Consider the following 141,720-nt stretch of genomic DNA (forward strand, 5'->3'; position numbering starts at 1 on the left):
ATCTAACTGTGCATCCTCTACACAGCACCATGTTCTCAGTAGCCACCAACTCTTTAATATCTAAAAAATCTTTCCTGTGCATGTCTTCTTTCCCTAGCCAGGATCTGACTCATCCCAGAGGCGCCCATGTGAAACATCTGTCACAGAACCTGACCCACACACAGGCTTCAGGTAGGAAAGATGAACGTGGCAGAGATTAACACAAAAATACATGACAAAGCTATAAAATCTAATAGTCTCAACTTTGCCAGAGGACACTAAGAAGACAGCTTCTAGCTAGGACTGGGAGCTCAAAGCTCAGGGATGAATTACAGCCGATCCCTGGACATGCACAATTACTGCCACTGTGGCTAGCTGTCGCTGAAGCACATGACAAAGCAAATCAATTCAGCCCAGCAGCAATCCCTGCTCAGAGGGAACATCCACCTCATCCCCTCTGAGGGAACCTCACAGGCCTCCAACCCCCCTTCTTCCTCCCTCGCATTCCCTTCAGAGGAAAGGACTTGATAAGGGTTGGAGAACAGCAGGGACCCCTGCCCAAGACCTTCCTGAGAGATCCACAAACAACCTGACCCCCACAGATGGACAGACCCAGGGCCTCGTCACCCTGTTCAGCAACAGGAAAACCTGCAGGGTGTTAAAGGCAGAGAAAGGGAAGTGAAGCCCTCAAACAGCTCCTGGAACCACTGAACTTCAGAGATTAAAACAGACAGGAGGCCCACATTTTCCCGGCCACCAGCAGGGACCCACCATAACCCAGCTTCCTAAATAGTTGAGACAATGAACATCAAATTCCCTGGAGCACCCCTCTGAGGGTTTATAAAACCTGCCAGGCATCCTGAGAACAGGGAAACAGCAATGGAAAACCACAGCGTTTTTCAGATTCTGGTGAGGACCCACTAGCCTAGCAGAAGGGGAAGGAACAATTATGTGTATCATGTCCTGCTCTCATATATGCCAGCCCATGGATGGAAGAGACAGGGACTGAATGTTTTTACTATCATCATTTCCCAAGTGCCTGGTATACAGTTGGTACTCAAAAATATTTGTTCCATAAATGAAAGAGAATAATGGACTGCATCTTTGTAACCTGGTACCCTCAGCATTCATGTGGGTGGGGAGGAAAGTATGTTCATTTATTCATTCAACAAACATTTACTCGGTGTCCTTTCTATGCCAAGCAATGTCATAGACACAAGAGAAAGAAAATAAGTCCTTGCCCTTGGGAGTTTGTTTTTTAGTAGGCACAAAGGTGAAAAAAATCTCCATGCTCCTAAAAAAACTATGTAAGTCACTGATATTCAGTAATTATTTAATAAGTGCCTACTATGTGTAACTGAAGGATACCAGGTCCTATGACAGGCACCTGGGATCTGGGACTCAGGTCTAGTGAAATCATTTCATCCTCAAGGCCAGGCTCCTAAATCTGAATCCTGTTTTGGTCAGTTGTCAGAGGCCCCAGAGAGTAAGGGAAATGGGATTACCTCTAGGGTGCGTCCGTCTTCATCTGTCAGTGAGCAGAAGCCTCTGTGTGAGTACCACGTGCATGCCCACGGCACCGCTCAACCCTACAGGACAGAAAGAAACCAACATCTTCAGCTGAGAGATGCCAGGGGTCCTGAAAGTCGTTCTAGTATGTTCTTGTTAAATACCAGGACTCAAAAGAGTGCTCCCAAGGCAAGCTGGCTCTTCAACTGTCACACACCCATCCTGAGATGTTGTTGTTATTCTGAGCCTGAGTCAGCAAATATTTCTCCGTCCTGGAAGTAGTCTGTGCACTTCTAAGCAAGCAGACACTGGTTTTGCTGATTTTACCAGGGTGGGGCAGAAAGAGCTGGAATCGTAAGGAAGAGGTGGTGCCCAACACCCCACCACGGGTGGCAGCTCATAAATGTTGACATGTCCTGAATCATGTTTGATTCCTTAGCAAAACCCCTCAGACAGGACTAGAGTCACAGCCCCGTCACCAGCCTGCTGAGCTATGTCGGCCAGGAGTCATCTGCCAAGGAAGCAGAGCCACATGTTTGAAATCTGATGCAAGTGGCCATTCTCTCCCTGCCAAGCTCCAGCCAAGTGCCCAGCTCCCCTCTGATATCCTGGAATCCAGCTGTTGTAAGCCACCCTTCCGGGGTTCCAAAGGCAGAGAAGAATGCTCTGGGACATCAAACCATGTCCAAGAAACAGCCAGTGGGCAACCTGGAACAACATGGCAAGGGCAATGAGCACAAGGCTTCTGGCACAATACAAGCCAGGGCCTGGCTGGACAAAGTCCGTGGAGACACTGGGTCTCAGGAGGAAGAAGAGAATGTTTCCAGTGTGGACAATGCTGGGCTGGGGGCCTGGTTCCTGGCATTTCCAGGCTCTCCAAAGGCACTGGAGGAGGGCACCACCGTTCAGCTTCCCGGCTTGCAGGGAGCACCAGGGGCCTCAGTGACAGCATCCAGCTGAAGCCTTCAGGAGTCACAGGTCCAGCTCCTCCTGGAAGACACAAGCTGCACTGTCCCAGGACATGCCAGGCTCCTCAGGCCCTGAGGACAGCTTACACAACAGTCAGGCAGCCGCACTCTACCCCAAACAGAGGCCCACCAGCTTCCCAGGTCAGTACCTGACACTGACTGTCCTACTGGGCCCTCAGGGAAAGGAGCTAAGAGGCCACAGGTGGGGGTGGTGGCTGAGTGGGGGGGGTCCCTCTTCCTGTGTGGGCTGAGGTATACACCAAAAAGCAGTGGAGAAGAGGCAAGGGGAAAGGCAGTAGAACATAGGAGCTGACAGGTCACACCACGAGAAGAACACCATCAGGGGCCTGCCACCCCACAGCGCGGAAACACAGGCAAGCTGACCAGGCCCTACAAAATCACTGAACAGGAACTTAGTAATCAATAATCATGACTACCCACTCAAAGACCACAGAGTGGACAAACTGCAACAGGCTATCAAGCTAGGGCTGCTGCTGTCCAAGCCACTCCACCAGGACTGGGTCTGCCTGTAACCAAGCCCCTCACTGCCCCTCAGGGGGGAGCACTACTAACAGGTAAGCAAAGGCAGGGAAGCAGCCACTGCCCACCAGAGTCAGCTGAAATCCTTTTTAGAAGTCAGAGACTGGACCAAGTTACTATCAAACACTGGACCTTGACTTCAAGAACGACCCGTTAAAACTCTGGAGGGGGCTTATGTGTGAGGTGCTGAGTTCAATTCTCAGTGCCACATATAAATAAATAAATAAAGTCCATTACAAGGGAAAAAAAGTTAAAAAAAAAAAAAAAAAAAGACTTCTCTTAGGAATGTTTTTCATAAGAACCAAAAACCCCTTCTGGTCCACTTTTCCCAAATCGCCCCAAGTACTGCATAGACAAGGCTCTGGGGTCAATGGAGAGGGGACTGGCTCAGTGATACATCATCCATGATCCTATGGCTGCCCCAGAAAAGGGTCAGTGTGTAAGAGAGTTACAAAAGTGTCAGGTCTGGTCGAGCGGGTTTAGTTGGCTCTCCACCACAGCTCCTCAAGGCTGCCAGTTCTGTGGCCAATTCTGGCTCAAAGAGAGAGAGCATGATCCTCAAAAGAGGAGACCTAGAAACCTAGAACCAGTGAAACCACAGGCCTTCATCTCTGAACTTGAGAGTGGGTCACATTTTCAGAATCCTCCAAGACCAGATTGGACAGAAACAGAGGATATATTATTTCCTGAAGATTTCTCCAGGGGATGAATGCCAAATAAAAGAGCTCAAATTGAAGGAATGTGAAAAGAACTTTCCGAAAGAAGGTTAAATGTCCAGACACACGATCAAGATGATGGGCTCTCTAGCCCAAGACAATGATCCAGGTGTCTGGAAGCAGACAACTCAAGATCCTGGCAAGATCTATCTAATGCAGCCCCATAACTGCCCAGGCAGATATCAACTTGATACCCCAGACTAGGCCTGGGCAAAGTGAACAGAGCTTTGGAGTCAGCCTCCTTCCTGGATCCACAGGAAATTAAGTTCCCCAAGAAAAAGTAGGGAGATAAGACTCCAAGAGAACCTGTTCAGTGACCAACAGCAGAGGCACATTCAGTCAGTTAAAGATACACAAGAGAAAATCAGCAACCGGTTCAAGCCACCAATAATAAAAGGAACAGAGGCCTGACAGCCCCAAGGCAAGGAGGCCAGCGATCTATTTCAAAATTCAAATAGGAAAAAAATGTTCTGGAGCCAATCAGAATACAAAGATTGAGAACCACAGGTATTCTCTACAGCATAGCTTCTGGACACTTTTCTTAGCTCTTAGGGATGGGGCACAGTATGGAAGGTGGGAGTGAGAGCAGACAGAATGGGTATCATGGTTTGAAAGTGTTGTATACTTTCCAAATGAAAAGACATAGAATCCTGTTTCCTGGAAGGGAAAAAGAGTTGGATGAGGCCTCAGGCTACCCCTGGCACACACCCAACTCGGCACAGTCTCTCCCCAAGGGTTCCTGGAAGTCAACAGACTCATAAAAGGGAAGTATTAAAGCTGAGATTAGAAGAATGGGCTACAAATTGGACATCATCCCTGATGCAACACTCCAGTAAATTCTCCCACACAGACATAACTGTTATTTCAGACATTCACCCCCCTTAATTTAATCATGGGCTCAAACACCCCAATCCTACCTTATGGGTATCTTAAGTGGAGGTCAAGTGAAAGCAGAGTAGAGTGTGGAGCTAACACTTCTTCCCCAAGAAAAGGCAAGGAACCTGGAAGGAAAGGTCAGGAATGTGGAGGACAGAGCTGATATGGAGGAAATTAGATGGGCAAGAAACAGGAGGTAGCCAGGGTAGGTGAAGCTTAGGCAGACAGGGATTGCAAGCACGGGGCCGAAAAAAGCCTCAAAATAACAACCCAAGGAGAAGAATGGGGAGCTGTAATACTGAGGGTGACCAGGCAACGTGGGGCAGAGCTGGAGAGAGCAAAGACTAAAAGGGCAAGGATGGAAGGTGAAGGCAGGAGGCAAGGATAACAAGCGACAGGCGAGTTCCCGAAGGAGAGCCAGGTAGAGAGGAGGACTGGGGGACATCACAGAGAGATGAAGGAAGAGGTCAGAGGAGTGAGCCAGGATCCCGGGCCAGAGATGGTGCTCCCAGAGAAGTGGCAGGAGACCGAGCCACGAGGCCCAAGAGGGGCCAGGGAGTCGGGTCAGAAACGGCGGTGACCTGCGCTCAAACAGCCACGGGGGTCCAAAGGATGGGGGTGCAGGGACAGAGGGGCGGGGCGCCAGCAGGGCATAGGACGACGGTGGGGCTGCCCGGGTCGGAGCGCTGGGAAGCTGCAGCGCCGCTGTCCACGGACCCCGGCGCTCCCCCACCCCGCTCCCCGCCGGGCCTCGCGCCCCAGGCCAGCTGGCCGTCTCCGCCCGGGCCCGCCGCTGGCCTCCGCCGCCTGCCTGCTCGCTTCCCCCGACCCGTCCTGACCTGTCCTGGCCGCCTCCCGCGCCACCGCCGCCGTCCCGCAGGCTCCGCACAATCCTCCCGCTCCTGCCAAAACTTTTCCCATTAATCCCCAGCTCCGCCGCGGCCGCGGCGTCACACGCTCGGTGGCCCAGCCCCGCCCCCGCCAGAGCGACGTCACCGCGCAGCTCGGTTCCCCCCTCCTCCACGCCCCCTTCCGCCCGGTCGCAGCCAATCACAGCACGTCCTGGAGACTCCCCTGATTCCGCCACTCCGCCCACCGCACGCTTCTCTGAGCCCGTATCCAGCGCCCTCTGGCGCGAGATTCAGGAGTGGCAGCTGAGGGAGGAGCGCACCAGGGCGCCCCTGGGCCAGTAAGACAAGTCCAGCAAGTCTTACAAAAGGAAATTCAAAGCTGGAAGGGAACTGAGAGGTCATCTAGTACAACCTTCTCCTCGTCCCAGTGAAGAAACAGGCCCAGAGAAGGTGTGTGGCTTCCAAGAAGAAGCAATGCTGAGCCGGGAATGGTGGTGCACGCCTATAATCCCAACTACACTGGAGGCTGAGACACAAGGATTGCAAGTTGGAGGCCAGCCTCAGCAATTTAGACCCTGTCTCAAAATAAAAAGGGAAAAGGGCTGGGATGTATTTCAGTGGTGGATCACTTGCCTAGCATGTGCAAGGCCCTGGCTTCAATCTGTAATAAAACATACTTCCTACCACTTCATATGCTACACCCTCAGCTTTCTGGTATTGGAACTCTCAGTGACTCCCCCCACCCCACCCCCGCTTCTTTCTTGCTTTCCTTTTTTTCCTACTTTTTGAAATGAATATTACTTTTAGAACTTAGATGTCAACCTCCTTGCCTTTTGAGATTGTAGTAAAAATGGACTGTGAAAGTCAAAGCCCTCCCTAAGACTTCTGCAAATTTCTGGAGACTTATATTCTAATTACGTCTGCCTCTTGGGCTTCTGCTTCCCAGGCTGTTACTGTACCACAGTTCAGAAATCTAAAGATGAAACTCAGCCCTTTCCAAGGACTTCCCACACCTCTTCCCACACAAAACATGAGTACAGAAGACATTGTGATACTCTGGCTGGTGGGGCAGAGGCACATGATGTAAAGTCACCCATCAGAGCTCATTAAGGGGCTTTCTGTATCTCCCACTGAGGTTCTAAGCCCCCTTCTCCCCTTAGGGCCTGTTCTTCTCCCAAATTGCTCTCTACCCCTTTCCTCCCTGCCCTACCTTTCTCTCCTCGGCCCACCCTCTCTAGCACAACAGATTGCTCCAGGCAGAAAGAGACATTTTAGTCATATAGCTTCGTTGCTTGGCTTCCTGCCAATAATCATGCCCTGAAGATCTAACCTTCTCCCTCTAAGAGGCTTATTTCCCCTAATAAAGACAGTTCCTTCCCTAAAAGAAATTCTGAAAGCACTGCCAAGGCATTACTGGAGATTGAACTTGGGCCCTCATGCTTCTCCTCACTGAGCTACATCCCCAGCCCCATACAAGAAATAATCCTAAAGAAAGAAAAGATTTTATACACACAAAATAGTCATTGCAACATTATTATTATTATTATTTTAAATATTTATTTTTTAGTTGTAGTTGGACACAATACTTTTATTTATTTTTATGTGGTGCTGAGGATCCAACCCAGGGCCTTGCATGTGCTAGGCGAGCACTCTACCACTGAGCCACAACCCCAGCCCAACATTATTATTATTATATATTCATTTATTTATTATGTTTAGAGACAGAGTCTCGCGGTGTTACTCAGACTGGCCCAAAGCTCCTGAGTTCAAGTGATCCTCCCACCTCAGTAACCAAGTAGTTGGGACTACAGATACATGCCACTTCACCCAACTCTGCAATATTACTTAAAATGAAAAAGAGAGAGAGAGAACTGATTACCTAACAACAGAGAAACATTTAGTTAAATTATTCTGTATCCCTCTGATGAGATATCATACAGCCAAAAAAGAAAAAAAAAACTTTATATAAAAAAAATTAGGGCTGGGATTTTGGCTCAGGGGTAGAGCACTCGCCTAGCACGCATGAGACACTGGGTTCAATCCTCAGCACCACATTAAACTAAAATAAAGGTATTGTGTTCACCTACAACTAAAACATATATTAAAAAAAAAAAAAATACTAGGTGTGGTGGCACACGCCTGTAATCCCAGTAGCTACAAGGCTGAGACAGGAGGATGGTAAGTTCAGAGCCAGCCTCAGCAACAGCGAGGCGCTAAGCAACTCAGTGAGACCCTGCCTCTAAATAAAATACAAAATATGGCTCAGGATGTGGCTCAGTGGTCAAGTGCCCCCGAGTTCAATCGCCGGTACCCACCCCCCCACAAATATCACGGGGTGTGGTGGTACATGCCTATAATCCCAGTGGTTTAAGAGGCTGAGGCAGGAGGATCGCAAGTTCAAAATCTGTCTCAGTTGGCCATTTTCTGTCCTGAAAATGAGCCATGCCAAGTGTTCTACCCATTGACTCCGCTATTGTATACTGAATGAAGAAAAGTTAAACAAACAAACAAAACCAGTCTCAGCAACTTATCAAGGCCCTAAGCAACCCAGCGAGACCCTGTCTCTATAATATAAAAAGGGGTGGGGATGTGCCTCAGTGGTTAAGCACCCCTGGTTCAATCCTGAGTACCCAAAAAAAAACAAAAACAAAAACAAAACACTTCCTTATATTGAGCAACCATTTTTATCTTCTAGTGTTTCCATGGTCAGTATCTCTCCTCTACCCAGTAATCTGAGTTCTATACCTTGGAAGTAAACTAAATCAAATGGTTTTCCAAATAAAAATCCTTCTGCTGGGGACTGGGGATGTGGCTCAAGCGGTAGCGCACTCGCCTGGCATGCGTGCGGCCCGGGTTCGATCCTCAGCACCACATAAAAACAAAGGTGTTGTGTCTGCCGAAAACTAAAAAAAAACAAATATTAAAAAATTTAAGAAAAAAGAATCCTTCTGCTGTTTGACCCTATTCCTGTGTATATTTTAATCAAGCTACAACTTACCTAATTGCTCAATTAAAATTATCCTGCCTCTATTTACCACAAAGATGTGTGGCCTCAGGATGCACCCTGTGATGCAATTCAGCCTCTTCAATGCTTTCCTTGTTTTGGCCACTCAACTCCTGAATTCCCTTTGCCTTTTTGGGAAATCTTCCATTTGAGCCCCTCCCTCCACCTCAGCCTCAGCCTCAGCCTCAGCAAGTGTCGGGTGTAGCCTGGAAGCCTTGGAAGTAGGCAGAGCACCTGATCAGAGCTCCTCCAATCAGACACGTGGAAAGCAGGGAAAATGAAGAACTAAGGAAGGTGCATCGTCCATTCCTGTGAGAGGCAGCAGCTCCCCCTAATCTCCAGAGACGCCCACGGCAGCAGTGGTAAGAGTAGTCTCCAGCGCTCCACTGATCATGGAAGAAGCAGCGTCTACACCCACAGTTTTCAGCCAGGGTTCCTTCACAAGGACTGTCCTGTAATCTGATTTGGTCTGTGTTCCTGACTGCACAGCCTCTAAGCTGGCTCACTCATCCTCCCTATTATTTTATTATTTTGAAATATTAGGATTTGAACCCAAGGGCACTTTACCATTGAGCTACATCCCCCAGCCCTTGTATGTTTATTTTTTCAAATTTTGAGACAGGGCCTCACTAGGTTGCCCGGGCTGGTCTTGAGCTTGCAATCCTCCTGCTTCAGCCTCCCATGTTGCTGGGATTACAAATGTATCCTCCTCTCTGTCATCTTCCCAATTATTTAAGGGGCTCCCGTATATTCTTCTAAGACATTCCTCTTCTGCTTCAATCAGTCCGTTTCTGTTACTTTTTCTTGGCAGGGCTGGGGACTGATCTCAGCTCTCTGCACATGCTGGGTAACTAACTGCTCTACCGCTGAGCTACATTCCCAGCCCAGTTTCTACTACTTGAATCACAACCCCAGACTGAAACAGCTCCTCTGAATCATCATTTTTACTTGAATTGCTCTTAAGGACAACTAAGTGGGAAAGGCTGGTTCCTGCTAAGCCTCTACAATGCTTCCCAAACCTGCCCAAACCTGCTCTGCTGCCCAATTACTGTGTAACTGAGTAACCTGCAGCCTGGAGTGAGGAGGCTGGATCTGCCCTGAAGTGCGTGGCCATCTTCCCCACGGCCATGGCGGCTCTAGCCAGCAGGTGGCGCTTCCCTAGTCTCTGAACTCAGCCTGAGCTGCCTGGTGCCCTTCCTCCACCTCTCACTGCCCCAGAACCAGAGGCAACTTTCAGCAGCCACTTCCTGGGCCTAGGTAGATCCCTAGCTGCAATGTCTAAGATCCCTCTAGTGCTCTAGCCCCACCTCCCCACCCCTCCTTACATATGTCAGGTGGAACTTGACACAGGCAATGCCATCTTGAGACATATCCTTCATCTTAGACCAAGAGTCACCCCATGGTAACTGACTCGGCCTGACCTAAACCCCAGACAATGCTCCATCATTACACAAGAAGGAAATTGTTATCTGGGACTAAATCTTGAGAAATACCTTGTACGACATGGAACAGTGACCACCACAATGAAGGTGACAATCACAAGGACCTTCCCATGACAACCCCCTAGCAACGGCCTAACCACAAAAATTCCCCCACTCTCTCACTCCCCTTTAACTTCCCTAGGTGTAAGCAGAAGAAGGTCTCGGTCTCCACTGGACCCCCTCAGGTTTTTCCTGAATAAACCTGGGTAACTGCTGGGCCCCCTCCCCTCCCCTCCCCTCCATTTCCTTCATTCCTTCCTTCCTTATACTTTGGTGTGGAAACCCTGACTGGTGTTGGAGGTTCTCACCATGGGCGGCCCCCTCCAGGCCTTCCCTTAACCCTGACCCTGTCTCTCTTTCTTTCTCTCTCTCATTCTCCCTCCTGTCCCTCCCGTGGCTCTGGTAAGAACCACTCATATTGCTGGACTTCTCCACCACTGGCTCTTGCCTATTGGGTGAGTGACCCCCTCCAGCTCCCCTGAGTTCCTGGAATCCCTGCCTCAGTTTCTCTCTCCTTGGATACTCTTCCTCTGACCAACCCAGCGTTGGGTGAGAGAAACTCCCACCGCCACTGGGACAACAACACCCATCCATCACCTGTCATTCCATCCCTGCATCCTGGAATGACCTTGGAGAAACCAAGTTCTTTGGGGGAAGCCCCTTGATTTTGGCTTTTCTCTCTGTCCTTAAGGGCCCTCCTCAATCCATTTTGTCTACTGTGGGCCACATCCCCCCAAAGCCCCCCCAAGGACGATTCCGTGGGGTTCCTTCCCAAACACATCCAGACCCTGGGGCTCCAAGACAGTCAAACCTGAAAGACTGGTACTCCTCTGTGATCCTGCCTGGCCTCCTACAAATGGACAAGGACAATTACTGGCTAGAAAAGAGCACATTTGACTTCCAAATTCTCCAGGACCTTGAAAATGTTCTCCACCACAATGGCAAATGGTCGGAGGTCCCCTATTTTTAGGCCTCTGGCTCCAGGCCTTCTCTCTGTCAGAACTGCTCAGCTTTTCACATTCTTCTCCCCAAACGCCCCTCCCAGGTATTCCCAACCCCCTTTCTCTGCTCCCTCACCCTTTGATTTTGACCCCAAGATGAACCTCCTCCTTATGCCCATCCTCACCCACCTTAATCCGTCCCTCCCCACCCCACACTGGCTCCCACACCCTTCCTCCTCGGGAGCCCTCTGCTCCCTCCTAGGTCCTCCCCTCTGCAACGTGGCAGGTGCTGAAGGCATTGTACCAATTCATGTCCAGCCTTCCCTAGGCGACCTCTCACAGTAGAAAACCCTTTAGGCTCTCTTGCCTCAGATGCCACCAACTTTTGGAAGGAATCACATCACACAGTCCTATGATGTCACTTGGTGTGACACTTATGTCATCTTTTCCTCCTAGCTAGGCCTCCTAATTACCTGCCTCCTGGCCAGAATGGAAAAGTCTGCCTTAACGGCCGTCAACTATGAAAAGATGAGAGAAATCACATAAGGCACTGGTGGAAACCCCGCCCCCTTCCTCTCCGGCCTCTCAGAGGCTGTGATTAAATACACCAACCACAACCCTGACTCAGAAGACGGCAGACTCTACCTTCATTGACATTTCACCTCCCAGTCTGCCCAAGGTATCAGAGAAAAGCTCCAAACCTGGGGACGGACCAGACCCCTCAACATGAACTTGTAAGACCAGCCTTCAGGGTCCACAACAAGAGAGAGGAGGATCAAAAACCCAAAAACTCGCTGGGTGTGATGGTGCATGCCAGCAGCTCAGGAGGCTGAGGCAGGAGGATCACAAGTTCAGAACCAGCCTCAGCAATAGCAAGGGGCTAAGCAACTCAGTGAGACCCTGTCTCTAAATAAAATACAAAATAGGGCTGGGGATGTGGCTCAGTGGTGCCCCTGAGTTCAGTCCTCGGTATTTCCCCCACAAACCCCCAAACTCAAAATGAGGTCAGACTGAATACCAAGTGTGGGCAGCTGCACTCATTCAAGGGCCCCACAGACCCCATAAACAGGTGTCCTCCATGTTATCCTCCACACCTCCAGGCACCTGCTTCACATGTGGCCAGCAGGGACACTGGGAAAACACAGGCCCCAACTCTAAACCTCCGCCAGGGCCCTACCCTGTCTGCCACGAAAGGGGACCCCGGAAATTGGAATGCGCTCAGCGAGACTCTCCTCCCGTTGGCTTCCAGTTCCCACAGTCCACGGATGCACACCCAGGCTGGAAACCCCTCAGCCTGAGGACAGTCAGCCGACCAACAGAAGACAGACAGCCCCTGGACTGTCACCCCCACCGCCATCACTCAGTCCAGCCCGGGGTGACGCCATCGGCACTGGTGAGCCTTGCTCTTTCTTACTGGACCGGGCAAGTTTTTCCTCACCTCCTCCAGAAGCTTCCTCACCTCTATTGTTGGCGTTGAGGGAAGTCCCTCTGCGCCTGCCCCTAAAGGAATGGGTCCTCTGCTCTGCAACTTCCCGACACTCTGTTCTCACACTCCTTCCTGGTCACACCCAATGCCAATGCCCATCCTCGCTGGGGACACTCTGACCAAAGCCAACGCCTCCACTCATTCAGCTCCCCCCACAGCTCCCCACACCCGCTGCCCCTTTATCCTCTTAGGCCTCCCCTGTCAGCTCCTCCTTGAGGTGTCAGCCTTGGCAGGGGACACCTCCAACCCACGCGGCCACCCTCCACACTCCTGTTAAGATCTCCCTGCCGACCCGCCTCCTCCTGCACAGGGCCACATCCCTCAGTCCCCAAGACCTCAGGGCCCCAAGCCCATTGTTTCCTGTCTTCTCGGGGCTAACACCCTCCGCCCGCCAACGCCCCACAGGACAGACCCCAGTCCTGGCTGGTGGAGAGCCTGAGGGTCCTGTCCCCCTAGTCCAGGGCCTCCCCTCACTAACCAGCCGCTGTCCCAACGCATCCTCTGGTCCCAGCCCTCACGCCTGCTCCTGTTCCCTCATCTGCCACCCAGTCCCAGTCCTCGGCCTCAGAGATGCCCCGTCACCAGTCACCATCCCATCAGACCCTCCTCTCAAGATCTATCTGCCTCCATGGGGACAGACCCCGACACCCGCCTCTCCACCCAGCTGACCTGGACGGTCCTTCCTCGGGGCTTCAGGGACAGGCCCTGTGCTCAGCCAAGCCCTCTCTCACGACCTGGCTAATCCCAACCTCTCCCTGGTCCTCTGCCTCAGCACGTGGGTGACCTGCTCCTCTGCAGCCCCCCCACCCCGTGACCTCTCTGTCGGACACACCAACCTCCTCTTAATTTTCTAAATAAGTTAGGCTACTGCACCTCCCCCCAGCAGGCCCACGTGGCTCCAGCCCGACTGACCCACTAGGGACTCACGCTTGCTCCCCAGGTCCCAGCCACTCCCTCTGTCCCTAGACAGCTCCTTCAGGACCGCCAGTCCCCACTCAACGTGATCCTCTCTCCTTTCTGGGACTGGCGGTTATTTCCGCCTCTGGGTTCCTAACTTTGGAACCTCCTTGCTAAGTCCCTCTGCTTCTCATGTGACCTCATGGTGAACCTCTCAACCCTTCTCTTACCAAAAGGAGTTGAAACAGGCCCCCCTCTTATAAGCCCCCATTTTGGGCTTCCAGACCCACAATGACCCTTTTTTTCTCCGTGTCCACACCACCCAGAAGGTAGCCCTGGGATTCCTGTGTCGGATCTTTGGATGTTCCCCCAGGATGGGACACACTAGTGCAGATGGCCCTCTTGTCTAGGGTGCTTGGAGCTGCGGCCCTTTTAGCCTCAGAGGCCCACAAATTTACTTCATGTCAACATATTACCATCTTCTCCTCCCACGACCTGAAGGAACCAGACAGCCCTGGCTCTGTCCCCTCCCTCCCGACCCAGACTCCAGCACACATGGCTCTCTGAAGATGATCCACCGATGTGCACGCCGCCAGCCCCGTGACCCAGCCGCCCTCCTCCTCAGACCCAGCTCAGACCCCTTTCCCTCTCACTCATGCCTCGACCTGTTAGATACCGTGTCCTCTCCCAGATCTTAGTCACTCCTTTACCCCGTGTCCCTTCACGGCTTATTGATGGGACCTCCTTCAAAATCCCTCACCCCAAGGCGGGGTATGCCGTGGTGTCCAGTGACCAGATTACACAACCAGAGGCCTCACCTCCCAGACCACCTCCGACAGGTGAGTTAACAGCCTTGACCAAGCCGCTCACTCGGGCTCCAGGACCAGAGTGACCCTCTACACCGAGTCCAGCCTGCCTTCCTCGTCCCCACTCCCCTGCCCTGATCCGGCAAAAACAGGGATTTTTAACCACCCGAGGGACACCTATCATCAACGGCCATCTATCCACGACCTACTTCAGATAGCAAAATCCCCCCTGGCTGTATCTGTCATCCACTGCAGGGGACACCAAGGATCAGCTGACCCCCACAGCCAAAGGCCACACAGTGGCAGACGTAGCAGCAAAGCAGCCTGCTGACCAGGCCCTTCCCCACTGGCCACCACTGTTTTCACACAAAACCTAGACAAGTCCCCACCACACCCCTCCACAACCCCCATTTACCCTTCCCTTACTCCATGTTGTTCTGCCTCAGAAAATTAAAAAATAGTCTAACCTGGGACTCCCCTCAAAAAATGGTTGGATCACCAAAAACCATCATTCCCCCCAGTCCCAAGAAAGGTCTTTCCTTGGCTTCCCTTTCCTGTTCACCAGGGCACTGCCCCTTTCCACCTGCTCAGGCCTCACTCGCACTCCCCACCGATGGCCTCACTCAGACAGATCACCCCCACGCCACAAACCCACCCAGCGTCCCCTCCAGGAGCCTCCTCCTTTTCCCTCCCACCAAGCTCGGGGACACGTCCCAGATCAGAACTGGCAGAGCCACTCCAGCCCATGCCCCCATCAAGAACACTAAATATCTGCTCACCCTGGGGACACGTTCACAGGGCGGGTAGAGCCTTTCCTCCCACCTCGGAGAAGGCTCCCACGGTGGCCTCCGTCCTCCTTGATCACATCACCCCAGAATCGGGCTGCCCACCTCTGTCCAATTGGACAGTGGCCCAGCCTGCGTTTCCAAGGCCACTAACCTGTCTCAACCCCCATATCACATGGCGGCTCCACACCCCTGCCACCCCCACCCTCAGGACAGGGGAGCCTCCCAGCCCCCCCTAAAACCACACCCCAAGCCGATGCCCCCACCAAGCTTCTCCCTTGGCGCTCCTTGGTTTACCAGTTATCCCCCCAAACCCCTCAACCCGAGCCCTCGAGCTCTGCTGTGGCCGTCCCTTGCTGCTCCAGGGCTTTCCTTTCTGCCCCTCCCATTCCCGACACCTGGCCAGCCTCACGCCCCACAGGTCGCCTAATCAGACGACAAGCAGAGCAAGTCCTGCCTGAGCCCACCGACTCTCAGCGCCCTTTAAACCCACAGCCGGGGGAACAGACGCTCCGACTCCCCTGAACCCAAACGTGTAGGTCCACATCGGGGAGTTCGACAATGCCCCGGAGGCCACACTGAGGTCATCCCCGCCCTGGACGCCCCATTCCAAGCTGAAAAGGGCAAAGCTCCACTGGTCACCCACCGTTCACCCCGTCCCCCCTCCTCACTCTTCCACAGGCCCCACTTCCATCGCTGGACCCCAAAACCCAAAGACCTGGAGGATGCGGATGCTCCCCGCGAACCTGCATCTCTTTACTACCCGTCTTTCTCTTACTGCCCGTCTCTCTCCCACCCCAACTTCTGCCGGGTCTTTGTCCTCACTGCCAGGACCTTGCCTGGTGCCTGTTCCCAGAGCCCTTCCCACCCGCTGGGTCTGGTCACCCTCCGCCAGCCAGCCTCTTCCTACCAGGGCGGGCACCAGAGGGCTCCTCTCCCTCCCCTGAGAAAACTGTTAGAACAGAGCTTGTGACGTGCCAGGCGACACATGCCCTCTGATACATGGCTGCCCACCCCTTGCCTCGCACATCACTGCCCCGTGGCAGGCCAGCTGGGCGCCCTGCTCACCTCCTGCCTCCTGGGCTCCTCTCTGTGTCGGGGGCCCAGGAGAAGGCGCCTGTGGCCCCCCTCCTCCCTCTTTGTGGAACTGTGCCTTTCCTCCCCCAGCCCCATTTCTGAGCACATTGCCTGTGCGGGACCCACAGGCCACTTAGGAGAGCCCCCATTCCCCGCGCCCTTTGGAGCGCACCTGTGACTAAACACCTGTCCTGGCTGTGCCCAGTGGAGGTCTACGAACCAGTGCGCCTCTCTGAACAGCAGTCCTATCCCGTCAGTCCAGATCACTGCCAGCCTCCCCTTACCTGGGCACCTGTCCTTAAACCTCCAAACTCCCCACATTCTAATTGAAGAGCCCCGACTTCTGGACACAGTATTGGTCCCTCGGAGCTGAGCACGTAGCTGCCACCTTTACCTTTTACCAGGGTCAGACGGTCAGATGGTCAGACGTGGGGCCACAGTTGTCTCAACTACAGCCAGCAGTCTCCTGGCACCTCTCTGGCTGCCTCCTTCATAACCAGGGAGCCTCATCCTGGGTGGGAACAGCACTTACATCTGTTCACCACTCCCTGGACAGGAACATGCGCCCTGGCCTTCCTCACCCCCAACCCTAAGTGGCCCATTGAGGGGGGACCACTCCCCATCCCAATGTTCACCCTACTTGGACCAAAACGAGCTGCCCCTCTGGCTCCCCTCCTGGTGGGTCAGTGCACAACCACAGCAACCACCCAGGAGCAGCAGTAGGAGGAGTCTCCGCCCACCATGCTGCAGGACCATCTAAGGAAATGGCCAACAGCCTTCCAGAAATCCCCACCCAACTGTCCATGCTTCAGGACCAAACAGACCCATTGGTGTTGACTGTCCTCCAAAACAGATGAGGACTAAATTTATTAACTGCAGAAAAAGGAGGAATCTGTGCCTTTCCTACAAGAGACCTGCTGCCCAGGGCACGGTGGTACATGCTTGTAATTCCAGTGGCTTGGGAGGCTGAGGCGGGCGGATTGCAGGTTCAAAGCCAGCCTCAGCAACTTAGTGAGATCCTGTCTTGAAATAAAAAATAAAAAGGGATGGAGATGTGGTTCAGGTTAACCATCCCTGAGTTCAATCCCTGGTACGAGAGAGAGAGAGAGAAAGAGACCTGCTGCTTTCACAGGAACAAGTCTGGCCTGGTGAGGGGTGGCATAAAAAAGTTAAGAGACCAGGCTGCCAAATTCCATCAGTACTCCTTCTCATGAAACATGGAGTGGGATGGTTTTCTCCCCTGGCTCTTTTTCTTGGTTAGTGCCTTTCTCCTTCCCAGTTCTCTGTATAACTGTGGCCTTGTGTGGGGCCCTCCGTGTTTCGGCTCTTCACCTCTACTTTACAGAGGACCATCGATTCCACTACCAACCAGAGGGTGCAGAGCATCCCCCTGCTGAGCTCCATGAGAGCTGCTCAATGCCAAGGCCGACAGGAGTCCTCGGACGAAGCCCCCTCCCAGCAGGAAGTAGCTAGAGAGTCACGGCCACCCCATCTCCCTTCACCCCTTTCTTATCAAAGAAAAAGAACAAAGTGAGAATGTTAGGGAGAACTTGACAACGCCATTTTGAAACATATCCTCCACCATAGAACAACAATCACCCGTGGAAACTCTGACTCAGCCTGACCTCAGACTAAATCTTGAGAAACACTTTGCTCGACATGGAACAGTGACCGCCACAATGAAGGTGACAATCACAAGGACCCTTCCCTGACAACCACCGAAACACACAACTTCCCTCACTCCCTTGCTCCTCTGTAAATTCCCTAGGCTAAGTGGAAGGTGGGTTCCAGTCTCCACTGGACCCCTCTACAGGTTTGTCCCAAATAAACCTGTTACTTTTGGCTGCCTCTCCTCTCTCTCTTGCTATTTCCTTTATTCAGTTCTTTCCTTACAACATACAAGCCACCGAGAGAGATAAGCTGGGACCACAGTGGCTGCAGTTTCCCTGTGGCCCCCAGAGTTTATGGATACCTTTGCAGGCAACAGAGACAGAACACACTTTTCCTTTGTCGGGATGTTCAAAAGGACAGAGGAGTCCTTTCTAACATGGAATTAAAAGACTACTGCCTCCTAAAAATGTCCTCCAAGACTGACAGCTTCCTGTCACGTTCCTCGTGACAAAAGCACTCAGAATCACTCCAGGGGAACTGGGCTGTGTGAAATAACCACACAAGACACAGAGATACCTTTTTGTGGAGGTTCCTGTGACAGCTCCTCTGACCTTAAGGGTCTGCAGAAAGAGAGAGTAAGAGAGGGTGTGCTAAACCCCTTTATTGAGGAGAAGCCATTCAAATGAGGCCAGGGGTCAGGTTTCAGGGGGCTGAGTCTAGCTTCTGATGTCCACTGTCAACAGGTTGACTGACCTCTAGGAAGGCCACACCCAAGGGCGGAGCAAGAGAAGGGGACACACAAAGGGCGTTTCCATGGAACATTCTGTCCCAAACAGGGCAAAGGGGTAATATCCCAAAGGAACAGGTGAGTGTAGCTCAATCCATGGGGTGACACGCCTACGTCTGAAGACACATTCTGCTACTTTAAGGATCCTGGCAATATCCAGGTCACTACAAAAGTGACCCACAGAGCCTCTCCGATCACGGGAAGGAGTATGCGAAATCATTCAGACTAGCTGCCCACAGCTTCCCATGCCAATCCCAGTGTGGTTCACATTCAGGCATGGGGTGATCTTCCTCTTACTATACCACACTTGACCTTCAAGGCTTCCCTGTATCTTGCCACAGAACATCCAAAAGCCTGGAATAGACCCCATTTATCAGTGGGGAAACCGAGGCTCAGGGATTAGCTTACCACCTCTAGTCCAAACCCTGTGTATCTTCCAAGAATCTCTGAAGTCTACTCTCTGTCTACCTTTCCGGTTGTGGGTATCCCATAGTAGTGGTCTTTAATTGTTTGTACCTCTCTCTTCCTAAAAGAATATACAAATGATTCAGCCCCTTGTACATTTTTAAGTAATAGCTAATGTTTTTCATTACTTTAAAATGTTGCCAAGGATGGATGTTGTTTCTAGTATTTTATAAATACTACCTATACTTGTGTCTCCATTCCACTTTCCTCTAAAAAAACTCATTATGTAATATATTCTCATGTTTGAAAGTCTGTCTCAGGAACAATAAAACTCTGAGCAATTTTCTTCTGGCTTGAGTGGCTATTATAAATATTAGTAATGCCCAATTGATTAAAACAAGAGAAACTTTATAAATATGAAGCATAAATACAAAAATTTATTGTAACTATATCTCTTAATGAAATGAATGAGCTAGCCCCGCCCCCCCCCGCCTTTGTTCATTCATATATTTGTAGTTGAGTATTATCTACTGCTAGGAGAGTGCATTCAGCATCAATTCTAATCCTAATTTTTCATTTTCAAATTGAGAAAATGTTTATATAAGTAGATGGTAAATGAGTGTTGATTAAAAAAATGGCATCTGATTTTCTGAGTTATTTGCCACCTGCAAAATCACATAGAAATCTTTTTCTTTCTCTCTTTATTTTTAATTATTTATTTTACAGGAATGGGAATTGAACTCTGGGTTTCAGGCTGGCAAGCACTCTACCATTAGGTTACATTCCCAGTCCACTCCCCGCCCATATATATATATATATTTTTAATTTTGAGACAAGTTCTCACTAAATTGCTGAGGCTGGCCTCAAACTTGTGGTCCTCCTGTCTCAGCCTCCTGAGTAGCAGGTATTACAGGAGTGTACCTTGGTGCCTAGAAGTTCTTCCTGTTTTAAAGCAAAGATTTAGAAACCTCCTGGCTTGAATACAAAAATGATAGTTTACTCCGCTTTTTTAAAAAATATTTTTTTGTAGTTGTAGATGGATACAATACCTTTATTTTTATTTATTAAACTTTATGTGGTGCTGAGGATTGAACCCAGGGGCTTACATCTGCTAGGCAAGCACTCTACCACTGAGCTAAAACCCCAATCCCCTTTAATCAGCTTTTGAGCCATTCACTTTCTCAGAACCTATGGTCTTCCACTGGCATTCCCAATTGTCGCTTTGCTTAGTGTTTTAGGATAACCTCTTTGAGCAGTCCACTATTGAAAGAAAGTGGATCGGTAATAGTGAAACTTCTTTTTGAAAGCAGAGAAGGTGAAATTGTGAAAGAAGAAAGCAGTTTTGGCAAAGAGAACATTTGGAAGTTCAAGATCACATATTGATTTTCTCCAAGCTCTTGGTTCCCTAGGGATACCCAACTCCTATTATAAGACCGTAATGCTCCCAGCCAATACTCAGAATCCAGATATTTTGTACTCACAATGTATTTCCTTCTACTTACATTGTTTCCATGTTCTTCTATTCTCCTTTCTTGCCTATTGAAAAGTGAGGGCTGGGCTGGAGGTGTAGCTCAGCAATAAAATGCTTACTAGTACCACAAGGCCTTAGGTTTGTTTGACAGCACCAAAAAACATACCCATGGGTATGGGCATGGGTATGGGCATGTTGCATATGCCTGTGATCCCAGGACAACTGGGGAGGCTGAGGCAGGAGGATCACAAGTTCAAGTTCAGCCTGGTAACTCAGTGAGACCCTTTCTCAAAAAAGAAAGGCTGGGGATGTAGCTCAGTGATAGAGTGCTTGCCTAGCTGCACAGGACCCTGTGTTCCATCCCCATTATTGAAAAAAAAAAAAAAAGAAAGAAAGAAAGAAAGAAAAGAAAAAAAAAATTAAGGCACTCTCAAATTTCAGCTCCTACCTAAAGCTTCCCTTTTCTCTACATTTCCACAGCAGCTGATGTTTTAATTTCACTTCCAATCCATGAAACCTGCAACATGGTATATTACTTTACTTCATGATAATTTTAATATACTTTAATGAGATTGCTTGACAGATTGGTGTCTGAAAAAGACATGAACTTTGATATCAGATAGCACTTTAACTCTAGGAGCACAGGGACTCTGTTTTTGTTCCATACCATGTAGTTAGCACCTAGTATAACACCTAACATATAATAATAAGAGTATAATAATCATTTGCTGAATGAATGGATAGACTTGAGTTTGACCCTTAGCTACACTATCACTTTTTAGCTGTGTGACCTTTAGCCATTCAACTTCAGAATTTATGCATTTATATATTCCTTCAATAAATATTTGTTGCAAATCTTCTAAGAGACAAGCACTGTGCTAGATTTTGGGGACATATTTGAAGAATATATGTCCCTGTCTTCAAGGAACTCATCAATTTGTCCTGGATGCTGTTACAGCCAGATGGGGCTTCCAGGAAGAAAAAGAGGAAGCTGAAAGTAAATCTACAAGGTCTTCATGGGTCAGATTGTCTTGGGCCTCCTCTGCCATATATGGGAATGTGAACTTGACTATCAGCACTCTTGGATAGGACTGAGTGGACTTTGTGATTTATTAAGTATAGGGTATGATGAAGTCAGAGTCAAAAGTTAACACCCAGGTAGCATAGTCAAAGGTCTCAGCCATGGCAGTGGCTGGCCATAAGTATGGAAAAGGAGGGACAGATAGGAGAGTATACAGCAGAATCTATAGGATTTGATGATAGGTTTGGGGTGAGGGGTTTGAGAAAGAAGCAAATCTTCCCAGATTCTAGATTCCCATATCTCTTGTCTAAGGTAATAAGGTCAGTGAGTCAGAGAACACAGGAAGAAAAGCTAGTTTGGGAGGCTTTGGAAAAATTAGCTAACCTCCTTGAGCCTCAATTGTCTATCTATAAAATGAAAAAGATAATCTGGTTCTTCAGGTTGTCATGAGAATTAAATAAACTGGGAAACTGCAGGACACAGTAGATGCTCAATAAACATTTTTGGCTGATATCAGTGATGGTGCTTGCCCATATGCCAAGCAGTTAGTCCTCACACAACCCTCTAGAGTAGGTTTTAGAAGTACCTTCATTTTATCCAATGTACAAACTGGAGTATACAAATGTGAAGAAACTTCACCAAAATCAATCAGTTAGAAAGAGGCAGAGTTGGGTGCAGACCCCAGGCAGTCTAGCTTCATATTCCACATTTCTAACCATTTCACTGTACCCACTGCCTTTGGAACCTATAAATGGACTTGAGGGAAGGAAAGAGGGAATGGCAGGAGAGAGAGAGAGACAGACCTGAGCTAATAATTCCTTCTAAGAACAGTTTTTATTTAGACAAATGCCTCTACAACTTAGTGGCAGCTTGCCGGCTGATGGCCCTTGTTTTGCTTGTTCACTCTTTACCAGTCCAGGTCATTGGTCCTTGGGGCTAAAGCACAGGGCCAAATTCTCAAATATTAACACATCAGACAGTCTCAGCCATGGTCTGGGGCTTAGGACTGGTACAAGAGACAAACCATGTTCCATCCTGGACAGTCTCCTGGTTGGAGGACCTGAGTCCCTGGCACCAGGACCTCAGCTCCCTCTCCTAGCAGGGGCCAGTGTCATCCACAGGCCAGCTGTGGCCAGGTCCTGGTGGACATGATGTTGGAAGCAACAAGGGGCTAGGAGAGGCTAATTTTCTGGTGGGGGATCCAGATTATCTTCTTGAGCGGTGGAGGCCGGGACTGGAGTCTCATCCCCACCATTGAGGGACTTTGGTTCACTGCTGTTGGGTGAGGGGGTCCTGTTTCTCTGGGATCCCCAGCGGGTCAGGCGCTTTAGAGAGGAGTCTCGGCGGGCAAGTAGAGGGGGATGGAAGCCTGTGAAGGAGCTGCTGGTGACTGGACGCTTATCTGGAAAAGACAGCAATCAAGGAGAAAAACGCATGTGAAGGGCAAAGGCAAGGGCATGTGACTTTCAGTCCCACCTTGCCAGCCCAGGAGGTCTGGAGGCATCCCTTTTTTCTTCCCTTGTGCCTCCCAATCCCAGGGAAAGTCCCAGTCTACCCCTTCTTACCTCCAGGCTCAATTGGATGCATGAGCCTGTTCATCTGGACATTCCAGTGTTTCACGTTGGTGCTGGCCTGGCGCAACTTCCTCTGAGCAGCCTGTGAGGGCAGGGTCAGTGGGGAATGGGTCAGAGCCACCATCCATGGCCGGTGATCCTGATCTTTTCAGGTTCACAGCCCCTTAGAATCTGACCAGGCTACTAATTACCTCCCTAGAAACCCATGAATGTTCATAAAGATTTATGTAGATGAACAGTTTGCCTCCAATTTTAGGGGGCTCTTGGACCCTCAAGAATAAAAAATAATCTATTATAATAATAGTCTCTATTTATTGAGCAGCTTAGATGTGCTAAGCATATTAATCTTAATTTACAGAGCAGAACTTAGCAACAGACAAGTTCAAAAGAGGTTAAGAGGGGCTGGGGATATGGCTCAGTTGGCAGAGTGCTTGCCTCAGATGCACAAGGCCCTGGGTTCAATCCCCAGCACCAGACACACACACACACACACACACACACACACACACACACACAAAGAGGTTTTCCTAAGGACACATGCTGAGTTCTAAACCACTGAACTAATGCAGGAACCTCTGCACCAATATACACAGATCGTTGGCAGTAGTTGTGGGGTGGGTAGATCATGAAGGAACTGTCCTTTCCTATGTTGCATATTTCTGTATTGTTTAAATTTTTTGCAGTGATTTCATAAGCCAATAAAGCCAAAATAAAATCATCAATATTAACAAAAATAAAAGATCAAAATTAAAATAGAGGGCTGGGGATGTGGCTCAAGCGGTAGCGCGCTCGCCTGGCATGCGTGTGGCCTGGGTTCGATCCTCAGCGCCACATACAAACAAAGTCCGCCGAAAACTAAAAAATAAATATTAAAAAAACTCTCTCTCTCTCTTTCTTTAAAAAAAAAATTAAAATAGAAAAATTTAAAGCCTCTTCTATGGAGATTTATACTTCAGGGAGTGAAGATCAAGTACAGGGACAGTAAAACAAAGGCTTGGAAGAATAGGAGGAAAATATTCTGCCTAGATTAATGATTGATTTGATTTTTGCTGTGCTGGGCAACCAGGGCCTCATGCATGATAGGCAAGAGTTAGACCACTGAGGGACTCCCCAGCCCTTTTAATTTTATTTTGAGACTGGGTTTCCTAAATTGCCCAGGTAGGTCTCTATTTTCAGATTTTTCTGCCTCAGTCTCCTGAGTAGCTGGGGTTGCCAGGGTGTACCTCCACGGCCAGCCAGATTAATAATAATAAACATAACAGCAATGTTTCTTCAGTACGTTTACTAAAAATCATGTATTATCTCTTTATTTTTCATAACAGTTGAATTAACAGTTTCCTTTCCAGATGGAGGACTAAAAATGAAGAGCGGTTAGCAGCCTACCAAGGTCACACAGTCAGATGAAGATAACGCCAGGGTCTGAGGGATGGCACTTTGGCTCCGGATGACACGCCCACCTCGCCCTGCATCCAGTTCCAGGGCCTCACCTCTACGTCCTCGTCGGCCCTCTGCCGGTTCTGCCGCACCTCCTCCAGCTGCAGCTGGGCCTGCTGCAGGGAGCGGCTCTGCAGCGCCATCTCCTGCTGCAGCTCTTGCTTCTCCTGCTGCGTGCGTTCGATGTAGCGCTCCTGCTCCTCCTTCAGCTGCATCAACTGCTTCAGCTTCTCCTCCTCCTCCTCCAGCAGTCTGTCGGGAGTGTACGGTGTCTCTCCAGTGCCAAGGCACCTCGCAGCTGCTCAGTAGTGGGCGTATTGGAAAAGCAGGAAAGGGTCCCTCAGGCCTACCTGGTCTGGGCGAGGCGCACTGCCTCCTCATCACGCCGAGCTTTCACCTCCAGTTGCAGAGCCTCCTGCAACCGCTGCTGCATCTCCTCCAGCTCCTTGATGCGCTGCCGCTGCCGGGCAGCCTCCTCCTTCTTCAGCTCCATCTCGGCCTGCATGGAGGCTCGAGCCTGCAGCAGACGGGTTTGGGGTGGTAAATGGTTGGGAAACGGGAAGACTGGGGAGTTTGGTGACTGTGTGCTGCGGTTCTCTGGGGCTTCTCTACCAGGCTACCTGGGGGTGAGGGACTGGGGGATTCCTTTATTTTGTGATTTCCTGATCTGACCCCTTTCTGCGAGTGAACAGATGCCTAGTCATTTCCTTCCTAGCACTACCTTTAGTAATAATAATTAGAGCCCTGGATATAGCTCAAAGGCAGGGCACTCACCTAGCATGTTCATAGGCCCTAGGTTTGATCCCTAGTACCACCCACAAATTACATATTATTATATCTATTAAATAACATAGTATGTTATATTACAATTAAATAACATTAAATTAAAATATGATCATCTCTTAGCACCAGCCCTAATAATTATGATATATATCATAATATCATTATGGCTGGTGTTAGAAAGAAGGGGCTATAATTATTATTACAACAACCAAAAATTATTGAACACTTTACAAGTGTTTCCTCACTTAATCCTTACCCTACCTCCATGAATAAAGTTCTATCAATATCAACATTTACTCTTAGGTAAATGAAGCACAGAGAAGCTGAGTAAATTCCCTGAAATAACAGAGCTCCTAGAAGGCAGAACTGGATTGAATCCACCTGTCTCTGACACTGGACCAGATCTTTCAAATCCTAAATCTAATAGCCTTTGCAGGCCTAGTCCGCCTCCAGAAAAGTCCTATCTATTTGCCTTCCTGCAGATCTCAGTTCAGGTCTAAGTCCAACCTTGGTCCAAACTATTCTCACTCAGTCTTCAGCTGCTCCTTGAGTCCAAGCTGAGTCCCCTAGGAAAGACTTCAGAATATGGCCCCATGCTACGCCTGTCACTCAGTCCTCTCTCCCCACTTCATACCATCCCTCATCTCTAGCCATCCCTTGGCCAGGTTCCCACCCTGCCCTCTATTTCCTTAGCCACAAGTCCCACCCATATCACAGTCTGGGTCTCCTATGCCACTTTCAAGTCCATGGCTCTGTTCTGACCGTCCCCTTTCCAAACTTCGCCTCAACGCTCACCCCTCCGCCCCGCCCTCCACTTCAGGCCCCGCCCCCAGGGCTGACATCACCTGCTCCGCCTCCCGCAATTGGTCCTCCAGCGCCTGCTGCAGCTCCCGGTGCTGGCTGCGACGGCGCTCCTCTTCCTCCTGCAGCAGCCGCTCCGCCTGTCGCTGCGCCTCCTGCAGCAGTTCCAGCTCTTGCAGCTTCCGCTCCTTCTCCTCCTGCAACTGCTGCAGCCGCAGCAGCTCCTCTTCCTTGGCCGCCCGGCGCCGCTCCCGTTGTTCCCGCTGTTCGCGCCGCTTCTGCTTCAAGTCCTTGTGCAGTGATGTCTTCCCCTCCGCCTGCAGCCGGATCGCGGTCTGGATGGCTGCGGGCGGAGCGGGAGAGGGTCACCTGGGCCTAAGGAGTCTCTCAGGTCCACTTTCTAGCTCCCGCCGAGCTGAGTATTATCACTATCACCCCCTTTTTCTGTCTTTATTTATTTATTTTTGGTGCTGAGGGTGGAACCCAGGGCCTCGGTCATGCGAGGCAAGAGCTCTACTTTTGAGCTACCTCGCCAGTCCTATCACCCCCTTTTCAAAGATGGGGCAACTGACGCCAAACCAGACACAGGCCTCACCCACCGAGCGCTTACCAGCTGTCCACTCCTGGCGCTGGCGCGTGTCTGAGGCGCTCATCTCATAGGTGCGGCTGGCGGTCTTCACACAGAACATGCAGCGCTTTCCTTCGCGGTCTGGCAGCACCTGAGAGAGGGCAGGTGGCCCCAGCCAGGCTGGCCTCACTGAGGTCTGGGCCACACCTGGCCAAGAGGTGCCCCAGCTCAAGCCCCTCCCTCTCCTAGCTGACTTTCTTCCCTGCAAACTCGCCAGGAGCCTGAGTGGGCCGGAGGATTAGTGGCAGAGGTACTTGAGATTCCCTGGCTCTAGCCTTTGCCCTTTTAAGACTGGATGGGGCCATTTTCATCTTGGTATCTTTCCACAGTACATAGTACAGGCTTGAACACTTCCAATCACAGGGGCCTCCCCATGCCACTTGTTTGATTGTAACCCTGCCTAGTGAGAAAGTCCATTCATCCCACAGGAATCTGGAGCATCTGTTGAATGCAACTCGGTGTTTTAGGGTTTGGGGATACTAAGGTGCGCCTAACTGAACAAGTCCCTGCCTTCACTCTGCTTGCATTCTGTGGAAAATCACAGCTGCTGCTACACATTGAGCTTCTTATGTTCCAACACTGCTCTAGTGTTTTATGTGGACCATTTTATCCACTACTCCCCCCCACCCTTGCCAGACAGGCATTATTGGCTCTACTTGACAGAGAAAGAGACTGTGGTGCCAAGGGTTCCAGGAATGTGTCCAATTCACACTGTCTGTTAGTGGAGAAGCTGGGAGTTCCACCTCCATCTATGTTCTTTCCATAGCAACATCTATTTCCTTATGTGACAAAAATGGACAGAGCCTAGGATAGCAACAATTTAAATGTAAAATAACAAGAGTTGACAAGGATTAAAGAAATTGGAATCCTTATATACCACTGGTAAGAGTGTAAAATGGTATATTCCTGAAGAAACATTTGCAGTTACCCCCAAAGTTAGAATTACCACACAATCCAGCATTTCTTCTTCTAGGATGTGTATACCCAAGAGAAAGGAAAACATGTCCATATAGAAACTCATACATAATAGCATCGTTAACAATAGCAAAACAGTGGAACTAACCCAAATGTCCATCAACAGATGAATGGATAAACAAAATATGGTATATCTATATGATGGAAAATTATTCAGCCTTAAAGAGGAAGGAAATTCCTATACATTTCACAACAAAGATGAAGTTTGGAAATGATGCTAAGTGAAAGGAGCCAGTAGCAAAATGAAAAATATTGTATAATTCTGCTGACATAAGTACCTAGGATAGGAAAATTCGAGACAAAGTGTAATAGAGGCTATGAAGGGCTGAAGAGAAGAGGGAATGAACAGTTGGTGCTTAAATGAGTACAGAGTTTCTGTTTGGGGTGATTAAAAAAAACTGGAAATATGTAATAATGATGATGGCCCAATATTGCAAGTACTTAATGCCACTGAATTGTACACCTAAGATTGTTAAAATGGCAAATTTCATATATATATACACACTGATATATATGTGGAGATATATATACTGACACAAATATATGGATATATTTATATATCTACCATTTAAAATACTGTTTTTAAAATTTTATTTATTTATTTATTTATTGTTACTAGGGATTGAATTCAGGAGCACTTGACCACCAGGCCACATCCACAGCCCTATTTTGTATTTTATTTAGAGATAGGGTCTCACTGAGTGCTTAGAGCCTTGTTTCTGCTGAGGCTAGCTTTGAACTTGCTATCCTCCTGCCTCAGCCTCCCTAGCTGCTGGGATTACTGGCATGCACCACCGTACCTGACCCTAAAATACTGTTTTTTTTAAGTCTCTAAAATAATAATGAACACAACTAAGGGAAGAGAATGGAAGAGAAGAGGGAGAAGGAATAGGGGGTGAGGATAGGGAGGTATGGAATTTAGGTGAAGGAGAAAGGCCTCTTAAGAGGATTTTTAAAAAGGATTTGCTATGAAGTGTGGATATAAATCATCTTCTCTGAAATCTTTAGCAAAATCCACATTATTCACTATTGAGTTTGGTATTTATATTAGTATTTGGTTTTAGTTCTTTTGGAGTCTGACATGCACGAGAATGACCTGGAGGCACCCAGGTATATATGAGTTACACGAACCTAGCAGAAGTGTGTGTTTCCTCCATTCTTCCCCCTGACCCCCTTTTCCTCCCACCACCCCAGGGACCCTCTGGGCCCTGAGGTGTCCTCTGCCTTTCCCTCATGCCCTCACCTCCACACAGCAGTGGGCATCCAGGGGGATGGTGCCCCTTTTCTCCTTGCACTCTTCACTCCCAAAGTAGCAGAGGCAACTGGGCTGCAGCTGGAACCAGCGTTCTGCCCAGTTCCTTCTCAGGTGCCCCCGCTTCCAGAGGTAGCCCTGCTGGTCAGAGTCAAGTTAGAGATTCCCAGGCCCCCCCCATCACCCTCCTGGTGTTCTCCCTGGTTCCCAGCTTGGCTGACCTGCTTCAGGACATCTTGGATGAGCTCCTGGTAGACCTCATGGATGGCCATGCTGAGGGTGTCCCGTCCCACACCCCGCAGGCAGCGGCCAGAGTTGAAGAGCTCCAGGAACTGCCAGACACTGAGTCCCCCGGTGGTCTGGGCTGCCTGGGCCTCCTGGGCCAGCAGCTCCTCCAGCTCACCCAAGCCCACCTCCAAACTCATGCTGCTGAGCACCTTCTTCAGCAGGTATTCTACCTGGAAGGGGAAAGGGAAGGCCTGGTGACAGCAGCAGGCTATATTGCCACACCAACACCAGGGGCATTCCATCTGGGGTCCTAGAGCCTGGTAGAGGGGATGAAGGACAAGGGGTTGGGAGGGCCAGGGGACAATGCCAAGGGAGACCAGGATGGAGATTCCAGAGGGAACCCTGGAGCCCTACTCCCAACTCAAGCATCCTCGTTCCCTTCCCGGCCCCAGTCCTACTTCTTCCTATTTTAAATTAAGGGCAGGGTGAAGGTGGGAGCTGAGAGCTGGGGGCCAGGCAGAGGCAGCAACTCATAAACAAGTCAGAGATGGCATAAAACTCTCATTTCATGCCCTTACTTTGTGGATGACAAAACCAAAGCCCAAAGTGGGAAGTAACTTGTTTTAAGTCACACAGCAAGTTGGGGGCAGCCAGAACTTCATTTGGATCTCCAGATTCCCATTTGGGTCCTTATTCCAAACCCCAATCCCCAACCCTGTATCACTGCCCTGTGGGAAGGCAGGGGGTTGGGGGTGGGAGTAAGAAAGGCAGGGACAGGAAACCCATTTCAGAGGAACAGGAAGTGGTGGTTGGGGTATATCCTGCTGCAGTTTGTTCTCACTGCATGTTGATCATAGCAGCAAGAGGCCTTCTGGCCTCTGAGAGGCCACTTTGCCCTCACTGGCAAGGAATCTGACAAGGTTGTCCACTCAGATGGACACATGTCCCTCTCTTGCCCCAGCATCTTTGGAAACTCTCTTTAGGTAGCTTTCCCACTCTTCCCACAATTCTTAGACATGCTAGGACTTTTGTGTGTGTGTGTGTGTGTGTGTGGCGCTGGCGATTGAACCCAGGGCCTCACACATGCTAGACAAGCGCTTAACCACTGAGCTAAATCCCCAGCCTGACATGGTAGGACACACCCTCCTTTGTGTACCCTACTATGAAGACCTAAATTCACCCTTGTGCTGCTATAGCCACCACCAGACCAAAGGGTAGGAGAAGGCTGAATGGGCAGAGGAGAGAAGTGTGCCAAAGAGGGAGGGTGGATAGGAAAAGAAAATGACTGCTCTTGGTTTTACCCATGAGCTAAAGGAGGTAATGGCTATGTTCCTGGCCTCTTCTCTAAGGATGCTGTCTCTCTGGGCCCCTGAGTCAGCCCTGACTCTCCAGGGGGAAAAAAAAAAAAAGATAGGAAAAATCTGGAACTAGGGCTAGACTTTGTTGCCCACCTTGAGTAACTGAAGTTATTTCCTGGTCTCCCATCCTCCAAGGTCTCCCATCCCATTACAAAGCACCTGCTAGATTACCACAGTTCCTAAAATCCCAATATTTGACCTTAAATGCTCTCATTTAAAAATGCTCAGCAACATATCATCAAACACTTCTGTTTAATGAAGTTTGCAGACCATTTTTTCTCCTGTGAGGACTAGCAGAACCTTGAGAGAAGTGTACTTTTTGGTTCTGGAAGAAGGCACAATTGCTCCAACATGGGTAGTTCTAGGTATCTGGAGACAGCTGAGGGGGCCAGGTACCAGCATGGGGAGACAATGAAGGGAGAGGAAGTGGGAGGGTACGGAAAGTGATTGGCTTCCTTCATGGTGTTGTTGGGGCCTGGCCCCAGTGACTCAGTCCCCGGGTCTGCCGTCACCCTCACCTCATCAGGAACCATGATCAGAGGGTACTTGTCCTCAGACAGGAAGTTGAAGAGGCACCAGAGGCGGAAGGCATCCTGATTGGAGAGCAAGCTGTTCCCGTTGCTATCTGCTCGATAGTTCTTCTTGGCCGTCAGGGTCCAGCACAGCTCATCAAAGTGCTCTTTAACGAAAGCCCCCTCTTCCACCTGCCACCAGGCCTGCCAGTCAGCCATCCGTCCCATCCCCGATCTACCACCAAACAAGGCTCCAGCTGGGTTACTTGTGTTCATTTATATTCCTGCTCCCCACCCTGCCAAGTCCAGCACTGAATATGAGGAATCCCTGAGCCGATTACCAGGTAACTAGCTGGTTCCAATCTCCCAACCACTCCCCAACATACCACACCCGCCCAAGTGCCCTGCTGACAAAGAAATGTCATTCCCTCAGTCCAAAGGAAGAAGGAAGAGAGAGGCTCAGGGGGAGTGGATGGCCAAGGAGACCTGGGAAGAGAATGACAGGTGAGGGGAGCAGGGCGACATTACAGCTGGGAGCCAGAGGTGGGATTGGGCAGGGATGGGATGGAAAGGCTGTGGTTAGGGTGGAGGCTGGGATAGAGAGGGGAGACACTGAGGGTGAGCTGAGTGGGACAAGAAGGGGACAGATGGCTGGGATGTGATGGCTGGGAGAACAAGGATGGACAGAGGGGTAGAAATGGGGGTTAACTGGGCGGTAGAGAAGAGTTGGAGTAGCAAGGTGTTGGGGTGCTGGCCAGGCTGGGGAAGTGGGGAGAGGTTAGAAGTGTCCCACACAAGTAAGGCCCACCTTGTCCAGGATGTACTTGTTGAGGTAGGGCATGTAGCCCTGGCTGGACACGGGGCCATCATCATCATCTCGGAAGTGCTCCTCCAGGGCCACAGGGTCATGGGGGATATGCAGGACCGTGTACAGGTTGTGGGACAGCACCTGAGACAGAGTGGCCATTTGCCTTTCTGCACTCCAAACAAAATTAGGCTAAAGTACTGTGCCCACCTCCCTGCTCATCAGCACCCCCATCCTGGCTGAGTCCTCTGTACACTGTTCAGTTCAATAATAACTAAAACGTATCTACGTACCAGGTGCCAAGCACTGAGCTAAGCACTTTACACATCATTCATTAACCTCCCTACTGACTATTCATATCCTCTTTTACAGATGAAAAAAACCCCTGAGGCTCTGAGATGTTTCTCAGCTGGCAGAACTGGTAGAGCTGGGATTCCAACCCTGGCAGCCATGCTTTCAACCATTTGATTAGGTGTCAGCGTCTTCTTTCTATAGATAGGACACTGAGGCTCACAGGGTCCATTAACTTGCCCAAGGGCCCACAGTGAGCAAGGGCTTGGGATTCCAATCCAGCTCGGTCAGACTTCAAAGCCCAGGTGTTTCCCACAGTGCTGGGCTATCTGCAGGGAGGCAGCAGCCTTGAACTTATCACAGTTTCCATCATAGACTCAGTGTTCAGGCTGCTGTGTGCCTGACACCCAGGTGTGTCTGATCAACGAAGGGCCCCTTAACAGACTGAAGGGGGCTGGAGAGGGCTCAAAGAAGATTCATGAAAAATGGTCTGTGAGATGGGGCGAGGTTGGATGGGATGGTGGTGGTCAGGACGGTGTGCAGGGAAAACATGGGTCTGTTGAACAGATTCAAGATATTAGAACCAAGGGGTTGAAATTTGAAATCTTGTAAAAATAAATTTTTAAAAATGTTCTGGGGCAATTCTGTTATAGCACTTATCACAGACAGTGTGATGATTAAAAAGTTACTATTGGGCTGGGGATGTGGCTCAAGCGGTAACGTGCTCGGCTGGCATGCGCACGGCGCTGGGTTTGATCCTCAGCGCCACATTAAAATAAAATAAAGATGTTGTGTCCACCGAAAATTAAAAAATATTAAAAATTTCTCTCTCTCTCTTTAAAAAAGAAAAGTTACTATTGTGCAAATTGTGCACTCACTATGTGATAGCCACTGTATAGGGTGTTTTTCTTTTCCTTCTTTTTTTTTTTAAGATGCTGTGGATGGGGCTGGGATTGTGGCTCAGCAGAAGAGCACTGGCCCAGTATGGGCGGGGCCCGGGTTCGATCCTCAGCACCACATAAAAATAAAGGCATTGTGTTGTGTCCATCTACACCTAAAAAATAAATATTAACAAAAACAAAAACAAAAAAGATGCTGTGGATGAAGCCCAGAGTCTCTCACGCAGGCTAGGCCAGTGCTCTATCAGAGTCACATCTCAGCCCCAAGGTGCTTTTTATTATCCAGTTATAGCCTCTACCACCACCTTGCTACACAAATATTCCTGTTTTTCAGATAAAGATATTGAGGTTTGGAGAATTTAAGAATAAATGGCAAAGCTGAGGTTGGAACTAGGTAGCCTGGCTTCAAGAGCTGCCTCCCTATTAGAATATTGACCCTGAACCTCTCTCTCCAACTGGATTGTGAGTCTGGAGATAAGGCCTTTGTTCCTCTTCTGTCCCACAGCCCCTGTGCTCTCTTATGCACACCAAGTGCAAGCAAGCAATGCTGCGCCACCAGCAGTTCACCTTGGAGTCAGTTCCTTGGAAGCAGGAACTGGCCTGTGTCAGAGAGGGTATGTGTGCCAAGCCTTCATTTTATTCTCTTTTGAGAGAGGAAGGGGAGAAAGAATTAGATTTCTCCCCAATGTTCTATGTTCTATAGGATGTCAGGTTCTTGCAAAGCAGGTAGGTGGGGGACCGTGTGTGTGTGTGTGTGTGTGTGTGTGTGTGTGTGTGTGTGTCTATGTGGTGTGTTTCTTATGGATTTCCCATGATTTTCAGAGTAAAAGCTGGAGTCCTTCCAGAGGCCTCTAGGCCCTGTGACTTGGCCTGCTGCACCTCCTCTGACCTGTCTCTTGCTCACCTCTCCAGCCACTCTGGAATCCTTGCTGTTCCTCAAAACAGGACATACTCTTGCCTCAGGGCCATTGTTCTTGCTGTTATTGCAGCCTGGAACATTCCTCTCCCAGGTCACTGCCTGACTTGATGGCTTGCATCCTCCCCTCCTTCCCATTTCTGCTTAGTTGACACTTTCTCAGAAGCGGGTTCCCTTGGTCATCTTATTGAAATCTGTAGCCCAATTTCCTTTAACCTCCACACTTGTCAGCCTGCATCTGCTGTATTTTCTTCCCATCATTTATCATCATCTATCTACTAGACATTTTATTTATTCTATGATGTTTCCTCTGTCTAGGATGTCAATACCACTAAGTTGGAGTTTTCTCACTGTTGTATCATTGGGCCTGACACATAGTGGACACTCAATAAATATCTACTGGGTAAACTCAAATCCTTCATGGGAAGAAATAGAAAATAATGCAAAACTCAGACAGATATGGACTGAATCTCTTGAGCAGATAAACTTCGCTGGCCTCAGTTTCCCTATCTCTACATGGAGATATTACATAGAACTTGCCACCCAGAAGCACATGTTGCTTGAGCTGTTCCCTTCATGGTTCATCTGCCACACTGTCTTCTAAGACCTATTTAGCTAGCTTTCTTCACCAGTACCTTTTGCCATTGGACTCCAAAGAGCCCAGGGATGAGGCTCTGACTCCTGTGAGCTGTCAGGATCAGGACCAGGAGGAATTACAGGTTCCAGACACTCGGGGCTCAGTGATAAACCTCAGATTGCCAGGCTTCCGGTGCCTGGGTGGGGTGGGGGTGGGGTTTAGGGAGAGGGGTCATGCTGGAAAGGAAATGGCAGCGTTGGAGGAATGTCGGGGTGGAGGAGTGAGGAGCAGGAGCTCACTTGCAGATCTCAATCAATTCTCAACCCTGGAGGCAGGGACTCTCATTATCCTCATTTTATAGATGAGGAAATCAAGGCTTAGAGAGATGAAGTGTCTCGCCCAAGGTCTGGCTTGGAAGCCCTGCTCTTGATCTCTATACTGCACGGTTCTGGCTGAACATTTGAATCACCTGGGGAGCTGGTGAAACTGAAATATGCTGGCCCCGCCCTACCTATTGACTCAGACTTTCCAGGGGTGGGGTCCAGGTGTCTATTTTTCACAAGCTGCCATCTGGTCTCTCTCAAGACACCCACAGTCTCTCTCATGGGCCTGGGCAGCCCCTGACCACTGGGTCAGCAACCATAGACCTCCCGAGGCTTCATTTATTCATTCTTTCCTCTGGAAGCCTGGGGGAGGGAGGCTGGTTCCCTCTGGGGACTTGGAGTCCTCTAAAAACCCAGGTGTAGGCATAGGTGTGGGCGTCAGGTCCACATTGACAATAAGTCAGTAAGGGCTGAGGCTGTAGCTCAGTGGCAGAGTGCTTGCCTAGCATGCACCAAGCCATGGGTTCAATCCCCAGCACCCCTCAAACAAACAAAAAGTCAGTAAGGAGGCGGACATGATGGTGCATGCCTGTAATCCCAGCTACCTAGTAGGCTGAGGTAGAAGGATCGCAATTTCAAAGTCAGCCTAGACAATTTAGTGAGCCTGTCTCAAATAGCCTTCAGGATCCTAAAGCCAACAGACCAGGAAGTACCTTCAGATACAGGGGGTTTGGGAATTCATAAAAGCACCAAGATGACTTCACAAAGAATGAATAATCTCTCTCCTAAATTGACTATAATCATTAAAAGAGTCTAGGTTCCAAGTGATCCTTTTAAAAGACATAGATCCTTCAAGTAACTGAACGTACTTCAGTGGGAACTGAAGTGCAACTATTATCATGAAGACCTGAGAATTTTAAAAGGTGAATCTCTGGATTATCTGTGTAACCTACTGTGGGCAAGAGCGGGATGGAGGGGTTGGGTGTGGACAGAGACCTAGAAAAAGGAAAGGAGAGGTTGCATCAAGGATTGAGTTCATCTACTCCGTGTCTTTGTTTTTAGTTATTTTTGTAGACTGGCTGGGCAGCTGGGTGGCTGGGTGTTCCCCAGATGAACCTTCTTTCTTTGATAGATGAGAAACTGGAGGACCACAGATGTAGAGTCACTTTCCCAAGGTCACTGAGCTGGGGAGCAGTATAGGTCACAGCCTGTGTGTTTCTGAGTCATGTGACCTGCATGTCATTAAGTCATCCTCCCTTTCCCACCCCCATGTCCTTGCCTGAGGAGAACAGCAGCACAGAAGGGTCAAGGCAAAGCAGATGACCCTGGCCAGCAGATTTCTGGACTGAATGTTCTTAACTTTCCCTCTATGACATAGAGTTAGGAGGCAAAGCCTGAAGCTCAGAGACTTCAGTAGGCAACAGACCCTCCCTCGGCTCCAGGACTACCCTGAGTGTCAGCTGGAAGCTCAGGAGCCTGGGAGGCCACCTGCACACCCCTCCCTGTTTCCCCCCAGCTCTGGTCTGTCAAGGTGAAGCTGCAGGCCTGCTGTCTCCCCTCCCCAGTCCTCACCAAGTCAGACTCACTGCTTCATATGCTCATCCCTGCCCATGGCCTGACAGGGAGAGTGGTGACCACATTCACAGCCTGGGGAGAGGGTATGGCCACTAGGACAGCCTCCCTCTGAAGGGCTCCCTATTTGAGTTTTCAAATTAAAATGCCACAGCCCTCTGTCTGGAGGGCTTCTCATTCCTTGAGCTCTTTAAAGGAGGTTCTGGGCATCTGCGCAAGCCTCCAGCCTCATCTCCATCCATCTGGCCAGGGGTGCCATTGCCACTGGTCTGTTTTCAGCCCAACTGGATGAAAGCATCGTACTTTTTACAAGTATGCAGAGGGTAAATTTCATCTGGTTTCTCTGCCCAAGCCTTTTCTTCTCCAGGGAAGTGCTCTCCACCCCTCCAGCTGTTCTCAGGCTTGCTGTTCTTCCTTCTGCCCTGGCCTCATCAGGAGTTTGCCTGGGACAGCCAAGGCAGCCTCTCCTCCTGACACTCAGGGGAGAGGCAGCAATTCTCACCTGGGTATAGATTGCCCTGGAATAGTAGGGAGTCTCCCTCCTGGTCCCAAATGTGGACTCCAAGGTTAGGGGCAGTTTCAGTAAGTATAACCCTGAGACTTTCCCCCTTATCCCCTAGTCTTGCAGGGGAGGGGATGGGTCTGGCACGGTCTGTCTCCTCTGCTTCTTCTTCTGCCTTCTGACCACTTCTCTATTACGTCTCTGCCTTTCTGGCTTCCCCACCCTCAACATTATTATTACTTCCTCCCACTCCAGTGTTCACCCCTTGGATTTTGGGGGAAACTTGCCTTCTCTCCTATGCAGGGGCTCTGCCATTTCTGTCCACTCCCAATTGGCCTGAGCTTCCCACTGTTGAATTAGGTTCCCAGAGTGAATGAGTTTTCTGTCAGGTAGGAGTGAAATCTACCATTACCTGTGTGACCAGAGTTGCTGCAGTGGGTACAATATGAGCTTTAAGTGGTACAAAGACAGTGTACAGTTCAAATGCGTGAGCTCTCCAAGGACTCTTCCTAGAAATACTCAATCTGTGGGGGGTGAGGAGTGGGTGCTGGGCCAGAGCTTCAAACTAGGAAGCCTTACTGGCAGAGGGCATCAGAAAATAGGAACCACATAAAGGTTGTACCCATCATACATGAGGGACACAGAAAGCCTGGAGAGATCTCAGCAGCCACAGACATGGAAAATGATATCTTGGAAGCAAGAAGCCATGGGATTGATTCTCCTGGCAAGATATAAAGGGGCAGAGTGGGAGGTGGGGTATGGGACACAGACTTTCTGCAGGGATGGTGTTTGGATGATTTATTTTTCTTCCACACATTCAGAGGTCTCAAATAGACAACATGATTTTTTCCCCCTGATACTGGGGAAAATTTTTTTTCCCCTGGCCCTTTTGAGATAGGGTCTTGCTAAGTTGTTGAAGCTGACCTCAAACTTATAATCTTTCTGCCTCAGCCCTCCAAGTCACTGGGATTATAGGTACATGTCACTATGTGTAACTAGACCTATAACAAAATAATTTAAGATGCATGAAAGGAAAACCTTTCTGTTGGAAGATTCTCCCCAGGAGACCAAAGGTAGACCCTCGTTTCTGAGAAAGTAGAAAATCATTTATTAAAATGTTGACAAATCTGGCTAAGGGATAGATTATGAGATAGGACCAGCTTGGCACATCCAAGTTCAGCAATATGGGGGCTAAATGGAGGTCAGGCACAATGCCTATTCTATTCCATTTACCTGCCAGGTTTCTAGGCCTCTTACCTTGGTCATTAAGAATGGAGACTGAGATTGTGACCCTCTTTTGAAGGAGGGAAAGGGAGATATCAGGAATATAGGGCCTTACCTCATGCCAAGACCATCATCTAATGTGGGACACTCAATAAAAGTCACAGTGCGTGAACTAACCCTGAAGGCAGGTCCAGAGAGTTGAGGCCAATGCTGCTTCATTCCCCGTGTTTGCTGGTTCTAGCAGCCTTGACCCTTGCTTCTTCCTGCACTAACTGGAGTGGGGAAGGCAGCACTAACCCACTGGGGGTAGGTGGGGCGGGGGGGTGGGGAGAGAATTATCTGGCCTCTCCAGGACCTTCCAGAACTTCTAGATGGCAGATTTTCTTGGACAATCACTGATGGGACTTTTCCTGGGCTGGCTTCCCAAGGTCTGAAGGCCCCAGTTTCCTTCCCAGTCTGGTGTGAGTGTGCATATGCTCATGGGTGGAACAGGACGGTGAGCTGGGCAGTAGTATAATGGGGTCAGCAGTTCTCACCCCCTCCCCAGCTCTGTCCCACCTGTAGTTCAGCAGGCTAACTTGATTTAGAAGTGGAAAAAGGCCTTTATATCCCTCTGCTCCCGAGGAAGTGACTGACTGGTTAACTGTCTTTCTCCAAAGCCAGGAGGAACTGGCAGGGAGGAGTAAGGTGCGTGCCCAAGCATGACTCTGGGGAGCTGTGTGTGCTCATCCCATGGAGTCTGGGAGGTGGCCTAACTCATGGTCCTCAGACCCCATGATGCACAGTGGCTCTGTATGTACTTCACTGAAGCTTCTGAATGGTGGGCAGCAACATCCACCCAGCCACGCTGGCTCAGTCACCCAGTACCAGTCCTCCAACCTGAGCCAGGGCCGCTGGATGGCTGGATGGCTGGGTGCCCAGAGCAGCACAGCACTCATGCTGAACACCCAAGCGGCAGGGACTGATATGGTGTGTCTGCCAGCCTCCCCTGGGTCCCAGTGCCCCTCACCTTGAGCTGGGACTTGGAGACCTTGCCACTCTTCTCTACATCCAGCGCGGTGAAGGCGTACCAGATGGACTTGAGCAGCTCCTTGCGCAGGGCCATGGCTGAGGCGCCCGCCCGGCCTAGGGGCGGCTCTTAACATCAAGATCCGGTTTCAGGAAATGCAAAACGGCTGCAGAGACCGCAGAGGGGCCCTGGTGCAGAGCAAGAGCTCCACCTGCCTGCTTGCTCTGGCTCCCTGAGCTGGCCTGTGGCTCTGGCAGTGCTCAGCAGCCCCATTCCCCTGCATGGAACAGGGACCAACTTTCTCAGAATTGGGGTCATTGTTCTGATGGGACTGGTTCTCTGGCTGTGAGGACCTTTTAGAAGCCTCTTTGCCCCAGGGCCTTCCTAGGCTACCAAGAGGCAGCTCCCTGAGGGAAAAAGAAAGCCCATCTTGACTTCAGAGTCACAGTTTACCAGGCGTGAGGCCTTGAATTAAGTAACCTAACCTCCCTGAATCACTTCCTCTTAGTAAACAGGAAAAATACCAACCTTACAGAGTGGTACAGATGTCTGAGAATGGATGTAAAGTCCATAGAAGGCTTTGGGTAAAGCATTTCTTTTAGTGCCACCTAGTGTAACCTTGGTGGTGGGGCTCCACCCAAGAGGAATGGCAGGGCTCCACCCAAGAGGAAGAAAACAAAGACAATGCCACAAAGCTAGAGGAAGAACCCGGCCAGGGCACCTCTCTAGGTCAGGCAGACTTGGCACTTGATTTGCTGGCTTACTATTCCCTGGGCATTGGCTCTAAAAGGCACAGAGGGCACTGCTCACTCTGGGCCTGGTGGCCCTGAAGACACCAGACTATATCTGAAACACACAAGGGTGAGTCTTGTGGGGCCCAAACTCAGGGATTCTGGCAGGGGCAGTTTTGGGATTTGGGGCCCTCCATATCGGTATTACCATATCTTTAGACCCAAAGCCCATGAGGGCTGGGCATATCCACTTCAGAAGTAGGGATTTAAAGCCACCTGCAGGACAATTCTGAGACACTCCCTTGCTAGGGGCATGCCTTACTATTCTGCTTCCAAAGGGATGCAAGAGTAAATGGGAGCCTTCTAGCTATACTAGGAGTATGGGCCAGGGGATGGGGTTCCATTCTCACGTGGTAGGAAGGGGCTTGGGACACCATCACAGTTGAGAGAGGGAAAGAGACATCTCCAGCTCCTGCGGTGCTTCCGCTTGGGCAGGGTCAAACCCACAGCTCCTTCCCCTGCATCCCTTCCTCCCACTGGGACTGGTCTGATCTTACCACTCACTTTTCAGTCTGATTATGGCTTTGAAATCCCACAGCAGAGCCCCAGACTCTGGGTGTACCCCATTTCCCAGGGCTGGGTAACATAACCAGGGCTTCAGCACCAGAGCAGCGAGGCATCAGAAACTTGGTAACCTTGACGGAGGTGCCCCTCAGCCCTGCTTTAACCTGAGGCTTTGCCCCCTGGGAGGAGCTGACTGTGTGCAGTCAGGAGTGGCTGGGGCTGGAAGGGCTCAGGCTACATTCCACAAAGATAAGGCAGGAAAAGAGTTCTTCCAGCCCACCATCCCAATGACAGAGATTCAGTTAGAGCTTGGAAGCAGTGGTCACCCTAGAGCCCACCTGCTCAGGTGGTAGGAAGACACCAGCAGCTCTCCTGGGCTTATCTTACATGAGGCCTTTCTCCTAACTGGGTCCCAGGTAGCCCAGCCTACCAGTTAGGCATCAAGGCCGAGCAGTTTGTGTCAGAGAAACAGGGCTGAAAGCTTGACTTGATCAACCCTGCCACCAGGGTCCAGAGCTGAAAGAGTGGAAGAAACCAGGTGGAAACTTGGAACTTTTATTAAATACGCATTCACCTGTTTGCCATCGCCACCCAGAGCAGGGAAAAATAATAATTATCAAAATAGAATTAAAAAAAAACACACACAAAACAAATTAACCCCAATCCCCAGCAATCTATGTACAAGGCCACTCCCTGCCTCTCTGCCACTGAGAGGTTGGGGGGTTGCTGGGTGGTGGGAGCTGGGCACCTTTACTCCAGCCACAGGCCCCTGAGGAATTTATTCTTACTGTGGTGGCAGGAAGTCCCTAGTGCCAAGTGGCCAGGCATCTCTGCTGGCCTCTGGGGAGGTGGTTATTGCTGGGAGGGGCAGGGCTAGGCCTGCTCTGCCCCCACTGGGCTGAAGAGCTATTAGCTCCCCTGGTAGGCCATCACCAGTCATGGTAGAGGCCAGTCCCCACTGCAGCCCCAAACTCCACCTGAGAAGGGTTATGGACTGAAGGTGGGAAGGGTGTTCTCCAAAGGGAGGAGAGTGGGCGCCCAGGGCAGCCTGGTGATCAGGCTTGTGCTCCTCAGCTCCTGAGGATGACACACTCCCAATTCCCACTGCCTGGCCCTTCTTGTGTAGGGCCCCCATCCCCTTCAGTTAGACCATTTTCCTGCTGCTGTCTCACCCGAGACCTATGTGGCCACCTTCCATGTTTCAGCCACAGCTGGGGCCCTTGGAGGCAGAGCCGCCTGTGAAGCACAGCACCTCCTTCAGCATAAGTGGGAGCCAGCCCTAGGGCTCAGCAACCACTCTCCGACACTGCTGTCTCCAGAGTCATGGCCCCTTGCTGCATGGCAGCAGTGGCAACGCTGATAGCCTCTTCCAAGGTCTGCTGCTCCTCCAGCTGTGGAGAAGGGAGGAACATGTGAGATACTCCCTATTAGATCCTAGCATTAGTGGTATGTGGTAGATGCCCTCCATCTACCCAGGGTCACATGTGAAGCTCTTAGTAGGGCCCCAATAACAGAAGGTTCACCATGAAGAGTTCTATTAGGTTAGGTATGGCCAGGGACCCAGGATGGCCCAGGGTCAGAAAGATTGGTTTGTTTGTAGACTAATTGTCTGGAGAGAACCTTAGTGATCATCCACCGTTAAGTCCCAGGTGAAGAAACAGAGATGAATGGCTGAGCCACAGGTGGACTGCCACGGGAGTTATCCTGAAGGCTGGAAAGGGCTTTCCTATGCTGCTTTAGCCAAGAAAGAGCTTGAGACATATGTGTGGATGGGCAGGAAGGGATTTGTCCTCTGAAATGGGCTCCTTTTGAGTCTGATGCCCTTCTCTTCAAGAATTCCACTGAATTCCTTTCCCCACTTGTTCCCTTCTCTGGTCTAAGATCCCCTTTCCTCTCAGACTTCAACCCACCTGCACTGCTATGTGCGTTCCGTTGGCTGTGGCCAACAGCGCCACCTGTTGATGATGAAGGGATGCTACACTTGAGTTCTCGGCCACCACAGCCCCAGAGGTAATGATTGTGACCTGAAACACAGAAGATCTTCCACCCACCTGCAGTACCCTCCATCTCCCCACTCCTAATAACAACCACTCCACACAAGATGGCTAGGAACAACCCAGAAAAAAATGGACAAGACCATGTAGATCATATTAATTAGTTTGAGGCTCTGAGATGAACGAGGTTGTGTTTTTCTCCAATTTAGAGCCCAGGAGAATTCAGGATTTCAAATCGTAGGACAGAGTTATAAAGGACCCCAGAGAGAATTTAATCCCTTCAGCTGAAAATAGACCTTGAAGTCCATGAAAAAGTGATTGCCTACTTTTCAGCAAAGCAAATTTAGAGTAAACTGAGATTTAGAAACCATCTCTTGACCCCATTGTGTGTGTGTGAGTGTGCGCTGTACTGCGAATTGAACCCAGGGGTACTTAATACTGAGATATGCTCTCAGCACTTTTTTTAAAAGACAGGATCTCACTAAATTGTCCAGGCTGGCCTCAAACTTCTGGTCATCTTGCCTAAGCCCCTTGAGTGGCTGGGATTACAGGCCATGATACCCAACTCAAGTCAAATGCTTTTAAAGGTTTGAGTTGCCCAGAGGAGCTGCGGGGAAGACCTTTGATGGTGGGGAATCTTTGTCCTTGAAAAGGCTTGGCTAGTTTGGCCTGTACTTTCATGCCCACCCCATGGAAAGGTTAACAAGAGAACAAGAAACCCTAAGCAAACCGCCTGGTCATACGGGCTGCGTCTGGGTGCCATCAGCGCTGACCATGGTGACTGTATGTGTGCCAGATGTGGCCAGGTCATCGTTGTGGCTGGGGATGGTGAGGGTGGTGCTGCCGTGCTGGGTTACCACACTGATGGCACTCCCCAGGGCCTGCAGGTCTTCTGGGGACAGGCTGACCTGCCAATAGGAGGGGAGAAGATGAGCTGGAACACCAGAAAAGGGGTGTCTGAAAACCCCTCAGGAGGGTGTCTGCTCTCCCAGATAAGCAAGCAAAACAGGGCCAAGACAGCAGAGAGCTACGCTAAAATTGACTAACCACTTCTGTGACCACCACTTTGCCTTCAAGCCCTGCTATTGCATCAGGGTCTTCACCAAATTTCATCCCTGACACCTCTAGAAGGCCTAGGTGTACTGGGCAGAGAGGGTGTGGACAAGGGCCAGGTTATACTGCTGGCTGGTAACACTGGTGGGACTTCCAGGCTTCCGGAACCCTATACCAACGTGCCTCTTGATAAGGACATTCAAATGTCTCAGTTGGACACCTATCAGCTTCCAAGAGGAAAGCTACTATTTTCCAGAAGCTGAGACTAGGCTGGAAGCAAGAGGCTGGGCTACACGATTTGGTCCCCTCAGCTTTAGCTCTCTGAAGTCCACAGAGCTAAAATAGAAATCTGCATGGAAGTGGGGTTGTCAGAACTTCAGAGCTCCCCAGAGTTCCCGGAGAGAATGAAGTGGTCATTTTGGCCTGCCCCAGCCCTGTACCTGCTGGGCACCATCCTGAGTGATGAGAGCCACCTGGGGAGCCCCATCCTCCTCAGTCACCATGGCCACTTGAGCTGGGATGTCATCACCCTCTTCCTTCACTTCTGACAGGTAAGCAATGCGAGCTCGCTTGGGTGGTGGACTTTCCTCAGCTGTAGAGGCGGCTAGGAGAGGAGAGCCTAGGCTACCTCCTGCCATTGGATGCATCTGGGAGGTCTGGCTTGCCCGACTCTTGCCCCCTGCCCACTCCCCTCACCTTCGAGCTGCTGTTGCTCATACAGGGCCTGCTCGCTCTCCTCGGTGGCCTCTAGCTCGCCATGGGCGCTGCGCTTGTGCATGGCCAGGGTGGAGGTCTGCCGGTAGGTCTTGCCACAAGTGCTGCAGGTGTAGGGCTTGCAGTGCGTGTGCACCACATGGTGTTTGTACAGGCTTGAGTACTCAGTGAAGCGCTTTCCACAGCCTGGCACCGTGCAAACGTATGGCTTCTCCCCTGGGGACACTGGGCTGTGAGGGGGGTGGGAACTGGGGCTGGCAAGGGGGAAACTAAGGGGACAGGGATGGGGGACAGGGTTGGTGAAGGGAAAGCCAGAGGGAAGGAGAGGGACTGAGACCTGAGACTCTGAACAGACAGAGTTGGGGAAGATGGCCAGTGGATGACATGGAGGACCTGGGCATGGGATCTCTGAGCCCAGGTTTGATTTAATGTAACTGAAGTGCAGTGGTGAAAGAATGGGGTGGGGCAAGGCTGGGGTTGGGGAAGGGGTAGAGGGGCACTGAGGACTGATGAGGCTGAGGGTGGAAGGTTGGAGAGTGGTGAACAAAAGAGGCAGGAGGCGGGAATAGGGTCTGAAGTGTTAGGTAGACACGCATGGCTGAGAGATGACACAGAAGGCTGGACAAGGGATGTGACATTGGGGAGGGTGAGGACATACAGGAGTCATATGCACAGTGGATGAGGTGAGAAGCTGAAGGTGACATTTCACTGTTTCTTCCCCACCATTCTTGACCCTGGGGTCTTCTCAGGAACTCAGCCAGAGCAGAGTTTAGGGCAGGGATAGAGGAATGGTTGGGAACTGAGGGACCCCCCCCCAGAGGGCTGGCAATACCTGACAGGCTGGACCTAATTGGAAATGGAGGAACCACTTACTGCTAGTGAAACAGTGGCTCTGGGGATACCCACCCCCAGACCAGCCTGGAATGGCCGATGGGGAAGGGCTCCAGACTGGGAGCTGAGAGTGTGTTTCAGATCGGAAGCCTACAGTAGAGGGAGGTGGGGCCTCTAGAGGGTGGTCCTCGCATGCCAGCTGGCCCACCTGTGTGGATGCGCACGTGATTCTTGTAGTTGGTGGCGCTGGTGAAGCCACGGCCACAGTGGGGCTCGGGGCAGGTGTAGGGCCGCTCGCCTGTGTGGGTGCGCACATGTACCTTGCGGATATTAGATGTGGTGAAGGAGCGGCCACAGCCCTCAAAAGGGCACCGGAATGGGCGTTCACCTGTGCAGATGGGGGGTGTAAGGGGTGGCTCAAGAAAGGTGGCCATGTTGGAGCAAGAAAGGGATGGCACTGGGTGAACTGAGTCCCCCTTCCCCAGGGGTGGGCAGGGCCTTGCCTACCAGTGTGGGTACGGACGTGCTTCTGTAGGTCTCCTGAGGTCTTGAAGGCCTTGCTGCACAGTTCCTCTGGGCACTTGTATGGTTTCTCACCAGTATGGGTGCGAACGTGGCTCTTCAGACCATAGCCTATGCAAGTGTGGTGGGGTAGAGCACCAGTGGGACCTCATCTTCCACTGCTTGCCTCATTTACAGGCGCCCTCCATCCTAAACTGTGCTCTGGGAGGCTCCAAAAGCCCACACTGGTCTATTCTATGTTGCCTGGGCAGGGAAGAGGGCGTAGAAAAGCCCACTTTGTCCTCTCCTGTAGCAGCTGGAAGCATTACAAAAATGTAAGTATGAGAACCTAGAGAATCTGCGGCTAAAGGTCTTTGTTTCACAGAAGGAAAAATATAGCCCAGAGATGCCATGGCCCTCAGCACCCCACATCTAATGATTTTCAGAGCTGATATGACAAGGAGTGTCTCTCTACCTATGCCCCTGTTTCCTTCCACTGGCCTTGACCATGCTGCCTTTCGCTTCTGTAGCAGGGTTTCCTTCAAAGGCAGCACCTGCAGGTCAGAGCACTCTCAGTAGTTTCTCTAGATTGGCAGCCTGTGTTGTGCCTCTCTCAAGGAGGCCCCAAAGCTGATCTAGAATCCTCTGCTCTCAATTGGAAGAAAGTCTACCTTCAGTCTCCATGCAGGTAAGTTACCTGTGGCAAAGGCCTTTCCACAGCTGGGGAAATCACACCTGTATGGACGGTCACCTGTGTGAGCTCGTTCATGCACCTGTGAGGACAAGAAATTGCATAATTCAGAGGGACAGGAGTATAGGCTCGTCTCTGGTTCTCTTCAGGGCCCTGGTTCTTCCCTGCTATTCTGTACATGTGTATCATAACCTCCTGTGCTGATGTTTCTGTGTATGTATCTCTTCCCTCTAGAAGGTAATGTGCAAATTGAGGGCAGGAACCAGTTCCAAAAAAGCAGAATGGCAGAATTTCAGCCTGGCAGGAAAGTAGGTAGAGCTGAAAATTGCCTACTAGCCACCTTACCTTTAAGTGATGTGCAGTGGTATAGAGACGCCCACAGCCCTTGTAGCCACAGCGGAATGCTCTGTCTCCAACCTGCTGCCCTTTGCCATTATGAGGAGCCTGGCTGTCATGTAGAACCTGAGGAAAAAGTCTTAGGGTCCCTATATGGATTCTCCCCATTGAAGGAAAAGAAGTGGTAGCATACAGGGTCCAACTGACAGCCTATGACTCAATAACATGGTAAAACTATCAAGGGCCTCTAGGGTAGAGGACATATCCAGACAGAAAGGGAACAGATATTCAGGCACACTGCAAGAGAAGCCATGCTGGCAATATGAAGTCATACTCATCTCTGATGGACAGAGCGGGGATAGTCACAGGGGCTGTGGTAGCTACTGAAGAAGGAATATCTCGTAGCCAATTAGGTGAGGTGGGGCGTTTGGATGGCCATACTTGAGCTAGGCTGACTTCCAGGAACCTCCCTTTTAACCACACACTCCTAAGAGGCTGCAATTCTTGATATGTTCATCCTCTGATAGGAGGGCCTCCTCCTCCTGGTGGGAAACTGCACAGAAAGAGCATGAACAAGGGGGCTTGCTGTGTAGATGAGCTCAGCCAGGTTCACCTGGCAGGGCAAGGGGCCCACAGTGAAGTGGCTACAACCAGAAGTGCTCTAAAAGAGGGGGCACAAATTTAAGCCCTAACTACAGCACCCAGGTAACTAACAAATCCTGTTTTATTTAATTTCCTGGGGACACTGTTAGAGTCACCTGTCTGACACCAGCCTCAGACCAGAGAGCCCTTACTACTCTTCTGCTTTCCTAGGCATGGTCCTAGTGGGACTGTCCCTTACTCTTTTCTTTTGGGATGCTGCAGGATCACACTCTGGTCTTTTCAGGAGATCCTAGAACTCTGGAAGTCATAGTGAGGAGAAGACTAAAGGGTAAGACCAAATTCATGGCAAGATCTGTCTAATTTGGCTCCAGGTCAGAGGGGCAAATAGCTGACACCCACACAAGCACTCAGATTTCACTCCATGTCATACCAGCTCCCTGTAATTAGGGAGTCAAGGATCATCAGAGCTGGAAGCAACCCTGAGATCATCTGGTTCCATATTATGGTATTAGAGAGGAATAAGCTGAGGCCTGGGAGGGGAGTGACTCACCTGAGATTGGACTATGTGACGGCAGAGCCAGCACATATTTCAGGGCTCATGTCTAAATAAAGACCAATTCTTTTTCCATCAGCTGTCAGTCTCACATTTGGTTTCTAAAATATTCCCTGGGAACAGGGGTGGGAGTGGGCAATAGCCAAAAGTGGTCTGCCACAGTTTTGTGTGGTGTTTTTTTGTGAACTGGATTGAACCTAGGGGCACTTAACCACTGAGCACATCCCCAGCCCTTTTTCATTAAGTTACTTAGGGCCTCTCTAAATTGTTGAGGCTGGCTTTGAACTTGTGATTTTCTGCCTCAGCCTCCTGAGCTACTGGGATTACAGGTGTGCAGCACCACACCAGTTTGTGTTTCATTTTGAAGTGACATGAAGATTTCCTCTTTTCCTTTACCACACAGCTAATTTCACTGTATAAAAACAACTTTTCTTCAATCTTTGGGTAAATCTGGTGTTTCAGGAAACTGCCACAAATACTCCAAAGCTCTGCGGTCCAGCCAGGGAAAGATCACTCCAATCTGGAAAATTCACAGATCTCAGATCTCTGTGTTCCTGTCTTCCAACAGGCAGCACCACAGTTTCAGCAGAGGATGCTCAGAATGACTGGTATTTGAAGGGAAAGAGCCTTTTTTTCCTCCTTTTTTCAGTATTTGAGATCAAGCCCAGGGCCTTGCTTATGCTAGGCAAATTCTCTGCCTCTGAGCTGTATCTCCAGCCCTGAGCCAGGAGTCTATTTTTCAACTGAGTTACTGTGTGGGCCTCAGGTTCCAAGAATCCCACCTGCTCTGTTGCATATGCCCTGGTCATTGCCCTGCCATGCTTATTTTCCCAATGACTAAATAGTTGCAGAGAAGAAATAAATACAAGAGTATCTGACTTCAGTGGATAAAACAAAAACAAAAAACTAATAAAAGACACTGGCAGGGGCTTTCCTAAAAAGTACAGAGGACTATTACAGCAGCCAAAGAGAAGCTGGGCCTAACTTCCCATCACACAATGCTACTTTTTTTTTTTTACAGCAGCCTTCTCTCTTCAGAGACAGGCATAAATGTAATCAACCGTAGCAGACCCAGCCCATGCCCTGGACAGGGACATGTGAGATGATCTGGGGTAACTTGGGTAGAGGGGCAAAGACAGTATTGCCCAGGTCATGTTCAAGCACAGGGCTGCTCCTGTCCTCTGGAGAGGTGAAGTTCTGGTAGGGCCAAGAGGTAGTGGACAGGTGAAGCCCCACGGTTGTGAGTGAGGGACAGTGTCAGGATCTGCGTGCTCACCTTGCTTGCATACTGCTCCAGGGCTACCACTGTGTCTGCGCTAAAGCCCTCATCATCTTCTGCTGCCAGATCTTCTAAGCCCACCTCTGTCTGCACGGCCAGGATGGTGCTGTCTGATGGCACAGCCACAGGATGGTGAATGTAGGCAGTGGAGCCATCTTCCAGCTGCACAGCTTCCAGGGCACTGGGATCATAGCCCTCTGCAAGGAACACACGATTAGCCCCGAAGCCACACAAGAGGAGAAGACAGAGCTGGGAACCTGGCTTTAACTTAATGAAAGGTACACATTCCAAGGAGTTTCAACATCAAGTTTGTCCTGGCCTTCACCTTGGTGATTCCTTCTTGCTAGTGGGAATTCCTTCTGGGGTTGCCTCTCCTAAGGACAAGGTCTCTATGGTGTGCTGATTGGAAACTCACTAGCTCCTCAAGGACCTAATGGGACCACCATCACCTGGGCTTAGATGGCCACAAAGGCTTCCTGATCAAGCACCTCTCCCCTGTTCTACTTCCTTCTAGGCAGCATGGCATCTATAGGAATCTTATAGGACACAAAGGTGATCCCATCACCTAACTGCTTTAACAGTTCAAATGTTTCCCACTGGTCTTAGGACAAACACCAAGATCCAAACCCCAATGCAACCAGTGAGTGCTCTGCCTTTCTCATTCTGGCTTCCTCTTAACCACTCTCCTCTCTCCCCTAGTCTTCTAGCTCCCAGAAGTTCCTAGAATGTGCCACTATTTTTCCCAGCTCTCCAGCTCCATGCCTACCATGCTGTTCCTCTGTCTGCAGTACTGAATGCTCCCTGCCACCCTCCTTCCCCTAGCTAAATCTATCCATCCTTCAGCTCTCAGTTCCAGCATCACTTCCTTAGAGAAGTCCTCTCTGAGCCTGATCCCAGTTTGTAATGATCAGTTCATCAGTGATGGCTTATTTCACTTCTCTTTCCCCCTCTAGACTATGGGTGAGCACGGACTGTGTCTAACTTGATTCTCCCTTGTATGCTTCATGCCTAGCACAATGGCTGACATATAGTCGTTGCCCAAGAAGCACTTGGCCACTGGGATTTAACTCAGGAGCACTTGGCCACTGAGCCACATTCCAGCCCTATTTTGTATTTTATTTAGAGACAGAGTCTCACTGAGTTGCTTAGAACCTTGCCACTGCTGAGGCAGGCTTTGAGCTCATGATCTTCCTGCCTCAGCCTCTGGAACCTCTGGGATTACAGGCATGTGGTATCGAACCTGGCAGGAGCTCTATTCTTAAATATTGGTTAAGTTTCTTTTTTCCTGGCTACGGATGATGTCCTTAAGTCCTATTTAAAGCCTTAATACTTTGTGGACGTGCTGGAGCCAAAGTCACCACCAAGGCCCACGTACAGACTCTTAAGGCTCAGCCTCCTGGTGGCAGAGACAGCTGTATGCACAGGAAAGGTGGGTAAGGCTGCTAACAAAGGTGAGCATACATGTGCTTCGGGGAGGACAGCATCTGTGTCTATATTCTAATCATCACAATGTGCCACTCTATCCCCTCTGCCCCGACCTCTGTCAGTTCTGTGTCCATTCTTTTCCCTGTCAGTTGTGATGTCCATGAACCCACCTTTGGGTGTGCGGTGTATATAGGCCATGCTGCCATCTTCCAGTTGCACAGGCTGTCCATCCTCAAAGGAGAGAGATTCTGTAATGAGAGCAATGCCAGTCTTTCTCTGGAGCTTGGAGCCACAGAGGGGTCCTTGATGGGGACTGCCATCCCTCCACAAGCCAGGGGTGTGTTGGTGTCCTCACCTTTCTGTACTGTCACTTGGTGAATGTATGCGGTGGTCCCATCCTCAAGCTGGATCACTTGCCCTTCAAGCAGCTTCTCTCCTATGGAGGTGGAAATGGAGAGAAATGGGCCAGGCCTGAAAAGGACTCAGAGATGCCTGTTTTTAGAAAAGGCCATTTGAGACTCTGGGCATGAGCCTGTAGCACAGATAATGTTCACCAAGTTTCCTTGCTCCTGGACTTCCTAGGCCTGGGCCTTGAGGCACTGAGAATAAAGACATCCTGTCATTCAGGAACCTTGCATCTCCCAGCAGATCCCCTTCCTGTCACTCACAGGGGAGAAACTTCCTTTATTATTCCGCCCAAGCCCGGCAAAGTGGGGATTTCCAGCCTAACAGAAACTGCTGAGATTGAACTAAATGGAGAACAAAGGAAACCCAGGAGGGACCCAAATGGTAAAAACTCAGATACAGCTCAAACTAATGAAATCAAAATATATTCCTTTGTTTCACACTGTGGTAGTGTGCCAAGACCTTGAGCCTCTGATAAGACAGTAGTATAGCACAGTGGTTAAAAGTAATGGGTTCTGGAACCAGGTTAAGCCTCCTGAGTGTGAATTCCAGCTCTATTTCTTACAAGCTGTGTGGCCTGGGTCAGCTTTTTAATCGTTGTGTCTCAGTTTCTTTCTTCTTCTTCTTCTTTTTTTTTTTGGTGGTGCTGGGGATTAAACCCAGGGCCCTGTGCACGGGAGGCAAGCACTCTACCAACTGAGCCATATACCCAGCCTAACAGTTTCCTCTTCTTAAGAACTACATTTTCCTGGGGGCTGAGGATGTAGCTCAGTGGTAGAACACTTGTCTAGAATGCACATGCCCTAGGTTCAATGCCCAGCACTGAAAAATAAGACAAAACAAAAATTCTATCTTCCTCATATGGTTGCTGTGAGGGTTCAATGTGATAAATGAGAATGTGATAAGTCCTTAGCAAATTTTAACTCTTATTGTAACCAGTCCAATGTGCATTTTAAAAGAAATGGAAAGCAAAACAACACGAAGCTGAGTGGGACTATTATGCTATTATGTGTTCATCTAGTCTTACCCCATTGCTACTGCTACTACTAATAAAAAATTGACTCACATAAGGCAACACAACAAACATGATAAAAATTAAGACTGCAGATTTCCTAAGATAGTACCCTTCCTTTATCTTACTGGAAAGAACTTCTAAAAGGCTCTTGGAATTAGAATTAGATGCCCCCGTCCTCGTGTCCAGTGAGTCTGAGAGAGGGGGAAGGAAGAAAGGAAGTGAGAAAGGTAAGAAAGTAAGGGAGACTGAAGAGTTAATTACAAGTGATTTGTTTGTCCCTTTATTTTATTTTTATTTTTTTTTAATATTTTTTTTATTTTTTATTTTTCAGTGGACACAACATCTTTGTTTGTATGTGGTGCTGAGGATCGAACCTGGGCCGAATGCATGCCAGGCAAGCGCGCTACAGCTTGAGCCACATCCCCAGCCCCTTGTCCCTTTCTTTAGAAGTTTTACGTTTTGGAATTTGATTCTTATGAGATAGGAAAAGAATGAGGTGGCTACTTCTGGCCCAGCTTTCTGCTATCTCCCCTTCAGAAGAGTCCCCAAACTTGTCTCCAGACTGAATTGTTGAGAGCCACAGCCGAAGGGGCCCCAGCAAACTTTCAGACTGCCAGCTGATGATTGGCTCACAACGGCCCCAGCAACATCTAGCTGATTGGCTCCTCTGCAGTGATGCTCATTGGGCTGTTTCCCCCGCCCTTTCAGACTACGGAGCTGCTCATTGGGGGACTTTTTTTGGCTCCGCCCATGCGACCCAGCCAATCGGCCTCAAGAGCAGGAGGAGGCGGGGAGGTGGAGAGGCTTGTGGGAAGCTGGTGGTGGCAGTTGGGCTCTGAGGGTTTTTCCTGAGGAGCTGTTTTGCTTGGCGTGTGTGGTTCTAAAAATAAAGTTTGTTTCTTTTGACAAGTGGCTCCTGAATTGTGCCCAGCCAGACTGCGGCACTGAATCTTCTTGGGGTCAGTAACCAACAGTCCTATAACCTGGCCGGAGGCAGGTGAGATGAAGACAGATGTGAGAAGCAGGAAAGGCAGCTGAGATAAGGAGGATCCACTTGCTCCTATCCTACCCTGAGAGCAGAAGACCATCCTTGTTCCCCACTGTTTCTGTCCTGAAAAGGGCACTAGTTTTTGGCGTTCTGAAAGCATTAGCAGAGCTGCCAACAGAGTGGGGAGGCTTTGAGGCAGGAAACAAGACATTGGAAGAGTTGTTTGAGAAAAAATTTTAATGGACAATTTCTTCTAACAACCAGACACTACAATAGGGAAAAGCAGGGCAGAATAACTACCTCACAAGGGGCCTTGTGACCCATTATACAAGGGTGATCACATATCCATATTGAACCAGAATAGTTCCAATGAATTTAAGAATAGCACATTCTTCTATTCCTAAATTTTTTAGATTTGAACAATTACCCTAATTAAAGGTAAATCTCATGCAATTTTAGGGTTCTCCTGCTGGTGAAGCTGGGCCTGCACAGAATTCCTGCTGACAGAGATGAAAGTGCCTCTGTCAAAAGCTTTAGGGAGCTCATCAGAAGGGAATGTGATGATGTGTGTACATGTGCACACTGCCACACTATGGAGGAGGTAGGAACAGCACCAGGAAGTGACGAGTGACAGAGAGGTGAGGGAGGCAAGGAGGTTCAAATATAAGAAGGAAAGACATGTTTATGGTCAGATGTCTCACTCGCTTCTTACTCATTAATTCAACCATTAATTATCAGCAGAAGACAGGCTTGGGAACTAACTAGGTCCAAAGAGTAAACAAAGGCCCATCTACAGATCCTAAGTTCTTCCATCCATCTCACTACACTAGAGAGGCGGGACCTGTGGTGTGAAGTCAGAGAGTTTAAGGCTTCAGAAGTAGCTCCAGAAATTCGATCCTCAATGGAATGAAGCTAGTAAGAATGCACACATCAGAAACAGCTCTTGACGAGAACCCTTTCTAGCAGGCACCCTCCCCAACAATGTCATATGGAAAGACCTTACTAATGAGATTAAGGGATGTCTTTAGTCATTATCAGGGAACAGACAATTTTAAATAAAATTACTGAAACTTATCTTTTAACCTAGGAATGCAAGTTTATTTTGGGAGTGTGGTGAAATGAAGGAGGACACTACTGCAATAATAATGTGGCCATGAGAACAGTGATGTTCATGAAACCCAGAACAGGTCAAATAAGTGGAAATAAGGCAGTGTTTTCCCAGTCCAGGGAACACATGACTATCACCTGGCATGCTTGAGAATGCTGGCAAGAAAGGAGGATATCCCTGCGTGTGGGCCCTTCCCTCAACAGCGCTCTCTTCTGACTCCAAACCTACCTTAATTTGAAGTTCCTTGAAAGTGAGGATAGGGTTGGCAGATAAAATACACGATTTCCTGGTAAATCTGAATTTCAGATCAATAACAAATTGTTCTTAGGATAGGTTAAACATCTCTAATCCAAAAATCCAAAATCTGAAGTACTCCAAAATCTGAATGGATTTTAGAGTAGGGATGCTTAACAGGTAAAGTCTATGCAAATATTCTAAAACCCAAAAATTTCCAAAATCTAAAATACATCTGGTCCCAAGTGTTTTGGATAAGGGCTATCCAACTAGTATTTAGTGCCATTATTTTATTTTATTTTACTTTTTAGCATTTAATCCTTTGTTTATACATGTCTACCTCATACAGTATTTGAGACATGCTTATACTACAGAAGTATCTGCTGTTCATCTGCAATTCAAATTTAACTATGCATCCTATATTTTTATTTCTGGTACCCACTAGACCCAGAAACAAAGGCATAAGCTCTCTGCTTCAGTACCCCCTCGAATCTAGAAAAGTAGCTTGTACAGGTAATTGCCCAGGACATAGTCTGAGTGCTTGAACTTGATGCAATTAAGATGGTGAACTTCCTCTAGAATGCATCGAGAAACTGGACATTTGAAAAGTAGGAAGTCATATCCAGGACTGTGTTCATCCATCCCAGAAATACTCATGAACTGCTCACTCCATGTAAAGAATTCTACTCTTTGAGACGTCTTGGCTCCTATAGCTGGGGCAATATGATTTTCTAGCTTGTGTAGGTAGCATTTTATTTTAAAGAGACCCATTTTCAAGTATCTCAGACTCTCACGCAGAGTAAGCTGTGGAGGAGGGCAGGGATGAGCAGGCAGGAGTGCAGGCTGGTGACTCTGAGAAGGGGATACTCCTTTCTAGAAGCTGAGGGATAGGATCCTGAGGTCCTGGGAAATACTCACCTTTGACAGCTTGCTGGACATAGGCTGTCGTCCCATCACTAAGGGTCACCGTCTGTAGACCCAAGCTCTCCATGGCAAACTGCTGCTCATGCACTCAGACATGAAGTTGGCTTCTGGCCACCACCAAGAGCCACAGGTGAGGTCAGAGATTTCCTTCTGGGTCACAAGTCTGAGAAAATAAACAGTGTCACATAAAAAGTTTCATGGCTTTCTTCTGGCACACGGAGTTAATGAGGCTAGCTAAGAAGACAGAGAAATAAATTTATTAAAGTAGAAAATTATGTTGGTTTTTATGAAAAGGGTTAAAAATATACACATATAAGAATTCTAAAAGATGAGCACAGAAGAGAAGCATGTCAAACTGGCTGTAAGCTAAGAATTCATGATCAAAACCTAGTTTTAAATTCACTCCCCTCAGGAGGGAGCCTGGTTAAAGGCAGGCGGCCAACTTCACTGCTGCTGGTTCTCCATGACCTCCAACATCCACACACCAGCACTGTTAACCAACCTCAGGGAAGACCCCGTGGGTAATGGAACAAGTCCTTAACAGGACTTACATCATCCCCCAATACCTCAGAACTGTCCTATGTCCCTAGTACCCCCATCCCAAGGGTGGTACCTCCATCTACCCAGAAGCAGTGGGTTCATCTCTGAGTTCTCCTTTTCCCCAAAAAGTCCTATTTCAAGTAAGTATCATCTCTCAGATTATGTCCTCAGATAAACTTCTGCCTGTTTACAATTCATTTTCCAACACCCTATAAGCATGACCTTAAAAATAATACAAACTTAAATATCCCCTTTCTCTGTTTCAAACCCTTTAATAGTTTCTTATCACCCTTAGAAATTCACTCTGCAGGCATGGATAGGTCCTGTTACAGATTTCTGTAGCCCTGGGTACCATCTCTTCCTAACATACACCTGGGCTCATCTCCTTCAATACCTACTTTTTTTTTTTTTTGGTTTGAACCCAGGGCCTTGTGTATGCGAGACAAGCACTCTACCAACTGAGCTATATCCCCAGCACCTCAACTGACTTTTAACACCTGTTTCCTACATAGGATTCTAGGCTCTACTCCGGTTTCTGGTTTACAGTGGCTTCTCCAGCACCTTGTGCTGTGGGCTAGCACAGATCCTCTTGGAGTGATCACCAGGTTCTCATGTATCTGCCATGGCATGGAATCTATTCTAGTTGTAGAACAACACCCCCCAACACCTGTGAAGCCTGCAGGAAGCCCATAGCATCTGTTCTTGGTCTAGTTGTTAGGATTCTTTGTTTTTGTTTTTTTCCTTTTCCTTTTCTTTTTTTTTGGTAATACCAGGGATTGAATCCAGGAGCACTCCACCCCTGAGCTTCATTCCCAGCCCCCTCCCCCACTTTTTCGGTGGTGCTGGGGATTGAACCCAGGGTCTTGTGCATGCAAAGCAAGCACTCTACCAACTGAGCTATATCCCTACCCCTATTCCCAGCCCTTTTTGAGACAGGGTCTCACTAAGTTGCTAAGGCTGGCCTTAAACTTGAAATCCTCCTGCCTTGGTGTCCTGATTTGCTGGATTACAGGCATGTGCAACCATGCCTGGCAGTTGTTAAGATTCTTTTTCTACTCATCCACAGAATTCTCCTGGACTTGGCCTCTGGCCTGCTTACTTGATCCTCATGACCTATCAGCTATATCCTGTTTTCACATCAGAGCACGAAGTCAGGAAGATATTTGTATGTCACATGGCAGATGCTACTGCTTGATGCTAGCAACAACTACTGGGGCTTTGGCAGCATCAAGGGTTAAGCAGATCAATATCTTCATATAACTACAGCTCATCTGTGATACAGTGGTTGGGATGTTCTACCCCAGGCTTGGCATCTCAACTAGAATTATTCATTCATTCTGTCTATAAACACTGACTGATTGAACTAGGCTCCAAGGAGCAATATTAATAAAAGTGAGCAATACTTAAGAGCTAATCAAGTGAGACATATTATACACATTAAAGACAATCCTATACTTCAATACCATTATTTTCCCTGTTTTACATCAAATAATTTACTCAAGTTTATACACCTAGTGTGTGAGGAGGATCTGAACCCAGTGCATTTGATTCAAAGAGTGCTTTAAAGTTCTCTAGTATGCTGTCATCCCAACTTCCCTGGTCTGTCAGGATCCTAGAAGTGACCTCAACTTTGCCTACACTCCTGATAATCCCCAATGGTCTCTATTTTACAAAAGCTCTGGTTCTGACTTTTCTTGTTCTGCTCCCTGATCTTCAACTTTCATTCTCTTAATCAGGAAGGGAGAATCTTTTGTAACCTGTTTCACTATAATCACATTATGTCAGAAATAAGGACACAGGAGAGATCCAGGTTTAAAAACAGCACAATGGCCCCAAGCTATTATGGCTGGGCTCTGCCAGCTCTGGCAGCAAATGGTTGGTTTAATTTAGCATGTCTGTATTCCACAGGAACATCATAAGGGAAATTTAAGAGCACAGGCTCTAGAGGCAGCCTGAGTTCCAATTCAGGCTCAGTTGCTTGGAAGCTGTGTAGCACCGGGCAAGTAAATTAACCAATCTGAACCTGATGCCACAGAACAGTGGTACCTGCTTCCCAGGCTGCTGTAAGGATTGAATGAAGTCACATACATTGGCCTTTAGTCCAGCACTGGTACATAGGAAGTGCTCTACAAATACTGGCTCTGAGGAGAGGGGAAAGAAGAGGGACCTAAAGGGAAACGCTTTTGAAGCAATGTGGATTTCTAAAACGTTAGTCAGGAGTAATGGCAACAGCCCCAGACTAGAGGTCTGAAGAACTGGCTTCTCATCCTGATTGTATGTGATTTTTTTTTTTTTAATCTATAACATACAGTGTTGGCCCAGATGACACTGATTTTTTCCACCGCTCATACTAATTTATAGTTATTCAGCATGTTCCCCATAGTATATGCCAACCACTGTTCAAACCACTCTGCCTGAATTAATTTTTAATCTTAACGATAACCATAAGAGAAGGTAGGTACTTTATCCTCCCTTTACAAATGAGGTTGCTGAGGTGTACAGGGATACTAATTTGCCTAAGTTTCCTAAAGCTATCAAGTGCTGAAGCCAGGATTCAAAGTCAGGCTAGCAGGCCCCGCTGCCTAGACTTTTCAATATTTGGCACACTTCTCCCTGCTAATCCAGTGTGACCGACACACTGTCAGCACTCAAAACACTTGAATACAGGTTGCTCAACTTCCATCCCATCCACCATAACTTAAACCCAATCATTCTTGGTCTACCCACAGTGGAAAAAGGGAATGGCTGGTAGCCACATTACCCAAAATAATCCTTCTTAGGTTCAAAGAAAACACACTTGACTGCCTGATCTTGCATCTGGCTCCAATTCATCCACTTTTCTTCCTGAAGCTTCATAATATAAACCTTTAAAATAGCCCACATTACCTCCAGATTTCCCCAATCCTTGAGGCTGCTTCCAACACAGCTGACTACAGGGAGTGAGGATGTTTCACGGCTGCCGGACAGATACTAGCATCTCCCTTTCCCTTCTGTAATTGATGGTTTACTCTGAATTTTCTTGTGCTGGCACCGAACCAACAACAGTGACACAGGCAGAGCCAGAGAGAACTGTCATTGCCCGAGGATGGCTATCTAAGCAGTTTCTCCCTGTAACGGGCATTTCAGATTTATAACTCCCATGGCCCTCTGAGAAGTGTGGATGGGGCGGGGGGCAGCTGATCTTTTTCTCCTTAGAGGGTATAAGGATTATCAATGACTTGAGCTGGGTACAGGGGGGACAGACCAAGGGGAGAGGGAAAAGCAGAATAAGAGTGATGGCAAAAGGTTGAGACTGAAAAGGAGTACTCTTGACTTTCCCAGGACGATCCCCAAGTCCAGTTTTGTTTGTCATGCTTTTAAAAATGAACGTACACACTGTTGGCACTGAGAAGGAGACAACTCCATGATTCCATAATCTATCATTGAGTTTTCTACTGTAAAACATAAATTATGATTATTGGGAGGTAACATTAAGAAAAACTGGTTTAGAGGCTTCAGATTTTTAAGTCTCTCCCTCAAACAAGATGTGCTTAAATGACCATCTCAAAGCAGAAAAATAAGGGATGTGAAAGACGGGAAACTAAAGAGCAGCTGTGGTATTGCCTTTCTCCACTTTGTCATGGTTGAGATCTGATCTGATCCACATCCAAACAGGCTGCGCGGACTCTAGGCACCTGTTCGCTAGCCACTCCATCGCCCTCTGCCAAGCAGAACTCCCTGGACACTGGGACAGGGCTTTCTGTACTCTGCCTCAATCAGACCAGAGGGCAACTGTGTTTAGAAGCCAAAAAATTTTTTAAAAATGAAACATTTGCTTGGAAGGAGAAGAATGTTCAACTTTGACCAGAAAAAAAAATTATGACAATTTTCACTCAGAAAATTCCTTATTTGCAAACATAGAAAACTTCTTACAAATGACAAATAAACGTTGGGTTGGGAGGGATGAAGGCTGATGGAGACAAGTGGAAAACAAATTAGAACCAGATTTGGGAGAGTGCAGTAAAATGATTCAGTATTTGTTATTATAGAAAAAGACTTCAAGGCACAAAAAATCCCTAGTGAAATGAGCTTAGTTCTGTGGGTTTTTAAGCACTGAAGAGAAAACAGGAAATTAATAACAGAAGTTTGCACTAACATAACACAAATTTAAAACATAAGCTAAACATCTCTTTGCAAAAGGCACAATGATTTTAAAAACCCAAATCACTTTTAGTATGGTTCCTATTTGGCTACTGCAACTTTATAGATGTGAATTAGTCACAGAAAAGGGAGTAATTAGGCAGAGTGGATTATTTCTAATTCCAAAGGGCAATGAAAAAAAAACAGACCTCCATTATTATAGAAGAGAATTCATTTGAACTAAAAAAATTAACTTAAAAATCTAAATTTCAGCCATATATTCAAGTGAATTTTAATATCTCAGTTTATAAACACCCAACAAAGCAATCATGGCTGGGTTTCAAACCACCTTTAGTTAATGAAAAAAGTCTAGAATCAAGGCATTTGGGGAGGATTATCCTTAGGATAACTTTTATACCAACAAGCAAATTAGCAGATATGATGAAGGTAAATTTGAATCATTTCTAGAATTCAGATTGGAGGCTACCACTGGCTTGAGAAGAGTCACCACAGTTATACCTTATTTTAAAAACACTGCCCTAGGACAAAATGGTCAAAATTTTATATCATCAATTCATCAAAATGGAACAATATCAAATCCTAATTAGAAGAGAAAATAGTTTTGAACTTTTGAAGCAAAAGAGAATCAAGTGAAAAGAAGAGCTGGTTAACAAAAATCAATAGTAAGGAAAATATTAAAGAAAAAATAATTAAATATTTAAAAACAGACAAATACTGATCTCCAAAACAATATCCAATTCCCACTGAACAAATAAGGGTACATTATGAATTCACACAAGTAAAAAAATAAATAAATAAATAAATAAATAAATACTTTTTAAAAGATTTACACTCAATACTTAACAAGAAAGAATAATCATGACAATGTAATTGTTAAATTGCCAAAAATCAAAGTAAAAGTATAAAATTCAGCAGCCAATCCTGGAAAGGCTGGGAGACAGTCACAAGCTGTAGTGAGCCAATTAAAAAAATGGGCAAAAGACCTGAACAGACATCTCACCACACAAGATGTACAGGTGGTAAATAAGCATATGAAAAGATGCTCAACATCATGTCCTTAGAAAATTGCAAATTAAAACAATGAGATATCACTACACAACTGTTAGAACGGTACAAATCCAGAACACTGACAACATTAAAAGCTGGCAAGGATGTGGAGTGACAGGAATTTCTCATTCACTGCTGGTGGAAATACAAAATGGAACACGCACTTTGGAAAACACTTTGGCAGTTTCCTACAATTCTAAACATACTTTTTTTTTTTTTTAAGACAGAGAGGGAGAGGGTTTTTTTAATATTTATTTTTTAGTTCTCAGTGGACACAACATCTGTATTTTATTTTTATGTGGTGCTGAGGATCGAACCCAGCTCCCCGTGCATGTGAGGCGAGTGCGCTACCACTTGAGCCACATCCCCAGCCCTCTAAACATACTCTTATCATATGACCTAGCAATCATGCTCCTTGGGTATTTACCCAAATTAGTTGAAAGCTTATGTCTGCAGAAAAAACCCTGCACATAAACATTTACAGCAGTTTTAATCATAGCTGCCCCAAACTGGTAGCAACAAGGATGTCCTTTAATAAACTATGGTACACCCTTACAATGGAATATTATTCAGCAATAAGAATAAATGAGCTATAAACTGGGTGTGGTGGTGCACATCTGTAATCTCAGTAACTTGGAGGCTGAGGCAGGAGGATCACAAGTTTGAGGACAGCCTCAGCAAGAGGAAGACTCTATTTCAAAAAAATAAATAAATAAAATAAAAAGGGCTGGGGATGTAGCTCAGTAATAAAGTGTTCCCTGGTTTCAAAACCAAATCAAACCAAACAAACAAAAAAGAACTATCAAGCCTTCAAAAGACATGGAGGAATCTTAAATGCATACTGCTAAGTGAAAGAAACCAGTTTGAAAAGGCTGTATACAATATGATTCCAACTCTATGACATTCTGGGAAAGATTACAGAGACAATAAAAAAAAACATGGCTGCCAAAAGTTCAGAGTGAGGGAGGGAAGGATTAATAGTGAAGCACAGGGGGCTCACAGGGCAATAAGACTCTTCTGTATGTTATCTTAAGGGTGGACACATGACATTATACATTTGGCAAAACCAATAAAATGCACAACGTGAAGTCAGCCCTAATGTAAACTATGGATTTCAATTACCAATACTGTATCAATATTGTTCATTAACTGTAACAAATACACCATGACAATGCAACATGTTTTAATGATAAAATGGGAGGGGGGTGTATGGGAACTTTCTGCTCAATTTTTCTGTAAATTTAAAACTACTTAAGAAATAGCCTATTAATTACAAATAAATCCAAATCCAACAATCAAAGGTGGCAAGGCAGAGAGACAGGCACAAGTGTGTCTTGCTGATGACACTGGAGGTTGCTTCTGGCTTTCAAGAGAACAATCTGTTAATGCTTAACCCCACTGGGAAAGATTCCCGATTCAAGATCTAAAAACCCTGTCTTCATAATTCATCCCACAAAAAGAATGTACAAAAGACAAGAATTACTTGCATAATGATTCTTGTTTAAATATTTTAGACAAGAACCATGAAGCCTATCTGGATTGATGGAGGGGGTTTAACAAATTAACAGTAAGTGAAAAAAGACAATATTGAACATTCATCTAGTTCCAATGTACATAAAACCTCAACTCCATTTCAGACGAGGCCAGAAGAGACCAAAGACAAATGAACAGTTGTGCTAAATGGGATACGATTTTTTTTAAAATAAAATGGTTGAGGAGCCAGGGGAGGTAGCTCAGTGGTAGAGTGCCTGCCTAGCATGTGAGGCCTGGGTTCAATCCCCACCCCCCCCCAAAAAAAAAAAAACCAAAAATAAAGAAAGAAGTTGTTTAACTAAAAGACACACTCACCAGGCAGTTCTACACTGAACTGCTTGCTTGGATTCCAACACCTATCCTCTTGGGATTTCCCTTAATTCTCTCCCATAACCTTCCTATTAATTCCTACACCCATCTCTCCCAGGTCCTGCAAAGGAAAACTCCTATTCCTCTCTTAATTCATGCCAGCATAAATACTGAGGTGGTGAACTTCTCCCTCTAGGAATTTTCTTCCCACATAACCACCAAAAGCACAGGTATTCTTGGACATATTTTTAAATGCAATATTCTTTAAATGGGATATTTTGACTTGTAGAAGAGTGTCATGGTGGGATCTCGTGATTCAGTATCCTCTGCAGATGTTCAAGAAGTTGGTACATTCTGAATTCAAAAAAATGTCTATGAGGCTGTGGGAAACAGGCAGACTTTTGGTGGGAAATTACATTGGGTATAATCTCTATAGAAAGTAGTTAGGCAATATCATTAAAAAATTATAACTGTATATACCATCTGACCCAGCAATTTCACATCTAGTCTACATGTCTAAAAAATGGCATGTTTCGAGGATGTGGGGAAAAAGGAATAGTCATACATTGCTGGTGGGACTGTAAATTGATGCAATCACTCTGGAAGGCAGAATAGAGATTCCTCAGAAAATTTGAAATGGACTACCCTTTGACCCAGCTATACTACTCCTTGGTGTATACCCAAAGGACTTAAAATCAGCACACTACAGTGTTGAAGCCACATCAATGTTTATAGCACCTCAATTCATAATAGCTAAGCTATGGAAACAACTGAGGTGCTCATCAAGAGATGAATGAATGAAGAAAATGTGTTATATATAAATACTGGAATATTACTCAGCCATAAAAAAGAATGACTTTATGACTTTTTTTAAATACATTTGCTGGTAAATGAATAGATCTAGAGACTATCATGCTAAGTGAAATAAGCCAATCCCCCAAAACCAAAGGTCAAATGTTCCCTCTGATATGGGGATGCTAACACACAACGAGGGGCAGGAGGGAAGAACACAATTTCAGGCTGGGCATAGTGGCGCATGCCTGTAATCCTAGTGGCTCGGGAGGCTGAGGCAGGAAGATCTCGAGTTCAAACCCAGCCTCAGCAATGGCAAACGCTTAGCAACTCAGTGAGACCTTGTTTCTAAATAAAATACAAAATAGGGCTGGAGATATGGTTCAGTGGTCAAGTGCCCTGGAGTTTAATCTCCAATACCAAAAAAGAAAAAAAAAAAAAGTGGATTAGAAAAAGGGGAATGAAGGAAAGGGAAGGGAGGGAGTATGAGAATAGAAAAGACAGTGGAATGAACCTGACATAACTCACCTATGTTCAAATATGGAATATACCACCAGTGAAACTCCACATCATGTACAACCTCAAGAATGGGATCCTAATTAGAATAAGTTATACTCTATCTATGTATAATATGTCAAAATACACTCTATTGGGCTGGAGCTGGGGCTCAGCGGTAGAGCACTCACTTCGCATGTGCGAGGCCCTAGATTTGATCCTCAGCACCACATAAAAATAAATAAATAAAAATAGCCTCCTATCAGGATGGCGCAGGCCTGTAATCCCAGTGAGTGGGTGGCTGATGCAGGAGGATCATGAGTTCAAACTCAGCAATTTAGTGAATCCCTAAGTAACTCAGGGGACCCTGTCTCTAAATAACATACAAAAAAAATGGTTGGGGATGTGGTTCAATGGTTACATGCCTCTGGGTTCAATCCTGGTACCAAAAAAAAATTAAAATAAAAATAAATAAATAAAAATAAAAGTATTGTGTTCAATTACAATTAAAAAATAAATATTAAAAAAATACCCAGGGGTGGGGTTGTGGCTCAGTGGTGGAGTGTGGGAAGCCATTCTCACACGTGATTTGAATTACCTCCCTGGCTGGGTGAGAGGCGCTTAGATGTAACTGTGTCAGAGCCTTCCCCACCCTGTCCCAGGTGCGAGGGCTTGTCCGGGTGGAGGTGTGCCTGACCACTGACCCGAAGACCAATCACTGACCCTGACCTTGGAATGCTGCCCCCCCTTGACCTTCATTGGATGGAATTTTCCCTTGAATTTTTTGTTCCCCAATAAAAGCTCTCTCCCTGGAGTGTTCTCCCTCTCTCGCTGGCCTCTTGTATTAACCTCGCCACCGCATTAGATGGCTGGAGGCGGAAGCTAGGAGGAGCTGTCTCTGGAGCTGGTCAATAAAGGTAACTAGAATTATGTCCTTTAATTTTAAAACTCACTAGTTAATTTCTATGCTTCGAACCTCTATTATGAAGCTCGCGTGCTGGTTGCATGGCAGAGTGGAGCACTTGCCTAGCATGTGTAAGGCACTGGGTTCGAGTCTCAGCACCACATATAAGTAAATGAGTAAAATAAAGGTTCATCAACATCTAAAAAAAAATACACTTGGGGCTGGGGCTGGGGCTGAGCAGTAGAGAGCTTGCCTAGCACATGAGAGGCGCTGGGTTCGATCCTCAGCACCACATAAAAATAAATAAAATAAAGATATTGCATCCAACTACAACTAAAAATCTATTTTTTAAAAAATACACTCTACTGTCATGTATATCTAAAAAGAACAAATTAAAAAATGGTGTATGTTCAAGGTTAGTCACAGCATCCCTGCATGCATCTATAGATGAAATTCCACAGATTCCTCACATGATATGGAATGATTTCCAAAACATAGGAAATAAGTGAACTGGGGCTGTGGTTCAGCGGTAGAGCACTTGCCTAGCACTTGCAAGGCTCTGGATTCAATCCTAAGCTTCACAGAAAAACAAATAAATAAAATAAATGTATTAAAAAAATAGGAGGACTGGGGTTGTGGCTCAGCGGAAGAGTACTCATCTAGCATGTGCAAGGCCTGGGTTCAATCCTCAGCACCACATAAAAAGTATTGTGTCCAACTACTTCTAAAAAATATATATATATATGGATATGTATTTGTGTGTGTGTGTGTGTGTGCGTGTGTGTGTGTGCGGTTCTGGGTATTGAACCCAGGGCCTTGTGCATGCTAGGCAAGCACTCTACCAACTGAGCTATATATACCCCAGCCCCAAAAACATAAATGTTAAAAAAAAAAAAGGAAATAAAACTGACAAGGTATAAAATAGTGTCTTTTGTGTGCCACCTATTAACGTTAAAAAATAATCTATGAAAGGAAAGTCAAGAAATTATTAACCAGGGTTGTCTGTGGAAGGATAACTGAGTGACTGGGTCATGATAATGGAAAGTGACTTTTTAATGTATATCTTTTATATTTAAAAAATTAAGCCTTGGGCTGGGGATGTGGCTCAAGAGGTAGTGTGCTCGCCTGGCATGCGTGCGGCCCGGGTTCGATCCTCAGCACCACATACAAACAAAGACGTTGTGTCTGCCGAAAACTAAAAAAATGTAAATAAAATATTAAAAAAAAAATTAAGCCTTAAGAATGTATTACCCATGAAATGCACTTTATACTTCTATGCTGGGTACAGGAATATCTATGTTCTCCAATCATGAGTGTCCAATCATGACAATTCAGTAACAATAGGATGAACTCTACATTACAGATTTGTAGCAAATCACATCTAAAATTTAGCTTCATAATTCATGGATGCCATTATTGAATACCATATGAAAGCTGGTCAGGTTTATCATAAGACAACAGTGAGTCTACACAGGAATTGAAGACACACTGGCTCCAATAGGAGTGTGTTCTCAGCCTGGTCATGAGGTTTGGTCTGCTGAAATAGTGGTCTAGCAAGGCCTACCTGTCTCCCTTACTGTTCCATGTGGCCCCAGGACAATACTTCCTAAGTTGAGTTTGGTCCCTGTCACAGAAAAGAACCTGAGGGTACCCTTGCTACATCCCCTGAATCCAAGCCTCAGGGTAGCTCTACAATCTCAAGGGACACCAATAACGTTGTTCTTCTCTTAATTATTTGGATCTCATACTTTATCAACCATACTAAAATAGGGAATTCCTACAAATGAACAATTATACAGTAAGATCAGAGATGAACAATTCACTGGAGGGTAAGCTCTGGGGGTGTTAAACCAGAGGCACTAGAAGAGGCACTCTGACTTTGTTGACGGTCTTACAGGCCATGAAGCTTTGAAAAACCTACCCAACACCACAGATCTTTCTGTGCTTCTATTAGCAAAACAAACATCTGCATAGGATTCATGACACTTTCAAGTTTCTATAGCTTGACTGATAACTGCCAGGGTCAGAGATTTGTTTGTAGTTTTAGGAAACAGCACCCAAAGCACGTTAAGGCCCTTAGTTAAAGATGATGGCTTTATGGGCTGGGGATGTGGCTCAAGCCGTAGCGCGATCGCCTGGCATGCGTACAGCCCGGGTTCGATCCAGCACCACATACAAACAAAGATGTTGTGTCTGCCGAAAACTAGAAAATAAATATTAAAAAATTCTCAAAAAAAAAAAAAGATGATGGCTTTAGCTGCACTTAGATTTGTATCTGTTTTTATTTATTTATTTTTTTTTTGTTTTCCAACTCAAATATGTTTTTGCTTTTGTTTTTTCCATTCGCCAGGACAAAATCTCCCATTTCAGTAAGTGGTAGAGGATGATTCCATACACTCTAAACTAATCTTGTGTATGACCTATCAATCAGGATGAGCTCTATCTCATATTCTTGTTTACCTGGTCAAAGAGACTTGCTTCACAGTAGAGTAGGGTGCCCCTTATAGGTTTTCCTTTCTGAAACCTCAGTTTCCTAGTCAATCCTGGTCTGAAAATATTAAATGAAAAAAAATTTTAAAATATTTTTTTAGTTGTCAATGGACCTTTATTTACTGATATGCAGTGCTGAAAATCAAACCCAGTGTCTCACACATAGCTAGGCAAGCACTCTACCACTGAGCCATAACCCCAGCTCCAAATGTCAATTTTCTTATAATGTTTGAATTGCATGCTGTGTGATGAAATCCACACCATCCTGCTCTATTCTACCTGGGACATAGATTATCCTTTCGTCCAGAGCATCCACACTGTACATGTATATGCTACCCTTTCATTAGTCATATGGTGGCCATCTCAGTTATCAGATCCACTGTCTTGGCAATGCAGTGCTTGCATTGAAGTAATCCTTATGTTAGTAACAGCCCCAGGGTGCAAGAGTACTGACCTTCCAATTCAAATATGCAGAGAAGTCAAAAAGTGCCTCCTTTAAGTGAAAAAGGTGAAAGTTTTTAGCTTAATAAGAAAAAAAAAACATGGGGCTGGGGATGTGGCTCAAGCGGTAGCGTGCTTGCCTGGCGTGCTTGCGGCCCGGGTTCGATCCTCAGCACCACATACAAAAACAAAGATGTTGTGTCCGCCGAGAACTAAAAAATAAAAATTAAAAAAAAAAAAAAAAAAAAGAAAAAAAAACAAAAACTTTTTCCCCAGTGCTGGGGATTGAACCCAGGACCTGGAGATGCTGGCAACTGCTCTACCACTGAGCTATAGTACCCCCAGTTCCAGAAAAAAAAAATTAAGATCTATGGTAAGAACAAATTTTTCACCCTTGAAATTATCAAGAAAGAAAAAGAAATTCTTGCTAGTTTTTCTGTTGCATCTCAAACTGCAAAAGGTAAGGTCACAGTGTGTGATAATGTTTAGTTAAGAAAGATAATATATTAAATTTGTGCATATATATATATTTAAAGAATTTTTTAGTTGTATATGGACACAATATCTTTATTAGTTTATTTTTATGTGGTGCTGAGGATCAAACCCACTACTTCACCCGTGTGAGGCAAGTACTCTATTTCTACCACTGAGCCACAACCCCAGCCCTTGTGCATATATTTATAGGAAGAAAAATTGCATCCACTGGGGGTCTTAGAACTGATCCCTGTGGATAAGGGGGTACACTACCATATAACCATGTAAGTGTCAGAAGGACAACTTCCAGATGCAAATCAAGGAGCATGTTGCCACAGTATGTGTTTTCCTTGACACCTTATTCTTAGGGGAAAATAATACACTCTTACTTTCTGACATACTGATTATAACTTAAGTTCCTGGAGAGCATGCCTTTTGGCTTAATTAGCACCTAACAAAGATTATACCCACAGACACAAATGATTAGTACCATTTGTTTACACAGCTGAATTTAGTTCAAATTTGAATCCTGATTCAGTTCTACTTATTGTGAATTAGATCTAATCAAAACTTTGGAGACCAGATTTTATCTATTATAAAACTATGAACTTCTTAACAGAAGCTCCTAGAAAAGAACTAAATGTCGAGCGAATGAATGAAGTGGGGAAGGAACTGAAGCCCACCAGCCTATCCCTTCCCAGCCACATTTACCATTCCCAACTCTTCCTAGCCCTGGCTGGCTGACCACTGGTTGCTTTTTTGTTTCTTTTTTTTGGTAGGGAGTGCTGGGGATCAAACCCAAGCCTTGTACATAACAGGTAAGTACTCTATCACTGAGTTATATCCCTGGCTCCTAGGCTGACCACTTTTGCTCACCTGATAATACCATTCTACCTGTCTCTGGCATCCCCCATTCATTGTTTCTTCCCAGACTCGGTTCAAGAATAAGCTTTACCTGGCTACTGTCACATTCTATTTAAAATTCTATTTAAAATTACAATACTCTCCTCCTGCAAAATTATAATACGCATACTCTTGACACTCCAGTTCTATGTTCCCTCTGCATTTAGCAGTGAAGCTATACCAGAGGGGGCTTGTCTGTAGTGTCCATCAGGGCACAGATTCATCTCCATCATCATATCCTCGTACAGCACATTCCCCAGCAAATGGCAGGCATGCCCTGGGTATAAATTTACTGAATAAAGGAAGGACTCTTACTACGAATACCACTACTCCATGTAGAGCTCAGCAGTTTTCAAAATGTTCTCAAATATATTATCTCGAATTTACTCTAAACAATTACTTACTCAACTCTCACAATAGGAAGGGATGAGGAGACTGCTCATTTCTAGTCTAAAGCAGTCATTTGGCAGATGAAGAGGCCAGCACTACTGGAGGAGTCCCAAAGGATCGCACAGTTACCTGGAAGCAGAGCACAGCCTGACACCTAAACTGCCAGTGCTCTTCCCACCATACTCCTGTCTCTTGCTTGGTACTAAAAACAGATTATTTACTAGGGTCCAATGTACTTGTATATCCAGCTGCTTATCAACAACTCTTTGATGTTCAAAAAACATCTCAGATGTGACATATTCAACAGGGAACTACTTATCTCCTCCTTCTCACAATATGTCCCCTTCTAAGCCCCCCCCATTTCAGTAAATGGGAATTTCACTCTGTAGTTGCTCAGGCAAAAAAATATGTGCGTCATCCTCAACATATCTTTCATTTGTTGTATCCAGTCTATCAGCAAATTTCAGCTGCTCCTCTTACAGAGTGAGTACAGAATCCAACTGCTTTTTGCTCTTCTATTGCTTAACTTTGGATGTGAACCACCAACTTCTCGTCTGGACCACTGTAGTAGCCCCTTCAACCCTTTCCCTCATAAGCCCCATTATAGGTTGTTCTCAGCAGAGCAGCCAGAATGATCTTTCCAAAATGTAAGTCACTTAGCTACTGAGACTCCTTTAATGGTGTCACTTAGCTACTGAGACTCCTTTAATGGCTCACATATCACTTATAATTCACAACAAAAGCCAGTGGCCTGTAAGACCCAGCACCCCCAATCCATTTCCATCACAACATCTCCTGATGCTTCCCCTCTCTTTTTTTTAATATTTATTTTTTAGTTGTAGTTGAACACAATAACTTCATTTCACTTATTTATTTTTATGTGGTGCTGAGGATCGAACTCAGGGTCTTGCACATGGGAGGTGAGCGCTCTACCGCTGAGCCACAACCCCAGCCCTGCTTCCCCTCTCTGATCCTACTGTAGCCATACTGGCCAGCTTCTTCATGTTTTTCAAATATACCAGATACAATCCTTCCTCATAGCCTTTGAGTTTGCTATTTACCCTAACGGGAATAAACTTAGCTCACTGCCTAATTTCTTACATATCTTTGCTCAAATGCCACTTTTTTTTTAAAGCAAGATGTTCTGAGGCCATTCTATTTAAAATTATAATACACTCCCCCTGCAAAATTATAATATGCATACTCTTGGCACACTCTCTCTTTTCTGGTTAATTTTCTAAATATATATTTCACTTGTTTTATCTATCTATCTATCTATCTATCTATCTATATCTGTGGTTCTGGGATTGAACCCAAGGATGCTTTACTACTGAGATACATTTCCAGCCCTTTTTATTTTGAGACAGAGTCTTGCTAAGTTGCCCAGGCTGGCCTCAAACTTGCCATCCTTCTCCTTCAGCCTCCTGAGTAGTTGGGATTATAGGCATGTGCTGCCATGACCAGCAAGAGTTCTAATTTTTAAATTTAGCTTCCTCATATCTCACAAATGGAAGAGGTCAGAGATAGAACTAAATATATTACTTAATCTAGATAATAGTACTACCTATTGATAAGAGTAATAGCAGCTCATTTGCTTTGAGGTGTTTTCTAAATTTGTACTTGTTCATCTAACTGCCCTCCCAAAACTTTATTATGATTTCTAACATTCACAAAAGCAGAAAAAAAATAGTATAATGAACTTCCTGAACCCATTACTAAACTTCAAAAGTATCCAACATTTGCCAGCTTGGTTTCCTTTATTCTCTTATCGTCTCTATCCTCCCATTAAATATTTCACCTAGCTGTTTTATTAAGAACAAGTCTATTAAGACATCCTCTGACCTTGTTGCTGCTGTATTATAAAACTACCAACCAACCTCTCTAGTCTTGCCAGAAGTAAAGCTAAAACAATAAATAAAATTAAAATTAAAAAGTAAAGCACCGGGGCTGGGGTTGTGGCTCCGTGGTAGAGCGCTTGCCTCGCACCTATGAGGCACAGGGTTCAATCCTCAGCACCACATAAAAAAATTAAATAAAATAAAGATATTGTGCCCATGTATAACTAAAAATATATTTTTAAAAAGCACCTATTCCCCCAGAAGAACAACGACTAAAAAAGTTATGGCTAAATTCCAGACTATCTAAATCAAAGGGCTCATCCATTATCATGCTTGGAAGGCTTTGGAGAAGTGGGTTGTGGCCACAAAACTTAGGCACAATCTGTTTTTACTTGTTTGCACTTGTTTGAACTTCTGAGTTAATTTAATCCAATAAGTATTTACTGATTATCTTCTAAATACGAGAGGCACTATTAAGATGCCAGAAGATAAAGAAAACCCAGCCTCTGTTCTAAATCACAGGGTGGCAAGAAAGAGCAGTACACAAATAACTAAAATATAAGGCAGATATGTTCTTTGCCTTAAGAAAGATGAAACAAACCAAGGGCAAAAATTCCTCTTTTTTAATCCACCCACAGAATTTGTAGCCCTCAGGACATACCCCCTGTCTGTATTTATTGCTGTACAGTCTGTAAATATGTTATAGGGGACCTGGGAATTTGGTGACCCACACAGAATAGACTTTGGGATGTAGATCTTTAATGTCACAGTTGCTACTCACCATCCAGCTTCTAGTGGGAGGGAAGTGGAAAGTTCTGCCAAGGGATTGGAAAACAATGGGGCTAATTCAATACCAGGGAGGCCGACACTCAAAGCATTCTACCCTGAGGGAACATACAGCTAGCAGCTTCATAAACAGGACAGGACAGTGGGAGTGTGTTCAGGAGACACGCTAGAGCTATTCTACAGGATTTCTCATGGTTCTCTCCTTGCTACCTAAAAGACCAAGATCTTGATGATCGACTATCAGAAGCCATCAAAAGTTGTCAGAGGAGGGTGGGAAAAATATATATATTTCCCACTTTGGGCAAACCAAAAAGGCAGATGAGGTTTTATGTGAAGAAAGGAGGACTGAGAGCAGAAGGGTTTCACAGGGCCCTGAGGTTAGATGTACAAGAGAGTGAAAAGGGCAGGATTGGGGTGGGAGGGAGATTTACACTATAATAAATTTGTTATCAAGATGGTGAGGAGAGGATTATTAGGGAGACAAAAAAGAGAATAGAAAGGAGAGCACTGTGAGAAAGACAGGGAGAGGGAAGGTGAAAGACAATTTCAGTTTGAAAAGGTGATCACTATGAAAATGAGGGAGGACACCATGAGACTGGGATACTGGACAGGGTGTGAAGGGAAAGGATTTTAGGATGGAAGACTATATACATTATGAAGGATGGGTTCACATTGGGATGGAAAGCGCTCATTTCACTGAAGCTGGGCATATCAGAAAGTCTCTAGATGAAAGTTCCATGGAATTGGATATGGCTAAGGATGGCACAAGTGGGGAGAGGAGGTAGAACATTGAGACTAAAAGCAGGAAGGGATCATAGGAAGAAAGACTGGGATACGAGTCTTAATATATATGGACACATGGATTTCTGGGGGTAAGAGACCTACCAGGATGAAGATTGGGGATAAAGCATCAGTGAGCTTGGAGACACCTCTGGGTGAGATCATGGGGTGAGGGCTGGGAACTCCAAGGACCTATAGCTGGGCAAAGGATGTGGAGAGGTATTCATGTTAATTAGGTTCAGGACATGCTACCCCAAAATATGGCAATTTGAGAAACTGTCTCACCTTCTCCTGGCTTTCCCTCCTGAAGCAAGTCATAAGAGCCTCATGTGATAGGTGTTTTCCCTAAACCCAAAGGACTGTCCTATTTTTGAAGGCACAGGGTCACAGAGAAGAATAAACAGGGCTTTCTGTTTCCCTGGTTTGTTACCATTAGATCACACTCTTTATCTACAACTTCCCATCTTTCATCAAAGGAAGCACAAAAATACAGGTTTAACTTTTTCTTTGGGTATGCATTTCCTTATTGAAGGTCCCGAGCCATGTAAAAAAGTTATACTAAATAAACTTGTATGCATTTCTCTTGTTAATCTTTTGTTATAGAGGCCTTAGTTATGAACCTAAAAGACATTTTCCCTTCCACATAAGGTACAAGGGTTTTATGGCAAAAGGGGCCAAAAGCCATGAACAATAGGAGGAGAAAGTCACCAAACTAGGGAGCAAAGGGTAATAGAAACCCTAGAGGACACAGAATGAGTTGATACTGAGTTTAAGAACTATAGATGAGAGCTCTATAATGGTGTAAGTGGGTTTTTTGAAGACTGGGTTTAAATCCCCATTCTGCTATTAGTGGTATGAGTTTCAGGTGTATTTCTTTAAAACCAAATCCCCCCAAAAAAGGAGAAGGGACAGGAAATGGTGAATATAATAATAATTACCTACTGGGCTTATTGATAGGTATATTTAACTTTTATATATACAAAGATTGGTAACAGTAGGTGCTCAATAAGCCAATTACTATTAAGGAAGTATAAGGGTTAAAAAAAAAGAACAGTAGTGAGAGGGACTTAGCAGAGATGAGAAGAGGATGGGGATTCCAAGATGTCAGGAGCAGTGCAAGGTATGGATTACATGGTCATTGCTGAACCCTTAGCACCCAGGACAGAGTAAGACCTATGGGTGCTCCTCAGTAAAAACAAGAACTTGGGCTGGGGATATAGCTCAGTTGGTAGAGTGCTTGCCTCACATGCACAGGGCCATGCGTTCAATCCCCAGCACCACAAAAAAACAAGAACTTACACATAAAGGTTACCCATGTGAGAGGCATGGTGCCAAGTGCATGTGTCGCTCAGTCACTAGTATCATCTTAGTAGAAGTGGACACTAAAGATTCAGACTAACTAAATGGTATGCCAAAAGTTCCATAGCTTAACTCCAGTTAGACCAGAACCTAGATTTATGACATCAATGCCCCAAGCTGAAGCTCTCAGCTATACTGCCTTATAAATAAGTCAACTAATTGGCCCTAATCAAGAGGAATGAGTATGGGCAATTAAGAGTGTACAGGGTCATGGGAACAAGGGGGAAGATTCATCAAGCAAGTGGACCATGGAGTGAGCTTGTAAGACCAAGCTTCTAGGGTAAGGGTACAGAAATGATTACAAACAATTATCTTCACTGAGAACTGCAGAATTACACAGTTGGAAGGAAACTCTGAGATCATCTAGCCCAACCTCATCACAATACTGAGGCCCAGAGGGAAGAAGGGACTTCTCCCAGGTTCCCAAAGCACAGCAGTGGCAGAATGGGGACTTGAACCAAGTCCACACACTCAATCCTGAATTTTCTGATGCCTCCAATTATTGCTACTTCATATTCATCTCTATATTCTCCTCACCACAACTGTGCTGGGACACTTGTAGGTCATGTGCTGATTGACACTGGAGGGCTGAGGGCGCAGAGAGGGTTGCCAGCAGGGTGATTTTAGGACGAAAGGAGAGCATGTAACTGAGAATCACGGGGTTACAGGGCAGACTGAAGGTTACGTAGATGAGTGGGTGGGAAATTATTGGTGTATGATTTTACAAGTGGTTACAGTGGTTTGAGAGGAGTCACTAAGTTTGTGGGGGAACACAGGGCAGTCTGGGGAAGGTTGGGGGTCACCAAGGAGGGATGTGGGGATCTTGGGGCCCTGTGAGTTACTGGGTTGGTGGGTCTCTGAGACGTACTGAGGTTAGCAGTATATGAATGAAGGGTCACCTGGTCAGGTTTGGGGTCAGTGGGTGGGGTGTGGGGTCACAGAGGTGGGAGGCGGGCACTGTCACTGGGTGGGGTTTGGGAGTCATGGGGGAGGAGTCGCAGGTGGGAATGGAGGGGCAGGGACCCTAGGTGGAGGAGGGGCCAGACCGCCGTCCAGTGGCCCGGCCGCCGGGTTAGGGCCGGAGGAGGGTGGGCACGACGGGCTCGGGATCTTCCCAGGGCCCTGCGCCCGCCCAGCCTCCCACCTTGGTCATGGTGGACCCAGTCTCCCCACAGCCACCAACCTGACAGCCCCCGAGGGCGACTCCGCCGACAGACCGCCATGCACCGGGCCCCGCCACCAGCGCCGGCCCCGCAACCCGCCTGCGCCATAGCCCGCCCGCCCGCGCGCGGCTTGCCTCGCGCGATATCCAGGTTCCAGGGCCGCCGCACTTTCCTCCGCTCTCGGCGCGCCTTTACCGGGCCCCGGAACCCGTATAGAAAATACAGGGCACGCTCCACCCCGCCCCCCCTCCGCCGCGGTGGCCGTCTACTTATCCCGGTTCCGGGGCCCCTGGAGCCCCGGCAACCCGGCTCCGAACCGAGGCCCTCGGAGCCCCGCCCGCACCGGCTAGGGTGACGCAGGCCTGCGGAGCCGAGCGCCCGGGGAGGGCGTGGTGACGTCACCACGCCGGGTCAGGGCCCCGGCGCGGCTCGGAGCCCACGGTCGCTATAGCCATCGGGACTGCTACCTGGCCGCTCTAGGGCTCGGTCTACCTGAGGCCTGAGGCTGGAGCCGGGAGGGAGGCCTGGAGGGCTTCCCGCTCTCACGTCTCACGCGGCGTGCGGGCAAGACGGTGCGCGTCTGGAGTCGGTGGCGGCTAACGGCGGGCAGGTTGTAAGGGGGGTTCCCGCGGGTCCCCTGCCGGCACGGGGCTGCCTCCAGGCCCCGGCTGCGCGCCCTCAGCAAGAACCGCGCCCTACGGTCCTGGGGCGCTTGACGTGCGCAGTCCGCAGGCATTGCTTACTGAACCTTGGAGCCAACCCCCTAAAGGAACCAATTGCAGGTATTAATAGGTCGTTATCGAAAAGGACGACTTTGAGTGGTAAGGTATCTCCTTAGGCACCGTGCCTCGATGGCCTTCGGGTTGTCGCACTCCCATTCCTGGGTCAACTCCGCTCCCAGCCTCAACACCAGCTGCACCCCTGGTAGGCTTGCAGTGGGGTGAACAGAACCCAGCCCCTTTTGCTCTTTTGCCCTCCAACCAAGGAGGGGATGCGAATCGGGCATTTTCGGAAACCTGAGGGAAAATGAAATGGAAGCGAGCTTTCCGTAAAGTGAGTAAGTGAATAAGTAAATAAGGAGGGTGGCGCACACCTGCAATCCTAGCTACTTGTAGGCTGAGGCTGGAGGACCGCAAGTTCGAGGCCAACCTTAGCAACTTAGCGAGACCTTGTCTCAAAATAGAAAATAGGTCTGGGGATGTAGTTCAGTGATAGAGCACCCAGGGTTCAACCCCCAGAACCAAAACAAAAACAACACAGAGGGGATTAAAGAACTGATAGCTTGCCACTTCAGAGTAACTGGGAGCCTGGAGGAATTATATATGTAGAGAATATATATCTATATCTCCTCAGGCTCTAAATGTTTGTGTTTTTTTTTTTTTTTTAAACAAGACTGGGGTTTGAACACAAATCGCTCTACCGATAACCTACATTCCCAGACCTTCCCCCCCCCCCCCACAGACAGGGACAGGTTGCTGAAGCTGGCCTCGAACTTGCGATCATCCTGCCTCAGCCTACCAAGTCATTAGAATTTCAGTAGGGCATGGTAAAAATAATTTTAAGTAAGTAAATTTGAAACATTTACAAAATATTGGGTTTGGGGCTTCTTAACAGTTAAAGATGCTTGGGGTAGGGGCACAGAGGTCCTGTTTAAACTTCCTCTTCTGTCTGAAGAACTTAACTGAAAAGCCTTCCCCTGTTCCTATCTTGTTTGTTTTGGCACAGCATTTCCAGAGGCGGAACTGGGACTAGAATTTTCACCATTTTCATGTCAGTGAGTGACAACTGATGGACCATTTCTATGGTTAATAATTAATCCTTTGTAGATTTCCTAGTATATAAAAAAAGAAATAGCCTGACCACTATGATGTCCTCTTTCTGTTCCTTTTTGTTGGAGGTTTGACAAGTGATTTTTCATAATACAGAGAGTATATAAGTAGCTCCTTTTTCAGCTTGGATTGTTGAGTAGAAATACAACGGGAATAGAACTAGAATGTATCCAAGTTTGTCCCCCACCACCTTTTTCCATATTAAAAATACATCTGTCCTTTGTTAGAGTCCTCCTAGAGCCTAATCTCTTGGCTGATTACCTCTCCCATCATATATTTAACAAAAAAACAGGATCTTCCCAGGGCCCTGCCTGAAGTAATGATTCTAATAATGAGAAATTTCAGGTCCTGAGGGGAACTGGCGTGGAAGATATTTTGGAGAAGAGTACTGAATATCATTTCTAGCAGTTCTGTTCCCCTAGCCACCGACAACATAGAGGGCTAGTGTTCCTCAGACATTTAAAAAAAATAGTTGGGCATGGTGGTGCACATCTGTAGAGAGCTCCTGGGTTCCACAAAAAACAATAACAACAAGAAAAAAATTCTCTAGCAGAAATTTTGTATGGTTCAATTCTCATATTCCTCATTCATTTCCCATAATTACTGTGTTACTAAACTACATAAATAATTAAAATTTTTATTGAGGATACACCTCTTAATGAGAAATTTAGTGTTTCTACCCAAGTAGCTCAGGTATCATGGATGAATATTATTCAGTGATAGGAAGATATAAGGTAAGACATCAATTCTCTCTCTCTCTCTTTTTTTAATAGACTTAGTGTTGAGAAACCTTGTTCACAAAATTGGAAAATGAAGAGATTTGTTACAATGATATTCCTCAAGTCTTTGAACTTTTAAATTGTATGCCAACAATCACAATGAGATCTATTATCAAATATTGTCAAAAATATTCCTTTAATTTTATTAAAAGCAAAGAATTGGAAACCACCGATCTTGCAAAAGGACTTATTATCTAGTTATTAGAATCTCAGTTTTAGTTTATTAAAAATCATTTTATCTGTTAACCTTTTCACTTAGATAAATGTTGTTAAACATTTATCCAAACATTTAACCATTTAAACAACAACAAAAAAACAAAAACAGTAACAACAAAATACCTGCCATTTGTGTAATTGGCAAAACCAGTCTTCATTTCAAATTGGTCAATCAAATTAGACTTACTGTCTGTCAAGAAAACATCTGACTTTATTCTTTAATTTGAAAAAATGTGTTTATAATTATTTTGAATAATATTATAAAATTACTGGGAAATTATTAACTATTGCTTATAAAATAGGTTGCTCAAAATAGTCAATATTAAATTTATAGAGAGCTAATATTAACAAAAATGGTAAAAACAAAACAACACTGTTTCTCATATCATTTGGAATAATGCCATATAATATACAGCTATATCCATCAGTTTTGAGAAATGAGATATATCCCTTGGGTAAATGGGTGGGTCTGCTTGTGTCAAACTCTGATGTTCAACTTTTGGGAATAATGAATTAATCATGTCTAAAAACCAGAAATAACTGCAGTAATTTTATGAGACTTCATGATCCAACTTTTTCTTATGTGTTTAAAAAAAGATTTGCTAAGAATTAATGGACTGAAAAGCTAGCAAACAATTTCATTCTTTGCTAGTAGGAGATAGAATATAGTAAACATTTTGTAAGATGAAGCTGGGTGTGGTGATGCATGCCTGTGAGCCCAGCAGCTCAGGAAGCTGAGGCAGGAGGATTTGGAATTCAAAGCTAGCCTCAGAAACTTAGCAAGGCCTTCAGCACCTCAATGAGACCCTGTCTCAAAATACAGGGGGCTGGGGTGTGGCTCAGAGGTAGAGCGCTCGCCTAGCATGTGTGAGGCACTGGGTTTGATCCTCAGCACCACATAAATATAAAATAAAGATATTGTGTCCACCTATAACTAAAAAAAAAAAATTAATTGAAAAAATAAATAAATACAAAAAAGGGCCGGGGATATGGCTCAGTGTTTGAGTGCCCCAAGGTTCAATCCCCAGTAGCCCCCCAAAAAAAAGATGAAATAAGAGGAGGCCTGATTGTAATGAGAATATTTTGATAGGAAGGGGAAAACAACCCCTCCCTCCCAACTCTCCAGTTTTTACACCCTGGACCATGTATTCACTGGAGGCGAGGAGTATGCTTTTGCAGAGTGGAATAAGGACTATGGTGAAAACGTGTGCATGAATACGGTGACTGGCTCTCACGTTGGTTTTAGGAAAGATTTCATATGGAAGTTAAGATTTCACATGAAAAATTATTCCCTAAAAATTTTCCTCAGACCGATTTCCTTGCGCAGATATCACTTGTAAAGTCTTCGCATACCCTTGGAAACAATTCCTGTCTTCATGTACCCCACTTTAAAATCTTATCAGTATAGGCCGACCCATACTACAATGGCTATACCTTATTCTGGAGCACCAGTGCAAGTGTCCCAGGAAGTAAGAAGGAAGGCCTGGTGTTATTGAAGTAGGTTTATGGAGACATCAAAGAGGATGGCTCCAGGAGGGTACAGTGTGATGATCAGCTTTACAGTGAAAAATGTGATTTTGTCATCTTATACAAAGATTTTGTCACACTAAATCAGACTCATAGAAGGTTAACATTATAAATTAGAATGCCAGTGCATTTATACTCACAGCCACCAAGTGGACTAGATTCTTTCCTATTTTGGAAATCTATGTGGGAATATAAGTTAGAAAGTTACATGAGCGTGGCTATTATTATCAAGCTATGGTAGTTATACACTCACTGTTTGGCATATAATAGTAGCTCAGCAATTGTGAAATGAACTCACAGGCTGGCCTCAAACTTGCAATTTTCCTGCCTCAGCCTCCCGAATAGCTGGGATTACAGGTGTGTGCCACCATACCCAGCTTCAGCAAGTCCTACTCTTAAATGGCTATATAATGTAAATATTAAATCCAGTAAAATTTCATGTCATGGAGTTGTATATTTGCGTTAATTTTATGTATCACTTCTAAGCTAGAAAATAAGATTGTTCATGTATAAAAAATTGGAGATTGCTTTCCCATGCCCTGTAGGAGTAGTGATGATGGAATGGCTAAATAATCTGTGTTTCAAAATTCCCTTTGGTGGCCAGAGTGTATTGTTGAACCAGGCACAGTGCCCCACACCCGTAATCCTAGAGACTCAGGAAGCTGAGGCAGGAGGATCACAGATTTAAGGCCAATCTCACGCAGCAACTTAGTGAAGCCATCTCAAAGAAAAAAAAAAAAAAAGGACTAGGGATATATAGCAGCACAGTGTTGTAAAGCACCCTTGGGTTCAATCCTCAGTACCAAAAGCCAACCAAACAAACAAAAATAGACAATAACAAAACCACTGTTGAATGATGTTCTGTGCTAGAGGTGAGCTATCCTAACTAGGAAAGAGTCTGAGCCACCTGTGGCCTGGACAGCTTTTGTGGATTATATTGTGGTGAGAAGGAACAGTAGTCTAAAATTTCCCTCACTCCCTATATTCCCCCTCAGGAGATAACTGGTTTTTGTTTTTGCAATACTGGGGATTGAACCCAGGGATGCTCTACTACTGTACTACATCCCCAGGCCCTTTAAAAAATTTTGTTTTTAATTTTGAGACAGAACCTCACTAAGTTGCTGAGGCTGGCCTCAAACTTGCAATACTTCTGCCTCAGCATCTCAAATTGCTGGGATCACAGACATGCACCACTATGGCTGATAGGAGGTAATTCTTGATACTTTTAAAGATAGACAGGAGACAAGCCTATTTATATTCTAAAATCAATAGGAATAAGATAAAGACTTACCAAATTCGGGTAAGTCTTCTGTCAGAAGTTACTTTGTCTCCTCAAGCCTTTTTTTTTTATTTTCAGTTTTCGGTGGACACAACATCTTTATTTTATTTTATGTGGTGCCGAGGATCGAACCCAGCGCCCCGTGTATGCCAGGCGAGCACGTTACCGCTTAAGCTACATCCCCAGCCCTCCTCAAGCCTTTTTCCAGCTCTAGAATAAGCTATTGAGATAGAGGAACAGATGCCAGGCTGAGGAGTTTCATTTAGTATTTTAATAATAATAAAAAAGACAGTACAAAATCCAAACATTTCTTTTTACAACTTCAGATACATATTTTTCCCCAAGTGCAAAATACTCTATGAACTGCATAATTTGCTGTTTATTGTTGATTGTGTAGGAGATGCTTTATCGGCAGCAGTGGAAGGCAGATATAAATACAATATTTTGAGATTTCTTCTGTATTAAAAAAAAGCCTCCCACATGATTATTAATGATGATTATTTGAAACTTCAGTTCAGCTCACACAGAAGAACAAAGTTCTTAGTTGTTCAAACTGCTACAATCTGTGTTGTCTAGATAAGCTGATAATAGAACTGGGTTTTATTCCATCTAATCATACAGTTTCTTAAAGGATTTCTAATCCAAATAATGGCCCAAAGACAGGGTATGCTACCTTTGAGACAGGTCAGATTTTAAAATATCCTTGCTGTTGCTTGCTTCCACTTTGCTCTTACTATATGTAAGAAAGAACATTTTCTGCTTATGGTCAGTATACTTTGTTTCCCTAGTTTAAGGCTGTCATATTGAGGTTAAGCAGCAAATATAAATATTTGAATGCTCCATAACGTTTTTTGACGTGTTGAGATACGACCAACCTCCTAATCCCGTCCAGAGTCACCTCAAACATGCAATATGGGCAACACAAAAGACCAGGACTATACTGCGAAACTTGCAGCAACAAATCTGAGTCTCTACCACCTCCAACTGCCAAACCAAAGCAATCACAGCTCAGTGTCAAGACTTTGGGATTTTTTAGGCCCAGGGTGCTCAAGTCCAGGTTTTGAGATATTTTCTCTAGACTCTGAGAATTCCCTCAGGCTTCGGGATGGGCCTGGCCTGGTAATACCCAGAGGCGGAGAAGTGAAGAGGAGCTGCAGCGCTGCTGAGGATCTAAGTGCTTTTCTGATACACATCACTTGGTGCTTGGAGCTCTCATCAAAATGGCTTCCCTTTGCCAGACGAAGATCAGGGCAGGCTTGGTACCAAGATGAATGAAGCTTCACAGTTCTGTGGCCCTATAAGCACCCCATCCTGCAGGGAGGCCTTTGGGTCACTTCATAAAGAATTCCTATGTACACTATCTCCCATATTCTTCCACTGGTAAAAACCTCTTTAAATGTCTGACCTGTAAAGCCCTAGAGAGTCCCTGAGTGTTGACTCCTCTTTAGGTCCACTTAATCCCTAGTTTGAGCCCCAGGGCTAGTTCGTTCCTCTCTAGTTTCAGCAGCAGCTTTGCCTGGATTCTTAATTCCCAACTTGGATGACCTAAATTAAATTTAGTGGACAATACCAAATCTTTACCTGATCACCAAGATCTGTCTTGATATCAGTTAAAGAGGCCTAGTGGTCTATACTTTCCATATTGTGGAACTCATTTGCAGGTCTCATAAACTATGAAATAAATGATTGGAAGAAGTGTGTTTATGTGTATGTATGATAGACAGGAAAGGAAGGGATCAAGGAGAAGCCAGATCCTGAAGACATAAATTGGAAAGCACCTTCACTGTTTGGCTTTCCAACAGAAGCAAAATGGTAGGAAAAGAATCAGAAAGTTATCCTAGCTTCTGGTGGAGAATTAGGATGGTCAAAGTTGATTCAAGTAGTTTTCATGGCACTTCCTGAGAAGTAAACATTCCTACTAAATGACCATTTCCTCTGAGTAGATGTAGCCATTTAACATCTTCACAATAGTCCTCTTAGACCCATCCCTACGGGCTGTGGTGTTGACTACTGATGTCAGGGGATCTAGTTGTGCCACTGGCCATCTACTGCTAAGGCTTGTTTGGCTAGTGAATGCTACTGATGAGGACTGTCAGGCTCCCTTTATTTAGTGTTGGGTCTCCTGGGGGAACAGTAGCCTGGGACAGTCATCTAGAACTGGACCAGAGGAGTTAATTGGTAGCCTTTAACTGACTAGGACTACAGCTTTGAGGGAACTAGAAAACAATCAAAAATAATTTTACAGGCCATGATTGGATTAAGGGTGGAGTGTGTGTAGGGTCTGGGCTTGGGCATAGATTTTATTCTTCATCCTTTTGAAAAACAGTAGTTTGAAACAGGCTTGAAGTCAACTCTAAGAGGGAAATGGCAAGGGTAACTCAGGAGCCTGACTCGGCCCCTTCCCTGGGATTTGTCCTGGTCCTCTTCCATGTACACACCAGGGCAAGACATGAAGACAGGGAAAGGATGGAGGTTTTCCCGACTTGGGGTAGAGAATCTCTGACCAATTCCATCGGCCTCTACAATCATGAGGTCCATGCTGAATCCATGGAGAGGTATAAAGACAGCAGGACTAGTTTAAAAAACATGTCCCTCTCCTTCCTGCTTCATCTAGTTCCCCAAATTACTATCCTACACATCAAATGCCTCCGAGCTATAGCCCTGGGTTAGCCCAGCTGAGGGCTCTAGAGGTCTGGGTGGCCACTAGTAGAACAGACAGATCAGATGCTCCAGGACTCAAGGTTCATGAGATTTAAAACTGATACTTTTCCACTCCAAACATACACTCCTCTCTCATGGGCAGCTATAAATAGGGTTTGCTCTAATAGAGGAAAGAGAAACAAAAACAGAAAACAAAATTCCTCCCTCTAGACAACACAGAAAGACTCAAAATGATTGCACTTATTAGATATGGACAGGGAGGGCAGGAGGCTCGCCAAGTGCACACATTCCTCTTGCTGCCCACAGCCTGAGGCCAGAGGTAGGTGGCTCCAGGCTGGCTGCAGAGTGGGGTCCTCTTTGGTGGAGCCCACAAGCCACCTGGGGCCACAAGGGAAAGACAACGATGGGGCAAGGCCCAGGCTGGCTCTGGTCAACAGCTCGATTTCTTTAAGTACAACACTTAGAAGGGGAGTAAGGCTCCCCCAGGGAGCACTTGGGCAGGCAAGGGTATGGCTGGGCCAGGGAGGACAAGTGAGAAAAGGGATTAGTGTTGGAGGCTGGCTTCCAATTGTGCTGTAGTCTAGTCCTTTACGTGATACAGATTCTTTTCTGTTTTCTTTTGGCAATGCTTTAAAACCTGCTTCCTGTCCTGCAGAGCTATAGTCTTTCTCTCAAGAGTCACAGCAGCACATCAAAATGTACTTGGTAATGCCTGCTGCTCCCCTCAGTCAGCCGGTGTCCACCAGCCCAGTGGTGTGGGCCATTTGTAAACGCTTATGCAGTCAACCCCAGTCAGACATGTAGGGGAAGAAAGAGGAGCTGTATAGACAAGAAAGCCAACTGTGTGGGTGGCCAGGGCTCCAACTGTGTGCCTCAGCAGACTGGTGCTGGCATTAAGTTGGTAGGTCAAAGGCTTCTTTGGCAGGACTCTGGGCTGTTAAAAGTCACCCTGGGGAACCCAGCCAGGGGACATTTTGGCTCCTGACTAGCAAGGCACAACCTTGTAATGGCAGAAGTCCCTCTTTCCCCTCCCCATTCTCTAGTAGACCCACTTCCTTAGTGGGCTTTTAGCACCCTTCCAAGCTGACCAGGGATGTAAGCTGGTAAAATGGGCAAGGGAGGGGGCAGTGCTGTCCCTTCGCCCCTCTGGGGAATACAGCCAGCACTGGATGGCTTTTGCAGTGACCATGTAGGAAGAGAGAAACCAGTAGTGAGTGAGTGAGAGAGAGAGAGAGAAGGAAACTAGAAAGAAAGGGAGAGTGCCTGGTCTGTATAGTGATACTTTCCTCCAAAAAGAGGAGAGAGTTCCTTGTCTGAGGGTAGGGGCTGCCGGCTCTGAGGGTTAAGGAGTCTGGGGGCTAAAAAACCTGGGTCTCTAGACTATAGGCACTATTTGTAGGGCCTCAGGAAGCTGGAAACTTTGGAGCGAAGCAGCTTGATGAAGGATTTTGGCAGCATCTCCTTGTGTTTCTCTGTGTACTTGAAGTAGTTCTGGGGGTGGGCCAGCACCTCAAAGAAGGCTTTGATGAGCTTCTTGTCCTGCAGAGGATGGTAGGTGGCAACGTGAGCCTCAGTGTCACGGGTGGGGAAGAAGAATAGCCAGCCTCAACTCGGCAGCCCCTCCCACATCTGATACATCTCACATTGAGCATCCAGAGGTGAGCTGCGGACTCCCTTCCCCACCATCTGCTGCTTTAGAATCCCCCAACTCAGTGGCAGCTCCAGCCTCAGTCTCCAATCAGTGGAACCGTCCTGATGCCTCTTTTGCTCACAACTTTGGCAAATCCTGTTGCCTCTACCTTCAAAATATCTAGGGTCTGACCGCTTCTCACCTTCCTAACTGGTCTCCTTGCTTTGACCCTCCTACCTTTGACCCTCCATAGACAGTTTTCCCCCACACTGACTTTGCGGGTGTTTGGTTGATCCTTTTCCTATTTGAAACACTTCTCTGGGTTGGTTGTTTTTGGGATGAGGGTCCCACTATATTGTCCAGACTGTTCTCAAACTCCTGGCTCAAGCTCCTAAGAAGCTGGGACTACAGGAGCACACCATCGCACCTGGCCAATTTTTTCTTTTCTCAGTGCTGGGGATCAAACCAAAGTCTTCCTGGATGCTAGGCATTTGCTCTACCACTGAGCTACACCCTTAGCCCCTCTGGCTTTTATCACTTGTGTAAAAGCCAAGTCCCTTCATAGTACATTGGCTACATGCGATCTGTGCCCCGCTCGTCCTCCTCTATTCTTCCTCACCACGTGGAGCCACACTGGCCTTCTTAGGTTCTTAAACATGCCAAACTTCTCCTTAGCTTGGAATATTCCTCCCTGGTCTTCTAATGGGTATTCCCTTGACCTCATTCAGGAGTCTCTTCTCCTCAGAGGCTTTTCCTGACTGCCCCTACCATCTGTGACATGTGTGGAGCCTGGTAAATGCCAGGCACTGGGCATTGGAACTCAGATGATCTGGCCCCTAGGCCGGTGCCCTTTCTACTACATTCACTGGTTTCTCTAACCACTTTGATCAGAATAGCTGTGCTACTTATGCACATACTTATACTATGGAACTGGTGTTCCATAGTATATCTGATTTGAAATAATGGTTCAGATGCATAAAGAATATTTGAAAAGTATTGCTAAAATTATACTCCTTGAAGTTTTTTCATCACAAGTTTTAGATTTTTCATATTTTATCTCAATGATAATATAAAATTATGTTACTAATAATACAAATTATGTTACTACTAATAAAGACAGAACTTTTTTGCAGTGATAACTCATGAAGCATGATTGTACAACTAGACTGTAGTAAGATGTTTTCAAATTTAGATCCCCTGACCCAAAATTTCTGGTCTATTCTTCAGTGTTGGAAATATTTCTTTTCCTGTACAGATACATAGGGGCTGGGGATGTGGCTCAGTGGTAGAGCAAAGGCCCTGGGTTCAATCCCTAGCATATGCACAAAAAAGATATCTGTCTATCTATGAATTGATCCTGACAGAGGTGTGCTAACCTGCTGCTTCTCTGTGGGAGTGGGGATGGTAAAGGGAGGAAGGGGCTTCTGTAAGAGCAATTAAGTACAGAAATAATTTTTCCTGTATCCTTGGTGGCAAAGATAGGAGATATTTCTTCTCTTAGCCTTCTCTTTATCTTCCACCTTTCCCCCTAGGTGTAATGGAGTCTGGGTGACAGTGTAGACAGCTTTCCCACAGGGCAGGTTGTTTAACTCTGTGCCTCGGTTTCCTCATTTGCAATGATGAAACCACCTACCTTGTAGAGCTATCGTGTGTATCAATTGCAAATATTCACATTGGCCCTTAGCATGTTGCCTGCGCACTGTCACATGCTCATTATGTTAGTCGTCATTGTCAGTATTCACTTGCCTTTAAGATCTCCTGGTGGTTTTCAGAGGCATAGAGTCGGCCATCCCGCACAATGTCTTCTACCAGCTGCTCGTAGTCTTCTGCAAAGTTGATCAAGGGAGAGGGGCTGAAGGGTAGGAGCTCATTCTCCTTCCCTGGCTCCCTCCCAAGACCTATGAGCCTCTCCTTTCTTGCCCACCTCCCTGGCTCTCCTGCCATCACTCACCATCATAGGTAACATAGGGAATCTGGAAGCCACGGGCACTGTTGGCCTCACTTGTCTTAAAGTTGATCCAAAGCTTCCTGGACCGGGCGGTGAAGGCAATGGGGCGCTCATAGGTCTGGCAGGTCTCATAAGTGGTGATGGAGGATGGGGATGCTGGCAAGGCAAGGAGCAGGTCAGTGGAGCAGCAGGGCAGGCTACCCAAGCCCTGCTGGAATTAGGGCCATGGAGTTGTGGGCAGAATCAGAGGCTCCCACCCCTGAAAACACACACACACACACACACACAGACATACACACACACACACAGCCATAACCCCACTCCCACTGCACCCTGAGTTCATTCCACAATGCCTATTTAAGTCCAGGCACTCACATAGAGTGTGTTTTTGTGTTTTGTTTTTAGTAGTATTAAGGATCAAACTCATGCAAGGCAAGCACTCTACTAATTTGCTCCACCCCCAGCCCTAATGTATGAAATTTGACATTTAAGTGAATGGATGGCAAAAATGCTAGGATTAGAAAATGACATAGGTAATAGCATTGGTGTTCTAGCCCCAGTGCTGGCTTTCTTTCTGTCTTTAATTTTTTTTGGTATTGAAGATTGAACACAGAGGCACTTTACCACTGAGCTATATCCCTAGTCCTTTTTATTTTATTTATTTGTGGTGCTAGGGATTGAACCCAGGGCCTCGTGCATGCAAGGCAATCACTCTACCAACTGAGCTATATCCTCAGCCCTTATTTTTTATTTTGAGATAGGGTCTCGCTAAATTGCTTAGGACCTCTCTAATTTACCCGAACTTGTGATCCTCCTGCGTCAGCCTCCCTGGACTCTGGGACTCCAGGTGTGAACCAGCATGCCCGCTGGCTTTCTTAACTCTACTTTCCACCAAAGCTGCTATTTTCCTTTGTTAGTTCCTCTCCTTAAGGCTTCCCTCACAATTTTGCTCTCATGGGTCTCTAACTTTACTGCCCCACTTCTTCCTGTACCAAACTTGATTTCCCTCCCAGCCAGATTCAGACTTCCCTTCCCTGGCCCAGCTCTGTAGCCACCCACAGTTCTTTCTCATGACGAGGACGTCCCCACACTCGTCCTCAGATGGCAGGAAGATCTCAGGTACCACGATAAGGATCTTGCGCTTGGGTGGGGGGTTGATGTTCCAGATGCACTCCACGCCGGCTGGGTAGTTGCCCGGGTAGTTGGGGGACTCGATATAGCCAGTGAACTCACCTAGCTCCCCACCACACTGTCGATCTGCAGCCAAGCCCAGTGGATAGAGCGAGAAAGACAAGGGATGTCAGTGGGGAACCGGGTTGGGGATACTGAAGAGTACTGAGGTAGAAACAGACCCAGGGCAGCCTCATTCTAGTTCATCATCCACTTCCCATATTCTGGATCCACCATCCTTCCTGCCCTGCCAGTACCTTCTCACTTCACTTGTCTTTGCCTCCCTTTTACCTGTTTCTAGGGAAAGGATGCCACAGGGCTCAGCCTCGCAGCGGGCCTAGAGATCCGGGGGTATTGGAGAGGTGTGGAGAAGGGAACTTTCCTGTCCATCCACCCACAGCTCTGCTTCCTGTTGTTTACCCCTCCTTTCTTCCCCTGCCCATTGCTCCCAGGCCTCTACCCTCTTTCCCACAGCTGGCCTGCCACATACTCTTGCACTGGGTCACACTGGTAGAGCCATCAAAGTCAGTGCTGGTGTTTCCTGGACAGCGGGTGCAGAAGTTCTGACGGAAGTCAGGCTGATAGGAGCCCATGGGACAGCGGATACAACGATGGATGCTGGTGTTGTAGTAGTGCCCTGGGGAGCACTGGACTGCAGGCAAAGGGAAGGGGCAGGAATCAAGATGACAGGCACGGGGGTACTCTGGGTTGTAAGGTGGGCAGGTCCTATTGGTCATGGTGAATCAGGAGATTGAAGACTCCAGAGTTCTCCCGGGGTCTTAACCTTTCCAAGTCATACCAGAATTTAAGCCCAAAGGGAAAATAGTTTTACAGAATGGTTAGCTGCAGCACTAATCTTTTTTTTTTTTCCAGAGACTGAGCATAGTGCTGAACTGATAGGGAAACTCATCCCAATGAGTGCCGGTGGGGAATCAGCCGCTAGTTCTCCAAAGCAGAAGGGAAAGTGTTCATTTTTTTGTGATCCTCAGACTTGGGCTGGTGGATGCCAGGATGGCTCCTGAGAGGGACAGTGTGGCTGGTCAGGCAGCGGGGCTGTTTCTGTTTGGGGGAAGGTGGTAGGGCAGCATACTCAGGTCTGCTCTGGGGACTTGGAGACAGTTTTTGAGTATTTGGGGTTGGGGCGTCCCCTAGGGGGGTAAGTAGCTTACTCACCCTTAGTTTCACAATCTTGGAAGGAGATGGCCCCCTCATGCTTGGTGGTGAGGCCCCCACCACATGGGAAGCACAGGGTCCGTCCTGCTTCAGGTTGGTAGGTGCCACGTGGGCATGGCTGGCAGGGCTTGAACCCATCCACAGAGTGTTGGCCAGGTGGGCACTGACCTGCAATGAACCAAGGGCCCAATTCTCATGGGGATGGTCCTTAGTCACCCATGGGGTCCCCCAGTCTCAGGGAACAGAGGCACACAAACAGAATGTCAACTAGGAGAATGGCCTGGAGCCTGGGCCTGCCCTTTGGGAAATCCCATGCCCATGGGCATCCCAGTGCCCACCCTAGCCCAGTCTACATTGTTTGTTCCCCTGGCACCTGCACACGTGGTGATGTTGGTGGCTCCAAGAGGCCCGTGGGCATCACTGCCAGGGCAAAGGTCGCAGGAGAGCTGCCCTTCTCTCTCCTGGAAGGTGCCCGCTGGGCATGGCACACACTGCTCCGTCTGGCCGTGGTAATACGTTCCCTGCGGGCAGCTGACTGAGGGAGAGTCGGCCGTGCTAGCCCCCCACCCTCCATTTCCCACCCCCCAGGCCTAGGATTCCCTTTCCCGCTCCCCCAGATTTGAGGAGAATCTCTTTGCTAAGTAATAAACAGAATCCTTAGAGAGCTGGAGAGGTCAAATCCGTGTGCAGGAGAGTTGCTGGCCCTGCCTGGTGTCCTAGATTTTAGCCTGAGACTGGGGAAGGGAGGACGGTGGGCAGGAGGGTCTTAGCTGCCTCATAATTTGAGAAATGTACCTGAGGCTGTAAAGCTGGGCCTGCCCCACTCCCGTGCTCCCCAGCAAGTTCCCTTACCACACTTGGTCCCAGCACGATGCTGCCCAGGCCTGCAGACCTCCACCAGCTCTGCTCTCTCCCCCGATACCGGGCCTGGCTTGTGGGCTAGTTCATAGTCGAGGCCCGCTAGGCGCAGCAGGAAGCGGTCCTGGTTGATGGACTTTCTGAGCATCTTCAGGGATCCTTTCAATCGCCTTTCCATCCGCTGTCGAAGGCAAGGCAGCCCGCAGCCAGCTGGCGGTGGATGGTGCGAGTTGGAGAGCAAGAGAGAATGGCATAAACAGGAGGGCCGGGGAGAACAGGCTGGAGGTAGGAGGGCAAGGTTTGGGGACTAGTTCTGGACTTGTCATTACACGGGTTCTGCCCCTAGTACAGGCTGGTCCCTTCCTTTGGCTGGTGAGACCTGTGGTTTCCCCACCTCTGCCCTGCCCATAACAGTGTTCCCAGTCCCACCTGTAGTTTCTTCAGCTCTGACCTCTGCTTCCAGTTCTAGAGTGAGCCGGGTGACCTCCTTGCCTGGGGGGGTCCGGGCCCGCCGACCCTTGCCCTTCCGAGAGGAGTCACACTTGAGGTGAATGAAGGTGACCTGGCAGTCAGAGCAGGGGGCACCACCTGGGGGAGAAGTCTTGTCAACTCCAGAGGTGCCCTCTGGGGACAGGGAAAATTCTCCCTCCCAGTTCTCACCTCTACCCCAACCCAGACAGATGGTACCAGTAACTACAACTCTTAGTCTAGGATACTAGTTAGTTGGCGGAGGGGAATAGCCTGGGACTTCCTTAGGTCTTATGCCTACAATTGTTTTTTCCCCTGCTCTGTCCAGAGTTTAGGGTGCTGGTGGTTTTCTGGAAGAAATCTCACTAAGCAGAGGAGAGGAGGGGTGGGGAGAGTGGTGGCTAGAAAGCCCATTGAGGTGAGGTCCCCAGTCCAGACCTGGCCCCAGGATTCTGCCAGGCTCCTCCATTTTGCCTTTGTTTCGCAGGTGCAAACGGCATTTGGCGTCTTTGATCTTGAAGGAGGCCCGCTGCTTAACCGACAGCACTGCAGCCTCTAGAGGGATGGCAGAAGCTCAGTACAGCATAGGGGTCCCCCGGGGTGAGGGCTGCTGTGGAGGGTGTTACAGAGCTGGACACCAAACAGGGGACTTGTCTAGAGTAGGATTGTGAAAGCAATATGGGGATCAGTTGTTAGGGACAGAAGGAGTGAGGCAGCAGGGCTAGAGAATGACAAAGCCAAGAAGGAGACTCAGGAGAAAGTAATGAAGAGAAATAAAGGGTTGATACAGGAGGGGAGGGGAATAGGGCTTCCGGGCTGGTGCTCACCATGACAGTGGTTGGAGTTGGTGCTGTTTCCAGGGTGGCCAGCTCGGGCTGGCGCAGCCTTAGGACTGGGGGTACCACAGCTCACCGTGAAGCCATTCTCGGACTCTGAGAGAAGGGGCCCATCACCATTCTGATCTTCCCCCAAGACCCCTCTGGTTGGAAGAATCCCAGGGGAGCAGAAGAGCTGCTGGAAGGCCAACCTTTTCTCTCCCCACCTCCAGCCCTCCAGTACGTCCCTCCCATATACCTGGCAAAAACCGGGCCCGGGAGGGACAGGTCAGGGCACAGGTGTCCTTCTTGCCAGATCGGTTGCAGCTGAGCATGGCTTTTGAGGCCCCAGAACTGCCCTGACACTTCACTGGCTCTAGGAAGGGGAGAGAGGCCTGAGGAGACAGGTGCATTCCTCTCCCACCCTCTCCCTTAACTGTCTGATGTGGAAGAAGGGAATCAGCTACGTGCAGAACGCTGCTGTGTCCGTGGAGATTGATGAAGGCAGTATTTACCAGAAATTCATGTCTAACTCAGAGGGTTACATTCTCCACCCTCTTCCCCTTCACGCCTTCCCAGCCAGGTGCTCCGTTAAAAGACCTCAACTCTTCCCCGAAACTGCAATGCCAACTCCAGCCAGAAGATGGCGCTGCGCACCTGTGCAATCCTTGCCATTCCAGTGTAGTCGGCCCTGGCCTGCTGGACAGGTACACTGGTAACTGCCAGGAGTGTTGATGCAGCCAAATCGGCAGCCTCCCCCGTTGATGCTGCATTCATCCACGTCTGCGGGAAGAGTAGGAAGGCAGACAAATAAGGTGGGGGCGGAGGAGGAGCTAGGGTGTGGGCAGTGAGTGAGGGCTTTGGAGAGGGCCTGGGGGTTCCTTGAGTTACGCAAGATGAGTAAATTCTAGAGAGCGACATAATAATACAATATTATGCCTATCATGAACAATACTGTTTAGTAGACATTTTAAAAAATATGTTAAATGTTTTCTTAAAATAAAAAGAATGTTTTAAGAGTTGTCTGACCTGAGGAGAGCTCAATCCTCCTCCCCTATCTCTGTCCCTAAAGGAACCATAAAGAAGGGGCGAAGTTGACCAGCTTTTTAAAGGCTTCCTTCCACTCCTACCTACCAGTGAGGCTGTTGTTTTGAAGCTGAGGGTGGAGGTCCAGAAACGGTGATGGAAATGGGAGGGAGGATGCTATTCTCTGATGCCCCACCTCCCTGCTGACCTTCAGAAGTTGTCTTAATTTCTCCCATTTCATCACAGTGGATGCAGACATGGCACATGCACCCAGGCTGCCCATGAGCCACAAGCCAGTGCAGAGCCTCAGTCACTTAATTGGAGGGTGAAAAGGCAAGAAAGGAAAGAGTGGGAGCGGGATGCAAGCTTGCTGGCTTACCTCCACAGTGGGTGACACCATATAGCAGGTAGCCACGGTGACAGAGACACTGGAAGCTTCCTGGTGTATTGACACACATGTGGTCACAGGTTCGATCAAAGGAGCATTCGTCTATATCTGGAAAAGCAAGGATATAATCTACTGAATCTGTCTTGGGGCACATGACACTGGCTCAGGTACAGGACCCGAGTGAGGGACCTTGGCTCTCCCCCTTGAGTTGAAACAGTCTACTCCTGGCCTGGCCATAGAGCAGTGACTGAGTGCTGCTGACCCATCCTCTTGGATGTCCCTTCTACTTGGAGACCTTGGAGTCTAGAACTCTTAAGTCTGGTGCCCATGGATCAGGGCCCATGAGTGGTTATGCAGGTCATACTCAACCAAGGACATGAACTGGGGTGAAATCTATCCCTCACTCCTCACCAACTGTGCATTCCACTAAGAAGCTGGTCCACCAAAAGGAGGGGTATGATTTGCCAATTTGTAGCATGATACAGAGACTCTGCAATGTCTGTTGAGCTTCTCCCACCCTATGAACCTCTCCTGTGGTTTTCACCTTGGCCCAAGTCTGCTCACCCTGGCAGTTCCTCTCATTGATGAGAAGCTTATAGCCCTTCTTGCAGCTGCATTCAAAGCTGCCTACTGTGTTGCGGCAGATGTGGTCACAGCCCCCGTTGTTCAAACGACACTCGTCTATGTCTGGGGAAGCAAGGCAAAATAGAACAAATGACAATGTTGAGGGCCGGGGTTGTAGCTCAGTGGTACAGCACCTGCCTAGCATGCATGAGGCACTAGCTTTGATCCTTGGCATCACATAAATAATTTTTTTTTTTTTAAGACTATGTTGAAGGCTGGGAACAAGGAGACAAGATCCCTTCCTCACAGAGACAAGGAAAATCAAGGAGGTCCCTAGGCCTGCCCCTTTTGACTTGGATCACCCTCCTGTGTCCTCCTTATTCAGGGGATCTGAGGCTCTTAGTAACATCCTCTCTTCTGGGACTGAGTCTGGTATCCAGAATCAGGCAATCAAGGGAACTGCCTGGAGCAGGTGGGCATTTGACCAACAGACTAACCCATGCCCCTGAAGATGTTCCCAAGAAGGCTGGTGGGTAGGGTTATGCCATTCCTGTCCTCCAGCCCTGTCACAAGGGCACCGTCAAGAGCAGTGAGTGGGACCAAGGAGAGGTGCAGAGTCAAAAAGGACTCACTAGAAAGGAACAGCCTTTGGGGAGGAGGAGCTGGGAAAGAGGCCAGGCGGGGAGGACTTTCAGGAGAGCCAGTAAGGCTGGTAGTTGATGGGGGAGGGTGGGGGCCAGGCAGGGGGCTGGACTGAGAGAGGTCTGGAGAGACTCAGGCCTGAGGCAGCTTTCAGCACTAGAGAGGGAAAGGGGGGTGGGTGAGCAGCTTCCTTCCTGAGGTCAAGTTCCCCAAGCTGGTGGCAGACAGGACCCAGGCTACCCACCCCTCCTTGCGGGGGAGGGGGCAGGGAGGGCAGCCTTCCACTTCACTCTCAGCATACCTGTCAACAGTCCTTCCCAGCAGGAAACCTCTCAACTCTGGCTGGCTGACCTGCTGCCCCAGCCCACCCCCCTCCTCTCACAGCTGTTGGGCCAAAAGACACAAAGAAGGATCCCAGTACTCCTTCCAGTGCGACTCCGTGTGACTAGGGGACACAGACCTGATGAATGATTATTTTCAATATGGCTGCCTTCCCTTTTTCTCCTCCTGCTCCTATATCCTTCCCCAGGCCTGGCTAATTAAAAGAAGGGGAAGCAGAATGGACATTGTAGGAAATCATACTGTGATGACAACTACATAAAGTTCTTGCCATATTCCAAGCTCCATTTGTATAAAATAACTCATTTAATCCTCAAAACACATCTATGAGGAGAGTATATGGGGAAACCGAGGCACAGTACCATGAAGTGACCTGCCCAGGATCACAGCACTTGGAGGGGCAGAGCAAGGATCCCATCACAGTAGCCAGGCATCCGTGCGCCTAGCTGCTCACCTCTTCTCCCTTGGCCAGTACAGCCTTTCTAAGAGCCCAGATCACCTCCCTGGAGCCCCCTGAGAAGGTCCGAGGATGTGGGTTAAGATTATGAATACACCTGTGATCTCATGCACAGGTCTCAAATGTCCTTCCAGCCCAGGGACAAATGTGAATAGCTGGGACCCACAGGCTGGGGATGGGAGCAGGCAATAATGGGGGCAGAGGCGGAGGGCACTGAGGAACTGGCTGCACTTTTATGCCCCTTGAGCTGAGGTGGGAAATGTGGACAGGACACAACCTTTAGCTTTGTCCTGGGTTCCTTATAAGAAGGACATTGAGGAGGAGGGGCGGGTATGTCCCATAATAGCTTCTCTGGCACCAACCTCAGCCCCTTACCAAAGGTTTCCGTGCCTCTCGTCCTCTCGCAGCCCTTACCTTTGCAGGTCTTCCTATCTGGCTGCAGCATGAAGCCCACAGGACAGCTGCAGTGGACACCAGTCGCAGCATCGTGGCACTTACTGTCGCAGCCCCCGTTGTTGACAGCACAGGTCTCTGTTTAGGAGGGAGGTAGGGGTAGTAATGGGATTATTGGCCTAGAGTCCCAAACTCAGGATAGTGGAGAGCTCAGAGGCCAGAGGGTAAGCCTTGGCTGCCCCCCAACCCTGCGCTTTAGCAGGAGCACCCGGTGGAGGCTCCAGCCCCCTTCCTCCCATCACTCCCAACCCCCAGCCCCTCAAGTGCAGCCAAGCAGTCCACTTCCCTGCCCCCTACTTGATTGAAACAAGGTGGACAGCAGTGAGGCAGGTACAAGCCAGAGCTGTCAGGCAGGAATGTGCTGAGGGGTGAAGGAGGGGGGCAGGAGGGATGGGAGCTAAGCAGGGGGTGGTTCTAGCCACCAGGGAACAGAAGGGATGGACAGGAATCTCCTCTTCCCTCTGAACCATCTCTTAGTGATGGGGCAGGGGTCATGGTGGACAATCTTACTATAGCTGGACTGCGAAGAGTGAGTGTGAGATTCCTAAGACAGTTAAGGGGTGCCCATCAATTCACCTCCTCTTGCTCCCCACCCAGCTGTCTTAAGAAAAAGACCCAGTTTCAGGACAGCCCAGCTTCCAAGGAGACAGCACATACTGGGCCATTTGCCTTCACCTCCTCCCAAGTCCTCCTTTTAGCTCCAGATGGACATCACTGGCTATTCTGGGGTGGTTTTACTTTCCTAATGGGGAAATAATGTGCAGGAGAGGATAGGGGACAAAAGGAGAAAAAGACCTCAGAGAAGAAAGGATGTGAAAAGGGAGGTGAAAGAATAAGAAAACCTCAGAGCTGGACAAAACCCCACCCCTATTCCACTAAGTGTCTTGCATTGCTCGCTCCTGGCTGGTGAGCTTTCCCTTTGCTGAGAGGCTGTGGGAGTGTGGATGGGGCACTCTTCCTTTTTTTCTGAATTCAGTGCAGGAGAAAAACAGGTTTAAACAGCAGTTTGGGAAAGTCAGGTGAGTCCAAGGAAAAACCATCAGTTCTAATAGTCAAAAGCCTGAGCCAGGGACTGAGGGGGTGTGTGGAGCCATCCTCTAGGTGCCTACAGTTCTCCCATTAGAGAATCCCAAGGCCTCTTTTAGGAGAGAGGAGAGTGGTTCGCAGAATTGGGGACTCATAAGAAAAGCACAGGGCAGTGCTGCTACCTTCTTGAATCTGACTCCAAACATTTGGGCCCCACCCTGTCACCAACAAGAACAGCAAGGCCAGGGCTCCAGGAGAAGCCAGCCTCTATCTGTGGGTCCATGGCCATGTCTTGGTCCTGCAAATGCCTATGACCAGGAGCAGCACAATGGGATCTCCTCTGTGTCATTCCCTCAAGGAACCTGGAGGAAACTTGAGTTCCGACTCCAAGCTCAGCCTTCTTTCCAAGAGTGCTCTTGGCATAGTGGCCCACTATCAGGGAGGGGGGACCACTGAAGGATCCAGGATGGGGGCAGCAGAGCTGTACGATGTCCATCCCAGACTAGACCAAGAGGGCTGCCTACCTCCACAGGATGGCATTGCTCAGAGCAGTATGGCATAGCCTTACCTGTGGCTCTCCAGGTCACAAAACCACAAATTACCTGTGCTTACTCTGCACCCAGTGCTTACTAGATGCCGTACACACACACCATCTTGATCACCACTATTCTCTTATTTTACAGAGGAGTGAACTGAGGATCAGAGAGGAAGGAAGGCAGCTTGCCTGAGGTCACAGAGCTGGAAAGTGGCAGAGCCAGTATTCAGACTCACTCTGATTGAACTCTGATGCCAGGCTCTTAACCTTATGGAGCAGACAATAGTGAGTAATGCTGGGACTGTAAACCAGAGGCTAAGAACCCAAGACAGATGCCCCAAGAAGCAGATGGCATCTAATCCTACCACCCCTATCTCAAGGGGCATGGTGGGCATGATGGGTAAAATGGATCTGGATAGCTCTTTCCATAGTGAGAGGGAGGCAGGCAGATGGCTGGGAAGGAGGTGTGGTGTTGTTAGAAGATGACGGACGGGGGGGGCAAGGAACACAAGAAGAAGGAGAGAAGGAGAGTGACGGAAACAGAGGAAGACCAACGTGAAGCTTCCTGGGCCAGTTCTTAAGGATTGGGGTTTCCTGTCACCTGACAGGCCCAGGACCCAGGCTGCCAGGGAACCTGCTGACAGCTGGGGCCCAGTTAGACTGGGCTCAATGGGCATGCAGTTAGTGGGAGCCCCAGCGGGTTAGCCCTTCCCCTAGCAAGCCAGTGAGAGCAAGCGGAGAGAGCAGACATATTTACCATTAGAAACGGCCTGAGCGGGGATGTGCTGCTCTAGCCGCCTTTCCCCTGTTTGACATTGTAAAAAAGCTGTTTAGATGGCGGGGCAGGAGCCACAGTGGGCCCCAGACCCCTTCCCACCCACTCCTCCACCCTATAAGCCCAAAACTCTGGCCCTGGATGGTGAGCTCTGAGGCCCCCCTATGATAGCCTCAGTTCTCAGCCTTGTCCTGCCTGGGATCCTCAACAAAGCCACGCTCCCACCAAATGACTAGAAAACTGAGACACTGAGTCTCAAATAGGGGCAACTGTGGGCCCAACACCATGTGGCATGCCAAAGGCAAAGCTGGCATGCAGCATCAAATCTTAGAGCGAAACCCCAAATCCCAAAGGGTTCCCAGACTTTCTGCTCAACTTGGCTGCCCTCTCAGTCTCCCCATCAAAGCTGAATATCCTGATGGCCCCAGACAATGACATTTCCTCCTACGAAGGCTGGTTAGAAACATGAGATACCGGGCAAGGTAAATAAGTTCTAGTGGAGCAGAGGAAGAGGGACTAGGAAAGAACACAACTGAAAACCCTAGAACAGCTTCGTTTGCTCTCTTCTGTTTCACTTGGCCATGGCCCAGATGGTGGAGTGGATCTTGGATTAGAGAGGAGCTCAAGCTTAATAAGGGTATTTTCAAAAGCAGCCATGTCCAGGACTATCTGAAGTGAAAGAAACAGAGAGATCCAGAATTCATATGCAGGGGCCCTGAACTCTGACCCATATCTTTTTTTTAGGAACTGCATGCAGTTTCTTTTGGGAGACTCTGGGGATGTGGGGATTTGTGGATGTATCCAGGGGTGGTGGAAGGTTTAGAAAATAGAAGAATTAGACCTATGGGAGGAGAATACATAAGGAGCTAGAACAGGCCAGAAAACACAACATTGATACCTAAACATGTTTTAGGGATTTTGGAGAGTTGATTGAGAGGGAAACATGTGACAGGAGAGTTTTCAATTACAGAAGCACTTTAGGACTGTGCGTGCAAGTCTCTGCTGCAGATGCCTGAGGGAACCCTGTGAGGACCATCTGCTCCCCTGTGAAGAGGACAGGTGTCTGGAGTGGGGTGGGGGAAAGTCTGGTTCTTAAGCTGAATGTCACATCTCTGACATACATGACTTCACACAGCGGAGTTGTGTTCACACCTCCCCTCCCCAGCCTGCTGCTGTAGCCCACCAATGCACAGCCCCCCATAAACACCCTATGCCCACAGAGCGAGCTCACCCCTGCCTGGCTCGGGACCCAGCCAAAGCGCTTCCCTATCATCTGGCACTTCTCCAAGTGAACACCTCTCCTGTCATCTTGTCAACACTAAAGTGTAGGGGGATTAAGAGTTAATTTTAAGGAACTAAGTTCATCTAGGTACCTGGAGATACATAAAGTAGGGCCTGGGAGTTCAGGAAGAGAGATTCAGGCATTAAAAGGGCCCTGAGGGACAGGGTACAGCTCAGCAGTAAAGTACTTGTCTAGACATGCACTAGGCCCTGGGCTTGATCTCCAGCATCACAAACAAACAAAAAACCCTCAAATCAGGGCTAGGGTTGTGGCTCCGCAGTAGAGCGCTCGCCTAGCGTGTGCAAGGCCCTGGGTTCGATCCTTAGCACCACATAAAGATAAATAAATAAAACAAAGATATTGTGTCCAACTACAACCAAAAAAACAAACAAACAAAAAAAACCTCAAACCAGGGCGGGAGAGATTGAAGGCCCAACTGGGTAAGGAGTGGGAGGGCTACAGGCAGAGCTGAGAGGGGTGATGTTGGAAACCAGAAGAGAAGGAAAACAGAGTGAGGCAGTCGGCGAGGGGAGCAGAGAGGGTATTTGCAGGAGTGAGGAGACAAAGGATAAAGAGGAAGAAGACACCTGCGCTAGGAAACCCCATTAGTCAGCCCAGGGCTGGGAGGCTTTGATAGCTCCATCTCACCACGCTTCCAACAGGCCCTCTGGTTAGGCCTAATCAGCGGATTCCCCATTTCCTCTCCTTTCTCTATCATATCCTGGGCCAACAAGCACCTCTGCTAAGGAGTCCCAGTTTGGCGATACTTTATCTGGGAGGAAGGGGGTAATGAGGCTCCGGGGAGGGTGGTGGAACCAGTGGGTTAGGGAGGGGAGAGGATCACATGAGCCCTTCACTGAGTTGTTCCCTCACTAGACCTGGCATTGCTGGCCTTCATTCCCTCCCCAGTCACTCTGTGTCCACTCTGTACTCCCCCACTCTCTGGTTCCCACGGGCTCCCACACCCCCCATCACAGTAGACTGTTCCTCCCCTGGCCTCACCCACCGATGCATGTCTTCCCGTCGGTATGGAGCACAAACTTGACATGGCAGCCGCACCGGGGACCCTGCTCTGTGTCATCGCATGTGTGCTGGCAGCCACCATTACCATAGTTGCATGTCACTGTGCACAAAGAGGGAAGGAAACCCATCAGCTTGCTTCTCTCTGGGTACCACAGTTCTCCACAACACGGGAACCTGTCCCCTTTTCAATTTCTCTCTCCCATATTCCCTGCTGATGAGGCCGCACACCCTCCTCTTTTGGTTTCCTCTTCCCCCCACCCCCATCCTAATCATCTTACATTTACAGTCCCGCTGGTTCTTGGTGAGCTCAAAGCCAGGGCGGCATTCACAGGCGATACCCCCCTTGGGGGTCTCCCGGCAAATGTGGGCACAGCCATGGTTCTTGTTCATGCAGTTCATTCCTTCTAAAAAGGAAGAGGAGAGGGGTGAATGCTCTGTACCCTTGGATGTCTAGACAGGATGGAACTGAAAGGAGCCTTGGGGGCTAGGAGATTAGGAGGGTTCCCCTGACGTTGCAACACAGAAAGGACCGCCTCTACTCCTGAGCCTCCTGTCCTGCCCACAGAGCCCTGGTGCTAAGGAGCAGAGCCGAGCCGTTCTGAATAATGTGTGAAAGCTATTGAAAGCCACCCCAGAGACACCTATGTGATCACCTTGTCTTTCAAACAGCCAAAACAGTGTCTAACAGTTGTCTGGCATGGTGCCAGAAACTCAGGGGATTTAAGAAGCACCTAGAAAAACTAAGATAAGATCTTTTCCCTCAAAAGGGCTTACATTAAAACTGGGAAGAAGATAAATAATAATCAGATCTAAAATGTGAATGGGAAGTAACTGGTAGAGAAAATTACTATGCCACAAACATTTATTAATATCCTACTACATGCAGGGCAGTATGGGATACAAAGATGAATCAGACATGGTTCCTGCCCTCAGGATATCCCAGACCAGTGGGAAATGAGCCACAGAAGTAGACAACATATATCCCACTCTGTGTTGCCCCTCTCAGTCCAGGCCAAGGAAGAGGCTTTGGTGAGGCCCTTATACATGAGTAGCAGCTTAGAGAAACCTGAATGCCTACAGTTAGAAATAACAACCACCTCAGGTCTGATCCTAAGCTGACCCCAAAATAGCCTCAATCTCATACTGATGCCAGCCCCAAATTAATTCCCCCAGAATTTTTCTCTAATACCAGTATCTGTCCATGGAGCCCTTGGGTATGACCGAGTTGAGGGACAAAGAAGAAGGAGCTGGCAGAGTTGAGAAGGGGGGGTAGACAGACCCAGAGGGTGGGCAGAGGTTGGCCCTCCTGGGTCAGGCATGGGCTGACCTTCTGGTCGCTGGATGCAGGTGTGCTGGTTGTCGCTGAGGAAGAAGCCTTCTCGGCAGTGACACTCATAGCTGCCCATCATGTTGACACAGCTCTGCTGACAACCACCATTGCCCTCAGCACACTCATCCACATCTAGGCAAGAAAGGTAATCAGTGGGGCCACGGAATGCAAGCCAGGGTCTGGGTGTGCCCCTGGACTTCAGCACCAAGGATTGAGCACAGTCTTAGGAACCCAATCCCACCCTCTCAATTCGCCCAGCCTTGGGCCAGACAATTCTCACCCCCTTGACAGCTTATGTTCCAGAGTGTGAAGAGCCTCTCTAAGAGGACAGAGCTGGAAGGAACTAAGGGAATGTGTGGGGTGGGAGGAACTGACCTGGGCTCACTGAGGCCCAGACTAGGCTCCCTCACCTTCACTACGGAAACGGTCTGAGGGCGGGGAAGGAGCCAGAGCAAGAGGAACAGTGATAAAGGATGAAGTCTGGTCACATTGGTCAGGGAGAGGTAACCAGACGTAGTAGCTGGTCATGAGAAGCAGCCATAGAATTGGGGAACCTGGAAATAGCTCTGTGTTCAGGAAGAGCTACGGCCATGGTGCTGAGGTTGGAGGGACAGAGTGGGGAAAGGCGGCTGAGCCTCAACTCCTTGTGGGGTGGGGATCATTTATGTGGACATGCCACAGCCCCGTCCTTTCTCCCCTCCTCCATGCCTGGGCTTGCTGCCATATTCCTTAGCCTTTCTCCTATTTTGGTTTAACAAAACAAAAGTCTGGCAGTTTGGCAGGGAAGGATGGTGGGGGAGAGCCGCCAGGCCGCACCCTAGATGGTGGAAGGGGAACAGTAGGCTCTCACCCCCAAATCCCCACCCATGGTCCTAGATCCAGGCTCTTCCTGGGGCACCCACTTCAACACCGTGACTCCATGTCTATGCTAGCTACTGCCTCCCAACTCCACAGCCCTTCTTAGTTTGCCTTGGTCCAGGAAACATCAGGGAGATTGGGTGCCAAATAGAGCAGCTAGAATCTGAGCTCCTGAGGATGTCATCTGTCCTTCCAATTCTCTCTCCCTGGGCCCTGAAATCCTCCCTTCTCCTTCTGGCCAAGGACAGAGGGACTCAGATCCAGCTGGCTCTTGTCTGAGCGATGTACCTGTTGGAAAAGCTAAGGAGGTATACTTTGCTTTGCTTTGTCCCTGTTTCTGTCCCATCTCTTGCTACATCCCATCCCTCTCTTCCTGATCTTGCCCCATCCTACATTCTGTGCTGTGTGCTCCCTTCTATTCCAACCTGTGGCTTTGTTACTTTAGCCAAGTTCTATTTCTCTTTGGGGAAACTGAGGCCTAGGACATGGACATCTTTCCCGAGTTTCCCTAAGAGTCAAAGGTAGAGTTGTAACTTATGTAATCTTAAATAGACCTTTGCTCCTCTAACTCTTTCCATACCTACTCACTCTCTTGTCCCTCTGGTTGGTTCCCCCCAAAATACTTATAAGGAAATGAGACTTGGTAAGAATCAGGGGCTTAGAAAGGTTAAAGGGAGCAGAGCACTCAGAAGCTGATGTTCACAGTCCGGTAGGTGCCTCCCTGTCCTCCCTAAATGTCACAGCTTCCTTTCTCAAAGGAGTCCCAAAGAAGTTCCTCAGGGTGATTGGGCAGAGGAGAAAGGAGGCCCTTTCCTGAGAGATGAAGTTAGAGGAGAGGGGATCTGGTTGGAGAAGGACTCCCCAGCGCCCTGTGTCTGGAGGCCTGGGTGGGAGGAGACATCCAGAGCCTGGGTGTGAGGGTGGCTATGCTGGCTGAGACAGCTCCATAGTGCAGAGGCTCCCCAGGCCCAGGACCTCGACATCCATCTGTTGGATCAGTTGGAGGGGCCCAGTTCAGACTGCTTTTCTGGGCACCAATCTTCTTGCTTCTCTTCTCTTCCTGTTCCTCTATGCTTCCAGTGCCCTGTTTCTGACTTGGCACCAGAGAGAGAGAATTTGGGAGAAGACCCCTGGGTTCAGATCTCAAATTCTTTTATGCTCTCGTCTTCAGAGTTTTATTTGGGAAAGAATCTTAACTTGGTCCCAGTAACTTTTTGAAATGACAGGGACAGAATTGGAGTTCAGTTCCCTAGAGATTCTCTCTCTGATCCTGCTCCTGAACAAGGAGATCAGGTCAGATGGAGGTCTCAGCAGTGAGGACAGGGTGAGACTGGAGAGTACAGGAAGAGCTGGGAGAAAACCAGACGCACCCAGCACAGCATTGTCCTTCTCATCAGCAGTGACATTCTTCCTGTTTACTGAGTATCTGCTATGTGCTAAGGATTGTACAGGGCTCTTTACACATGTACTGTTGTGATGATCCTCCTGGCAACCTTTAGAGATGACGAAGTTGAGATTCCTGGAGCCTAGATCATTTGCCCAAGTCCCCACAGGTAGTAAGATAAGATCTTTCGCCTGCGTTACCCACTGCTTTACCCAAATCCACTCTCTTCATCTCCTCGACCTTGCCTGAGAGCATTTTCTAGCAGTGTCTCCTCTGACGTTCTTCAACCAGTCAGAGCAGGACTATTTTATCTTTGGTGACCAGTTAGTTCCGAAGGGGAGGCTGGCCTTGTTCTTTTGGAGGAATGCAGCTCTTTTTGGTTACTTTTCTCCTCCTTGCATGAGAAAGGCTTTTCCCTAAAAAGACATCCCTCTTACCCACTCCCTTGCTCACCCAGACAGTTGTGTCCATCGTGTGCCAGGTGGAATCCATCATAGCAGGTGCATCTGTAGTTACCAGGGATGTTGACACAGTCATGCACACAGCCTGCATTGTCCTCTCGCTCGCACTCATCCACGTCTGTAGGAAAGGAGAAGCTGAGACAGCTGAACCCATCTGAGTGTCCCCACTGACCATCCCTGGGCTCAGTCTTGTGGTTGTTTTTTTTTTTTAAATATAACCTTCTCTTGTATGTCTGTGTTTACATCGTTACATTCATAGCCTGCAAACCATTTTGCTAATTTCATCTCAACCTAAGGCATAAGCATTTCACATGTCTCCTTCCCATCTTTCTAATCACTACTGTATACGGTTACAGAATATTCCATTGTGTTGCTGCATCATAACTTCTTAATCATTTTTCTCAATTATTAGGCACTTTTTTCATTTATTATACCATCATAAATAATGCATCAAATAACATCTTCACCTATATATTATTTTATTTAAATTTTCTTTGACAAACCCCGAAGAACAAAATCCCTGAGTCAAGAGGTATAAATACCATTTAAGAGTCCTGTTAGGTATAACAAAATTACTGTCAGCCTTTTATGTTCATGGGTCCTATGTCCACAGATTCAATGAAACATGGATCGAAAAAATATTTAAAGAAAAAAGCTACATCTGTACTAAGTATGTAGAGGTTTTTCTTGTTACTGTGTGCTAAATAAGACAACAGAAATGCTATCTACATAGCAGTAACATTGCATTAAATAGTATAAGTAAACTAGCGATGATCTAAAAGTATCCAGGAGGATTATATAGGTTACAAGCGAATACCATGCCATTTGATATAAGGGACAGGAACACCTTAAAATTTTGGTAACCTTGTGGGAGTCCTAGAACCATTCTCCCACAGATATTGAGAGACCACTGTACTTTTCAATTTATAATGCCAGCAGGAATTAACAAATGTTCCTTGTCCTTTCAAGGCTCACCTATACTGAAGGTTGTAAATTTAAAATAATATCCCAAGGCTACTTCAATTTGCATTGCTTTAATTATGGAGAAGATCTGTTTGCAGCATAAATTTCCCGGGGGTACACTGTTGTTTCCACTCTTTGTGGGTCTGGTGTAAGAGTCTAAAGGTGGAGATTCCAGCTCCAGGGAACCACAGTCCCAAACAGTTAAGTGACTGTGAACTATTCCCACTGGAGGCTTAGCTAGTCCACCTAGTGTCTTGGTGCAAATTAGAACACCGTGCCTCCTCTGGGAAGATGCAGCCACCCACCTTTGGCCAGTGGGGATTTCAGGCCTGGGGGTAATGCAATGTGGCCAGCTGAGGGCAATGGCACTGGTTTCTTCTCCCACAGGTCCCCCTTCTCTGATCCATGTCTCACCTTTGCAGTGCTTGCCGTCCCCTGTGTAGCCAGACTTGCAGATGCACTTGTAGGACCGCGGGGTGTTCTGGCAGATAGCGTCGATGTGGCAGTTGTCTGTCCCTTCCACACACTCATCCACATCTGGCAGGGGCAAAGTGGGGCACATGAGACCCTCTGCCAGTGCCTCTCAAGGTGTGTCTTGAAGGTGGGTTTCCCAAGGGTAAAACCCCTCTAAGACAGAACCAGTGCCCCTGCACATGTGTTTTCCCACATCCCTATGATTTCAGACAGGGAAGACTCTAATTTCAGGAATTCAGAAAGAAACCCTACTGCCCTAAAAAAATACCTAATCCACAGTGACAGCTGAATTCTGTCATTTGAAATGCTCTTATTTAAAAACAAATAAAAAACCTTTAGACTGGCTAAATGTATTTAGCACAATTAGAAATAACCTAGTGTGAGTTAGCACCTTTTTTTTAGGAGCAGGTTTAGGGTAAGGGGGAAGATAAAGGCATGGGGACAGTGGTCTCTAGGAAGGTGGCAGTGTCCAGTGGTCACTAGCAATTAGAGGAGGAAGAAAGAGAGATGGGGCATCTGAGGGATCTTCCTCTGCCTCACAACTCTGCTTTAGACCAGGCCGGATCCCACTTGCCCACCATGACAGGAAGGAAAGCCCACCCCAGGAGATTCTGCTTGGCCCCTGTATGGCCAACAGCAGATGAACCAGGAACTGGCAGGGCTGCACCAGGAACCTGAAGCTGCCCTGGTAAGGGCAGCCCTCTTGGCTCTCCAACTGACCCAGGCAGGCCCACACATCCCACTACTGTTAGTTCTCCAAGTCTTCTAACAATAGGCATGACACACAGAGCTTCCTAAAGGAAGAGGCCATTCCAGGTCTGGCAAAAATGAGGATGGTGTGGGCTGGGATTGTGGCTCAGTGGTAGAGCGCTTGCCTAGCATGTGTGTGAGGCACAGGGTTTGATCCTTGGCACTCTGTATATCAATTAATTAAATAAAGGTCCATCAACAACTAAAAAAAAATTTTTTTTAAATGAGGATGGTTAAGAGAGTACCTAGGAAAGAGCCTATGAGCAAAAGATTCTAACTTCCAGGGCAATATCATGATGCCTACAAAGCCAAACTGAAATAGGGGAGAATGTTTCATCCTGTTGAAAGTGCTTTGTTGAGCTTGTGAAAGTAAACATACTGAGGGCTGTGGAAGCTCACAGGTGACTCAGATCAGCCAAAAGGACACAGTAACAAGAGGAAGGATGGGGTAGATGCCAGGAGCATTAGAGACAGACGAGGGAGTTCTCGATGCTGGCTGAACATCAGTGTGCATCCCCTAGGAGAAGCCCAAGCCCCTAGAGATTCTAACATGCAGCTAGGGTGAAGAACCTATGTTACATGGAAGATCGAAGATGGAAGAGATTATTTCTACCTGTGAACTAGGAAATAGAAGATAATCGAGAAATAGCAATCTGCCACTAAAAGAGGTAGGATTTGAAACCAATGTAGTCTGACTTCCAGATGTGATCCATGGGCTGTAAAATTGACTGGGTTTCGTTAAAATGCAGACTTTCAGGTCTTATCATAGATCTACTGAATCAAAATCCTTAAGGTGCTTGATATATTTTTATTGAATGAATGGACGGGTATATCAGTAACCTCTCTAATTTATAAATAACCAAAAATTCTAACTTTGGTTATTTGCCCTCTGCTCTCACGCTTCACAAAGTACTTATGGGGCAGGTCTGAAGTATCCTGGGGCTAAGGAGAGAAATGAAATATGGAAGAGCACCCAAAAACACCCTGCCTCAAATCCTGTGGGCTTCTCTTCAGCACTGCACTCTGCCCTTCAGTTCTCTTCTACTCCCCTGCGGCCATTCACCCTGCCCAGAGATCTACATGCTGGAACTTGTCCAACAAGTGTGGACTTACTCCCAACCTCAACTGGGCTCTGCAGTCATGGTGTCCACCTGTCAGCCACCCTTGGAAGTCATCCCAAAGTGGAAGAATGGAGGAGAGTTCTTAAGTGCGTAAAAGAAGGACCCTGCAGATGGCAAGCGGTTGTGTGGAGAATCAGTTTGTCCAACTGCTGAAGACACAACAGAACCAAGAAATGTACTCTCACAGAAAGATCCTAAGCACCAGGGCCAGTCCGTCCCAGATTAAAATCCAGCTCTACCACTCTCCAGCGAGGCCTTTCTTAGTTTTAGTTTGGTCTCCCCTTTAAAATGGAGAGGATGATACCTCCTTGGGAGAGATTGTGAGCAGTTAATGAGAATAGTTTGGGTAAAGTGCTTAATAAAGTGTCTGGTAACAGGAGGGTCCTGATATAAGAAGCCTGAGATGGAAAGCATGAAGTCACTGGTTCAGACAACAGATGCTAGAGGACTGTGCTGTCCACTGTGACAGCCACTAGCCACACGTGGCTATATAAATTTCTTTGTTTGTTCTTTTGGTGCTGGGGATTGAACCCAGGGATGCTTTACCACTGAGCCACATCCCAGCCCCTTTTACTTTTTATTTTGAGAAAGGGTCTCACTAAGTTGCCTAGGGCCTAAGTTGCCCACAATGGCCTTAAACTTGTGATCCTCTTGCCTCAGCCTCTTGAGGTCCTGGGATTACAGATGTGTGCCCCTGTGTCTTATGAATTTAAGTTAATTTAAAATTCAGCTCCTCAGGTGCACTAGCCACAAGCCAAACGCTCAATAGCCACATGTGGCCAGTGGCTCCCATCGTGACAGCACTAATTTGAAACCTTTCTAACGCTGCAGAAAGTTCTATTGCACAGCCCTGTCCTAAGGGTTCTGAATAAGGGCTACCTTTGACCTAGCTCAGAGACATGGGGACTGGAAACCCCTCCTCTGTGGCCATCTCAGACGTGCCTGTCTGTATCAGCTAGTGGCTCAGTAGGGCCTGCTCTCTGGTTCTTCTTTGCCTCCTGTTCAGGGCTTACCTGCACTGGAGGGGGCCAGGAAGCAGGACACAGCAAACCCATGCCTCCCGGCACAGCCTTCAGACCCTTCCAATGGTGGGCTTTTCTGGCCATCTTAACCCTTCTCCTTCATCTCCCTGCTCATAACACTAACACCTCTCCGGCAGAGTCTGTTCTAGAAGACTTTACTCCTGCCCCATTCCCTCCACAACCCCTAAACCTTCTCCCACCCCCACACATTTCACACATCTCATTCTTGACACATTGAGATGCACCTCTGTCTTTCGCCTTCCACACACACTGCCCTCAGCTTTCCAATTCTAGCTCAAAGTTGTTTTCCCCAAGCTCCTCCTGGTGAGCCCTGCTCCTGGGAGTCCTAGTCCTGGGGTATCCGGCTTCCCTCCATTCATTGGCAACACTCCTCAATTGTTCTGCTAATACTTTGAAGCTCATCATCGCAACAGGTTCCACTTTCCTCACTTGACTAGGCACCCGCTGAAGAAGGGACACTTTATTTTTTATTTGGTTTGAGGAAGGGACACTTTAATGGTGTGATTGGAATGCTTTGAAGCACAACAGGCCTAGGCAGAGCTGTGAAGCAAAGCCCTAAATCCCACTAAGCATCTCCTCCTTTTGCCGGTTCCTTCTTCCAGAGCTCCGTCCCACCACACCTGCTGACCCTGAATTTGTCCTTTCAGGGATCCCTGGGGCACTCATGGGCAGTCTCATCTTAGCCTGTTCTCTCAGGGCACAGGTGTTTAATAGCTAGTCAACCAGCTGATGCCACTGGGCACGGATTGGTTTAGACCAGTGGTTCTCAACCCTAGCTGCAAACTGGAATCCCTGGGGACCTTTGAAAAAATGTGAGTGTCCAGGTGCCCCCTAGACCTACAAAATCAAGACTTCCAGGGTGAGCTTGGGGCTACTGTTGATCCTTTTTTTTTCCAACTCAGGTAATATAACTAAACTTAAGTTGGGAAAAGACTTTGGGGTACCAACATGAAAGAGTGGTTAAGAGAAGGGGTTCTGGAGTGACACTGTGTCAGTTCAAAAGCCAGCTCAACTTGTGTCTGTGCCTCTGAACTTAGTGTTCCCTCCTCTGTAAATGGGAATAATAATCATCATCGTAGTACCTCCCATAGGGCTGCCAAGAGCAGCAAATGAGGTAACACACTTCAAGTATTTAACCTCACAATATGGGCATACAATAAGTGTTCAATAATAGTTTGCTGTTACTATTCCTTCTTTCCAGCTTTCTCCCTGGTGTCCTGATTACATATTGCTGGCTTTGCATTGAACTACACTCCTTGAGGCCACGGCTTCTGAATCTTTGAAATCCATGCTGCAGCTAGAATAGAGTTGAACATCTGCATTCAACCAATAGTTAGGGAGCACCTGCAACATGCCAAGCACTGGGCCAGGTAGGGAGATTCAGCAGTGAGCCAAGAAAACTTATGATACATTCCCAGCACTTCATCAACGTCTGTTAAACATGGGGGTGGGTATGTGGATAAGATCCATATCTGTGGCATTCCCTCTGCTCTGAGATACCTCAAAGAAATTTTGTTTCTTTACTCTCCTTTGACCCCACAGTGTTTTGGGTGAAGGAGGCAATCTCAGGAAGTTAATCTTAAGAAAAAGGATCTAGGGCTGGGCACAGTGGCACGTTTGTAATCTCAGACACTCGGGAGGCTGAGGCAGGAGGATTGCAAGTATGAGGCCATCCTCAGCAAATTAGTAAGGCCCTAAGCAACTTAATGAGATCCTGTCTCAAAATAAAAAATAAAAATGTGTGGGGATGTAGCTCAGTGGTAAAGCACCCCTGGGTTTGATACCCAGTACCAAAAAAGAAAAAAAAAGCAAGGATGGGGCTGGGGTGGTGGCTCAGCAGTAGAGCGCTCACCTAGCACGTGCGAGGCCCTGGGTTCGATCCTCAGCACCACATAAAAATAAATAAGTAAAATAAAGCTATTGTGTCCAACTATAACCAAAATATTTTTTAAAAAAGAAAGCAAGGAAACAAATAGGAAAGAGAAGAAAAGGAAGGCAGAAAACTCAACAAGGGACAGTATTCCCTTAAAGGCATCCATCTGATGAATGCTGTGGCCATAAGAGCCTAGGGACAATGAATGATAGGATCTCCAGCTGGTCAAACGTCATCTGGGGAAGCTGTGGGCATCTCTTATGAAACAAATGGACACTGAAGCCCAGGAGATTATGTTGGGAAGCAACAAGCAGCTGGCCCACATGGAACCAAGACCCCAGTCTTTTGATTCTGGCTCCACTGCTACCCACTGTCTTCCAGAAGTACCTGAGGAAGGCATCCATGTCTCAGTTATTGTTGTGCCTCACCCAACCCAACTCAGCACTTAACTCAGCAGGAAGCAGGCTGCCAACACCTAACCCTGGTGATCCTGGCAGCAAAGCAGCTGTCCTGTGCGGATGCTCCGAGGCTTAGGGCATGGGGACCCCAGAAGAGGAGCAAAAGGCGGGTCAGTAGGCAGGGAGGGGCAGACACAGTTGCAATAAGGAAGGGGTGGGCGGTGCGCGCAGTGGGCAGGTGTTGCCTGCCCTGATTCACTCACTGGGGCCAAGCAGCTGGTCAGAAACAAAAACAAACACCAGGGATACAGGTTCCTGCTGTTAACAGCTTCAAACCGCCAGAGGAAAACTCCAAATAAATATAATTAGAAACTTGTAAAAACGTCCTCTCTGTAAACCTGCTCCCCAGGGTCTACCCTCTAAGCGTCCCCCTCCGTGCAGCCTCCCGCTAATGCCCACATATCCTGATGCTCCACCCTCATCAGGGATTCCTCAGGTCTGCTTCCTTATCCTGCACAGTCCTTCAGCCTAGCAGCTCTGGCCCAGGTTGTTCCTTACTTGTCACCATCAGTGACCAGGCCTGGACAACCTTGGCAGGGGGCTCTGAAACTGAAACGCCACAGTTCTCTAGGGCTATGGTAACAGTTCCGGGGGAAACTGTAGGTAAGAAGAAGGGCTCCAGTGCCTTGTTTAGGAGGTGTCATTCCACTTGTGCAGTCACATTTCAGCATCCAGTTGTCACTTCAACGCAGGATCTTGATCTGAACCAGAGATCTAGGCTAGAGCGGAATGCATAGGACCAGTCTTGGAGCAAGGAATGACGTGGTGTGGGACCAAGCCTGGGGCCCTGGGGTCCAGCCCTGAGAGGACTCAGGTCCCACCACACAGACCTTTCAGCTTCATTTGCCACCTTTTTGAGTGCACACACATACACACACACACAAATGTTCTTCAAGGGCTGTATCAGAGGTAAATACCCACTTAAAGACATAGGAAGAAATTTCAGGCAAATGGGGTCCCAGGAAATGGGTAGGGGAAGAAAAGAGCCAAGTGACCTAGACTCAGGAAGGCAGAAGTAGCCCAGGGTCCTGGAACAAGGTCTGGTATTTGGTGAGCAATCAGGGGAGGCCCAGCTGCCCGACTGAGGCCTGACAGCATCTTCTGACTTCATCAGGAAAGACTTCAACGAGATATGCAGAATTTCAGAGGTGCAAGGGGCCCAACTGATTTTAAAAGTGAAGAAGAGAATTTTAATGATCTCCTCAGAGGCCCCAATTTTTAGATTCTGTGTTTGTCCAAACCCACTGGCATCATAATCCCCACCCTCCTGGTGCCACCTGAAGCTGGCATTGCATGGGCACAGGAGGAAGGAAGTGGCCAGTCTGCAGACACAGGGAGCCCATGTCCTCCTGGTCCAGGTGAATAGCTTGCCTATCCTCCCGACATCCCTGGGTTGGCTGCTGCTTCACTTCTCCCCCCCAGGCCTAGCAGCTCCTCCAGCTCCAGACTCCTGTCTTCTAACTGAACCTGAAGAAGCTGTCCCCAGGTCTGGGCCTCTTGCGGGCACTGCCAGCCTCAGAGCAGCTCCACAGTTTCCAGCCCTGACAGGGACTCTTTCTTATAAGTGGTCATGTGCTAGGGGTATGGGACGTTAAAGGAGGTCCACACCCGGACATGTGGGGACCGTGGATTCAGGCAGCAAGCTCCTGCCTCCATCTTCTCAAGAGGGTCTGAAGCCATCCATCCCCCTTTCCCCCGACACCCCCTCCACTCAGTTCAAGGCACTGGACCAAGCCATTCCACTTCTTTACTTCTCCAACTAAAACAAAACGCACATTGCCCCACTTCCTTTTTCCTCTCACCAGAGCTCCGGACACACACGCGCGTGCACACACACACACGCTCACACACACATTCTGAGTCATGCACATGCACATTCACACACCCCAGTGAAAGCACACCTCACATTCTCAAACTCACACCCAGGCTGGCTCCTTTTACAACAGGTCCTGGCTGCTCACATCTCAAACCGGTTCTCACTCATGCCCTCAGATTCCAGAAAACAATCTCACTGCAGACTGCTGATGCCATTCTTCTTGCTCTACCTGCAGGGATTCTGACCTCAGTCCCTCCTCTCTCATTCCACCCTCAGAGACTCAAGGCAATGAAAGGTGAGGGGTGGACAACAGGGAAAGAGTCTGTGCTCCCCACCCCTGGCTCTCCCCACCCTGGGATATATCACTGAAAGAAGAGAGGGCATTCCTAAGGAATTTCTAAGCAGCCCACCCCACTTTGCCACCCTTCTGGAGAAAAGGGGGTAGGGGCAGGTTTAGGAGGAACTGATTAAAGATCAGGCTCCAAGAGTAGGGGGGGTATCTTTCTGTCTCCAGTATGGCCTGGACAGAGCACAGGCAGGAGCCAGCTGCCCATGGAGCCACCCTCGCCCGCTGACACGGTTATGGTTTTCATTTCATATTTTGGAGGGAGGGGCTAGGAGGAACAGTCCCCTCACTGTAAGAGCTGGCCACAGGAGCCGAGGGAAGCGGGGAGGAGAGGAAACAGCCACATTAAAGAGGAAGAGAGGGGTGGGGGGAAGAAAGAGGGAGACACATACACCCAGACAGGGACCCGGAGAGGTGCATGGAGACAGAGAGACACTGTTCACGGCCAGATGAACGCTCTCAGTCCCGGGATGGATGGTGTTACTTAAAAAGTCTAAATATGAGGCTTTATCAAAATTCTATCCCGAACAAGAGGAGAAAACTACCAGGTAAACTGAAGGGCCACGCTGGCTCCCCCAGAGCCCACCCTGGGGACAAGTTTCCCTGAAGGCCGTGAGACCTTTTCATTCAGCTGTAACCTGAGCCCTGTGCAAGGATTAGGTCTTTTTAACCAAGGCGGCCACCCCCCCACCCCTCAAAAAAGCAAAGCAAATTAATGCTTCTAAGTTAACAATTATCTTGGTTATCCAGTCTGTCTACTTTAAGACACACAGACAGGCACTTGAAAAAAACACTCAAAACCATGTACCCTCCTGCTCACTCTCTCCTACTCCCACCAGCTGACCCGCCCAATCATCCAGACCCAGTTCTCACAGGCGCTAAAACATTAGCGTTCACACTTAGTAACTAGTCACAACCCAGCTATGTCCCATGTGGGTGATCGTGGTCACACACACACACACACATCTCTCACCTTTACACTTAGGGCTCACTTTCTTGATTCCATTCTCCACCCCATTCCTCACATGACTTTGGCTTTCCCCACTGTAGGGATCTCAGATGAAAAGAGACAGAGACAGATAGATCCCTGGAGACACAGTAATTGTGCAGGAGACTTGCCAAGGGTATATGTATTTTGAAGATCTTTTAGAGCTTCGTTTAAAAGCACCTGGCGCCAAAGGCGTGCTTTCTAGCACTGATGATAGCTGGGAGATATGCTCAGGGGCAAGGAAGGCACCTTTGAAGCCCACAGCACTCTTGTCTGGGGTAAGACTGTAAGACTGCCCTGATCCAACGCAACTGCTCTTCCTGAAGCATCAGCCTACAAATTTGGATCCAGAGGCATCTCTCTAATTCAGCAAACCTCTGGCAGAGGGGGTTTATAGATTTCCTGAATAGCAGGGTCAATGAGAGGCTTCCATTCTATGCCAAGCTAGTCTCAGGAGAAGGAAGGAAGGAAGGAAAGGCAGGCAGACAGGCAAACTACAGCCAGTCAAAGCATGTGTGGCCCAAGTGAGATAAGCAGTGACCAAAACTTAGTCCAGAAGGTTCTTGAGGGTAGAGTCTTCACTCAGCTGCATGTCCCCCAGCACCCAGAAGGATGTCCAATGAAAAGGGGAGCCCTGGAGTGCCTTGGAGGGATTCTGACTCTGTCTCTGGAACACAGACTGATCTCCCTGGAAGATGGGCTGAGCTCAGGCTTGAGAGTCTTGGCTTCGTGGCACCTGTCCCTTTTAGGGGTCTCCATCTGCTCCTGGGACTCCTTTGATGCACTGCTTCTCCTTTTGCACCCAGACTCCCACCCTACCAATTAGGCCACTACAGACACTGGCTCCAACTTGAAAGAGGCCCTTATCTTGTCTTTAGATTACTGCATGAAATCTGTTCCTTCCTTCAGACTAAACTCCCTAGCTAATTCCATGTTATGAGTAAGTCAGCACGCACTACAAAAGCCAGCTTTGTTTATGAAAACACAAGCAAATCCACAGTAAGGAGAGGGGCTGCTCCCAGGCTGGGTGTTGGTAGTGGTGGGCTGTCTGGAACTAGGACTGGAGAAGAGGCAGTTTGGGGTTAGAATGGAGTTGGGGTGGGGTCTGGTATTTGACAACTGAGGGTCTCTAGTGTTTGGTTCTATTAAAGGACAGACTGGACAGGGCAGGGGTTGGTTGAAGAGGCAGTGTTTGGGGGAGAGAAGGGTGATATAGATATTGCACAGAGCGGGAGCCCATCTAGTCCAGAGCAGCTTAGAAATCAAATGCTCAGGCCCCAGGACACAGTGACCTAACTGCCAGACACTCAGGCTTCCCCAACTCCCAAGTTCAACCTCCCTCGTGGCCCAGCCACCTCCTTACCCTGGCTGGCTTTAGGAGCCCCTGGGACAATAGGTAGAATCATAAGCTCCTAGGCAAAACCTTGCCAGGAGGAATTTTCTTTTTGTGGGTATAAATCTCTTTAGGGTGAGGACACCATAGGGGGAGGAGTGCAGCAAGAGGTTAAGGGGGAGGGGAGGCTGTCCTCGGAGAACTGTGGGACACCAGCCTGGTTTCTGCCAGCACAGCCTTGGACTGGCCAGTCGATGAGCTCAGGGTCAGGGACGGGGGCGGGAGGGCCTCCCAGTCACTTTCTTTAATTCCTAGAGGGATCTGTCAGAGCTCCCCAGCCTGGAATTTTACTTTGTTATTTTAATGCAATTCTGACCTGGATTTAAATGGAATTGGAAACCCTGGGCCTTAATAAATAAATATTATGATAAGAAATGAAAGCCATGCAAGACGAAAGAGATTTCCCCCCAAAAGGCAGAAACACAACATTCTTGCCAGAAGCTAGTCACAAAAATTTTCTTCTCTTTAGCCCCCTACCATCCAGTGAGGGACGAGTTGGTTTTTCTATGAAGGATCCCCTTTTTATTTAACATTTTTCCACTGAGAAGACAGCAACTTCGAAATTTCTGTCTGACTTTGCATGACGGCTGGGGATGTGGGGAAGAATTCTATGACTTGGCTGAAAAGTTTTCATTCCCTCAGTCTCTCCAGGCCACAGCTTAAGTTTCTGGCAATGTTTGAGAGAAGATTCTGACTTTGGAGGACGAGAAGTCCTTCGAAGATGCTAGAGCGTGGCAGTGAAGTCTGGTCAGAATGCTGAGGTGCGTGGTCACTTCTGCCCGCCGCCCCCCCCAACCACCAAACTTCTCTCTCATCCTCTCTGCCCCTGGCTCCTCCAGCGTTCCCCCCTCCCCGGGACGCGGCGCCCAGAGGTCCGGTCCCCAGCCGGGGAGTTGGGGAGCACAGAGCCCGGTCCTGACAGCAGCCGGCTTCCCAGCACCTGCCCTGCCCCTCGCCAATCTTGCCCTAGCCCTCGGGCCCCGCTGCCCCCGCAGTCCCGCGGCCGCGCGCCCCTCCTTCCTTACCTTGCGCAGCTTTGCTGTGCTGGGCGGCGCGGGCATGGACCAGTAGGACTAGCAGGCAGAGCCCGGGCACGCGCCCCGAGCCCATGGCTGGAGCTTCTCCGGGCAGCGGGTCCGCTGGGGCTGGTCTCGCAGCCCCGGGAGGGCGGAAGCCGGCGGGGGCCCCCTGTGCGCCGGAGGGGGAGGGGAGCGGCGCCCCGCCGAGGCCGGGCCGGGGCTGCGGGCGTGGGGCGCGGACCGCGGCGCCCTCGGCGGGAGGCTCCCGAAGCTGCCGGCTTCTCCCGGCCCGACGTCGAGGCGAGCGAGGCGAGCGAGGCGGCGAGGGACCAGGCGAGGGGCGCTCGGCGCAGCTGACGGAGGGGAACCCCCGCCCTCTTCAATCCAGCCGGGCTCTGCTAGCGGCGGCGGCGGGACTGCTGCGTATAATCCCACCCAATTCCCAGCTTCGCCCGGAGGGAGCTGCAGCCGGAGAGCGCGCAGAGCCCGAGCAAGGGACCTGAGAAAGGGGAGGGGAAACGCAGAGCCAGAAACACGCCCTTTCTGCCTCTCTTTCTTCCTCTCTCGCTCTTTCTCCGTCTCTCAGGCTCCGTCTCTTTTTCTTCGCCTTTCTCCTCCTCCTCCTCTTTCTCCTCCTCTCCTCGCTCCTTTTCGTTTTCTTCCTCCTCCCCCTCCTCCTCCTCCACCACCTCCTTTTTCGTGCCCTTTTTTCTTTCAAATGGGGCCTCGGCGCGGCGGCCGCTCCCCCTGCGCGCCCGGGCGCGGCGGCCCCCTCCCCAGGCTGCCGGGCCGCTGCCTGCAGGAATTTACAATCCGGCGCTGGGGGAGCGGGCCCGGTCTCCATGGAGACGGCTTCCCCGGGAGCAGGGAGGTCAGGCGCAGACCGCGCACAATCAATGGATCAATGCAAGCCCCGCTCGGCTCCAGACCAAACAGCACCCGGCTCCGGCTCGTCCTCTCTCCCCGCAGAAAGAGCGGGGGAGCGAGGGTGCGCCCCCGCGCTCGCACGCGAGGAGGACGAGTGGCGCAGGTTTACACGCACACCTCCGCCAGGAGACAAAGAGGGCGCGAGGTACCCAGGAGGCTGGGGCAGACGTGAACGCGTGCGAGCTCAGGCGTACCCACCAACACAGCCTGACACGCGGTTCGCAGCCAAATACTACCTCGAATTACACAGATCAACTCCGACTCCGGGCCAAGTAACGTCCTCTCAGCTCTTACTCACATGTCACCCCCACCTTCTGGACTCAATCTCCATACCTAGATCTGAGTCCACTTTGAGGGCTAAGAAGAAAATAGCCCCCCTCTTCTCCCTGCTGAAACTGCCAGTTCCAGGGCAGACCCTGCTGGGAGGTAAGGCCTTGGAGGTGAGCCCACTGAGCCATACTCTCCATATAGACAGGGCTCACCTGTATGCACTCTCGTGTGTTTAGCACAGGAGCAAAAGCGAACCCACAGGACCTGCCTATATGTATAAGCACAAAAACACAAAGGGGCAGCCCCCTCCTCCAAAAAGAAGATCCTTCATGCCTCTACTATAGAGACAGCAAGAGATATGAAGGGGCAAACTGTGCTGAAGAAGCAGTGTCCCCCAACTCTGAACACTGCCTCCTCACCTGCTCATGTGCTTTGCATCTTCTCACCTTGCACTGTTGGAGAAAGAGCAAAGATCTTTTGAGAGTGGTGAGGACTTTCTTGGAGTGTGGGGCTGTAGTCATGCAGACTGCACCATGCCCCAGGCAGCTGTTCATGCTTCAGAGCCAATTTTCTTTAGGGTACAGACCCAGACTAGTTTCCCAGGGTACCCAGGAGCATGGGGCAGTGACCACAATATCCCTGAGGATGCTCAGTTCCCAGACCCTTGACAGCTAGTATCAGCTGGAGTGAGGGGTGGGTTTTGTCAGCAGTCTCCCTATTTGGCAAGGGGGAAAGAGCTGAATGCTTCCTCTCCAAGGGATTGAGTGGGAAAGTAGAGGATGGGAATAGGCTCAGGCTATTGTCCTGGGTCTATCTGGGATGAAGATTACACTAGGCAAGTCCCATCCCAGTGGGCCTCGGTTTCCTCATTTAGAAAATAAGAGGGTGGGGTGGATTTACCAGTAGTGGAAAGGAGGCAGTACTCTCTGAAGCCTGGGGAAGGAGACCTTGAGAAGCCTTGGAGCACGGTGTGAGATGACCATGGGGATGCCAGCACTTTGGACATGGATGGTGGTGAGGCCACAGAAAGTTTGGGTCAGATGATCTCTGAGGTCCCTTCCAGCCCTGTCATTCTAAGATTCCCTCCCTCCCTCATTCCACTGCAAAACCCCTCCCTTTGCAGCAGCTTTGCCTGCTGCCACCAATTATGTGTAGGGCTGGAGGACAAGTGCAAACTTGCCATCCTTTTTGCCCCAAACAAGAGAGTGGTTTAAAAAAGAAAGAAAGAAAGGAAGAATTGGAGGTTGCCAGACGGTGCCTGTGATCTTCATGAGGGCACAAGGAGAAAGCCGAGGAGCCCCAAGGTGGAGAGGGAAGATGGTACTCTGCCTTGCTTTGTCTCTGCCTTGTTTGGCCACTAACATGAGCTCCTCTGGGTCCCCTGGGGGATGGTGCTGCAGCCCACCTCTACAGCTACAGGGGGCAATGAGGATTATGTAGGGGTAGGTTATAGGTTTTCTGGAATCTTCTCTTCAGCTTGATTTCTGGTCTCCTGAGTGTGGGAATTGCCCTTTTTCGAAGGGAGGCTCAGATGGGTTGCCCCACCTAAGCCACTACATCTTTAGAAGGCTAGGGATCTTTTGCCCTAGGTTCCTTTTGTCTCCTGCCACCAGTTTTCCCTCTGATCACTTCCTCTGCTCCTCTAGGACCAAGAGAGCTCCAGCCCCACATTCGCTTTCTGCACATCTCCTTCCCCAGCACGCCCAACCTGGTTCCAACCCACCCCCAGCCCCTCAGAAGATCCTGTGGGGGAAGAGGCAGGGATTATACCACGGAGACACTGAATTGGGGCGCTGGTCACATTGCCTTCTGCTTTGTCCACTTCTGCAGGTTCTTACACTTAGTGACTGGAGAAGATGATGAGGAAGGGATAAACAGATGACTCTAAAAAGTGCCACTAGAAAATCAGCAGCTCAGAGAACAGTGTGCAGTGTTCCCTGAGCCTCCCACAGTCATCTCTCAGGCTGCAGTTTGCCCAGGCTTCGTTTCCCTTCAGGGATGCTTGTGGCACTCGTTTCTTTCAAATGTCTCCTGCAAATATATTTGGGGAGAGGACCATTGAAGGGTATAACTGATAAATCTTGGTACAGAACCTCTTAGAGACACCTCTGCCAGGGACCCACCATGCTCAGTGACTTCCCCTCACTGGCCAGGTTTCCTTCCTTCCATGAGAGTTTGCTTTTATTCTGGGCTCCTTGGCTTCCCCATATGTAAAATGCGTCCCATGATCCTACCTTGGCAGGCAGTATATTCAAATGGGAAGCAGGTAGGGGCTGGAACAGATTGTCCGTAGGTCAATATTAGGCCCCACTATTTCCCAGCCATCTATCCTGGCAAGTAATTTCACTTCTATGAGCCTCAACTTCCCCATCTGGAAAATGGTTATGGTCATAAAACCTCAAAGACAAAGTCTGCACACCAGTATCTAACTGTATGGGCTTTAGACAAATGGTGAGGGGCGGGGCTCAAGTAGGCTTCTGTTATTTTCTACCTGCATGACCTCTGGCAATTTTCTCCATCCTAGTGAGCTTCATTTTCTCATCTGACAGTGGGGATAAAAACCTCATAGGGAGCTGAGGTTGTGGCTCAGTGGCAGAGCTCTTGCCTAGCACATGTGAGGCACTGGGTTCAATCTCCAGCACCACATAAAATAAACAAAAACCTTATAGGGAGCCAGGCACGGTGGCACACACCTGTAATCCCAGTGGTTTCGGAGGCAAGCGGATTGCAAGTTCAAAGCCAGTCTCTGCAACTTAGCAAGGCAGCTCATTGAAACCCTGTCTCAAAATAAAAATACAAAAAAAGGGCTGAGGATGTGGTTCAGTGGTTAAATGCCCCTGGGTTCAAACACATTAAAAACAAAACAAACAAACCTTATAGGGATATGATATTAAGTGAGATAACATATGGAAAACACCTGACACATAGTAGGCATTCAGTAAGTGGAGGTTATTGCTATTTCTACCACTTCTCAGAAGGATCAAAAGACACAGCGTTTGATGGTCAAGGTATAACAGTACCTGGGAAGACGCAGTGTTGGCCAAGCTAGGCTTTGACGCTGCTGGGTTAAGTGCAGCAAACTGGGCTTGATTCTCACCACCTCTAACAGGTTCCTGTCTGTCATGCATTCCTACTGAGAAGGTTCCAAAAATTCCGTGCATTCCAGCAAACTGCCTTTGTCTGCAGAGCTTCCACATTATGGAGACTGAGAAGGAAATTCACCTGCCAGATGGGTAGCGCCAGAATCTCTTCTTCCTTGCTCATTTGCACCTCCTATTCTGCCTTAAGAAAGCACCTCTACACTGAGAGACAAATTGGAGCTGATAGTTGCCAGCTGTGTGCCCTGCACTGTAGCCTCTGGAGTTGGTGGGATTCCAGGGATGCGCCACCATGCCTGGCCTTAAATTTTCTTTTGAGACAGGATTTCACTAAATTGCTTAGGGCCTTGCTAAATTGCTGAGGCTGGCTTTGAATTTGTGATCCTCCTGCCTCAGTCTCTCCAGCCACTGGATTTACAGGTGTAATTACAGGTGTGCAGCACCATGCCCAGCTACACTCTTGCCATTCTCATTGTCTCATCTATTGGGGCAGGCCAAGGGTCACAGACCAGCCCCTCCACATGCAGGGCAGTACCTCGCTCTGGAGGATCATGCAACAGTAGAACTGCAAACGACTTCAGCCATTATGTGTGTCAGCTGATGAGAGGTCCCATGACTTGCCCAAGGTCACACAATGTATTGAAAAGGCAAATTAGAAGCAGAATCCATCTCACTTCTGAATCCTGGATCAGTGCCCCTTAGAGCTGCTGTGACCCCCTTCCTAATCTTTCTCTTCCTTTCCTGATGATTTGACCAGTTTTCAGTCCTTTCTTGAAGTGGTACTTGTCTAAGATCCACCCCCTCAAGCCCCACTGTTCTATGCTCTTGCAAGTATGGGGGGTGGAAAAAAAGAAAAAGAAAGAAAAAAATAGAAAATATGGAGGCTAAGTAACACCAGAGTGTGGTTTCAGATCCCTCCAAATCACAAGGCAAATCCCCCAAATGCCACGAGTCTTGGCAGGAGAGCAAGGTTTGCATGTGCAAAACTGAATATCTAAATGCAGGATATCTGAATGACATTGAAGCATGTAGGTTAAAAAATGCTGTTAAAAGTCAGAGGAAGTCAGATGTAATGGCGTACACCTGTAGTCTCAGTGACTCAGGAGGCTGAGGCAGGAGGATTACAAGTTCCAGGCCAGCTTCAGCAACTTAGTGAGAACTTGTCTAAAAACAAAATTAAAAAAGAAAAGTCAGAGGAAACAGAAACTGGTCATCCAAGAAAATTTCATAGACAAGGGGGAATTTGAACTAAATTTTGGTGACTCTTAAACAGAGAGAAATAAATGAGAAAGATAGAAACAAAAACAAGTGACTGACAGATGAAGAGAAAGAGAATGGCTAGCACCACTCTTTCTATGACAACAATAGAAAGGACAGGCTAGCGGACAGGTGGCCCTGGCCCACCCTTGTTTCCCCCAAGAGCTGTTTCACTGGATGGCTTGGGTGGCTTGGATAGGGAGAGGATCCGAAGTCTGCTTCTCAAAGCCCATCCAGCCCTGCGATTCCAGGAGCAGCTTGCCCCTAGGCTCTTAGTCTTGCCTTTGCACTTTGCAGAGGTCCCTGGGCAGCCCTACTAGCACATAGGGAGAGGGCAACCTGGTCCAAGGTGCCCATGCCTGTTCCAACCTCTCCTTTGGCCACCTCCTGATTGGCTCCCTTGGCCCTTCACCCTCACCTTCCTGCTCACCACCATATCCGAGTCGCTTCCTCTCCACCTGCTTCCTCTCCACCTGCTCCCCAGCTGCTTCCATGAAGGAAAGAGTCAACTCCATCCTACCAAGGACATCGACACTGACGTGTGCTTCCAGACTCCTGCACATTGCAAGGCAGGTCTCCAAACCACCCAATGTCTGTGTCCTGTTCCCTTTAGCACCTCTGTTTTCCCTCTGCCAACCTCAGCCTCCTTACTTCTCCAGTCAGTGCCCCACTCTTGTTCACTGAGAAGCCAGAAGCTGACATAGACTTCCTATCTTCTGCCTCCTTCTCCCTCCTTCTCCCTCCACCTATTTTTTTTTTTTTAAACTGGGGATTGAACCCATGGGCGCTGTAACACTGAGCCACACCCCCAGCCCTTTTTAATGTTTAATTAGATACAGGGTCTCACGGATTTGCTTAGGGCCTCACTAACTTGCTGAGACTGGCTTTGAACTTGCCATCCTCCTGCCTCAGCTTCCTGAGCTGCTGGCATTACAGGTGTGTGCCACTGAGCCCAGCCTCCCTCCACTTCTGAGAGAGGGGTCCCTCTTTTTGGCCAAGGCCAACACCACATACATGAGCTCCATCAGTAATCTCCTCCTCTCCTGGATCTCTCACCTCCTTTATAAACACAGTATAATTGGTAGCATCCTAAAACACAACGACACCCCACCCCAAACCCTCCATCTCTCCAGGCTCCCAGACTTCTTGGAGGAGCATGCCTACTCCATGTCTCCAGTTCTCTACTTCCTTTCACCTCTCACCCCAGTATAGCCCGGCCCAGGACCCCTCTGACACCCTGCCCCAAGGTCTCCAGTGACTTCCACATCTCCATATCCCGGGCTGCCTGCCCGCTGTTATCTAGCTTGAACTGATTGTGTCATCTGGGGCCTCTGAACATTTTTCTTGGATATCTTCCCTGTTCAGTCTACGTGACTGACCCACAGCCAAGGTGGTGGAAAGAATATCAGGAGATCCTCAGTTTACATCCCAAGCTTCTCCACCTCTTCCAGCTCTCCTCTCTTATTTTGAAAATTGGAGAATAAAATCCCGACCTGGCCTGACTGTTGGAGTGTCGCTGAGGCTGACTCAAGGGGAAGATCAGGTACAGTGCAGGTTCACGGAGTGGCCCAGGTGCATAGCACATGGTGGGGGAGGGGCTAATGGCTTCAGCAACCGCTTATCTGCTGATAACCCTCAAAATGATATCCCTGAGTCCACTTTCCTTCTAACTCCCATTCTGTATGTCCAGCTTGCAGATCTGTAGCTCTAGGTTCTGATTCTTTTTTTTTTTTCTATCCATCCTAGATTTCGGTCCACTGATGGATTGTGTTTCCAGTGGTATTTTTCAAGATCTGGAGCTGAACTTACCCCTAACCCAACTCAGGGTTCCTCTCAACCCTCTCCTCTGCCCTATCCTCTTCCTGTGATTCCCATCTTGAGGTTAAATTATTCATTCAGAGGGTTTCCAAATCCTTAAACAGGCTGAGACTTCTGAAAATGCCTTCAGATCCATCCCTCTTCTCCATGCCTATCGCTGTCGCCACAGTTCAGGCACAGCTGTGTCTCCGGTGGATCATTGCCCAATAGGGTTAAGTTTCAATTCCTTAGTATGGCACACGTGGCCCCCTCTGTGCCAGTCCCATGCCTCTCTCTCCAATTTGACACTTCGTGTTTCTCTTCTGACCTCATTTCTCCATACCCTAGCCACAGCATGCCTGGAATGTACTATGTCCCCATTCACTGGAAAGTCAACTACTCTTTAAAATTCAGCTTAAATGGTACATCACCTATGAAGTCACCTTACTGCCCCAGAAGACTTAGAGTTTGGTGGTCCTTGAAATCTACTCCCATGTTGGCCTTGGTCATGTTGTACTGTAATGGTCTGTTTATCATCTGTCCACTAGTCTGTCAAACCTTTGGGGGAAGGACCCATATGGTCACTACTGTATCCTTAAGCCCCAAACACATGGCTGGCACACGTGGTGTTCAATGAACATTTGCTGAATGGCTGAAAGAATGAGGAGATGAGTAGTTCATGGGACTACCAAGAGGGGGGAGAGCATTCCCTGACACAGCCTCCTGCCTCCCCTGAGTCTGAGGATGGTTCAGATTGTCGGAGGCAGGCGGAGGGTATTGAATGGAGGACCAGTGTGGAAACCCCAAGCTTATGAAAGATTAGGGAGATACAGAGGACCCAGGAGGAGACTCTGGCCAGAGACTCTCCGAATCTGGAAGACAAAGATCAAGAGCTAGAACCTTCCAAGCCAGATCTCAGGATCTCCCCCAAAGGTTTGGAGAATTGAATGATGGCAGCCAAAAGCAGGTGAGTGGGCAAGAAGAATCCTGAGTGACAAGCCTGGGGCCCGAGAGGATTCTCTACCACCTCATCAAAGATCTTTCCTACTGATGCTTAAAATTTTGTTGTTATATAGTCACTCCTTTGAGTGCTTGTTGGCCCCCAATACAAATATCCCTGTGAGAGAAGGTGTCAAGAGTAAGCCTTTGCCAGTTAAAACTTTGGTTATCAGATGAAGCCTTAACAAATGTGTCATGAGTGGTGGAGGAGAGGGCTATAGGAACACTCACTGTGAACTGCTGACATCTGGCATGGCTTCCCTCCCCAGCTTTGTTTCTTTATGACTGTCCTCCCTGAGGTCCCCACTTTCACAGAGGAAAAGACAGACAGGCAGGGTAGGACTTTTCCATCTGCCAATACCCTTTCTTCCTGCCACAGGTATCTTGGATTAAGGAAAGGATGAGGCAAAGTTCAAGGTATCGATGAGCATTGATGAACTAGCTTCAAATAGAGCATAAAGTGAATTGCTGTAAAACAAAGCCCAGTTACCCAATAGCTTCTATTCTATTTTTGGAGAAGGGCTCCTATAGGCCTGAAAAATCCTTCTAGAAGAAGCTGAAAGTTTGCAATAAGGAAAGGGTTGTTGGAATGTTTGCCAGCAATGTGCTTGTGAGGAGTGTTGGTATCCTTACAAACCTTTACCTCCATTTAGTGGCACAAGATTTCTCTTCCTCATGCCATGCATCCTTCTTTGAGCTGATGTGGCAAAACTGAGAGATATTACCATTTGGTTGAGATTCCTTGGCAGCCTGGTCTGGTCCTGCAAAATTCAATCGGCAGGAAGTTGCTGTATGCTGGGGAAAATAAATCCCTTCCAGAAGCCCTTATCTTAATTCAGTGATTTTCCACCCCTTGATCAGCTTTGGGCTCTAGTGGAGGAACAAGCTCTTGGTAGCAAGGACTTGAGACAGGGTCGGGGCAGAAGACTAGGAGGAACTCTCTTAGGTTGATCCTAATTGTAATTCCATCCTTCACCAGTAGGTGCCGCCATCTAACATACCATCCTCCAGCCCCTGGTGAAATCCTGAAGTCAGACCTCATGGAGCCTCCTCAAGGAACCCAGAGGCTCAAACAAAGTTGCAAATGAATTTTTATAAATGAGATACATGCACATTGGTGAAGCCGAGATGTGGAGTTGATTGACTGTGTTTCTTTACAACCATAGATTTCAATTTTTACTCTTTTGACCTTTATTGTGCACTTACCACAGACCAGGGACTTAAAGGATGTGGAGATTCAAAGATGGCACGGTTTCTCCTTTCAAGTTTATAATTTGGTAGGAGAAAGAAATTTGCATCAAAATAATTAGAATAAAAGGCAGAATGTGGTGAATGTCCAAATATGGAAGTGCCAACATAAAATTCTAATGGTGGCATAAAGGAGACAGATTAATTCCATCTGGAGGCTTAGACTCTGTGGAGGAAGAAAGGGTTTAAAGCTGGCTTTGGAAAATACACAGTGTCCCCGTACATGGAGTCGGGGGAAATGGTGAGGGCTTTCTAGGTGGCAAGGAGAAGGTGAGCCAGGGCTTGGAGGGGGGATGTCTTCAAGGAATTAGGGTTCAAAAAGAGATGGGTATTTAAGGGAGTGGGAGGAAGATCAGAAAAGTGGGTGGGGCTGGACGATGCAGTCTGTTCTGGTAGGATGCCAGGGGACTGACATTGTCACATAGGTTCTGGGAACCCTGGGGACTTTTTTTTTTTTTTTAAGTAGCAGCATGGATTGGCTTTATCCACATAGTGATTTTTAGTGACTCTGTCTCATCATGAGCAACAGGAAGAGAACAGAAAGGAGAAGAGGGGGAAGGGGACATAAAGGGAGGGAAATTGTGGATAGAAGGAAAAGCGGAGAAGGAGGAGCGGAGGAAGGAGAAGGAGGCCCTGGGGAGGAGGCTGTGCTAAGGAGTCTGAGCATGAGGCACTGTTTGGCTTTTCCAGGGCAGTGGCCTCTGGCTCCAGGCCCTGGCCGACCACAGAGGACAATGTGAGGCGGGTTTGTTTGGTGATGTGTTTTCTGCTGGCCCTGTTTGTTTGTTTTCTGCTTTTCTGGCATTGAGCATGTCTGGGGTAAGGAGGAGGAGGACAGGGGTGTGGCTGACCAGCACTGACAATGGTCCCCGGGCTGGGCTCCAGGCTGGTAGGATTCTCTCATGGGGGCTTGGAACATTGGCCATGGACTTTTGACTTTCCTAGGAAGGGCCTCTATGTGGGTGCTCAGAGATGGGTGACCTGCCCAAGCCTGGAGACGATTTGGCCAGGCTCTTTGCCCATCTTTCCTTACCCTGGCAGGAAAGAATTAGTCCCTGAGGCCTAGGCTCCTGGCCGGGACAGCAGGATATCGTGCTGGGCTGGGGAGCCTGGGGGGGAACAAGCAGCTACTTCCAGCTCAGTGCTGGGGGTGCAGGGAGCCCATGCGAGCCGCCCGTCCCCCAGCCCCGAGGATGGCTCTGGCTTTCCCTCCTGTCCCACAGCCCTTGGAAGCCAACCTAACGAGCACTATTAAAGTTAATGAAATGCAATGATCCCTCCGTTTGCTCAGTTACAGCTCTTTACAAGGTTGTTCCCTGTCACAGAAGAGACTCATTTGGGTTGCCAGGGCTTGGCCTTTGTCCCCCTAATTTTTATTGGCCCATTAACAAGATCAGATGCTTTGGGCTGACCAGGAATACCTGGTACCCAGGTCCCAGTGAGCTCCATCGGGTAAAGTCTTGGGCAAGCTTTTGATTCCAAATTAGCCTAAAATCAGCCCCAGTTGATCTTCCTCGGTTCCTTCCCTACCTCCAGCACCCTAACCCGGCACACAAAACTGCCTCCCTGCCCTGAAAGAGATGTCTTCCTCTCCCCTGGACACATTTCCTCATTCCCAGACCTCCCATCGTCACCACAACTCAATCATGAGCTTCCTAAATCTTAAAACCAACCTCAAGTTCAAGGAACAGCAAGAGGAAAGCCCTTTAACTCCACGTTGATTTATATGCTGAGGCCGAAAATGATAGGTTCACATGCTGATGAAAATACTCACGAATGTGCTAAAGTACGGGGCACAACATGCCTTGGTGCCCAGATCTGTGGCCCCGTCCAGGCCCCAAGCTGGCGGTGGGTCAGGGAGAGAGGGGAAGTGCAAAGCTGGCAGCAGCTGGGACAAATGGAGCTGGCCATGACCGTGGAGAGGAGGGCACACTTGGAGTTGGTGTCTATCACCCCTGGTTCTCCCTCACAGACAGGTGGCCTCTGAGAAGTACCTCAGAAGGCCTCCTCCCCTGCACCCCAGCCTGACTGTTTATTTGGGTTCTAGCATCATCTCCAGAAGACCCTGGGTAAAATGGAAAGGGGCTTCTTGGAATATGAGAAAGCAGAGACTCCAGGAGAATAAGGTTCAGCACACACAGAGAGAGGCTCAGGTGGGTCAATGCACTAGGTAACTGAAGTTAGTTAGTTAATTAATTAATTAATTTTAAATATTTGTTTTAGTTGTCAATGGACCTTTATTTTGTTTATGTATATGTGGTGCTGAGAATCAAACCCAGTGCCTCACACATGCCAGGCAAGCACTCTACCACCGAGCCACAACCCCAGCCCAAATGAAGTTAATTTAAATGGCTTTCCAGTGGTCACCCTAATCTCGCTCTTGGCACCCCAAAATATGTCCTTCACATGGTACCCAGGGTCATCTTAAAGCTGGCTTTCACAACCCCAGTACTATTGGTATTTGAGGGGCTGTCCTGTCAGTGACATTTGTTTGGGGGATCAGCCTATTGTGGAAACTTTAGCATCTCTGGTCTCTACCTACTAGAAGCCAGTAGATCCCACCCCTCACCAATTGTGACAACCCCAAATGTCCCCTGGGGGAGGGGGGAGGTAAGCAAAAGTGCAACTGCTTGCCTCTTCCTGTCCTGTTAAGAATCTCAATCAGGGGCTGGGTCTGTAGCTCAGCGCCAGAGCACTTGCTTAGCATGTGTGAGGCACTGGGTTCGATCCTTAGCACCACATAAATAACACACCTGTATCCCAGTGGCTCAGGAGGCTGAGGCAGGAGATTCGCAAGTTCAAAACCAGCTTCAACAATTTAGTGAGGTTCTGAGCAAGTTGGCAAGACCCTATCTCAAAATAAAATATGAAAAGGGCTGGGGATATGGCTCAGTGGTTTAAGTGCCCCTGGGTTCAATCTCTGGTACCAAAAAAAAAAAAATCTTGGTGTAATGCATAAGTCAGATCATGCTACTCCCTGGATAGAATTCTACAATGTCTTCTCACTGCTCTGAGCATGAAATCTAGCTGCTAGTTGTGAACATCAAGGCCTTGTGAGGTCTAGCTTTGTCTCCCTCTCCAGCCCTGTACTCTTCCCCTCTGCTCTTGCCTACTCTCATCCTGTGGCCAGGAGAACCTTTTTGACATACCCAGCAATCTCCTTCTTGGACAGGGTCGAAGATGCAGAGACTTGGGGAGATTTGGAATGTGTCTGGGAGGACTTAATTTCTTTGGAATTTATTTGGAGGCCATCTCATATGCACTTAGGACAACTTGTAAATATTTGACTTACTAAATGATTTACTTTTGTTTTTCCTGTCTCTACCAATAGAATGTAAAGTCCCTGTGAGCAGTGGTCACGTCTAGCATGTTCACTGTTGCACCCCATCATCTACCCACCTGTTCCACCTAGTAGGCCCTCCATAGTTATTTATGGAATAAATGAATAAGGGCAGCAGGATCTGAAAGAGAGGGGTGTGGTAGGGGGGAGAGAAAGAGAGAGAGAGTGTTCTGGAAGGTCAAGGGAAGTCTCTCTTAGGCACAGTGAAGCATGAAGCTTGAGTCAGAAGGATGGAGGGCAGGAAGAGCAAAATGTGTTGTGGGACAACATTTGGAAGATACTAGAAGTTTAGGCCAAAAGAATAGCACAGTGGCCACAGTGTACTGGAATTACGCCAAGGGACCTAGAGGCAGAAGAACTTGCCATAGAGTAGGATAAGTCTGGTATGGCTATGATTTCCAGTCTGGGTGGATCCAGGGGGGAAAGCACCCAAGTCCCCTGAATTGTTGAGGAAGTGGGAGGGAAATCAGCTAGAAACTTGTGAAACCAGGAAAGGTTTTGATGGCTGAGCCCAGAGCCTGGACTCAGTTGAACTTCTGAAAGGTGATGATTATTCTCCCCTTGGTATCTTATATTGCTGACTTTGACTGCTTTGTTTCCCTGAAACTAGCTCTGTGACCAGAAGAAAGTCAAGGGATCATCCAGACAGACACATGAGCCTAGAGCAGTGCGAGTCACCCTGGGACCCAAATGGGAGAGGCCTGGGGTCTGGTTCCATCTTCCCTCCCTGTCTTGATGTGTGGCCTTGCTCAAGGCATTGGACCGCAATGGACCTCCACCTCCGTGTCCTTTGGGAAACAGAGTTAACAATACCTGCCCCGTTCAGAGGAGAAATGAGGTCATGTTTGTGTAGTATCGTGAGCTCACTGGAGACAATGGGTGTATTCTTCCTAACAGTAACAATAATAATCATTACTGTAAATCTAACCAGTAAATATATCTCCTCAAAGCTGGAGTTGGGCCCCTCAGTAGGATAGCAATTAAAGCTCTTAAAAAAGTCTCTAGATGGGGGAATTTTCTGGCCCCATTTTGATCTCTGGGGTTTGCAGAGTTGATATCATTGTGGGAAGAAGAGAGAGGCCTGGAGCAATCTTTCAATTCAATTCCATTCAATTGCACTTATTGTATCTCTCTTGTCCTTGAGTCCTCCCCAATAGGTTTTGCAATTTCTCATCCTTCTTCAGTGCTAAGAGAAAGAGGCCTCTCTTCGACAATCCCCACTACCATGTCCACAGTCACCCAGTGTCCTGTTCATTTGCAGAAATAGTGATCTGGTTGTTAGAGATTCTGGGCATTTAGGGCCATTGCTGCAATCTAACCTGCAAAATAGGTGGCCCGTCTTGAGTACTTGAGTTTCTTTTCTACCCATCCTACCTAGTACGCCAAAGACTCCCAAACTGAGCTGTGCACTCAAAAGCCCCAGGAATGGGGTTCGTGGGTGATTCTAATGTAGCCAGCCCAGCACCAGTTTGACTTTGGGGAATCACTAGGTTTTCAACCATTGGTTGTGAAATGTGTTTGCTTTGTGCAGAGGCCTTGTTGAAGTTTGTCTGGGTCGAGCTGACAAAAGACTCTCCCTCCTGCCTCAATCCATGAAATGACAGAAAATAAGAAATCTACTATGGTCTGAGAAAACGAGAGACAACCATAAGTAGATCAGAAATGTTGGCTACCCTAGAGATTAAGATAAACAGTATCAAAGCTGTAAAGAAGGAAAACTGGACGAAACCACAGCTCCTACGTATGAAGAAGATGGCTATGAGGGAGGAATGGTTTGGGGGATTCTAAACAATAGACTTAAACCCCCAGAGGAGACCCCAGGGTGTTCATGAACACTGGTGCTCAGCATTGGGTCATAGTGGATGTGCCCAAAGGCATTAGGGCTGCAGATGAACAATACTTCAAGAGCTACTGGCACTCTAATAGGTGCCTAGGGAGCCATCTTGAGTGAGGCCAGCAGACTACTCATCCTTCTCGCACCCTCAGTAACCAGAGACATGCTATAGGGAACAGCAGCTGGCCAAGAAAGATTAGCAGAACACCAAGAATCACCAGAAAATTAATGGAAAATAAAACCATAAGTCAAAACTAGCAAACAGAACTCTTTGTGACAATGGAAATGTTCTCTGTTTGAACTGTCCTGTATGCAGACACACAAATGTGGCTATCAGGCACTAGAAATGTGGTTGTTGCATCAAAGGAACGATTTGCTTTTTGAAATTATTAATTTAAATTTAAGTAACAAGCTGCTACTCTTTTGGATAGCATAGCTGTAAATTTAACATCCAGAAGAGTTAATATCAAAAGAAATACAGAGGGGCTGGGACTATGACTCAATGGTAGCACACTTGCCTGGCACGTGTGAGGCACTGAGTTTGATTCTCAGTACCACGTATAAATACATAAAATAAAGATCTATCAACAACTAAAAAAAAAAAAAAGAAATACAGATAATAGAGCAAATTTTTAAAAAGAAGTCTAGTCAGAATATAATTGTTGCCTTCAAGAGATAAAAAAATAATATGAAATCTACTAAAAGAACCAGCACTGAAATTTGAAACTCAGTAGTGATCTGAGATTGATTTAATGATCTGGCTATTATGCAAACTGAGCTGAAGAAGTCTCCTTAAACTCAGTGAAAAGGAAAGTGGAAAGTCTGAGAGGAAAATTTAAAGACACCAATGGGATAAGTATAGCAGAAGGATAGAACTTCAGAGAATGGGGAAAGGAAATAATTAAAGAGATAACAAAAGAAAATTTCCCAGTTTGCTAAAGAAAGACATTTATCATTGAAGAAAGATCAATTTATCATTGATCCTTTCCAAGAAGAAAATACCCAAACTTAGACAGGTTATAGTGAAATTTCAGAACAACAAAGATAAAGGGGTAGGGAGCCTAGAAGCTTCCAGAGAGAAAAAAAGCAAGTCACCACTAACATATTAAATTGGCATCAGGTGACATGTTAAAAAACAATAGAACATTATCTCCACAGTTCTGAAGGGAAGTGAAATATTCAGTGGGAGGGAAAATAAAGACATTTTTAGTTTTACAGGGAGAAAGATTGCCACCCTCATATTCTTTAAAGAATTCCTAGAGGAGTTGTTTCAATTAAAAAAAAAATAGTGATTTCAAGAAAGAGGAAGATGTGGGATGCCAAAACTGTAGGGAACAAAGAAACTAGTAAAACTTTTATCAAAGTCTAAATAATGATTGAGGCATAAAGTAAACATTTTAAAAACAACAATTTGGGGCTATCATCTACCCAGATGATCTCAACTTGGGAGGTGGTAAGTGGGGGAGGAGGAGGAAAGTTAATGCATGCTCGGGCAGCCAGAGTTCCCTTAGACGTTGACAGAAAATCACAAGTTAAAGAATACATGATTCAAATTTAAGGGTAACCAATGGAAGATGGGGAATTGGAAAATCAACTTCCAGATCAGCAAAGTGAATTAAAGGGGTTGAAACGTAATCAGTGTTACAAGAAGTGGGAAAAGAGAGAGAAAAGAAGATAACAAGGTAAAGGGAAAGGATAAAAATGAAATAACAGATAAGTTTAAAAATATTAATAATATATGAGGAAATAAAATATTTCCCTATTAAAGAGCAAAATTCTGCTGTATGCTGTTGACACAGATGTACTGAAACATAATATGAACATCTTGAATATGAACTAATAGGGAAGATGTACCGAGCAAATGATAACAAAAATAGAGCATTTTATTAATATTGGACAAAATGGAATTGCTAAACGGCAAAAAAAAAAAAAGCATTTAAAGAACAAAGATGAAGCTATACTAGTTAAAGTTACTATCTTCCAAATATATGTAAAATTTCTGGGTTTTTTTTTTTTTTTTTTGGTACTGGGTATTGAACCCAGGGGTACTTAACCACTGAGCCACACCCCCAGCCCTTTTCAAAATATTTTATTTAGAGACAGGAGTTTGCTAAGTTGCTTAGAGCCTCCCCAGATTGCTGAGGCTGGCTTTGAACTTGTGATCCTCCTGATTCAGCCTCCCAAGCTGCTGGGATTACAGGCATGCACCACTTTGCCTGACTAATATCTATGATTCTTTAGGTATCTGACAACCTAGCTTCAAAATATATAAAGCCAACACTCATAGAAACCAAATGTATGTCTCCGGACAAAACCTTTAACAAACCTGTCTCAGGAATCTATAGGCCAAGTAGACAAAAGTCATAATGGAAATAATAGAAATTTCAGTGACAAAATTAACAAGCTTTAATTAATGTGTGTGTGCTATACCCAGCAAATTAAGAAGAGATTTTTAGCATCAGCAAAAAGAAATTCTTAACAAATTATTTTTTAAAAGATGTTTTTATCAGCTGCTTTCTCTTTTACAAGGCATGAACATAAGAAATTAAATTGGTAAGGATCTACCTGGAGGTGAAATTGATTCACAGAAAATTCCCTGGAACCCAAAACCTGGCTAACCTCTGCTGCATCATATTTACTATATGTACTGGTGCAAGCCTCACATGCAAATCACCTTCAGGTCATCTAAGTGGGTGGAACATTATTGTAAACATCTGCTCCCAAGAGTAAAGTCTCAGTAAGTTCCTCAGCCTGGTATTCAAAGTCCCCCATAATCTGCCTGAGTCACAAACAACTGGGATGCTCACCACCAGTTGGACACTCCTAGGGTATCTCAGAGCTCACACACCTTGATCCATACACTCAACCTGTTACTTTTACTTTTTCTGTAACTATCACCCCTCAACCTAATTGTGTATTATAGCCAACCACGGACAGGGGGTCCATGGTTGGCTATAATACACAGTCATATCCATTCGTTTACATGTTCATGCCTGACTTCCCTATAGTTGAATGGTTACAACAGAGATTACATGGCCTGCAAAGCCTAAAATGTTTATTACCTGGTCCTTAACAGAAAAAAAATTTGCTGGACTGTGGTGGGGAAACACTATCTTATTGTCATCACCAAGCTAGGGCAGGAGAGGAACCATTATGACTATTTGATGAATGAAAAATAAATGGTGAAGACTTGCAGGAATAATAAGGATGCTCTTTATTCCTCAAAAATACTCATATAGAGGAAGAGGAGGAGTATTAGCCGATGGCTGTCACCTTGAAAATTAAAAAAAAAAAAATTTGTCCTTGTTGAAGGACAGCCTGCCTTTATTTTAGTTGTTTATTTTTGTATGCGGTGCTGAGGATGAAACCCAGTGCCTCACACATGCTAGGCAAGCACTCTGCCACTGAGCCCCAGCCCCAGCCCCAACCTTACAGAATTCCTTGGAGTCAATTGACTTGGGTTTGACTTCCAGCTCAGCCACTTTCTAGCTTGCGGCTCTAGGCAGGTTCCACGCACCTTCTGAACATTTTGGCTTGCCTCTTTGTAAACTTTGGATGATAAAATCCAACCCTAGGATGATTCTAGGCTCAAACAAGATAATGCACACAATTTAGCTAAGATCTCAAGTCTTGATAAAGGGTCATTCTTTCAATTGTGGATACTAAATCTGTTTCAGGGTTGGTCTCCATTTACTACAGTCCAATTTCAAATGCCACCACTCAGCACCCACTGAGTGGCCCTCCAGGTAGAAGACCATCCATCACCCTTCACCCCCTCCTTCCCCTTCCAAGTTCCACACTAGTTCTCCTCCAGCTCCAACTCCCCCTGTCTTCTTGGTCCCCTAGTCTCCCTCTCCCCATATTTAAGCACTCTCTCTTACTATTCTACACGTCACTCTCCACCTCCTGGGGTTGTTCTCCTGGTGTTTCCTGTAAACCTAGACACCTGCCGACACAGCTCTGTCCCCACAGGTGGTCCAGGGAACACTTGAGGTTGGTCACTTGATTTTAACAGCAGTGGGCACAGACAGGCAATGAGCAGGTCCAGCCTGGCTCCAAGCTGAGTGGGCATGCACTTAACTGGTCACTCAAGGATGATATCCTCTTCCCAGTCACCTGGTGTCCCAGGACTTGAAGTTCCTGCCATCCAAGATGTATTCCTTTGTGATTTACTCTTATCTTTAAGATGTTCCTCTGTTAAAAAGCAGGTGAGGGGCTGAGGTTGTGGCTCAGTGGTAGAGCACTCGCCTAGCATGTGCGAGACCGTGGGTTCGATCCTCAGCACCGCATAAAAATAAATAAATAATATAAAGGTATTGTGTCCAAATACAACTAATATTTTTTTAAAAAAGCAGGTGATTCCTGGAATTTATTGTAAATGGCTTTTGAAATAGGCCCCAAAAGGATGGTCCCAAAGGAGTGAATCTTTATTGATAGAGTCCCAGACCACGAAATAAGGCCAGAGGAATTTAAGGTGTCAGGGCAGGTACTTTCGCTCTCAAGAATCATTGCTCAGATGGCCATCACCTCAGCCCCTGGCCAAATCCCAGGGCTTCCTGGAGTGAAAAAGGGCTGTGGGGGTCTAGAGGCATTGAACCAGGAAGGGTCTTTGTCTTGGGCCATTTCCTGCTACTTTAACAGAAGTCCACAAACTGGGTCATTTTCAAAGAACACAGATTTCCTTCTCACAGCTCCGAGCCTGAGAGGTACAAGAGATGAGCAAGGGCCTCCTTGATGCCTCGTAATGTAGTGGAGGCACGTTGGGATGAGGAGGCGGGGGAGAGAGAAACCAGGCTGAACTCACCCTTGAATCAGGAGCCCACTCCTGCCCAGCAACATTAGTCCATTGATGCAGGTGGAGCCCTTGTGCCAAATCACCTCTTAAGTGTCCCATAGCTTAGCTCTGTTAGGACGGCAGTTAAATTCCAACATGAGTTTTGCACCCAGCAGTCTGGGTACCCTCTCGTTGTACAGATGAGGAAACTGAGGTCCAGAAAGAGGAAGCTGCTCCCTCATCCCCGGTGGGGGAGCCTAGGCAAAAAATAAGCGGGGCATGAAGTAGTGGGGTGGAGTGGAGGCCAGGAGGGTCAGGAGGCGGATGGGGCCACAGCTGTGCTGGGGGTGCTGTTCTCTTGCAGCACTGCATCTCTCCGGGGTGTGTCCCTGGGCACATGCAGCACAGACAGACAGAGGAGTCCGCTGCCTTTCATCCAGGCCAAGCACCACGTCTCCTCGCCTGGGGCCACGCTGCCCAGGGAGGCCTCCCATCCGGGCCCTTGGCCCACAGAGAGAAAGTCCGAAACAATACCTCTAAACTGAAAACATTTTTGTCTTTCTCCATTGAACAATGGCTATTAACAGGCATGGAACTGGAGCAGAAATGGAACGTGAACCCCAGGGGCCTGGGAGCCTGGAGGGGCGTGGGAGGACTGGGAACACAGAGGGCTGGGGAGAGCCTTTCCCTCCCCCATCCTCCTGAGGCACCTCCAGGGGCATCTGAGCTTCCCCTGGGAGCCCCACTTGACTCTCCACCCCTGGGCTCTCTGAGGGGCTGCACAGACCCCCTCCGACCCCCCGCCCGCAGCTGTGTCCTGGACACAACCCACACGGGGCGGCCAGGAACTGCAATAAAGGAACAGCTTAAAATGGCCCCCTCAGCACCCCAAAGCGGGCATCCTGTTCCAAGAAGCCCTTGGGGCCCTACTGGGAAGTGAGCAGGGCCATGTGGTGTGACCCGGAGGCCAGTGACAGAACCCCATTTGCCCTGCCACGGGAACCCCCCAGCCTGAGCTCTTTAGGGGGTAACTGAGAAAAGGAGCCACCGTTGAGAGCAGGAGATGACGCATTTTTCGGCAGCCACAAGCCACTTTTGACGGGTACACCCCGTTGGGGAGCCACCGAAAGAAACCTCATCCCACCCAGCACGGCTTTTGTCTGCACCACATATTTGTCTTATTTGGAAGATTTTTGTGGGTTTTCCCGTCTTTCTCCAGCTCACACTGCCCTGAGGGGGACAGCGGCCATGGGGGGTGGGAGGAAAGGGCTGCCAGGCCTTCCCGGGGCCCTGTGCCTGGTGGTTTGCATCATGTTTGGAGGTGGGGGAGGAATTTGCTCCCCCAACTCCCTCCACACTGGGGTGGATACCCAGAAACCAGGCCATATTCTGGGCCTTGCCTGCTCTCTGGGGCTTGTGCCTTTTTGTCCTTCTAGGGACAGTGTCCTTAATCTCTTCAGCTGTTTCTCCGACATCCCTTTGTGTCCCTTCATAGACCACCCCTTGGGCCAGCTCGGCACCCTGGCCTCTGCCCGTACCTGTCTTTCCTACCTGTCTGAATTCCTCCCCCTGCACCCCCTACCCCGTTCCAGGGATTGCACTCTGAGGTGCTTAACCACTGAGCCACATTCTCACCCCAACCCTCCTTTAATTTAATTTAATTTAATTTTTTAAAGAGAGAGAGAGAATTTTAATATTTATTTTTTAGTTTTCGGCAGACACAACATCTTTGTTTGTATGTGGTGCTGAGGATCGAACCCGGGCCGCACGCATGCCAGGCGAGCGCACTACCGCTTGAGCCACATCCCCAGTCCCCTTCCTTTAAATTTATTTTCTTTAGAGTCAGGGTCTTCTGAGTTACTTAGGACTCAGGGCCTTGCTAAGTTGCTGAAGCTGGCTTTGAACTCACGATCCTCCTGCCTCAAACTCCCGAGCTGCTGGGATTACACCGTGCGTACCCTGTTTACCTGTCTGAATTCTGACGCATCTCTCAGGGGTTGTTCCTATCTCACCTCCTCCTTGGATCCCACCTGGGCTACTCCAACACCCGGCAGGATCTTTAACTTCTGAACTCTATCCCTTTTGTGATTCCAGCTTGATAGAGAGCAGAGGCCATGATTTTTGGTTCCCTCCTCCATCATGCCTTGTGCAAAGCAGTTGCTCAATTGTAGTTGTTGTTTTGGGTCTGATTAAGGACTGGCTGTGACATTCTCGACAAATTAGAGAGTCTCAGTGATGGAAGGGACCTCAGAGTCCCAATTGCTGTTAAGGAGTGTCAGCTTCTGCCTTAGCCTCTAGTGACTAGGATCTTACTGCCCACTGGGCCAACCCAGACCCTCTCCTGAAAGCTCTAACTATAGGAAAGTTCTCCCTCACGCTACCTTCTGGCTTTCCCCAGCCTGCCCTGAGTGAGGCCATCCTCTTGCCTCACAACCACCCTTTAGATATTTTAGGACAGCGACCTTCTGCTTCTGCAGTCTTCACTTTCCAGTGGAAACACCTATAGTCCTGACCTTCAGTACCCCATGTCCCTGGTGACTGTGTATTCCCCCTCTCAGGGCCCCAGGTTGGGCCCTTCCTCAAACTCTTTTTTAAAAAATTTGTTCTAATTAGTCATACATGACAGTAGAATGCACTTTGACACATCGTATATAAATGGAGTATGATTTCTCATTCTTCTGGTTGTGCATGTTGTAGAATCACACCCGTCGTGTAATCATATGTGTACATAGATAATAATGTCCAAGTCATTATATTATCCTTCCTACCCCCAAACCCCCTCCCTTCCCTTCACTCCCCTCTATTTAATCCAAAATACCTCTATTTTTCTCTAGCCACCCCTCCCCCCCCACCACTTATTGTGAATTAGCATCCACATATCAGAGAAAACAAACGGCCTTTGGTTTTTTGGGCATTGGCTTATTTCACTCAGCATGATATTTTTCAGCTCCATCCATTTGCCCACAAATGTCATAATTTCATTCTTCAAGGCTGAGTAGTAGTCCATTGTGTATGTATACCACATTTTCTTTATCCATTCATCTGTTGAAGGGTATCTGTGTTGGTTCCATAGTTTGCCTATTGTGAATTTTGATGCTATAAACACTGATGTGGCTGTGTCACTGTAATATACTGATTATACCCAAAGGACTTAGTATACTACAGTGATGCAGCCTTCTCCAAACTCTTGTTCAACAACTCCTCCTGACAAAATTTCCCCTCTCTCTGGATCAAAATGGACATTTCAACCTTTCAAGGGGACTTGCCTGTACGTAGTAATTTGAGATGACCTAAAGGAAAGAAATCCCTCTCTCATTAACTTAGGAGACAGAGATGACTGACACGTGGGAGCTGCTTTGTCTATTTCCGGTTTGTCTGAGAACAGGCTTGTCCTCTCCTGCCGCGGCAGAATCTGGTAGCCCATCCTCCGGGTACATGTCAACAGAGGACTGGCTTCCTGGGTTGTCTCTTAGTCATTCATATGCATTTTAATTTGGCTATTCTGGAGAGAATACCAAATGTTTTAAACAAGCTGGTGACTCATGGTGGCATTTCAGGCCGGTGAGATATTTTGGGACAGGCAAGCCTTGTGGTGCCTGCCTGTCTCTCCCTGGCACTCCGTGGGTGATGGAGAGTCTCCAGCTCTAAATATATTTGTATCAGGACCAGGTACTTCTCAAGGGGTGTCCCCTGCAGACCTTGGCCCTTGTAATCTGTGCCAGCAATCGAAACTTTGACTTCACTGCCTTGCATAGATGACCATCTTGCTTATGTTTCTATATCTTATAGCAAATTATCGCTATTTGAAAAATAAGGCAGGGATTGTAAAAGTATTCTTATTGACGTTTCCTGTCTTGATTGTGAAGATGTTGAATAGGTGCATGCATTTATGGAAACTCACCAAACTGTATACTTGAAATGGTTTGCATTTTATTGTGCATGAATTCTATCTTGATGGAGTTGGTTTATTGAGTTGTCATATCCCTCACAGAGTCAGAAGTCATGTCCCACTGATACCTGCGTTCAACCCGCTGTGGTGAATGGACTCACTGAGGTGAGCTATACTCAGAGCCCAAGCCAAGAGCCATCTGAGCCTGTGGTTGCAACCATACCTGGACATGGTTCCTTGAACAATGACACTGAACTAGAACTCTCTGTTCCCTGGCCACACCTCCAACCATGTCCTCCTACCTGGTGGCTCAGGCCCAAGCCTCAGGAGACACACTGGATTCCTCACCTACCTGCCTTGTGGGATTGTTTCAATGTGATTACGACCATCAATAACGCTGATGTGATTCCAGTTCTTTCACACGCCCGCTCCCTGCCCAGTCTTGCAAACTGCTCACCTTGGGAACTGAAGGCTCCTCGCTGCTCTCCTGAGTGCAGAGGCAGTTACCCAGGGGTGATTCACCAGGCCACGACTTTTGCTCTGAGCCCCGCTCAGAGCCACCCAGTGCCAGAAACTACCTGGCAAGGGTCCCCACCTGATGACCACCATCCTTGTGCTAAGATTCTAACCATCCTGCCGAGCTCTGGCTGGAGATGTCTGGGGCCCCTGGGTGTTTGGCCTTGTCCTTCTTTCCAAGCACCTGGCTTCTTCATCTTTTCCTGAGCTTATGATCATGTCCTTAAAAAGAAATAGTGGCTCCTGAGTGTTTTGCCTTGCCCATCAGACTGCAAATCACTGAGGGCAGGGACGGAGTTCTACCCCTCTTCATAAATGGAGACCCTGCTAGGGTCAACTCCTAGCTGCATGCCTGGCATAGATGGCATTTGATAAATATTTGGGGACTGAATTAATTGGCTCAATTTTATTAATTGGGCATGGGGGTTGTCCCCACTCCTCAGACAGAACCCAGTGATGAGGAGGATGCAGAATGATGGCAGGACTTACATCTAGCCAGTGGGCCACTTGGTACAGTCATGCCCTTCTAAGTTTTTTTTTAAAGCCAGGGCCTCACTCATGCTGTCAAGTTCTCTACCTCTGAGATACACTCCCAGCCTCTCTTCAGTCTTTGCTCTGGAGAAACTGTGTCTTGCAGGTACATGAAAGGACGGACACAAGAATGCTCCTGATAGTGCTGTATGCAAGCACAAAAAGCTGGCAGTGACCCTCATAGCACCGGACGTTGTGGTAGTCATAGGGCGGGCTGAACACGGAATGGACCCCAGCTTCATCCATCAACACAGGTGGCTCTCAGAAACATACAGTGGCCAAAAAAGAAAGTTTCAGGTGAGTATATATAGCGTGAAACCACACAGATGGCCTTTAAATACACACACAACAATACTATAATAAGTCTAGAGAAATAAATAGTCAAAGAAAGAAAGTGGTAAACATCAAATTGGGAATGGTGACCTCAGCTCAGGGAGCAGGGCGATGTGACAGAGTCAGGTATGCACAGCACCAAGTGGTATTTCCCAGGTTGGGTGGTGGTGGGGACGTGCTCGTAATGTAATTCTGCAGTCTGTGGTGGTCACTGCTGTTATTCACCAAGTATGTGGGTTCTTCCCCTTCTAAGCTGGTAGCAGGATTGTACTTCCTGTTTCTGAGTGGTAGGGAGGGACCTCTGACTGGTCAATGAGTTGTAAGGTAGAGCAATAACTTGCGTTTTGAGACCCTCCAGATATTTCTATGGCTCCTGACAATAGTTGGGTGGTTATTCCACCCGCTGGGTCCTGAGTAATTTTGACAGGCAGAGCCGCTACGGATCCCTGGAGGAACATGTAGCAGAACCAAGACGTAGCAAGGGTGCCTGACATGCACGAGGCCCTGGGCTTGATCCTCAATACTGAAGAAAAAAAAAAAAGTAGCAAATATGTTTTTTT

General features: G+C 47.9%; 3 protein-coding genes and 2 long non-coding RNA genes across 15 annotated transcripts; 2 read left to right on the forward strand and 3 right to left on the reverse strand.

Moving 5' to 3' along the window:
- Positions 1-22,026: 22,026 nt before the first annotated feature.
- Positions 22,027-39,297, reverse strand: Def6 (DEF6 guanine nucleotide exchange factor). Of its 2 annotated transcripts, XM_027943511.3 has the most exons (11): positions 38,875-39,297; positions 31,565-31,705; positions 30,763-30,948; positions 28,880-29,116; positions 28,650-28,796; positions 26,414-26,522; positions 25,848-26,146; positions 24,570-24,736; positions 24,273-24,471; positions 22,777-22,867; positions 22,027-22,613 (listed from the first exon to the last, which is right to left on the reverse strand). In XM_027943511.3, the coding sequence occupies exons 1-11, from the start codon at positions 38,968-38,970 to the stop codon at positions 22,393-22,395; spliced, it is 1,893 nt and encodes a 630-aa protein (XP_027799312.1). In that variant the 5' UTR covers positions 38,971-39,297; the 3' UTR covers positions 22,027-22,392. The 2 variants fall into 2 exon arrangements, with proteins under 2 accessions (XP_027799312.1, XP_027799313.1); XM_027943512.2 differs by lacking the exons at positions 30,763-30,948; positions 31,565-31,705 and having other exon boundaries at positions 38,875-39,296.
- A 322-nt stretch (positions 39,298-39,619) lies between these two features.
- LOC114099263 (uncharacterized) lies at positions 39,620-52,478 on the forward strand. Of its 7 annotated transcripts, none has more exons than XR_011707749.1 (6): positions 43,678-43,767; positions 45,461-45,597; positions 47,154-47,220; positions 47,908-48,053; positions 48,743-50,153; positions 51,901-52,478. It is a non-coding gene; the product is annotated as an uncharacterized lncRNA (long non-coding RNA). The 7 variants fall into 7 exon arrangements; XR_011707754.1 differs by having other exon boundaries at positions 48,791-50,153; XR_011707750.1 differs by lacking the exons at positions 47,154-47,220; positions 47,908-48,053 and adding an exon at positions 39,620-39,735 and having other exon boundaries at positions 42,051-43,767.
- Positions 40,709-75,472, reverse strand: Znf76 (zinc finger protein 76). 3 transcript variants are annotated; one of them, XM_071613470.1, is made up of 15 exons: positions 75,228-75,472; positions 72,791-72,883; positions 54,818-54,986; positions 50,505-50,585; positions 50,320-50,397; positions 48,722-48,921; positions 46,299-46,415; positions 45,960-46,035; positions 45,269-45,394; positions 44,970-45,149; positions 43,913-44,146; positions 43,657-43,835; positions 42,907-43,071; positions 42,080-42,193; positions 40,709-41,560 (listed from the first exon to the last, which is right to left on the reverse strand). In XM_071613470.1, the coding sequence occupies exons 3-15, from the start codon at positions 54,888-54,890 to the stop codon at positions 41,456-41,458; spliced, it is 1,728 nt and encodes a 575-aa protein (XP_071469571.1). In that variant the 5' UTR covers positions 54,891-54,986; positions 72,791-72,883; positions 75,228-75,472; the 3' UTR covers positions 40,709-41,455. The 3 variants fall into 3 exon arrangements, with proteins under 3 accessions (XP_071469571.1, XP_027799314.1, XP_027799315.1); XM_027943513.2 differs by lacking the exon at positions 72,791-72,883; XM_027943514.2 differs by lacking the exon at positions 72,791-72,883 and having other exon boundaries at positions 43,657-43,820; positions 75,228-75,469.
- A 165-nt stretch (positions 75,473-75,637) lies between these two features.
- On the forward strand, positions 75,638-82,535 carry LOC139706042 (uncharacterized). Its single transcript, XR_011707756.1, has 2 exons — positions 75,638-75,989; positions 80,916-82,535. It is a non-coding gene; the product is annotated as an uncharacterized lncRNA (long non-coding RNA).
- Positions 82,536-84,563: 2,028 nt separating this feature from the next.
- Scube3 (signal peptide, CUB domain and EGF like domain containing 3) lies at positions 84,564-116,438 on the reverse strand. 2 transcript variants are annotated; one of them, XM_027943746.2, is made up of 22 exons: positions 116,354-116,438; positions 105,481-105,603; positions 104,096-104,221; positions 101,398-101,532; positions 100,349-100,471; positions 100,054-100,170; positions 95,391-95,507; positions 93,539-93,661; positions 92,966-93,082; positions 92,218-92,343; positions 91,820-91,936; positions 91,573-91,677; positions 91,184-91,300; positions 90,707-90,865; positions 90,272-90,487; positions 89,793-89,954; positions 89,420-89,587; positions 88,737-88,898; positions 88,136-88,333; positions 87,080-87,232; positions 86,875-86,954; positions 84,564-85,037 (listed from the first exon to the last, which is right to left on the reverse strand). In XM_027943746.2, exons 1-22 carry the CDS (start codon positions 116,436-116,438, stop codon positions 84,888-84,890), a joined length of 2,979 nt encoding a protein of 992 aa, XP_027799547.1. In that variant the 3' UTR covers positions 84,564-84,887. The 2 variants fall into 2 exon arrangements, with proteins under 2 accessions (XP_027799547.1, XP_027799546.1); XM_027943745.2 differs by having other exon boundaries at positions 100,349-100,474.
- Positions 116,439-141,720: the final 25,282 nt, after the last annotated feature.

Source organism: Marmota flaviventris, chromosome 6 (genome assembly GCF_047511675.1).
Source record: "Marmota flaviventris isolate mMarFla1 chromosome 6, mMarFla1.hap1, whole genome shotgun sequence".
Lineage (NCBI taxonomy): Eukaryota > Metazoa > Chordata > Mammalia > Rodentia > Sciuridae > Marmota > Marmota flaviventris.

Bases quoted from the DNA above. Each gene is read 5' to 3' on its own strand.
- Def6 (XM_027943511.3), bottom strand. From the start codon at position 38,970: ATGGCCCTGCGCAAGGAGCTGCTCAAGTCCATCTGGTACGCCTTCACC. The intron at 24,737-25,847 runs GTGATGTCAGCC...CGTCTGCTGCAG, and splicing joins AATTGCGGGAGGCGGAGCAG to GCTCGAGCCTCCATGCAGGC. The intron at 22,614-22,776 runs GTAAGAAGGGGT...TGTCTTTTCCAG, and splicing joins GCATCCAATTGAGCCTGGAG to ATAAGCGTCCAGTCACCAGC.
- Znf76 (XM_027943513.2), bottom strand. From the start codon at position 54,890: ATGGAGAGCTTGGGTCTACAGACGGTGACCCTTAGTGATGGGACGACA. The intron at 46,036-46,298 runs GTAAGGTGGCTA...TTGTCCTCACAG, and splicing joins CCACTGCACATCACTTAAAG to GTGCATGAACGAGCTCACAC. The intron at 42,194-42,906 runs GTATGACCAGGC...TCTGTGTTTCAG, and splicing joins ATGGCACCCAGACGCAGCCC to GTCACAATCATTACCTCTGG.
- Scube3 (XM_027943745.2), bottom strand. From the start codon at position 116,438: ATGGGCTCGGGGCGCGTGCCCGGGCTCTGCCTGCTAGTCCTACTGGTC. The intron at 90,488-90,706 runs GTGGGACTGGGA...ATCCACCGCCAG, and splicing joins CAGAGCTGAAGAAACTACAG to CTGGCTGCGGGCTGCCTTGC. The intron at 89,588-89,792 runs GTGCCAGGGGAA...GGTTCATTGCAG, and splicing joins CAACATCACCACGTGTGCAG to GTCAGTGCCCACCTGGCCAA.